Source organism: Desmodus rotundus, chromosome 9, assembly GCF_022682495.2.
Source record: "Desmodus rotundus isolate HL8 chromosome 9, HLdesRot8A.1, whole genome shotgun sequence".
Lineage (NCBI taxonomy): Eukaryota > Metazoa > Chordata > Mammalia > Chiroptera > Phyllostomidae > Desmodus > Desmodus rotundus.
In genome coordinates, this window is record NC_071395.1 from 81,092,837 (window position 1) to 81,210,492 (window position 117,656).

The following is a 117,656-nucleotide window of genomic DNA, read 5'->3' on the forward strand; positions in this document are numbered from 1 at the left end:
GGCATTTTCGACGGAAAAATTGTCTCCTTTTATTCGGCTGGCTTCTCACATCCTTGCTTTCCAACACCAAGAACTGCCCTTGCCCCCCAAAAAAGCAAAGTGGGACAGAGGGTATTATAGTACAGGGTGGGCAAAAATGAGTTTACAGTTGTTCGTATGGAAAATAATATAATAATTAATAAACAAGAATATAAGAATAAGCCCTGTTTCACATACAACTGTAAACCTACTTCTGTCGACCCCTGTGTAAGTAAACATATCTAAAAAAAAGTCAGTAGTGAAAATCGTAGGAAGCGTTAAAACTAACCAGTCTCTTCAAAGCATTGTGTCTGCTTTCCGCTAGATTTGGTAAACCAGTGTGATAACACTGGTTTTTCAATTAGAATCAATAATTGGCTGATTAATTTTTAAATGGGGAGATATTTTTATTATTTAATATTATCCTTGCTGTATTGGACAAGATCTTTCAACACTCATAGCCCTGGGTGGACATCAGAAACATTTTTTTAGAAAAGATTCCAGTATTGAAACGTTTGTGAGTTGCCAGAATAAATAAATAAACCTTTGCCCGAACAACTTAGCATTTCTAAAAGAACCTCAGACAACCCAGCTTGGAAGCGACATTGTTGGTGTAATTACTAAACTCAAAATAACTACATGGCTTAGTTCTTTTTTAAGATGGTAAGGAACCAAAGCAGGAGTTCTGGCTAGACCTGTTTATTTCAGGATTCACATTAGCATCTTGATCCTCCGTGTGATTTATAATAGGGGAACAAGCTTAGCATTAACCATGTTCCACCTCTGTACCGTTCTTTTTTTTCCCTTTCACATTTTACCCCACTGGTGTCAGAATTGAGGCAACGATTGGCTTGGGCTTCATCATTTCTTTTTTTTTTTTTTAATGAAACAGGATCTTTTTAAAAACATTTTATTTATTTTTTTAGAAAGTGGGGAAGGGAGGGAGAGAAACATTAATGTGTGGTTGCCTTTCAAATGCCCCCTACTGAGAGAGGGGGCGTGGCTGGCAATGGAGGCATGTGCCCTGACTGGGAATAGAACCAGTGACCCATTGGTTCACAGCTCAGCGCTCAATCCACTGAGCTTCATCATTTCTTAATTCCCTCAGCTTTAAGACACTGGGAAAGTGGAAGGAAATCATGGAGGTAAAACAGAGATGAAGTTTCTTTATGATAGGAGAGTCTCTGTAGCTTGTGTTAACAGTTAGAGTGGGAATGCCACTAGTAAGCTCCATATAGGCAGGGAATTTTTATTTTGTTCAGATAGCCTGGGAGCTTAGAACACCCTCTAGAATATAATAAACATCTGATAAATGCATGACAGAATAAGAAAAGGCACTTCATAAACTTCTTTAGGTACAAGGGAGTCAAGGAGCTCTGAAAGATTGTAATCTTTCATTTAAAGGCAAATTTGATAGATAAATATGATTTTTAGTCCAACACAACTATAAATACTCTCCTCTTTTATTTTCAAATTTAGCATGTTTGTTATATTCCTCTAAGAATTAGTATAATAATAGTAAAGACTTCTTTCATCTCTCCTGCATCTCATAATAAGCTATTACTTATCTAAGATTTACAATGCCCAGTTGCAATGAGCATTGTTCTAGTTCTTTATATATTAACTAACCTGCTATCACAAATATTGTCAAATATCAACCCACGAAGGAACTCTTGAAAAGGTAAAAGGCACCTACTAGTGAAAGCCCAATACAGCAGACGAAACTATGTTTGAATAAAGCCCACTGGGTCTCAGAATGCTTAGCTGAGCTCACCTTCAGTTAGGAGCCTTAGGGCCAGAGAAAAGGTTCTCTCGAGTGTGGAGCTCTAAGGTGCTCCTTGTAAAGCTTGACATTCCTTTCAGTCTTTTATTTGATCTTTAAAATTCACCATAGATGGCAGATTAATAAGCAGGTACTGACTGGGAGGGAGCCCAAGGGGTCATTCTGTGAGCTGGAAATGCTCTATACTTGATCTGGGTGGTCATTACATGGTTGCACACATATGCAAAAATCTACCCATTGACATTCATACTTAAGATTTGTGCACATTATGAAAGTTATACTTACATTTAGAAGAAAAAAATTAATGACCAGACCCTCTTTTTGAGGATATCATTTCTTTCAAGAGCTTTATTTGTGTGCCAGGGTCAAAATATTGAACCACAGATGACCAAAGTCTCCTCCCTCTCCAAAAGAGTTCATGCAAATTTTGCATCCTAGTCCACAATGTATTAGTATTTGTTTTAATATAAAGTATTGTTATGTTTCCAGTTCATCAAGTAAGATTAGTCTCAGAAAGATGTGTCCTGCCCACCCCATGTTGCAGAAACACTCCATTTGGTGTTCATGACCCAGTTTAGAAAACAGCCAAGAGGGGTCTCAGTTAGGGTCCCAAGGCAATCTCTTAGGGAGTGTGGCAGATGAACAGTAGCCAGATGTTTGCAAATCAAGTGAAACTCCTGTTCTTCAAAGTACTTAAATGTAAACTTCTAAATAACTTGAACTTTTCTTTAACCATTCATTGTCATATCTGAAGATTAAGTTCTCAGACAGCTCAGTGGTTAAAAACAGCAGACAAAGAAATGTGTATCCTTTATTATTATTTTTTATTTTTTATTATTACTATTATTGGGTAAAGGGAAGTACCTCGTTTCAATGCTAATTCACCTGGACTCCCATCCCCCTACCTTGCTGAAGTACCCAGTCTGCTTCTCCCACACAGAGAACTCTGGTAGACTTCAAAGTCAGAGCAGAAGTGATAGACACAGACTGGTCTTTGATGCCTAAGAACATCTGAGCCCGCTGTTTGATGCGAATGCAAAGCATCTGCACTTTTCAAACCTTTCATGTTATCTCACATTGCTAACAACAAAAGCTGAAAAGTTTGAGGTGACACACATTATACACATTAAAATATTTGGAACCAGGAACTTTTCATTTCTTTTTCTATTATATATAGCTTCTTTTACTTTGCCAACCACAATGGATAGTAAATTACTTCTGGCACGCAGCCTTGTCAGCTTGCCAAATTTCAACTGGAGCAAGTTTTTACAGCCGGGCTAATAAGCCCCGAAAATTAGGAGGTGAGTATAATGGAAATAATGGCATGGTCTTTAACTGCAGGAGCACAGAATGACAATGTGAGATTCTGATAGATTCTATTTTAAAGTTTTTTTATTCTAATGCAATCTTTAAAAACTCTTTTAGGTTATTCCAGTTCAAACACATGTAAATGGAAAGAGTTTCATTTAATTGGCAAAAAGCATTTTTGTGGGGTTTTTCCTGCGGCTTAAGTTATTGCTTTTCGCAAAAAAAAATAAAAGAAAAGCAAACAAGAATATGGTAGATTGGGGATAACAACCTACTATTAAAACAAACTGACGTCTTGAAAAAAACATGTTCTGAAGTGATTGGCCTGGTGATTGTTTGTGTATGAATACATTTCATCAAAGCCATAGCTGATTAGCTACGTCAACTTTTTTTCAGCTTGCCTCCAATCCCGATAGAAGCCCAGTCCTGCTTAAATACTTTTCAGATCTTTATTGAACAAAGCCTCAAAAAATTGAAAGCAAATATCACAGTTAATTTTCATCACTGAAAGAAATAGGTGGTATCTGTTGTGAGGTAACACCCATTTCTCTAAATGTAATTCCCACACCCACTCCCATTCACAAGTGACAGGGAAAAATTCTTTTTCCCCTTCTCATGCTGCCCTCCAATTAGACCTGGACTGATTAGCCTCAGCATCACATGGTCAGTCCCAAATTGTTTAAGCAAAGAAGTTTGGCCTTGTGGGGGGTGTGTGTGTGTGTGTGTGTGTGTAACTACACAAAAATAATATGGCTTTGCTTTAGTAATGCCAGCTTTCTTATAGTTCCCCAACCGTTCGTTCCACGTTATTTTACACACACTATTCCCTGTGCCTGGAATGGCTTTTGTCCCCTTATTCACTTGGCAAATTTAGTTCATGGAAAAAAAAAAAACCCAGGAAGCCTGCCCTTAACACCCCACCACCCCATCACCACCACCAACTTGTGTACTTACATGCATTTCTATAAAGGGCTCAGTCTTTAAATCTCTTTTTCCTTCTCACTCATTTTGTACATTTCTAGGTGATCTTATCAGGCCCGTGACATCTAGCAGTGCTGTCCAATAGAACTTTCTGTGATGACAGCAATGTGTTGTATCTGCACTTTCTGATACAGTAGCCTCAGGCCCTAGGTGGCTATTAAAGTACGGGAAAAGTGCCCTGGCTAGAGCACATAAGAAAATGAATTTTTAATTCCATTTAATTGATTTAAATTTAAACTGCCACATGGAGCTACTGGCTACCACGTTGGACAGCACAGATCTACGTGACTTCCAAATGTACAGCACCAGTGCATAACTGTCCGCTGAACACGACGCATGCCAGGACATCCAGCCGCCTACTCAGCATCTGCACTTGGAGCTTTTAAAGGCATTTCAAAATTAGTATGTCCAAAATCAGGCTGATGATGTTCTCTCTCCAAATCTGCTCTTGCTATGTATAATCTTCTCCATCTTGGTTAATGGCAATTGTATTTTTTCAGTTTCTCAGGCCAAAAGCATGGGAGTTGCCCCAGCTCCACATCTAATTTGTGGGCAATCCTCCACAAAACATAGCCAGAAGGTGACTTCTCCCCATCACTGCTCCTGCTGTTACCCTAGTGAAAGCAACCATTTTCTCTCACCTGGATTATTGCTATAGCCTCCACCTGGCCTCCTCGCTTTCACCCTGGCCTTTGGAGTCTCTTCTTTTTCAGGGTAAAAGTTATTATATTTATTCATTATTATGAGCTGATGTTACATATAGTATCTTATTAATATTTCATAGCTGAGATATGCTCTATTGTTTACTAATCATGTGAAAGACCTTAGAAAAGTCATTCTACTGTTAATAAAAGGTAGCATACATACATATATGTATGTATGTATTCTGTTTAGTCTATGTTGATTTATGAATCGTAAGTCCAATTTTTTTTCAATTACACGTTACACTCAATATTATTTTGTATTAGTTTCAGGTATACAGCATAATGGTTAGACAATCGTATACTTTACAAACTGTTCCCCCGGTATTTTCAGTACCCAACCAGGCACCATAAATAGTTATACAACATTATTGACTATATTTCCTATGCTATACTTTACATCCCTGTGACTATGTAACTACTAATTTGTACTTCTTAATCTTTTCACCATTTTCACTGAGTCTCCCAACAACCCCCCTCCTCTGGCAACCATCAGTCTGTTCTCTGTGTCTATGGGTCTTATTTCAGTTTTGTTTGTTTGTATATTTTGTTCTTTAGAGTCCACATATAAACATGTGTCTATTCTTTCCAGTTGTCTGCTCTTAACAGCAGCCAAAGTTACTGTTATAATGTGTCAGACCATGTCCCATGCTCTTCAAAGCCCTGCTGTGGCTTCTTGACGCAGAGTAAAAACGAAAACCTCTCACCCGCCTAGAAAGCACCATACCATCTGGTGCCCTGCCACTCCCTTTCCTCTCCAAAGCTTTCCCACTCCTCCCTACCGTCCAGATGCACTAGCCTCCTTGCTACCCTCAAACACAGCAACACACAGCAACACAGGGCCTTTGCACTGGCTAGTCTCTCTGCCTGGAATTCTCTTCCCCGGGTACATTTATGGCTCATTCTCTCACCTCCATCCGATCTTTCTCAAATGTCACTCTCTCGGGAAGGCCTTCATATTTACCTCCCCTCAACAATCCTCAATCTATATTCTTGCTCTTTTTCCCTCCATATTACTGATCACCATCTAACATAGTGTTCATCTTTCCACACACATATTGAAACATAAGCTCCACTGAGCTGAAATTGTTTGCTGCCCAACCTCCAGAATTAGGCACGTGGTAAGTACCCATTACACATTTGTAGAATAAATGAGTGAATATTTGGTATAGTTGTACTACTTAGTTTGTATTGTAATTTATCTTTATATGATTACCCTTCATAATACTGTGACTTCCATGAGAGAGAAAACTAATACTTTCTTTACTTTTGAAGTCCCTAGAACCTAGCATTGAAAAACACTAGGTACTCCATAAATATTCACTGAAAAGAAACAACTCTATGTCATGCATACCACCAGTTATAAGAATCACTCAGTGTTTAATATGCTCAGAGTGCTTCCTAAAGGAAACTGTCCTCCCCACAGCTGATTTCACCTTGCCACCTGACCCTGCCTCTGCCGGTCAGATCCCAGGTTAAGATCCCGACTCAAGACGACCAGTCCATTGGCTGGCCAAAGCCTGTAAGGTGCCATGGCATACAAAGATGAACTGAACTAACGTAATTTGCCCTCTTAGGACTCTGAATTAAGAAGAAAAAAGAGAATTACATGTGGCAACAAATGAGTTAAAACCAAAAAGAATGCACGTGTTAGAGATTGAGCTTGAAGAGCTTGGCAATGCAAAGTTGTAAGGAAGTATAAACTATGAGTAAATAGAAATCAAAATATAGAAAAGGTATACAGAGGAAAGGGGTTGGGGATGAACATAGCCCGTAAGGAAAAATGGATCACATTAGTAAGAGCAGCCTGGCGGCAGGGTCCACAAACTCCTGCAGTCGAGGCCCCATTTCGTACTGTTTTGAATCCAGGTCTTGTGAAGCTCTGTGCCCCTTCTCGCTCTCTGTGCCAATTTACAATAAAGTTGACTTGCTTGAGGTATCTTAGAATAGGTTGTGTCTGTTCTCTCAACCCTATTTCTAACTAAAATACCATTCTTGGCTCATATAGTTGCTGTCACATGTAGAAGAGTGAGGGTATTGCGGTTTCATATTTTCTACCAAGTACAACATTTGAGATGTTCTTCAAAGCTGTAGGCCATTGACCCTTGGAGCTTTGAACATTTATTAAGAAGCACAGGGAGGAATGTTCTCTTTGGAGCCATTTGGTTTCTCTTAAAGTCATACTCCTAAGGCAGCTGGAATCCACTCACAGTGTGGATGGACCCTGCCTAAGCAAATCTAAAACCCTGGATTCACCGCAACAGATTATTATTTGGTCATTTTTAACACTCTTTTATTTATTTTATTATAAAAGTAGTATACTGTTAGAAATTCAAATGCCATATTCTTTTAATAGTGACAATTTATGAGCCATAAAAGAGCCACAAACCTAAAGTTCCCCTGCTACATTTCAGTGAATAACACTGGCTTGAGTTAACACAAAGCACCTAAGGAAAAGGGCTTTCTGCTTCAAAGATTTGGTCACAATCTTTCTTTCTCCTTCTCCATGAGTAGCCCTCCCTATGGGTCCACACAGCTGCCACCACCACAGAGGAAGCCAGCTATTTTAAAATGCACTCGCTCCTTTGCTGGCAGGGCAGTGGGCCGTAGCGATTAAGACCACCAGCTTTATTTTGAGTCCATTTTCACAGTATCTGCCAACATTTTAAACATACATGCATTAAGGCCCAACTATTCTGACATATACAAATCTACAGAAATACTAACAAAAGTGCACAAACATACATGTATAAGGATGGTCACTGAACCAATGTTTGTAAGAGCAAAATATTGGAAAGATCCTAAATTGTCTATCAGGGAAATGGTTAAATACACTAAAGTACATCCATGCAACGGTATAATATGCAACAATTAAAGAGAATGAGGAGCGTATTTCTATGAAATGGAAATAGGCGAATATGTTGTCAAATCTAAAAAAGGCAACTTGCAGAACAGTAGTTATTCTATAATGCATTTAAAACGTGTGTGTGTGTGTGTTATGAGCAAAAAACAAAACAAAACAAAAACTTGAAGGACTGCCCACCCAACCATTCACACATTGAGAAGTGGAATGGGAACTTTATACCTTGCTGTATTGTTGAGTAAGACAACAAAGGCATATCCCAGCTGCAGCATCTTTTTGGGTTTAGTTGGGATATTAAAATAAAAATTTGCTTTATCTTAATATCTGATTGACCCTTCGCAGCAATTGCTGAAAATACCTCAGCTTTTATTTAATACATTATTATTTTTAAACACCAAAGCAGATTGTGTCTTAATGGATTCGTGATCTACTTTTCCTATGAGGAACACTTTTTGTAAAGTAAATAATTTCACTCCCTAACGTGTGTGTTTGCTAATAAGATATTCATAATAAGTAGGGCATATTCTGTCTCTTTCCGCAAATCCTGCTCCGTTTCCTCCCCATCTTACCCAAGTCTCCGTAACCTGGGAGCTGTCCAGGTACAAATTACCATTTAAAAAGACCTCAAGTTGTTCACACAAGCAGCTCTATTATGGCTCTCTCCTTTACAGCCTTGGCCTGCTCAAAAACCCACATTCAAATTGGATCCCATCCACTCCAGCCCTTCAGCACACAGGTATTGTGGGCAAGAGGCCGCTTTGGGCTACAAAACCTTTTATTCATCCTAAAATAACTTCATTCACAAGCTTCACTGAACAACTAGTTTGTGCTCATCACAGGCTCTGACAAAGCATTTTCGCCTACCTCGTCACTAACCCTGAGAGCAACTCTGTGTGGGCGAAGCTTCGTTTAACGAACGAGCAAACCGCCGGTCCAAAGAGTGGAGACACTTGCCCAAGATCTCACGGCTGGACGTGGGGGCAATCTAGACTTCAGGGTTAGGAAGGGTCATTAACGGGTCTTTCTCCTTTTTTAAATTCACTAACTTTAAAAGCCGAACAGTGCTCTACAACCTGTAAAGAAACACACATTCCCCTAACCACGCGCCCCGCTCCCCTGTTACAATTCTCCTTTGCAGACGCGGGAGCTTTCACCCCGCGGCCCCTGGTTTACCGCCATGTTTCCAAACAACGCGTGTGACCGCCGCGCGGAGCGGCTGCGGCCACGACGTATCGCAAACGCCGCTCTGCGGCCAACTCCGCGAGTTCCTCCGTCCAGGGGTCACCCCCTGCCCGCGCGGGGCGCCCGGCCGGACGCCCTCCCGTTGCCCCCGCTGCGCGCGGCTGCGGCCGCGGCCCGGCCCGACTCAGACGGCCGTGCGGGAGGCAGGCCCGCGGGCCCCGGGTCTCGGTGTGGCCCGCAGCGAGTGTTAAGGGCAAGGTCTGGACGAGGGTCCGAGCTGCGATCCAGGGCCGGGGACTGAGACGAGGGCCCGGACGAGAGCTGCGGGCCGGGGTCAGGGAGGCGGCGGAGGGCGAGCGTCAGGCGGAACCTGGTTTAGCCCTGCGGCCGGGACTCCGGGGCGGAAGAGCCCGGGAGCGCCCCCGGCCCGGGCCGCGGTGGCCAGCGGAGGTTCCCCGCGCGCCCTCGACAGGGCGGCCGCGGCGCGGGCGGAAAGGGCGCCGACCTCCCCTCCAGCCTGGCCCCCGCCTGCAGCCCCAGCCCAGGCCTCGCCTGCCCGCTAGCGAGCCGCCGGCCTCCCCCGGCACGGACTCCCCGGGGGAAACAAGCCAGGGCACCAGGGCTCCGGCTGTCCCAGCTCGAGCCACACGGCCTGAAGGCTCGGGGTTGAGGGGAGCACCCCTGCCCCTGCCTCGGGGGCGTTGGGAGCTGTGCACAACGCTGCAACCTTGTTTCGTAGAGACCGCTCCATCGACCCCTCCCCATTTTCCCTTCTGACCACCTTTTTGTCAGTCCTTCATCAGGCTGAGGGTGTGCAAGACTTGAGCAGTTTTGGAGGGAAATTCCCTTTGTTTAGGGGGGTCAGGGTGGGGGGTCTGTTTCCCGCTAAGCGTAGTATCTTCTTGTAGGCCTTTCATCAACTGTCCCCTCCGCTCCACACTCACTCTGTTTCCTCCCCCCTTCCCCTGTCATCACAGCTGTGGGTTAAGTCAATTTTTAATTACACGTTATGAATTTGAAAATACTTTTCACGGTGGGTCTGTGTAATATTTCCTTTCTTACCAAGTTTTTCCCCTTTTCCCGGAGTAACATCGTCTCAACTAAGATTTCTATGTATTAATTTTTTTCCAACTGTTCTGCCAAAACTGTAAATCCCCATTCACTCAAACTCATCAGGTAACACATCTACTTTGGTTTTTTTCTCAAAAATATTCCTCCCATTCCAATCTTAACAGTCGCTCACTAAGCCAACTGCACAGCTGTTGTTCTGGGATTTTCCTTCTCCATCGTCGTCCTGGGAATTTTCCTGACTCCTTTGTGTGAGTCCCCTGTTGTTCTGGATCCCTTGCCTTGTTTTTCTCCCTCATTTTGGCACAGTGCATCCTCCAGGAGCTTCCTGAGAAAGAGGGTAAAGGAGGTAAATTTTTCTTGAGATCTTTATTTGACCTCCTCAGTTGATTGATGTGATAATTTGGGTTTGTAAGTCTAGGCTGAAATTCGTTTTTCCTTATAACTGAATAGTCTCCTGGGTTTCAATGTTTTTGCTGAGAAGCCTAATGAAATTCTTATTTCTGTATGATCCATTCAACTTTGTGTATTACCCTATATTTATTATTGTTTCTGGAAGCTTTATCTCCCAACTTTGACATTTTGAAATACACCATAATTGCCTCAATGTGCATCTTTTCATTCATTGTGTAGACACACCAGGGCCCTTTCAATTTAGAAACTCCCTTCAGTTCTGGAAAATTTCTTGCATTACTCCTGAGATCTCTCTCCTCTACACACACATAGGCTGCCTCACTCCATCCCCATCCACTTTCTCTTTTCTTACTTTTTCAAATACTTGTTATTTGTATGTTGGAAACTCCAAATAAATCCAATTCTCTCATCTTTTCTCTTCCACTTTTCATCTCTCTTTTTTCCTACTGTCTGCAAATTCCCTTAACTCTGTTTACCAAACTTTTCAAAATTGTCCCTTTGTCATATTTGGCTCCTAAATAATAGTGTGCTAGTAAATGTCTAACAACTAACTTTCCCAAAGGGGGAAAAACTTAGATTAGTAGTGTTTGCCCACTTCTATAGTGTAAATATTTCCACCATGGTTGATTTCAAGCTACCAACATTATATCACTGAATGCAGAGTTGGGAAGAGATGCACAGTAGAATCATTATATTAGGACTTCTACCATATAGATACAAAAACCAAATAACTTCAAGACCATATGTAATAATAAAATGTAGGACAATAACTTGAAAGTAATGCTTTTTTAGCATTATTTTTATTTTTAATGTAATACATTTAATTGCAAAATTACTGGAAATTCAACAATTGGCTCTTGCAACTTGGTATGAGCCAGCTCCCAGAAACTACTGCTTCAAAATAAAAAATCGTGGTCTCTAACATAATAAAATGACATCAGAGTAATCTTCTAAATGCAGTTCTGATCACGTCACTCCAATGAATGAAACTCTTTATTGTTTCTCTAACTACTGAAAACCTCAACCCAACAGTCAAAGCTCAATTCAGATTCCACCTTTCTTAGTTATCAAACAAATATTGATCAAGTTGATCAAACAAATGTTGAACAAGAGGCTGGAAATACAAGGATGAATAATGTACATTTCCTTTCTTTGAGATATGGGGTAGTAAGCAAAAACTTAAATATATACTATTGACAGTGATAAGTACTGTAAAAAGAAGTATGCACAAGGTACTATAGGCATGCCTAGAAAATTACTAATTCAGTCTGGGGTATCTGCCAAGGAAAAACGTAGCATGTCTTTCCTGGTCTTTTAGATCCACTAGTGGGTGTTTTTTTTTTAAAGCATTATATACTTCTTTCATCACAAGCCCTAAAGGTAAAGTGTAATGTTTATTTTGAAGACTGCCAGTCAACTCTTTTTTTTTAAGCTATGACAGTTGTCCTCAAAATAAACTGCTTGTTCATTCAGTTAATTGCAACAATTTTAGACTGAACTAATAAAGAATTTCTTTAGGCTATTAATGTATGGGAAAGGTAGGAATATTAAAGTATTGCTGCTAAGTTTCTGGAGTATATTTACAAGTATGAGTAGGAAAAATGTCATGAAAATAATGTGAAACAAACATGAAAGTAAGAGAATATGTGGCAGTGGATAAAATCTACTTGAAAGTTGTTACTGGGCCATATGGGTCCCAGAAATCATATTTCATAGGAATAGCAGTCATCTTATCAGAGTATCACAAAGCTTTTTCTGACCAAAAATATTTGAGGCTATAATTCCATTCCAGACTGAGAAAAACTGATCTCATAGTATCTTATAATTGTGTAAAGAACAAGACCCAGAAAGTTGAAGTGACTTTTCCAAAGCTATGTGGATGTTGGCTGAGCTGAGATTAGAGAAACTAGGTGACTTGCCTCCCACTCCAGTGTATCTTTTCCTTAAATACTTCAGTTACCTAGGGGGAAGCTCTGATACCCACCAAGCAGCACTGAAGCAACTTTATGTCAGCATGTTCATTCTTTTGTTAATTAGTTCAACAAACACTTATTGAATGTCTGTCCATTCTATTACAGGTTTTAGAGACACACAGGTGAATTAGACGTTGGCTAGTAGGGTAGTCAAGCACATACACTATGGATAATTTATTTTATCTGGGAAGATTGTGGAATATTTTCATGTCAGAGATGATATCTGAGTTAAAGTGATGAATATGTAAATCTTTGATGAGGGAATGTGGGAAGGCATTCCAAGCATATTAAAAAAAGTGCAGCCTTGACCAGGGTGGCTCAGTTGGTTGGGTGTCAAGCCAGGAAGGGAAAGGTTGCCATTCGATTCCCAGTCAGGGCACAGGCCTGGATTGCGGGTTCAGTCACTGGTTGGGGGCATGAGAGAAACAACTGATAGATGTTTCTCTCTCACGTCAATGTTTCTTTCCCGCTCCATTTCCCTCCCCCTTTCTCTAAAAGTAAATAAAATCTTTTTTTTTTAATGCAGAAATGTTCATGAAATAATGCTGAAATTAGTGTGACCGAAGAGCAGGCAGGATGGCTAGTAATAAAAAGACATAAGATAAGAAGCTAGAAAGGAAAAATGAAACCAGACCACCAATTTACACCATACACAAGGGTAAACTCAAAATGGATAAAAGACTTAAATGTAAGTCACAAAACCATAAAAATCCTAGAAGAAGGGGGAAGGGGAGTGGGTGGAGGTAGAAGAGGGCATAAGGGGGATAAATAGCAATGGAAAAAGTACAATAAAAAATGAAAACAATCCTAGAGGAAAACACAGGCAGTAAAATTTCAGATATTTCAGACAGCAATACTTTTGCTGATGTATCTCCTAATGATGGAGAGAACTCAAGAGTTAAAGATTTTATCTTCGGTGAATAGGCTGAGTGATTAATGCATGTGGAAAGCTGTTATTCCAGGAACTGGAATGCATGACCTATGAGACTCCACTGGGCAGACAAGCAATTCAACCTTTGTGACCCAGGGGGATCTGCAAGTGATGGCAATAGTACCTGAGCCATTGTGTTCCAGGCAGGGACCATAGAGATGCAGATAAAGAAATACTAGGAAAATCTAGCTGGACTGCAACTTTTATCTGATTAACCTTTTTCCAAACTCCTTACTTACCCTCTCCTTCTCCCTTAAAAAGGTTGGATTCAAATGAGATGTTAGGACAGTTTTTGAGTGTACATTACCCACCATCTCTTCAGATTGCCAGCATCTGAATAAAGTGTCCATAAAGATTCAACCCTTGTCTCTACTTACTGGTTCTGGTAGTGACAGGCAGCATGAACACCGACTTTTCTAGTTTCACTACGATAGGGGACTCAAATGTTGGAAAAATTTTAGTTTCAGGTAATAGCTAATAAGCTTAGTAATCACTATTGTTTCAGGAACTGAAGGTATGATCCACCCTGACTCCAGGAAACCATAAGCAGTTCCACCTTTGTGCCTCAGGAGGACTGCAAGCAGTCAAGATGGTATCTGAGCCATTGGGCTCCAGGGTGAGCTGTCCACCGCCCAGGACAGAGATGAAAGAATGCTGCAGCTTTTTATCTGATTAACTTTTTCCCTGAATTCCAATCCCCTTACCTACACTTTGTTCTCCTTACAGAAAGGGTTGGTTTAAAATGGAACTGAAGACGGTCTGTTAGGGTACAAACCCGCCATCTTTTCACATTGCTGACCATCCAAATAAAGCGCCCATAAAGATTCAATCCCTCCCTATCTCTGCTTACTGGGTCTGGTAGGTGAAAAAAGGCAGCATGAATGCTGGCTTTTCCAGTTTCAACTAGGGCAAGGGAAACAAAGGAAAAATAAACAAATGGAACTACATCAAATTAAAAGACTTCTGCACAGCCAAAGAAACCATTATCAAAATGAAGAGGGAACCAACTGTATGGGAGAACATATTTGCCACTGACACATCTGATAGATAAGGGTTTAATTTCCAAAATATATAAAGAACTTACACAACTCAACACCATGAAGACAAACAATGCAATAAAAATATGGGCTAAGGACCTGAATAGACATTTATGAAATGTTCAACATCATTAATCATCAGGAAGATGCAAATTAAAACTGAAATGAGATATCACCTCACACATGCCAGAATGGCTACCATCAATAAATCAACAAACAAGAAGGGCTGGTGAGAATGTGGAGAAAAGGAACTCTATTACACTGTTGGTGGGAATGCAAACTGGTGCAGCCGCTGTGGAGAACAATATGGAGTTTTCTCAAAAAATTAAAAATGGAATGCCTTTTGACCCAGCACTTCCACTTCTGAGAATATATCCTAAGAATCCTGAAACACCAATTCAAAAGAATACATGCACCCCTATGTTCATAGCAGCATTATTTACAATAGCCAAGATCTGGAAACAGCCCAAGTGACCATCAGTAAATGAATGGATGAAAAAGCTGTGGTACATTTACACGATGGAATATTACACTGCCGTAAAAAAGAAGGAACTCTTTTTGCTACAGCATGGATGGAACTGGAGAGTATTATGCTAAGTGAAGTAAGCCAAGATCAGTGAAAGACAAATACCATATGATCTCAATTATATGTGGAATCTAATGAACTAAATAAAGAACAAAATAGAATCAGAAGCATGGAAACATGGAACAAACTGACAGCTATAAGAGAGGAGGGGTGAGGTGGGGTCTAGATGGAAGAAGGTGAAGGGATTAGTCGATGAACATGTATGTATACCCCATGGACACAGACAAAGGTGTGGTGATACAGGCTGAGGGAAAGGGAGGCAAGGTCTGGGGGGAGATGGGCAAAGGGGGGAAAAGTGGGGACAATTATAATAGTGTAAACAATAAAAAATAAGGAGAAAAAGAAGGTGGAAAGGACTCTGATTTTGCAAAGCCTTTACCTCAGAAATTAGGGATATTTATTAATTTTTAAAAGGTTCTATCATAGTATTATTTGAAACAGGAGTTAGTAGCTTAGGTCTTCAAGTAGCTTAAAAGTCTTCAAGATTCGTGGCTTTCCAAACTCCGTGTTATGTGCCATCATTCTCTCTGAAATTCTCCTGAATTCACGATGTCAGGAAACGTAGCCCAGAATAAAACAAGTTCCCCAACTCTGGGAGGTTTATGGTGAACTCATTTTCTTTGTTCACAATATATTCTGTTTCCCTTCTGCTCACACTTAAGTAAATTTTAATATTTCCAAGGAGTTAAAAATATCTTCTAATTAAGGAAAAAAGGAACTCTGCTTTAATTGAATATAAAGCAACACAATTAGAATAATAAAAATAGAATTGATATTATAACTTTCTAGAAGTTCCTGAAGTGAGAAACCTGAGACATGCCGCTTATGAAGGGGACTCATGTTTAAGCACAGAGGAAGTCCCCAGTCTGGAGAGTGAGCTCTGCCGGTAAAGGGGAGGCATTACTGATAAGCAGAACTTCAACTCACTTGCTACTCCCATCGTTTCTTTCTCTCACCAGCGTTTCTGGGAAGGGCGACAAAGAGTTTCTCCCTTCCTTTTACTCAGGAATTTGGTTGTCATCTCTCTCCTCCCTAACTAACATTTCAAGGTCCCTGAGAAAAGAAAATTAGTTCTTTCTCATTAAGATGTTGGTGACACTTGTTGAACACATAAGTAATTGTATTAACAGCACCAACTGGGGCTCCTTGGAGTAAGTGCTCAGGAAAGAGTGAGATAGATTGAAAAGAATATGACTATTCTCATCAGAAAACAAACAAAGAGGAGTGGCATCAGAGACACCAGTATAAACTCCTATTGAGCTTAACATATCAATAGATAGAGATGCATAGATTCAGAAATGTGGATTTGTTCATATGCACATGTTTGTATATATACACATATTTCCTAGCTCTGTCTACTGAGAGGGCCTAGAAACAGTGACACCTCAGCAGCAGTGAGCACATCCAGCTCTCACATCTTGGTTTCTGTATCACTTTTATCATAATAAAAAGAACCATGGCTTCTTGGAGAAATGGTTAATCTAGGACTGGGGTAGGGAATATACAAGATGAGACTGGCAGTTCTTGTAGTACCAGAAAGTAAGGAATTGTTAAAAGAAAAAAAAAGCAAAATAGAATAATGGGGCCATGTTAAGGGAACAGAGGAGTCCACTAAAAGATCTCCTAATTGCCAAAGCAGGAACAATTTGATCAACAAAATGAATAACATAGTATTGAATATAGCTCAATGTATCAAATAAATATCTATGAACCCATATAAATAAATGATTGAATAAATACAGAAATGAGGAAGGAGAGAAAAATCCCTTGTACAGAAAAATTGGAAATTATTTACACAGATACTCCCGCATCAAAGCTGTGGAGCATAATTCACCGCTACAGTCACCCATCACCACATGTGAGCGTGGGCTACACTTGGGGACTTGCTTCCCAAGAGTGGTATGAAAAGGGGTGAAAAAGTAATTTTACACTGGAGAAGCCTATCAAATCTTACATTAACGATTAAGGATAACATCATCAGTGACAACCATGATGATAGCATGCGGATATGATGTGATGAGAATTCCACTTTACTTTCGTGTTCTTCCTTCCAAAACCCATAACCCCACTTGACTATTAGAAAAACATCAGGAAACCCCAAATTAAGGAACCTTCTATAAAAAATACCTGACCAGTACTCTTTAAAACTGTCAGGGTCATCACAAACAGGGAAAATCTGAGAAACTGTCACAGGTCACAGACAACAGGAGACTAAGGAGGACTAAAATCAATGTGGCCTCCTCCATGACAGATGGATAGGATAGATAGACACAGACAAGTTAACTTTGTTCCCAACAGAAAACTTATGCGTTATTTAAACACCCATGGCACATTAAAAATAATGGACTGTTTTAGGCCCTGAAAAAAAATCCCAACCAATTCTCAAAAAAGCCAAACAAAAGCACCAGAAATTATACAGGCTTTTTTCCCCCCTCTCACCATAGTGCAATGCAAAATTAGTGGGATATTGGTTGAATAAATTATGGAACATCAATAAAAGGCCTAACAACTTAATTTTTTAATATGCCTGCCTGTGGGTAATTCGATTGCTCAGATATTTTTGTGCTCTCCGTATTTTTCAGGTATTTTTATCTTCATTTGTGAAAGAGAATTTTTAGATTCTTGTACGATAAGTGGAATCTAAGATTTCCTTTTTAATTTTATTTCCCATCCTAAATATTGTGCAGTTCAACCTTCTTACTGGCACTCTTCTACATCATTTGGCATGTTTTGAGTTGAATTTATAACCTTTTTCTACTCCATTGGAGAAAAGATAACTCCATTTACCGCCCCCCCCCCTTTATTTTTTAAGGGAAAGTGAGAAAGGGTAAGGGAGGGAGAAAGAGAAGGAGAGAAACTTCAGTGTGTTGTTGCCTCCTGCACGCCCCCAACTGGGGACCTGGCTCACAACCCAGTTATGTGCCCTGACTGGGAATTGAACCTGTGACCTTTTGGTTACACAGGCCAGCACTCAATCCACTGAGCCACACAAGACAGGGCTGCCTTTTGTTAATTGATCACTCAGGAACCGAAAATGGAACCCAAGCTTTATAATTTTATAGAAAAGAAACATTAGTATGAATTTAACTTTGGTGTAGTGCACTGGAAGTGATTCCTGTGATTTTCTTAGAATTAAATAACTGCGATAACTTTTAACAATAACCTAGATCTTGATATTTTTTCTTAATGTCTAATTTGATTTTTTAAAAAGTCCTATTCTCCTACCCTTGAAAACCATGTCTCTAGGTAGATGTTCCTGAAAAATACTGATATGTGGAAGACTGTCTATCTTTTTATATATCCACTGACAAAGAACTTCATTTTTAGTCACTGTAGTAAAAAAACTACAAATAACTTTTTGTTTTCCAACAATAAAATTATAATGCTAAATATGATTTCTCAAATTACATATGACCCACCACCAACTTCCAGGGATTCTGATATGGTCAAAAACCACTGATCTAAATCAAATTTTAATTTTATATTTAAAACTGAGTAAACTGAGAGCAGAGAAGTTAAATAACTTTCTCAAATTCACACTATGAGTTAATGACCAAGTCAATTCTTGATTCATAGAATGATATTCTTTCTCCTAAGTTTGTTACAAAGTATAACATGAGGAAAAAATAGATTTTAAGAGTAGAAATAGAGCCAGAAGCATTTCCCTCCTGTCAAGAGAACCCTCTTCAAAGAGTGCTCTCTGAAGAGAGTCCCACCAAATTAAAATTCCTTGGCCTCTGTGTTAATTTGATCCTGATACACTGAAAGTACAGAAACTTATCTTGATATAAAATAGAAGTCCTACTCCTCCAATCATTCTCTCTCTTTACAGGTCCTGTGTGATAGAAAATGGTAACAGAATTCTGAATTCTATTGTTGAATGCTTTTGTAATCTCAAGGAATTTCTTCCAGGCACATAGAGTACAAACTATCCTAACTGGCAAGATATAAGCTCAGTATTGTTCTATCATTAACAGCTGCTAAATCGTTCCGTGGTCTCTTCCGGACACATCTCTCATTCAGGTCAACCATAAAGGTGGCAACTTTCTCGAACTGGTCACATGAATAAGTTATTGTCAGAAGCTTCTATGCCAAGAATTGTTAAGAGTGCTAATAATTTCAGGGAACATGGAATGGGAATGCCTTTTAATGGATTCCCAGCAAATTCCAAATCACTGTGGGCTCAAGAAAAAAATCTTCCTAAAGGTTATAGTTAAGAGATAGGAAGCCATGAATATGAAGAAAGAAATAGTTTGATGAGGAATAACAGCTAAGTTTCCCCAGGAACTTTTTCCACTGAGCAGTGCGCAAGCCAAAATAAAATCCTGAGTAGAGTAACGTGAATGAGGGTATTTTTTGTGTGAAGTATATGAAACATTCCAAAGAACACTGGACTGGTAAGTTAAAAGACAACTCTTCCATAAGTGTTCACCCCTACAGATTCTCTCCCAGTATATACTTAACCTTGGCAAATTACTTTAAACTCTACAGCTCAGTTTCCTCAGGTGTATAAAAAGAGGCTTAAATTGGATACTATCTAAGTTTCCCCTAGCTATAAAATGTATTTCCATGTAATAAATTAATTTCTAAACAGTAATTGCTAAATATATCCTTCAAACAAAAATCATACGGAAATAATAATATTTGTAAAAACAAGTAGTAGCTAAAAATAGAGGCCTGAATCTCTTAATTTGTTCCAATCAACAGTAGTAATTAGCAATTATGAAGGTGAAATGAAGATGAATTTATAAACTTTAAATGAAAATCCAGTATTATGGAAGTGGTGTAATACCTAGTTATGTTGGCATGATATATGAAGGAGAGAAACATAGTAATGCCTTTTTACCTCAAAAAATGAAGGAAACATTTGTTTTGGAAATAGCAAGTTCACACAAAGATAAGAGGTTAACAACATCAAGACAGATTTTTTTTCTGGGCAGGGCATGCATGGGATATACAGAGACTGATTTTTTTCATCTATTTTTCATTACTATGAAACAGTAGTTTCCATTACTCTCAGTATAGGTCTCTTTTTAATGCTGTCAAATTTTGAAATGCGGATAGCTCAGGGTACATTATTAGTGCCGTTTTAGCACCTTGTTTCTCATTAACAGATCTAGGAAGGCAACAGAGTGTAATGCGTTTGTTGTTGTTTTTTTTAATATTTTTCTTAGCAAGTAGAGCCATTATCTTCAAACAAATTATAAAGCAGAACAGCTCTGACTGAATGGGGATGCAGAGCCCACCATATTGCAGCTTCTCCATTTACCTGAAGTAGCTTCTTGAAACTCTGGGGCTTCCAAGATGACAATTTGGATATCTTTGTTGTACTGGAAAAATACATGGGTATTTGAGTCCTCTGTAACTTGGTTCAAATCTCAGTTCTTCCCTTTAAGCTGTCAGACGGTGAGAGCTACTTAATCTTTTTGAGATTCAATTACACGGGAGAGGGGTTAACAATAGTAATTAACATTACTGTTCACGATTGTTGTGTGGATAGGATGCTGAATACATTTTAAGTCACTTCTAATTTTTGTTTAAAATTACACATAAAACAACTTGTTCCACACTTTGAAAAATGGGCATAGTAACTGTCTCCAGACATAGGCCTCTCAAAATTCAGGTTTAGGCATTTCCAATTTGTCTCAGGTGACTTTTCCTCCCTCAGGTTATTAGTGTCAAGTTTCTTCTTGTCCCAGGGGTTCTAACTACTACGCTTATTGCACCTAGTTAACTCTAGATACACACACACACACACACACACACACACACAAATCTGTGGTTTATTACAAACCCCCCTGATACACAGTGAATGTTCCAAGGGTCTCATGTTTTTCTTTTCTAAACAAAGGAAACAAAAGTATGTAAACTTTTTATTTTAAATTGGAAATAGAATTGTTAAAATTGTTCCTTTACACTAGCTTTTATTAGGAAGGTTATTACTATTTTTACTTTGGAGGCCACTCCTTTTGTAAAATCAAATTTGATTTTATTTCTCTAAGAATTTATCAGCAAAAACAATTTTTTAGTTTCCTGAAAGCAAACATGTTTTTTAGGCTTAAACATATTTTTTCTGATATAGCATTTGTTGGCTTATTTTAATAGACTCAGACCTCAATCTTCTAGTGAAAGGAGTAGATGGAGGATAGAAAGACACTGTATAAGTAAAAAGAAATATTGATATCTATGTTTTTTCCCGCAAATTCATTCAATAGTGATTATTCATTCCAGCGCATGAGAAGCATTACTTACTGATCTTCCTTGACCTAGAAACATGTACAATATCTTACGTCTCAAAAACTGTTTAGTTTCATAGCATCATGGTCAAGAGTGAGGGCTCTAGAGACAGATGGGCTGGGTTAGAATACCAGCTCCATCACTTACCTTGTGCAAGTTGCTTAACAAATCTTGCCTTCATTTCTTCATCTATGAAATGGGGATAATAACAGTTACTTACATCAGGGGGTTGTGTGAGGACTGAATGAGATAAAAATGTTAAAATACTGCCTGGCACATAGTAAGCACTCAATAATTATTATTATTTATATTGGCACACTGGTATCTTTATTCTTCCCAATTCATCGGGTGAGCCCCTGTTCTATGCCAAGCACGGTGATAGACACCTCAGTTACTAAGACAAATCAGCCATCATCCCTGCCCCCAAGAGCTCTCAGTGAAGTAGAAAGAAAAAGACTTGGTGTTATAATGAAGTGGTTGTTAACTTGAACTTGATTTAGGGAGTGCATGAACTTAGATGAGAAAAAAATTAAGTACTTATTTACATTAACCTCCAACTGAAATTTAGCACTTCCTTCAACTTAATATAGGCGACAAATCACAGTAGTATTGGCCTAGCAGTGCCTGTGGCTTTATCTCCAACAGAAATTACAGATATGTCCACATCAAGTTACAGTTCTTGCAGGTATCTCAAAATATTATTTGCACTTGTCACTACTTTGAAATTATGATAGTTATTAGACTGACCTGCTTCTAGATTTTATTTGACACATTCAAAAAGAAGCACCTTCACTTGCTGGTGTGGCTCAGTGGATCGAACGCTGGCCTGTGGAACAAAAGGGTGCAGGTTTAACTCCCAGTCAGGGCACATGCCTGGGTTGTGGGCCAGGTCCCCAGTTGGGGGCATGCAAGAGGCAGCCGATCCATCAACGTTTCTCTTTACACATTGACGTTTCTTTCCCTCTCTTTCTCCCTCCTACCTCCCTCTCTAAAAATAAATAAATCTTTTTTTTTTTTTTTTTCAAAAAACGAAGCACCTAGGACCTGGCCTGTTATGCCAAAGTTGCAGGTTCAATCCCTGGTCAGGGCACATACAGAAATCAATCAATGAGTACATAAATAAGTGGAACAACAAATTGATGTTTCCCTCTCTCTCTCATCAGTAAATTTCATTTTATTTTAAAGATTGTTATTTATTTTTAGAAAGAGGGGAAGGGAAGGAGAAAGAGAGGGAGAGAAACATCAATGTGTGGTTGCTTCTCACCCACCCCCTATTGGAGACCTGGCCTGCAAACCAGGCATGTGCCCTGACTGGGAATCGAACAGGTGACCCTTTGGTTCACAGGCACTCAAACCTTTCAGCCACACCAGCCAGGGCTCGGCAATAAATTTTTAAAAAGCACCTATATTACTACCTTACCACTTTATTTTTTGCTATTTTGGTAATGATATTTTATTGTAATCCTTTGTAACCTTTGACTTCCTTTATAACCTAATACATTTCATATTTGTGCATTTTTTTAAAAAAGGGGTTCATAGTCTTCATCAGAGTGCTGAAGGGGTCCATGCCACAAAAAATATAAAAATTCCCACCACAGATGCCTGTGGAAGGCAAAGTTACAGCACTAATAAAAGAATGCACAATTGGGAGGAATACAAAATGGTTTTTTTTGTTTGTTTGTTTTTGTTTTTTGTAAGAGAAGCAAGAAGCAAGGTGTTCCTTGTTTTTAAAACAAACTTTTAAAAACAGTCAACTTGAGGTACTAAGGATAACTTTATTCTGATTGCAATAGTGCATGAAAATTAGAGTTAAAAAACCTGGGTCCAAGTCATGGCTCTGCCACTAAATGAACAAGTCTTAACCTCTCTGAGGCTATTTTTTCGTCTGTTAAATGAAAATAATGCCAGTTTCATAGGATCATTATGACAAAGTAAGATAACATAAAAGTACTTAGAACGATTCAATTCTTCTTCCCTCGAACACATAAATATAATTCTGTGCTAGGAAATATAAAAGAAAAGAACCATTGGCCTTTGCTTTTTAGGAGTTTATCAACTCCAGATGCAGCATGAAGGCAAAAACAAACAAAACCCTAGAAAGCAATTCAAATTCAGTGTGAGGTAGCAGACTTGTGAATTGGTGCCACAAGTCTCACAAAACGGTTGCCATGCCAAACTTAGACATAACAACACAAAATAAATAAGCTGGCTGCAGAAGTGGCCAACCCTGAGATGATCTGTAAATGTTTTACCTATAGAACAAAATCTGATTAAGAAGACTGTAACTCTAATCAAGACAACACCTCAATTAATTGTCTGAGGTAATAACGCGGGGTTTTTTTTTAAGTGCTTTACAGATATTCTAGACAAAGGAGAATACAAAAAAGTGAGAATTGGCTTCTATGCCTTTCCCATCGCACAGTTGGCTTTCCCATGACCGGTACTGTTAGCTACTGTACATCTAAACGATGTCCATGCTGAAGCCTAGAACGCTACCATGGCCTTCTTAAAGGATTACCTTTTAAGAACATCCCAAATACCTTTGCTCCATTTCTCTGTTCATTAAAGATTTATGATAACCTGTAACTTGGTCTTTTTCTTAGATTGTACGTGTTCCCCCACACTCCCTCCAAAAGGGAGGACCTTGTATAAACGATATGATCACTGGTAATTTTGGCAGTTATTATTTTACTATTAATTAATGAACTAGTATTCTGGTTTATACCTTTGTATTTTGTGATCTGCTCACTGTAACTTAATTCTCCGGACCTTGACTGAATTTATGAAACTTTACTTCCTAACCCAGGAAAGCTAAAGACCAGAAGTTTACCAAGATCTGAAACCCCACAAGCCTCTGTGGCGTGGTATTAAATCGGAGGTTATTTTTCAGAAATCTTAAAAAGAAAGAAAAACCCTCTTTTTTTCGGGAGGGGGGCGATGAAAAAACAGCAGATTGTATGTACAAATAGTATAACAAAAGAGCATTCTGGACTTTTTGTCTGTTGAAAAATATGGGCTGTACTTAAAAATAAGCAACAGGTTTATGGAATTTCAGATGTGTTCTTGAAATGCCAAATGTTACATTAAATGCATCATTTGTAGAGTTCATTTTCTTAAATAGCAAATGCATTGATAACATCAGTATTTTAGATGTTTAAATAACCATTCCAAAGACACTTGTTTTGTAGTGTTTTGAAGCTAACTCTAAACGCTAAAGCAAACATTTGAGAAATGTTATGACGGTATGAAATGGTTCTGTGTTTATAGATTGGGGTTTTGGAAGATAATGTTTCACTTTAATGAAATATTAGATCACAGGATTTGAATGGGAAACACATCCTTAGAGACCATCCTGCTCAACTTAAAATTCAGTTCTTTGAGCGTATTAGCTCAACTCCAAACCTGTCTGTACCAGAAGACTGAATGGGGACCTATTCGCCTATCTTTTTAAGCAATATCCGCAAAACATAGGATTTCCTCTCGTTTTTGAGCCGCAAAATTAATAGGTTCTCAAGAAGGGTGAAGTACTTCTAAGAAATCATCCAGTTTATCCCTCTGACCACTCCTATGATGTCTGGGGTGGTGATTGGGGGTGGGAATAAAACCCTAGCTTTTGATTCTAACGTGTTGAGAAGCCAAAACCTCTCTCAGTAACGATCCTGAAGCCTCACAGCACCCACGGAAAATAGTCTTCCTCCCTTTATAGAACATTCCTGTTATATATAAATCGCTCCCTTTGGTGGAGCCTGGTCGCGTCCAAGAGCAGCAGCCACAACCCTTTGGCTGCCCCTAAGCTTCCCAAGGGCTTTGCTGGGTGCGATTCGGCCAGGGGTGGCTCGAGACACGTGGTGACTAGGGGACAGGGTAATCGATCCCCGCCCCGGGAGCTCCTGAAGAGAAGCGACCCACCAACCACCAGGTAGGCCCCTTCCTATGAAGTTAGAGACTCGATGATCAGTAGTGGATCTCAGTTCATTTAACTGACCCCTCACTCCCAGGTCCTCAGACGCCCGCCTCTCGTCAGGGGTCCTGTACCCCCTGGGGGCGGTGACTGACGACGCTCAGAAGGCGAGAAACGGCTCCCTAAGCCGCTCGCTGGGTCCCTCTCTCCCCACAATGCACCGGGGCCCGCAGGAAGGCCGCTCCGACCCCTAATTTTCCCGCGAATTCAGTTCAAAGAGGCGGCCGGGCCGAGGTCGGCAGCGCGCACGGGCCAACCAAGCCGCGCCTCCGCGAGAAGCGCCTCCGCGTGACTGACGGGGGAATCTGCGGGCCAACGGGCTGGGCTGCCGGGCGGCGCGCGCTCCCGCCGGCCAATCAGAACTCCGGGCGGGGGAAGTAGGCGGAGCCAGGCCAGGCTAGGGTGAGCGGCCTCCGGAGCGGAGCAGGGCTCTCAGGAGGAGACACTTTTTTTTTTTCCTCCCTCCTTCCCTCCTCTCCTCCTCCCTTCCCTTCCCCTCTCCTCCCCTCTCTCCTCCTTCCCCCCTCGGTCCGCCGGAGCCTGCTGGGGCGAGCGGTTGGTATTACAGGCGCTTACTCTCCGGGGCCGCCGGCGGGTAGCTGGCGGGGGAGGAGGCAGGAACCGCGATGGCGCCTCAGAAGCACGGCGGTGGGGGAGGGGGCGGCTCGGGGCCCAGCGCGGGGTCCGGGGGAGGCGGCTTCGGGGGTTCGGCTGCGGCGGTGGCGGCGGCGACGGCGTCGGGCGGCAAATCCGGCGGCGGGGGCTGTGGAGGCGGCGGCAGTTACTCGGCCTCCTCCTCCTCCTCCGCGGCGGCGGCAGCGGCGGGGGCTGCGGTGTTACCGGTGAAGAAGCCGAAAATGGAGCACGTCCAGGCTGACCACGAGCTTTTCCTCCAGGCCTTTGAGAGTGAGTACGTTGGAGGCTTTGAGGGCAGAAATCTCTCTCTCCCAGCGTTCGGGGATCGGGACACTCGTGCTGGGCCCCCCTTCCCCTCCAGGAGTCGGCTTGATTTGGGAGTGGAGGGAGAAATGGGTGAGGGAGCTGTTCTGCCCGCAGGGGGCTCGGCCCAAGGGGCCCCGAAGTCTGGGGCCTCTGGGGAAAGTGGAATAGGAAGTCCAGGTGAGGGTCTTGACTCCCCGAAGATTCACACGAGAGGTCAGGCAGGGGGGGGCCTCACGGGAAATGAAGAGCAGGCTTCTTTCAGATGAGGTTCCAGTTGGGCTGTAGCTCTGCACGGTCTCAGACCGGCAGTCGGACCCCAGGACTAGTTCTTGCTTTTACACGCCGTTCGGACTCCGCACCTACGAGGGTTTCGGTGGGAGGTGGCGCGGAGCGAATTTCGCCTCCCGAGAGAAGAATGCGGTAACATCGACGAGTTTGTCACTGGTCTGAAATGCCCTCGCGCTACCTGGGTGCTGCCTGTTAGCATGGCACCGTTTGGGGCTCTGACCCTTTCACCTCTGCCCACCCATTTCGTGGACACACACACTGAGGCGGGCAGTGTGGAAGCGTTCTGCGGAACTTTGAGACGACGCCGGAACTCTGCCGGCTGCGCTTGTCTCAATTCCGAACATTTTCTCATGTCAATTTCTGTTTTAAGGTCTGTTTCGAGGGCAGAACTGCGACTTGAGTTGGAAAGAGGGACAAGGCGTCTGAAACAAACAATAGAATTTATTTAAGGAAATCATCGTGACTATAAATAATTTCAACTGTTCTTCAATGAATATTATATCTTGATTGCTTTCCTTTCTGCTTTTGTGTGGCTGTTATAATTTGGATGATCTTTTATACTAAATATCTAACAGAAACTTGAATAAACTCGGCTCTAGCCCTAAATGTCTTTATTTACAATTTTTCCATGGCATATGTTGAAGGCATGGTATCAGCTGTGCTTGGAAAGACGCATTATATTGTGTAATACCCTTCTTTCATTCTCTCATTAGTGCTTCATGAAATTCTAATTGGAATTTAATACAAGGAATTTCAGTTTTTATTGAAACGAATATTGAGCCTACTTGAGAGAGACTCACATTTTTAGTTTTGCTTAATATACAGTACAAAAATCTGGAGAGGATTTAAACTGGAAATATGGTGGAGAACTGAAGCACAGTAATAACATACACGTTTGTACCCCTTTTAAAATATTTCATATTTTGGTTTATTTGGAACAAAACTAAACTCACTTACATTAAGTGGGCACTTTAAAAATTATTTATAAATGTTATGAGACCACCAGTCCTCCAAGAAAGTTTTAGGTATTTTGCTTTCTGTTGAGTTTTCCATGGAGAATTGAACTGTCATTAAGAACTAGATTTGGCCACAAACAACTGGATTTTTCCCCTAATATTGACCTTAGTTTCAGAGAAGTTTAAATGCTTTGATGTATTTAATAATACAAGCATTTAGTTCATTTTGATACTGCTTTAAAGAAATATAACGTTGTACTATTAGGTCAATAGCGTAACTGATATGTTGATGTTGTATATAAAATATTTTCTATTTCTAACCTAAACTCCTTATAACAAGTTAAGTTTTAACTAAACTCAGCGTTAAAAAGATTTTGGGACTCTATTACTTTAAAAATATGTGTTGCTAGTATCTATATGTTGAGATAATATTTACATTGAACAAAATAGATAAAAACTTGAACAATAACTGGAAATAGTCACTAAAAAATTTAACTACAATTTATGTCTCATGTCTTTTAATATTACTGACTTTCATCATATCTGTATTAGGACATGTAGGAAACAATTTTATTCCATTTTGGCTGACTACTACACATTTTTTTAAAAGACCAATGAAAAAAGTGGAAACTGTTTTTATTTGGCATCAATAAATAATTCTTTTGCTGAATTCAGCTACTTTTTGGAATGAGATAGGTTCTAAGTAGTTTAAATTAGCCAAATTAAATGAATGTAACTACTTCTCTTCGGTTCTGTGTACAGACTAGTTTAAAAAGTACCTACCCTAGCCCTGGCTGATATGGCTCAGTAGATTGACCCATCTGCCTTGGAATTGAAAGGTGTGGGTTTGATTCCCAGTCAGAGCACATGCCTGTGTTGTGGGTCAGGTCTCTGGTTGGAGATGGTTGTATCTCTTGCACATTGATGTTTCTCTCCCTCTCTTTCTCCTTCCCTTCCTCTCTAATAGTAAATAAATATTTAGAAAGTACCTACCTTGGAAATGCAAGGCTTAAGAGCAAGATTATGGGGCATCTTAAGTTTAAAATACACATAGATGAATTTTGTGAATATATACCATAGATCGATCCACTGTCTTTTGATCTTACTGTGCATACCAATTTTCTTGATGTAAATATTTAGTATTTAGTAAATGTTTTCATAACAGGAAATTACTTTATATTGGTTATAACACGGGCTAGGCTGGTATTTTTCTTGACAACTTGAGTAATAAGTAAGTTTAGATAATGTTTGGATTTTGTTTTCTGTTACTTAGAACCAACGCAGATCTATAGATTTCTTCGAACTCGAAATCTTATAGCGGTAAGTCATCAACAAAATATATCAATGTTATTTTTTTTCTTAGCATTTCACTTATTTGATGTTAATGTATTTAATTTTTTTATAGCCAATATTTTTGCACAGAACTCTCACTTACATGTCGCATCGAAACTCCAGGACAAACATCAAAAGGTACATTTTATGAATCTTATTTCAAGTTAATCAAACTATGTTAAAGTTTTGTTTTAAAGTATTCTTTCTAATTAAGGATTAAATATTAAAACTAAGGTGAAAGAATGGCATGTTGAGTTGTTTGCAGAGTGATCAGTTTAATAGTATCATTTTCGTAAATCTCAGTGTATTGCCTTTTTTTTCTAATAGAAATGATTTAGTAATGAAGTGAATGAAATAATTTAACTGACTTCTGTTTTTACTCTGTGCTACTTGTTCAAGTTTGGTAGAATATGAGGATTTAAATACTTACCAGAGGGCTCGAACTATCTTTGATACATAAACTCAACAGTTAATTTTTGAATATTCTTATGTGTCCTAACAGTAAAGAATTCGCTTCTGTAGTAGGTTCAAAAAGTCTCATTTTATGTCTTTGGTGGTGGTCTTACTAAAGGGGAAGTGTTTTTTAAGTAATATTTTTTAAGTTAAGTGGGATGAATGTCCTTAAAACACAAGAAGTAGTAATCATTTAGTCTTAAAAGTGAAGTCTGGAGGTGTCAGAGCGCATACTTGCTTTGTCACATTTAATATTTAACCATATATAATGAGGAATGCTAGTTTCATGTTTTACATGCAGGGTTATTTATTGAGCAAATCAAGTGAACAACTTTAAAGGAGAGAACTTTTTTACAAGCATTTGGTGGTGTCATCTTGACTTGGTAAAACAATCTTATCTAAATAGACTTTTAAACTAAACTCCTTTGAAGACTCCTACTGGTTCCTAAGTAAGCATCATGTTTTCTATAGCAAGACATGCTTTAGCTTCTTTGTAGATTCGTCTAGGTGGATTTTGAAGGATTGAATTGTTGAAACTATTTGTCTTCTGGTAATGTTTCTAAAGAGAGAGAATTGCATTTAATAGGTGAAATTTGCTAAACGCCTAAATAATTGGGAAAAGGGTGGCAGAATTTAAAGCTCTTTACCTGTCAACTCCATTATTTGATCTACACCTGAGTTCAGCAAACTTTCTCTGTAAAGGACCAGATAGTAGGTCTAGGAGTCAGAGTTGAGGATATTAGATAGGATGTAGTACTTTTTTTTTTTTAAATGTTATTTTTAAAAAAAATTACTTACTTTTAAAGAAGGGAAGAGAGAGAGAGAAGGAAAGGGAGAGAAATATTGATGTGTGAGAGATACGTCCATTATAATATGCCTCTTACATACCCCACCTGGGGTTCTGGCCTGCAATCCAGGCATGTGCCCTGACTGGGGATTGATTCCTCAACCTTTTGGTTCGAAGGCTGTCACTCAATCCACTGAGCCACACCAGCCAGGGTGGGAGGATGTACCATAGTACTTACACAAAAAGAAAGACACCAAATGTCCACATATATATATTTTTTAATTGTTGAAATTCAAAATGTTTTGAATTGAGTACAGTGTTTTGAAATACAGGCCTACTCTAGTGAGTAATGTGGGATTCTTTTATTTTTGCGGGGTTAGGGGAGATAACATTTGCTTAATTGGGGTTTAGAGTTAGTGTTCTCTGTTATCAAATCAATTCCAAATGTTTATCAGTAGAAACCATTTTTAGATTGTGGGCTGTGTAAAACAGATAGTAGGCTGGATTAAATAGTGGTTAACTTTTTCCTGTAGCATTTTTAATATGGAAGATTAGCTGAGTTATCATCTAGGATGCTGCCAGATTTATATTTAAAAGTGATTTTTTTCCAAAATAATTTGAGTTAAACCATACGTGGATAAAAATAATATATCCATTTAAAGCCTCAGTTCATCATTTTCCTGTTTTGTTTATTAGACTATTTGTCTCATCATCAGATATGTTTCTGTTATCTGCTAATGGGTGGAGGCAATATTAAAAGATGGGTAGTAGAAACTAATTTTCTTAATTAATTGCCCTTTTGGTAAAAAAAAAAACCTTATCTTTTGGGCAAGTTTCGAAGCAGTTTACCAGCCAAGAAACATAAATTCCACTTAGTGTATATCTGTACAAAAAGTGCATTAGGAAAAAAAAATGCATTAGGAATCACTTCTGTTACATCCCTGGCCTATGTAAGACATTAAAACTAATTTTTAACAAATATACCACAACTTATATCTTTAGATGAATCCTGTCCTGTTCAAAATAGTTGGTGGCTTTGAGGATAGTGTTTAGCTCAGTAATTGTGGTCTTTGTTTGAGCTGCTTTTGGAACTTCTTTTATAAAATTGCTTTTAGTACTACCCCTTTGCTCAAAATGTTTTTGGAACTAGCCTTGTACTTTAGGCTCATTTCATAGATGTATTCAAATTCTATAGGTTACCACTATACTGACAAAATGGAAATACTGGTGAGGAGGACATCTTGTATTGAATTTATTTTATAGTTTTATGTAAACTGTTTTTGAATTCCCCCAAGAAAATTTCCTAAAATTTCTTGATTTTAAAAATATTCTTCTTTTTGATAAGTATTTCCCTTGTTAAATCTGAACTGCAGTAGTACCTTTCTAAAGAACAGGAATACTTGGTGTTGACTATTGCGAGCTGCTTTTGTATAGTTGTTTATGTGGGGTTTTTTCCTAAGAAGAGATGGATTGTCTTTATGATCTTACCTATTTCAAACAGTAGTTAATATTCAGTTCTCCTTTGCAGAACTCCATAGTTTTGGAAGAGATGAACCTTGTGACTTAGTCTTATCTTTACTTCCAACAGACAGCATTTCTTCTTAATCATATCATAAACATTATTCTTAAAAGTTTTTAGTAGTTTTATAACACTCCTCAGTAGTACATTTCAGTATTTATACTGAAAAGTTCTTTGTGGCTAGCCTAAAGGAATCTTACATTTTTCTTCTTTCTTCTCTCTTATCTGTGGAGATTGAAAATGTATTGCCCTCCTTCATAAAGTACTTCTTACTATGCTCTATTGGATGAAACTTTGTTATTGAAGTTTTCAGTAACTCTAGAGGTAAAGAGAGAAGCTTTTTTAAAAAAGATCTTTTGTTAATGGGGCCGATTTATTTACCTGAAATATAGATTGTATCGATTCTGCTCTTCCTATCAGTTTTTTACTGTAACACATTTACATTAACATTTCTCTACTCATAATTTTTATTATAGCAACTGAGTATAGTAACTGGTTTTGAAGAATGAGAATATTAGTAATTTCTAGTATCTGAATTCAAGCTTTACAAAGTAATTGGACTACATTAAGCTTTTCAAGTCCTAAATTTGAAGAGACTATATGAATATATAAAGAGAAATACTTGTTTCCAATTAACATATGTGAATCTAGATTTTCAGTCTCTAATCTCTAGAACATTTATGATAGACCAACTTAAGAACTAAGATGAGGCTTATTTTAGGATCCAGTCATTCTTAACTTGGCAGGGTTTTTGTGGGTTGGGTTTTTTCTGGGGTTTTTTTTTTTTTTAGATTTTATTTGTTTATTTTTAGAGAGGGGAAGGGAGAGGGAAAGAAACATCAACATGTGAGAGATACAATAACCAGTTGCCTCTCACACACCCCCAACCAGGAACCTGGCCTGCAACCCAGGCATGTGCCCTGACTGGGAACCCAACAGGTGACCTCCTTGTTCGCAGGCCGGTGTTCACTCCACTGAGCCACACCAGCCAAGACACAGAGTGTTATTCTTCATTTAAGTTTCAAGTTTGTGGAAAAATTACTCTTTCACTTAAACTTACTAAGTTAAAAACTGATAATATATCCTCCTATGAAGGCGTGTCTGTGGTTCTCTGTCTTTGGACACGTAAGAATTGGAGGCAAAGAAATGTGGACTTGGAGAAATCTGGGGCCAGCTTACTCCCTTCAGGCTCAAGATCAACCATCCCACATAGAGAAAGAAAAAAAAGAAAACTAATAATATGATATGATGGGTTAGAAGGAACCTTAGAGGTCACTTGGTCCAAACTTCAAATTTTATGTCCCCTAAACTTCAATTTTTTTTTTCATGATGACAACCATCTCTTTAATATGACATATTGTTTAACTTTAGCCACTGCTAATAATGTTTGAGGATGTTTTGTTAACTCTAGATTTTTTTTATAGAATATTTTATGTGATAGTGCTAACACATTTGTCAGGTTATTTAATAAAAGGATGAATGTTTCAAAATATTCATAATTTGCATTTGTTTGGCTCAGTCTGACAGATGCTTGAATACCTACCAAGTATAAGGCACTATGCCAAGCATTATGTGACTTAGCTTGAAAAAAAGCAATCTCTGCCCATCAGGAGCTTATAATATAGCAGGAGAAATAAAATATTTATATAAGTGTCACATTTAGGAAATGTTAAAATAAATATAAACCAAGTGCCATAGATAAGGAAAATCACTCTGGTTTGGAAATAATTACAAAAGGTTTCATGGAAAACTTAGCATTTGAGATGGGACTTGAAGGCTTGTCTGCTGTATTAATAACATACACTGTCTTAGTAGTATTCATTTTTATGGCTGTCCATAATTAACTTATTAAAAATAATAATAAAAATCAGATTTCCAACTTGCCTATTGTAGTAACAATAAAGTGTAATCTGTTTGTTTTTCCCAGTTGAGAAGTGATTATTTTGTTTATCTGTTTCTTCCAGGAAAACATTTAAAGTTGATGATATGTTATCAAAAGTAGAGAAAATGAAAGGAGAGCAAGAATCTCATAGGTAAGATGATCTATCAGTGTACATTAAGTGACATACTTGAGGAAAGAGGAAAATGATAGTGATCATTTCCCTAGTGATCACCTTAATATTATAAGGAGTTAGAAGGAACCTTAGAGGTCACTTGGTCCAAATTCATACACAAGTCAGGAATTATTTCCTCTATACTATTCCTGGCAGAGATTCCTTAAGCCTCATCTCGAATACCTCCAGTGCTGGGAACTCAACTGTTTTCTAAGGCAGCCGTGTTCATAATTATCTCTCTTACCACTTTCTTACCTTTTGTATCCAAGTTTCTGTAACTTTTGCAATTATTGTTAATCTTACTACCTCACCTACGGAGGGATGGAGATGCATATTTATGGTGTACTTACTATATGCTAGGTGTTCTGCCAGGCACTTCACATGGTATCTCTTCTAAGTGATCATCTTCAGATCTGACAGAGGCTCCCTTTTCCATTTTTACAAAAAAATTATTTGGTTGATTTTAGAAGGAGAGAGGAAGGAAGAGTGAGATAGAGACATCTATTTGTTGTTCCACTTATGTATGCATTCATTAGTTGATTGCTGTATGTGCCCTGACCGGGATCATATCTGCAGTGTTGGTGGATTGGTATGATGCTCTAACCAACTAAGCAACCCGGCCAGGGTCTCTGTTTTCCATTTTATCTTTCCCCTTATTTATATCTTCCAGGCAAAATATTCCTAATTTTATTTTGTATTTGAAGTTTGACCCTTTGGGCAGAATCTACTTATTGTATGTTTTCAAATGTGATATCCAGAACTAACTTCCTAAATGTCCTAACTAGCCTAATATCTGCCTAGGCCAGACAGTATGCGTCCGTTCCTAGACAGTATGCGTCTGTTTATTCTTTGGTATGTAAATTTAAAGAAAGTTGAATACTGTTCTAAAGAGAAGCAGGAATTTAGGTGGTATTCATTAGAGTTGAAAAAATTGCCACAATGGGTTTTTCTTTTAAAGTTTTAAATAATATGATACCAATTTAGATAGGCTATATGCTGACTTAATGATGCTTCATTTACAGTTTCTCATTTTAGTGACTGGTGTAAGATGTCATTTTTGTAGATGCTTATATTTAAAGTTTGGCTTTTGAATTAGGTTATTTTGTTACTTGAATTGTAAGATCACATTTTTTAATTTTATATCCTACAATCTTGTAGGACTGAAGGGTAATTTCTATTTCTGTATCTAGGCAATTCTGACTTGTAAGCAAGCTTTGATAGTCTGTTCTAGAAGCTTAGATCAAAGATCTTTAATCTATTCCTGCCCAAGGAGTACCTTATAATACAAGACGAAGAATATTCCCAGTGAATGCACACTATTCTTTCTTGAATATCAATTCCAGATCCTTGTCTGGTCACTTACCCTGGACAGAGCTCTTGGGATCCTCAGGGCCCTTTTAACTTAAAGTGTAAGCTGTGTTCTCACCTCCCTGCCTCTTTTCTCCTGAACACCTTAATAGATTGCCCTCCAGGTCTTTCATGGTTCATGTGAGAGGGAAGAATTAACCAAAAAGAAAATTGAACCCTTTTCTTCACCTTCCTTAAAGGTTCTACCTTCATCACTGCTAAACCCTACCACTATCTCTTTGTGACATTGTCTTTGATAACTATTACAGACCTTGCCTTAAAGGGTGTGCTATGAGGGAGATAGCACATACACTTCTTTCTGAATAATCACTCACTCAATAGTTTTGTTCCTTTTGACCCAGTGGGTTCAATAGCTAGACCAGTACTGTAATGGGTACTGTTAACCAACTCATAGAAACATCAGAGATTTGCATTGAATTCCTGCTTGTAATTTTGAAAAACAACTTTTTCAATTTTTAGGATCCAGCTGGGACCAGTGAGTTGGACATTTCAATCCCCCAAGATACTTTATTTTCTAAAACCTAACTCCTTGTTGGAACTGACCATGCTTATTAATACTCAATAAGGCACTTTAGGCCAAGGATTTATTGCAGTAAGAGCTTGAAGCTTCAGCCTCCCCAAGGATGGTTATGAATGTCTCAGTGGTGTTCCCAGAGACAGTAAATTGAATTCAGAAATTGCTTTGATTTAAGTTTACCTCCAAAGCCTTGTACATATTATTAAATGACTTCAATGTATTTCTTATCTCAAGTTAGGCATAATCTTATTGTTTACTAACTTACCACATAGGATTGTAAGACATTTCCTAGACACCAATATGTAATGCCAGCAGTATAAAACTTTGCTTAAAAAATCGTTGGTTAGATTCTCTTTCAAGAGAACAAAATAAATCTCTGTTGTTCCGTGACATTAATTAACCAGAAGTTAATATCCTAAATCATATCTCAAAAGATATCTCTTCTGCCTGTATTTTTATTCTGTACCATTGCAGATTTAGAAATCTTGTTAAGCTTATTTGGATCTTGAATCTGTTCAACAGCTGTAGTCTGGGAGTCTTCTACTGTAACTCATGTTCATTCAGTACTTCCAAAGTTCTAATAGCTCTACTCCCCCCAAAACTGCAAACACTTTATGAAATCTTAATATCAAGATTCATAAAAATACCATAGTACTACAGCCTGAAAATTATAATCAAATGCCTGACCTACTTATGACATTTGTAGTGATGTACAAACCAAACCAAATTCCCAGCATTATCTGTTCAAAATGAAGTTGGTGCTCCAGGATTTTTTATATTGTTTCTACTTTATAGTTGTCTTACTGGTGACAGATAATGTCAGAAACTTACTATGGCAGGAGCTGATAGAAATAAAAAAAACAGACATTTCATGGTTTTTACTTCTTTAAGGTGTTAGTCAATTCATGAAAATAGACCAGAATTGTCATCTGTAACCTCAAAACTCAGTTAAAAAGCCTACCATTCATGAAGATTGTTTCTTTTCTTGCAAAATGGTTTCTGAAAACTCCATAGCAATGAGCAAAGTTTAGAAATTTATAGTGGTCTCACCTAGTCTCCCAAGTTTTTACTGATGTTTCCTTTTTTTTTTTTTTTTTAAAGAATGCCTTATAACCTATCCTCTCTAGCTCTTACATCTGACACTCCAATTTATAGTAGGTTTAATTTACTTTGGGTTTTGACCAAGCACTATGGGCTTATTGGAATAAATCTCTGGTATTTTTGTAGTTTTCTCTCCTAGCAGGATTCCTAGGAGTCTGTTGTGCTATTAATCCTACCAATTTTGGAATTATTAGTCGTAACTCCTGACTTTTAAGTGCATCTCCACTAACTGAAAGGTCAGCATGAAAATATTTCCAAACTGGAGTTGCTTCCAAAAGAATTTTCTGGGGCCAAATGAGAAGCAGAATGTCTCCTTTCTCTTCCCCTTAATCATCTTTCATTCCTGGTCCACTGTTAGTAGCTGGAGAAGTCCCCACAGCTTTTAGTAGGGATATTTTCAAGCCTCTGTTGCTAGTAGGTTAATAAGGTAAAGTGCCTTTTTGTAGTTGTTACTACAACCTAAGCTTTAGAATTAGTAATCTTCCTTTTCTAAGCATCTTTTTGTACTATAAAAGGTGGCAGTCTATTTTTTTCTGGAATTCCCATTTACGTAGTGTACCCATGTCCCAAACACTATACTGAATCATAGAGAATGTATAAAATAAGTGCTGAGAAAGAAAATGAGTGTTTAAAGCAGGAGAACCAACTCTTGTTTGAGATGTTGGTCTTGGGAGTAGTGATGGTCAAGGAGGGTTTTTCTGAAAAAATGAACTGAGATTTGAAAGGTAACATAGGAGTAAAATGGGGTGAGAGTGTGAGCAGAGAGCCAGTTCTAGATAAAAGGAATGTTATACATATGTCATTAGAGGCCATAGTGGCTGACACAGGGAGAGTGGCATTAGATGAGGCTGGAGCAGATGGCCTTGGCTAGATAATGCAAAGCCTTGTAGGCTGTTTAAGGATATTGGTCTTTATCCTGAGAAAGCCATAAGTTATTTTAAATATATCGTGTTAATGGTACTTCCCTGTCCTTCTCTTTTAGAGATTTAGCTGTATTTTTAAAACTTCAGCCTGCTCCTTAAGTTGATTGTATGTCTTTTCCACCATTAATAAGATCCAATGTTTTACTCCTTTTTCTTTTCTTTTTTTTTTTTTTTTACAAACCCTGTTTTGACTGTACATTTTGAAGTTGTTTTCAAATCAGTGTGTTTTCATGCTTGAGTTTTAGTTGTTTGTTTTTCAGAACCTGGGCTATAAATTTTGTTTTATATACCTGTTTCTGAAGGTACCTTATTAACCACTACTGAGCATATCTTCTTAAAATCTGTTTAAGAACACATTTTTTAAATGTTCCTTTTTTTGTATAATATTTGCAGTTGATAATAATTCCTTTATGTTTTGTCTGTAATACTTACAGAAGGTGATTGATTTATATGTAATGGATTTCCTCTCATTCATTCAGCTTTATCTTCTCACTACAAAGAGTTCCTAGCCTTGTATCTGAACCTCAAAAGAACTACCAGATTCCAAAATAATGGGTTTGGGTCATTCACCAATTCCTTGGCTTCATACATCATAATATTAAGTATATAAGAAAAGTTGAGTAACTAACATCTTGCCAAATAGCTTATCATCAAGCTTGTCCTGTTATGAGATAATACAGTCTTGACCCTAGAAATGAAACCTTATACCTGCCAGTATCATGTGTACAAACTGGAGTCACTAATTTTGGTCTTTTTTTAGCATAAAAACTTTGGTCCTTCTGTGGGATTTGGCTATTCTATTCTTCTTTTGGCCCGACTTAAAATTTGAGTTTCCTACATGAATCTCATCTCAAAATATTAATCTCTTATAAATTTAAATGTATGTAACCTCATTCTACAGACTGCTTTAGAATTGTCAGATGTTTGTGCTTGGAATCTTATCCTAGAATTCAAATTTCTCCTCTAGTTTCCTATTGCTTGCTTCCTCAGAAGATATGGGTAGGAAACAGCACAAAGATGAACCAAATTCTTATCTGATACCTTAATACTGATCACCTAAGCTAGATCCTGTGCAGCCTAAAACTACATATGCCTGACCAATCCTACAAGTTTCTTTTCCTTCCTTTTTCTAATCCAGGTTAATCAATTAAACTGTGACTATAGTAGCCATTAGAAAGGGAAGAGAGTGAATCAGGAAGGAGAAGAAAACTGGCCTTTTCCTTGGATGAAACCAGCTGTGAAAGTATCAACTAGGCCTCACTGTTACATTTTATTGTAGGTACATATCAGAGTTTTACTAAGGAGGGAGAAGAGGAGGAGAAAATGTGCATAGTAAATTACACTCCCGGAGTTATTTTTTAAGTTGGTTAATTTAAATTTGGAGTTTCTTTTCTCAAAGAAACAATGGTATATTATAATGATGGCTAAATGTGCTTGCTATCTCATTTAACTCATAATGTACCATTTAAAACTGTCTCAAACCCTCTGTGGTGAAAGACCTTTCTATTTGTTTTTAATTTCCAATCTTTTGCAGATGGATACCTTTGTAAATATATTGATCACATGCTTGTTGTTACGGCAATGTTAAATTTCTATAAAGGTTTTTGAAGTCTTGTTTTTAATTTCTTATCTTGTGATGGAATGGTAAGATTTCCCAGTGATACCTCAGTTTGCAAACCACATTTTGAGTGACACTGATTTAAAATATTTTCTGGGGTAGATCCATGCAAGATGTTTCTGGCATTTCAAAGTTGGAAGTTAGAATCACATTTCCTATAAAAACAATGTAAGTAATAATAAGTACTATAGTATAATAGTAATTACACTGACCTTAAAAATCTTATTACTCTAGGAGGACATCATTATTCTTATGAAGAACATTTGTTGAGTGCTTCTCTGTAAGATACTGCTAGGTCAGTTTCTGGGGTCACCAATATAATAAAATGATTGTTGAAAGAGAACCTGTGTGGAAAAAACAGTGACAAAAAAGTGATAAATTCAAGTGCTTATCGAGGAAATTAAGCTCTGGTCATTAAGTTCTGGGATAGTTGGGGATGGGTGCTTTGTAGAAGAGGTTTTATGCAAGCCTCAATGCTAAGAAGTCATTTTCTCATTTTATAGATACCATGTCACAGCAAATAAAGACCCAAAATTCAAACTTGGATTTTCTGTCTCTAAAATCTTCTATTTTCATACTGGATTTTATCATTGTAATCTATTTTCCTATATCAGGCTTTAGTGCAGATAAAAAGAAATGGGAGCCATATTATAGACAGCAGCAAGAATAAAGATTTGGCAGTTGGGTACTCATAAGAAAATTCGATGAAAAGAATGATACATACAAAATGGTATTTCTAAGAAAATTAACCTGGCCTTAGTATATAAGTTTAATTGAACAATTAAGAATAAGATAGGTTGGTTGTGACTAACATATTTTCCAGCATGTGGAAACTACAGAATATTCCTCTCTGTATTTCAGTGATGTTTTGGACTTGCTAATTCTGCTTTGTAAGTTGACGTTTATGGAACTAATTTCATAGGAAAATACTAGATATCTTTTAGTAATTAAAATAGCATATGGATTTTGTAAATGACATATACTTTAAAAAAAACAACTTTTACACCCTGGCTGGTGTAGCTCAGTGGACTGAGTGTCGGCCTGCCCACTGAAAGGTTGCTGATTCGATTCCCGGTCAAGGCACACGCCTGGGTTGCAGGCGAGGTCCCCAGTTGGGGGCGTGTAGGAGTCAACCAGTTGATGTTTCTCTCACATTGATGTTTTCTCTTCCTCCCTTTCTGCTTCCCTTCTCCTGTCTCTAAAAATACATAAAAATTAAAAAATCTTTTAAAAAACTGGTATAGTAACTTTTGGTATAATATTCAGTGAAGTACATTCACCTTAAACACATGGTTTGAAATTTGACATATATTTGCGTATCCATAACCACAGTCAAAATATAGGACATTTCATCACTTTGAAAAATTCCTTTGGGCTTCTTTATAGTCATCCCCTCAATGTACTTTTTTTTTAAATTATGAATATATGCAGGCAAATACATTCTTTTTGGTGTATGAAGAGTTTTGACAAATGTATGAGGCCTGTCCAAAAGGTATCCAGCAATATAATGTAAAAAATGGAGACTTTATTGAAGATACAAGAAACATTGTACATAGGACAATGACACCTCAGTCCCCTTCAAAGTAGGCACCTTGGGACCTAACCCAGTTCTCCCATTTGCCATCAGCTCCCCCATAGTATTTTTCTAAACCTCTTTGATGGTCTGAAATCTCTTTCCTTTAAAGATGATTTTAGTTTTGGGTAAAGGCAGAAGTCTCAAGGCACTAAATCTGGGCCGCAGGGGAGCTGAGTCACCTGGGTGATTTAATGTTTCACCAAAAAACTGCACAAGACGTGATCTGTGTGCAGGTGCATTGTTGTGATGAGGCCACCAATGACCAGGTGCCCGTAGCTGTGGCCTTCTGAATCATCCAAATAGTTTCCGTGGAAGAACGTTCAAGCTTAGTGCAAAATTTGATGCAGATTCATTGCTCTGCTTGCTCAGTCATTTTGAATGCAATGGCCATACAGTACACATGCACTCTTAATGGCATCTACCACCCCGACTGAATATAGTACAGTGAAGTCGTCATTGTTCACACATGTACATTCCAGTCCACTCTTCCTGGCTGCCAGGTTACACTGATGTCAAGTAAACTGTTCTCATTATATTAACAGTGACTGGACTTTTTCAAGACAGACCTTGTATACAGCCAGATAACTACACCACTTGTGATAACCCTATAAATGCCCTCATGCCTCTAGCCAACTGTCCCCACTCCCGATGTACTTTTATTTATTTTTCTTAAAAATTTTTCCCCTCAACCGAGGACATGCTCACTGATTTTAGAGAAAAGGGGATGGGAGGGAGAAAGACATCAACTGGTTGTCTCTTTTATGCACCCCTGCTGGACAAAACCACAACCTAGGCATGTGCCTTGATTGGGAATCGAACCCATGACCTTTCTGTTTACGGGACGATGGTGCAACCAACTGAGCCAGGGCCCAGAGTACTTTTAAGATTTATCTCATTTCAACAAGTGAGGTACCTGTTTTCAAGAATTCCATTGTATGTCATTTTTATTTTGTTATATTTAAGTTGTTCCTTTTTTTTAAGATTTTTATTCATTTTTGGAGAGAGGGGAAGAGAGGGAGAGGAACATCAGTGTGTGGTTGATTCTCACGTGGCCCCCACTGGGGACCTGGCCCACAACCCAGGCATGTGCCCTGACTGGGAATCAAACCAGCAACCTCTTGGTTTGCTGCAGCCCGCACTGAGTCCACTGAGCTACACCAGGCAGGGCAAGTTGTTGTTATTCTTAGTTTTTTTCTCATATTTATGCTTTCTAATTCTGCTTAGATTCTTTCATACTCATTTTGCCCTTTAATGATATCCTGGCATACTTTTGTTGGTACTATTCTAGAAATGTCCTTTGAGAACCCTCTCCTGTAATTCTTTTCCCTTTCCTCCCTTAATTGATTTTAGAGAGAGAAGCAGCCATTTGTTGTTCCACCTACGTATGCATTCATTGGTTGCTTCTTGTATGTGCCCTGACCGGTGATCGAACTTGCAGCCTTGGCATCTGGGGATAGATGACAGTCTAACTAACTGAGCTACTCGGCCAGGGCATTAGCATTGTTTCCTGGCTTATCTCACTGAGAACATAGAGACATCCTCACATCTTCTGTTGAAATATCTTACTGGCCTCTTATTTATCTAAGAAAAAGAGAAGTCCCAGGCAAAGTTAAAAAGTTAACTTATTTGTAATACATCATTTCCAATCATTACTTGTTCCTTAATAGTGTCTTGCCTCAGTGTCTTTATATAATTCTTTCCCTCTGCTTTTAAGAATGCCTAGATTGTCACCACCATTTTTAACAAACAAAAACATGCGTTTTATGGATCCTTATTGCCCTTTAACTACTATTCACTTTCATTTATTACACTAGTAAATTTCTTATGTAAGAAATCAGTACTGTTTCCCTTTCCCCAACATGTGTTCTATATAGCCCTCTGTCTGGTGTCTTCTCACACTACAGAAACTGTTCTGGAAAGGTATGAATGGCCCCGTTTCAACAAATAGATTGCTTTATTTTGCATTTTAAAGGTACTACAAATGCCTGTTGATGTTTCTGTTTGTTCTGTTGCATCTTAATAGTTTTTCCATTGTTAGCAGATATTTTCAAAACAGATCACTATAATTTATGCTTCCTTTTCATTTTCTATTACTTCCAAAACTACAAGTTTAAATGACATGTTGAAACAGTAAATTATTGGTCTATAGCAGATTTGTAATTTCTCCCCTGACTGAAGTACAAAGGGATGGGTTCTGCATCATTTGTTAGAAGGTTGAATTCCTGTAACTTAAAAATACTTAGACAATTTTGCATAGATTCGCCAACCTTTATTAAAAATTTTTTGAAGTGTGGGAAGGAAAACTTGTTCCCATTTTATAGGTACAATACTAAAGCACAGTAAATTATCTTGCCTCTGATATGGTGGTCTGTTTTCATCTGCCTTATTCCTTTGGTGTTTTTATTTCTTTGTGTTATGGGTTTGTTTGTTTTTTTAACGTGTATAGACACTATTTTGGATGTCAGGGAAAACATGGAGTTGTGGGCTTGAATAGAATTAGGAATAAGAAAATCAAATATAAATTTCCTGAAGTAGCTTTGATTTTAATCTGATATTTTAAAGTCTAGTCTATTTTTATTTTAGTGCACTCAAGTGATGAAATGTTTTGTTTTGTTTTGTTTAGCTTGTCAGCTCATCTGCAGCTTACCTTTACTGGTTTCTTCCACAAAAATGGTATGTACCTAAAAATAAACATTAGCATTCTAACAAACAAACACCTTTGTGAATGGAAAGACAATTACTGTGTGTATACAAATTTACAAAATTATATTGAATAGAAAAGATGTTGATTCTCATAAACTTCTTGTTCTTTCATCTCTCCAGCAGTTTCCTTTATTGTTTTATGTGGTTCATAATGGGCTGTGGAGGGTGTAACTTGCAAGTTTTTTAAAAGTAGTGGTTCTCAGATTTTAGTGATTGTAAAAAACATTTTGACACTTTCTTTAAAATCCATGTAACTGAACCCTACAAAGGCTCAAATCTAGTAGGATTTTGGTGTAGCTTAGGAGCCTGTATTTTAATAAAGCACCAAGATTACTCAAACATAGGTTGTTTAAGGAACAATTTTTTTCAAAGATTTTGTTTTTAGAGAAAGGGAAGGGAAGGGAAAAGAGAGGAAGAGAAACATCGATATGCAAGAGAGCATCATCAGTTGATTGCTTCTCACACACACCCCAACCAGGGACCAAGCCTCCAACCCAGGCATGTGCCCTGAAGAAGAATTGAACCCATGACCTTTTTTTGATTTGCAGGACAACACTCAACCAACTGAGCCATACTGGTCAGGGCCCAAAGGAATAAATTTTAAGAAAATCTGACTTAAAAGCTTTTTAAAATTGTATATAGGCATTATACATAAGATTGCTCATAGTTTGGTCTCATTGCTTTCCTGCTATCCATTTTAAGTTTCAGGTAGATTTTGAAATTGTTAATCAATGCTGTCTGCTCATTCCTTTTTTTTTTTTTAAGATTTTTAAAATTTTTTTAATTTTTTTTTTTTTTTTGCTTTATTTATTTATTTTTAGACAGAAGGAAAGAGAGGGAGAGAAACGATCAGTGTGTGGTTGCCTCACACACCCCCTGCTGGCGGCCTTGCCTGCAACCCAGGCATGTGCCCTGACTGGGAATCAAACCAACGACCTCTAGGTTCTCAGGCCAGTGCTCAGTTCACTGAGCCACACTAGCCAGGGCAGGATAAAAATCGTTTAGAAGAAACATGTCAAGTTGGTATTTTGTAAGAAACAGAGTTTAATAAACAAAATGGTTACTTAGACCATTTTGATAATTATTCTGGTTTTTTAATGTAAGAGTTATGAACTCTAATATATCTATTAGTAGCTAGTATCCCAATCATCTTATAGAGTCCTTTTTTAAAATTGATTTTAGAGAGAGAGAGAGAAAGATTGACTTGTTGCTCCACTTACTTATACATTCATTGGTTACTTCTTATATGTGCCCTGACCAGAGTTTGAACTCACAACCTTGACTTATCGGGACAGTGCTCTAATCAGCAACTGAGCTACTGAACTACTGAGCTACTTGGCCAGAGCTGGAGTCATTATTTCTAATAGTTCATTATTTTGTTTTTCTGTGGTACTTCTAAAGTACCTGGACTCTAATACTTTAGAAGCTTATCATTTGAATTTTGTAGGTCTGTGAGCCCTTTGTTCCCAGGGGCTTACTTAAAACATATAAATTATTCATCACTGAAATTAGTAATGGACATTACTTGAATAATATTTACTGATCAATGTTGTTTGGTTAGTTAATGTAATTCAATTACTTTTACTTGAATTAAGTAGTTGAAATTAATTGGAAAATAGTTTCATTAAGCTTTTTTCATGTCTGTATGACAAAATGTGTAAAGTTCAAAAAGTACTTGAATTCACTTGAAGTTTTCGTTTTTTTTCTTGATGTTACTAAAGTAAATGAGAAAATAAACTCTGTTGATACTTCTGTTACCAGAAAATAATTTCCCTTTATAATCAAATTAGTGGATTTTCAGAGGAAGCAGATATATTACCTCTCTTGTCTATTCAGGGTATATAAGTCACCTGTTTGATTCCTGGTCAGGGCACATGCCTGGGTTGTCCTGTCCCCAGTTGGGGCGTGTGCAAGAGGCAACTGATTGATGTTCCTTTCTCTCTCTCTTCCTCCCTCCTTTCCCTTCCCTCTAAAAAGAAAGAAAGAAAGTCTTTTTTAAAAATCTCTAAAGCCTGGTTATTTTCTTTTATTTTTAAATGAAGACTTTTTGTTTAGCAGGTAATTGAAACTGCTTAGAATGAATACACAGAGATTATTAGAGTGCTGTTTTCATGGTGAATAATTGTTCAGGGAGTATTTTTGTTACTGCATTTTAGGCATTGGATTATTTTTCCTATATTAAAGTATTTTTATTTGGATATAACTTTTTTTAAAATTTAATCTGTATTTTTTCCCCCTATTACAATTTAGTCCCATTATATCCCCCCACCCTTCAGCAATCACCACACCATTGTCCATGTCCATGAGTCCTTTTTCCTTTTTGCTCAGTATCTTCACCCCCTATCCTCTCCACCCCCACCCTAGCTGTCAACCTGCTCTCCATCTATGAGTCTCTCCATTTTCCTTGTTAGTTCAGTTTATTCATTAGATTCCACATACGAGTGAAATCGTATGGTATTTGTCTTTCTCTCACTGGCTTATTTCACTTAGCATGATATTCTCCAGGTTCATCCATATTGTCACAAAGGATAACATTTTCTTTGTTTTTGGATATTTCAAAAGAGACTGATTCAAATGCATTTTATGCACACACCCTGCATAAGAAGAATCTTTCTAAGTAGAAAAAAACTGTCTAAAATCTCAGAACAAAATTATTTTATTTCCGTATATGTTCATGGATTCATCTATTATACTTCTGTATATTACTGAAACTTGATGAATGAATAATTATTCAAAGTTTTGAACTATTAATGGCTTTGGGATTTAAAGACAAATTATAGATAAGTACTCTGGAACTCTAATTTTCAAAAGCATTTGTTAATTGATACAGAGAATATAGACTATATTTTAAAATTAAAATACTTAAATTTTGTAAACCAAGAGATTCCTCTAGGTAGGAAATAAATGTCTTAATTTCTGCTATCCCATTTAGGCTTTAGAGAAACTTTGGGGAAAAGGTCAAAAAATAGCTATTTTTCTTTTGAAATTAACTTTTATAATGTTTACTTTTTAATTATTTAAATATAAGGGTACATTTATTATGGCTGGGGACAGTGAGACAAGGAAGAGCTTAGCACAGAAGCAGCAACAGGAGAGCCTAGGTGGGGCTGATTTGGCTCACTGGGAAGTCAGAGGAAAGGGCGCCTTGGAGACAGGTTCCAAATGTTAGTCCAGGACAAGCTACCGCTGCTCATGGCTTCCTGGTTGCAAGTCTTGTGCAGTCCCTTACATTTAGTTTTTAAATCCTTCACGAGTCTTGGTCTAAGATTTTTTTAGTTTAATAGTTCTGTATTCAAAATGAAATGTGTAATAGTAACTATATAAATGTATTTTAAAGTAAGTTTTAATGGTGGTAGATATGGAGAGAAGGAAAAAATAATTTTAATGTTTATTTTTTGTGTGGTTGTCTCTCCTGAACTATTTTTCGTTTTGATTTCCACCAAGAAGCTTTAACTGTGTTTGTCAAGAAATTACTTTTGGGGGGCAAATACAGATAAACACAGTTTATTATAGTCTTTTATTATTGTCGTTAAGTCTTTATAGCAGAAATAATTGGTAAATTTTTTAGTTTAATTAAAATAATTGAGCCATGATTTGAATCCAAAGAAAATCACAGTATATAAGAAGGTAATTATACTTTTCTTGTGAAAGGTTTATTTAAATGACTTTATATGTAAAGGCTTTTTCAGAGTTTGCTATACATTTAAAACTGGTTTTAGAGAAAAAGAATGAATAAACTTCTGAGAAGCCTTCATTACAGGAAGTCTTTTTTTTGTTTGAAATTTCTAGACTTCTTAGAAAATAAATACTGTATTTATATATTCTAAAAAATAATATTTTAAAATACTGATTTTTCTATTTAGATAAGCCATCACAAAACTCAGAAAATGAACAAAATTCTGTTACTCTGGAAGTCCTGCTTGTGAAAGTTTGCCATAAAAAAAGAAAGGTAATGTATAAAATGCTGTTGGTAGATTAAGTAGAATAATTTTTTAAGTTGAATGTGTTCATGTATATGTACTTTGTTTTTAAACCTTTAAAGCTTTTAAATATGTTGGTGCCTGAATTATAAAACTGATAACCTCTTCTGCCAACCTCCTAGATCTGCATGTTTTATTTATAGTTTGGCTATAGGTATATGTGTAAAACTTCTCCCATACATCTTCTTCACCTGACATTGAAGGGAAGAAACTATCTTTTCGCATTTTAAGATATAAATTCAGTTACCTCCCTGCCACTTCAGTGTCTTAGCTTATTTTTTAGCTACTTGTCCCCATTAAAATACTGAATGAGGGCTAAGAGAGAATTTTTCCAAGAGGATTACTTTTTGTAAAACCACTCTTGGGGAAAAAAATTCTGTTGCCCAGCATTATTGGGTATTAACTTGTTAATATATTGCTTCAAGTTTTTATTATAAGATGAAGTCATTTTGTCATAGAAACAAGTATAATAATGATTAATTTTTTGGACAACCTACCAGAGCCAAAAGGTACACCTTTTTTGTAGCCTCAAGTCAAGTCCTTGGGTATTTTAAGAGTAGGAATGACCTGTATGAAGTTCCTATTGCTGATTTTCTTCTAAAATCATAGTAAGGTGATAAGGGCTTAAAATCTTCGCGTTGGTATGAGGTGGACTAAGGTGACAGGAGATGGCAGAGTAAGTATATGTAAAAAACTTTAAAGTTAACAAATACCACTCCCCATGTACCCCTAGCCCCCTGCACATTTGACATGCAGTGATGTGAAAATTCTTCAACAAGTCATTTTATTTAGGCAAAAAATTGTGAATATACCTATTATATCCTTTTGGTGTTTCAAAAAAAATTAGGCATAAGCATTTTCTTGGGAAGATTGATATATTAATATCAGTCACCTCTGGAGTGTAAGATCTGGGGGGTGGAGGACACATCTCTTTTTATACTCTTATGGAATAAAGTTCTATTTTTACCATAAGCATGTATTTACTTTAAAAAGAAGTTACAATGAAATATGTACTATATTTTCTTATTATAAAGGTCTTACGCATCTTCTAATTTTTGAACCATACTCTTTCAGCATAATTCTAGTTATATAATTACAGAACATTACTCATAATATGGTTAATATTGCCTCTGTTAAATAACATATTTAAATATATGAATTTACTATGTGGGGTTAAAATTCTCTTCATTTCTAATGGTCTCGTCAATTATTTTGTTAGAAAAGGGAAGATTATATGATTAAAAGATTCATTTATATTACTGTTTTAAACATTTTAATTCCATACTTCTAATTTAAAACTTTTAGATGATTATCAGCTAGATATCAGATATATTATATCATCATTTTCAATATATTGGAGAAATCCTCATTTGTTTTAATATTTATGATACAGTTTTTCCAAATTTTCTTTTTGTTTCATTATAGTTTTCATAACTGTGGTTAGAATTTTAGCATGTCCTTTGGTAATCTTGGCCTATACCATGTCTCCTATAACTGTGATTATAAGGTTTTTTGTAATTCTTATATATATTGTATATGTATAAATATAATTTCATAATCTTTACTTTTACAGGATGTAAGTTGTCCAATAAGGCAAGTTCCTACAGGTAAAAAGCAGGTGCCTTTGAATCCTGACCTCAATCAAACAAAACCTGGAAATTTCCCATCCCTTGCAGTTTCCAGTAATGAATTTGAACCTAGTAACAGCCATATGGTGAAGTCTTACTCATTGCTATTTAGAGTGACTCGTCCGGGAAGAAGAGAGTTTAATGGAATGATTAATGGAGAAACCAATGAAAATATTGGTAATTTTTATTTTAATAATTTTACTGGATTTTGTCATTGGAGCTTAAGGTGGTTCATGAAAATTATTGACCCAGGATATCTTTATAGTATTCATAATTTTGAACTATTTCTTTTTGAGTTAATTTAATAATTTATTTAAGACTGCCATTCCAAGGGAAAAATAAATTGCATGACTAATAGCGTGACTTTTATTTGCAAATCTCTGATAGTCTAAATGAGATGATTTTATGGTAGGTTGCCCAGGCTGTTGGACTCTTGGCTATCATGCTGTACTAGATACTTAATTTATAAAGTTCTCATTATTACATGATGGAACATACCTCATTAATAGATGATGAAACATTTCATACAGTAAAAAAATTGATGGAAAAGACTAGTATTTCAAATCAGTCTCTCAGCAAATAATAGATTTACCCCCCCCCAACATTTTATTGTGAAAAATTATATACAGAATAGTAAAAAGAATTTGTAAAGACCAATATATCCTCACATTCTACACATAGATTGTACAATTGATATTATATTTGGTTGTTGTATATACCCTAGTAGTTATGAATCCACCTTTGAGGTAATCATTAAACTAACATATAGGTGCAGGGAATACAAAAATGATTAAAACATTCAGTTTTATCCAGCAAAGGTTCACAACCTAGATTATGGAGATAGACAAATACAAATAAGTACAGTTGACCCTTGAACCAACCCACCCTCACCTCACCCACCCCTACAGTTGAAAATCTGTGTGTAACTTAAGTTGGCTCTCTGCATCTGCAGATTCCCAAGTGCAGATTGAAAATACACCTGATGGGTTTGAACTGCATGGGGTGTATAAGTGGACCTGTGCAGTTCAAACCCATGTTGTTCCAGGGTCAGCCATATTTGTAGCAAAATGATGAGTGGTCTAATAGAGGTATAGGTAAAGTTTAGTGAAGCACCTTGGAAGAAGTAATCTTTGAGTCCTGAAGTATCCTTGAAAGTTCTTGAAAAGTAACCATGAATAAGGAGGTGGTTTTACTTCTTGCCTAGCAAGATCATGCTGAACAGAAAATTAACATTTGCACAAATGTGGACTTATTGTCAATGAATGTTAAAAAGTAAGGACATACATACTGCAAAAACAGTATGGAAGAGTGCAAGTCTGGATAGTAAATGGCAGCTTAAATATAATTTGGACCTCATTTGGAATAAATGTAATATATTAAGGGATCACATAACATAAATAGGATATTTTGCTTGAATATTTGATTCATGAGAAATGTTTGTCAAATTCAGATGTCAATGAAGAACTTCCAGCTAGAAGAAAACGAAATCGTGAAGATGGGGAAAAGACATTTGTTGCACAAATGACAGTGTTTGATAAAAACAGGTAATGCTGATGGACAAGTGAGGCTCCCATAAGGTTCTAGATATCTTTTTATTCTGAAGCAGAATGTAGTGGTGATATTATTTCTTTGCCTTTGTTTCTCTCTATTCTTATGACTGAAAAAACAAAAAAATACTAATACTTTATTACATAGAAAGCAGTAAACACAGATGAGGAACTGTTTGAATGGCTCAGTTAAGATTATTTATTTGGCAAGTGTTTTTTGAGTGTCTACTTCTTGCCAGACACTGTTCTAGGTGGTGAAAAGACAACAAAATCTTTGCATTCGTGGAGCTTAACTTTAGTGGAAGAAATATATACACCACTCCTCCAAAAAAATTAGATTAACTGATGTCACTTAGTGATGAGTGCGTTGAAGAAAAATAAAAAGAATAAATGGTTACTTTATAGAGAAAAATCTCTGAGAGAAGGTAATATTTGAACAGAGACCTGAATGAAGTGGGCCCTGTTTTGAGATTATGTATTTACTAAAATTAGGAAATTGTGTGTAATCATTGTATGGTTCTCCAGGTGCATTTTGGCACAGGGTAGCAAAGAACACTTGGTCTTATAATCATCTCGGCAGTTTTCATTTGGAAATGAAGCACCTTAGTGCCAGTAAAAGAAGATCTAGGAGGCAAATGCAGCATTCTTTGACAGGCAAAAGCTTTACATGACTTTTTTCTTGTAGAGGACAAAGAGCCGAGTGTAACTACTAGTACATTCCTTGCACTCTTTAAAAAGTATGAGATTGTTTCTTTAATATCATTTACTAGCCACCATGTAAAGAAAGGTATTGACTTTTAATGGGAAGGCAAAGATGATTAGTAATAAACCCATCTATTTTTTCTACCAGATTGTCTTAGAATATGTTTCTTAATATTAATACTGGCAGAACAAATATAGTGTCTTTTTAAAATCAGAAATTTGAATGTGGATCAAAGATTTATGGAAAACAAACAAATGTAGTAGGAGATAGCGGTTATGTCTGTGAGAGAAGCAATGAGGGTGTGGCACACCGGGCTTCGTTGATGTTGGTAAATGTTATTTCTTGGGCCGCATGGGGAGGTATGTTGTGTTCTTTTTCAAATTCTTTACATATATATTACCTTACACATGGTACTTTATATATATATATGAACATATTCCTTATACATGGGAAATACTCCTTTTTATTTAATGATAAAACGTACCAAGAACCATGAGAGAATTTTCCCCCAACTTCTTTTGAAAACCCAAACTGACAAAAAAGTTGAATAATACAGTTAACTAATGCCTATATACCCTTCATCTAGTTTCATCAGTTAACATTTTACCACATTTAACTTTATTTGTGAGTGTATATTTTGTTTTTGTGATGAACCATTTGGAAGTTTGATTATGACACTCATACTCATTCCCCCTAAAGACTTGAGGATGTGTCTCCTAAGAACAAGAATATTGCCCTCAATAACCACAATACACCTATAATAGTAAGAGAATTTAACATAATATAATACTGTCTTCCCAATTGACCCCAATAATGTCCTTTCTAACTCTTTCTCCCTTTCCCCCGCATTGAGGACTATGATCTGTAGCCACTTGTCAGTTGCCATATCTATTTAGTCTCCTTGAAATTAGAATGGTTGTCCAGTTTTTTTGTTTTGTTGTTACTGTTTTTGACTTCTGTGACAGTTTTTTAAAGTATAGGCCTGTAGTTTTGCAGAATGTCTCAATTTGGGCTCTTGTGGTTGGTTCCTTAATAAATAGATTCAAATTAGATAAACATTTTAGGCAGGAACTAAATAGTGATGTGTTCTTTGCACATCACAGACACAATATTTGATCACTTGGTTAAGGTGGTATTACCATATTTGTCCATTGTAACAGTACACCTTTTCCCTTTAGTTAATGAATGTGTGATCTCTATGGTAAGATGTCAAACTGGGTAAATAACCTTTTCACTCCAACTGCCCTTTACCCAGCAGTTTGGCATCCATTGAGGATTCTTGATTGAATAAATTATTCCCGTAACAGTTATCAGTTGGTAACTTATGTCATTGCTTCCATGTTTGTTGGCAGTTTTCTGTAAAGAAGAGCACTGCTTCCCTTAAAAAAAATTAAATACGGAGTGACAAATTCCATTTTTATTCAATCTGTTTTAATGTATTAATGTAGTTATTCATTTTAATGCTCAAATTGTCCTAAATTTGATCAGGAGAAGCCCCTCTAAGCAGGCTCTTTGTGTTGACTTACGTATTTATTTATTTTTTGTTTTTCCTTACTTTCTGGAATAGTAAAATATCCCAGGTTTACATTCCCATTTTTCAACCTCTGTTCTGAAATTGGTCATTTCTTCAAGGAGTCTTGGTTCTTTTAGTAGAGGAAAGTACTATATTTTGCTGTGTATAATGCACTCCAGTGTATAATGTGCCCCCATGTTTTTGGCCCTCAATTTTGGGGGAGAAAAATCTTTAAATTTTTTAATTCAATTTTTAATTTATATTCAGAAACAAAACCGATTATCATATTCCAGGATATTATTTGGCATACATTATTGCCATATTATTTGGGATATCGTTACTGCTTTCTAGAGTTAGACTTTTAACGTATAAGCATAAATAAAAGAATTAAAAACATTTATGTAGATACAGAATTAGTACTACCTATGTATAATGTGCATCCTTATTTTTCTCTCAAAAATTTGGGCAAAATGCTCATTATACATGCAAAATGTAGTATTTGAAAGCCAAGATCTGGGGAGTTAGATGTGTAAAAATTCTTAGTCTCAGGGAAATTAAAGTCTCCTTAAAGAATAACCAAAACTCAAAAGCTATGTAGAAAAAGTATGAAGTACTAAACAAAATAAAAAATTTCTGAAAATAGAAATAAACCAAGTGAAGAATGACAGGTCTGGAAAATTAATTTTAACTAATACTGTAGTTGGATGTCTTGTTCCTCTAATATAAAAAGATCATATTAAGTGAAAAGAAAAATACCACAACCCCTTAGAAAAATGAACAAGAGATATGATAAAAATGTTTACAAAAAAAGAAACTATTATAGCTCTTAAACATTTAAAAGATAAGACATCTGTATATAAAAGTACACTGAGATGTCATTTTTTTTCACTTACCAGTTTGGCAGAGATCAAAAAATCTTGATAAAGCACTATTGATGAGGCTTTGGGGAAAAAGGGCCTCCTCATACATTACAGGTAGGAGGGTAAATTCGATTGAACCTATCAAATGTACAATCATAAGATAGAATATTATGTAGATGCATGAGGGAAGCTCCTTTATAATTCAGAAGTATATGAATGTATTACCTATGTAAGTAAAATTCGCTTTTTAAAATACTAAGTTAAAATAGCTTTGCTGATAAGACTTGAAGTAGCATAAATTCAAGAAGTACAGCAAGAAGACAGAAATTCTTAAGTCTCAAAATCATTGTGTTAAGAGTCAGTCTTTGGAGACAGACTATCTGGACTTAATTGCTAGCTCTGGATACTTTGTCATCTTAGGGCAAGTTACTTAACTTCTCTGTTCCTCATTTCTCTCTTCCAAAAAATTGGTGTAATAGCATCTTCATAGAGCTGTTGGGAAGATAAAATGAACTGTGTAAAGTCTTTAAAACAGTGCCTGGCACATCTTAAGCACTCAATAAATGTTAGCTATTAGCACCTAACAGAGTTCTCTAAGACTGATGAAGAGATGCCAGATTCTTCTTGGTATATACAATAAATTATTGAGCATGATTGAACAATGGTGTTTAGGTAGTAGTGTTAACCAGTGTTTAAAAGTATGGAAAAATAAACTATATATACACACATATATATGTACATACACATTAAAACTATACTGTAGGTATGAGTATAATTTAGTTAATTCTTTGCTTCAGCTGGTATTTCATTTACTCATTTATTCATGAAATGTTTATTGAGCACCTATATGTGCCAGGTGCCCCTAGGATCTTAGAGTTATTAGAGTTGTCACTATAATCATAAATTGGATTACTGGTGAAGTGTAAAAGTCCGGAACTCTAGTTCAAATATTACAATAGTTAAAAATAACAGAGGCATAATTCTTAGTGGTCCCCTAAGGCAAGTATTGTAACATTCCCATTTTTGCAAGTATAAAGTCTGGACATGTACTTTATACTTAATATTTAAAGCTTACTAAGTTTTGAGACCTTAGGTATATTATACTTTAAATGTTTAAAGTTACATCTGAGTAGCTACATTAATAAAATAATTCTCTAGTAATAGTTAATAGTGGAAATCATTAAAATTGCTTTTGTCAAGAATGGAGTATAGGTATATTTTAAAATCTTGTTGGGTATATAAGCTAGTTCATAAATTTAATAAATGCTTTTTAGTATAAATCTAAAGATGTAGAATTTGTGTACTTACAATAATAACACAGGTTACTTTAAAGTGTATGTGTTTGTCTAACAGGCGCTTACAGCTTTTAGATGGGGAGTATGAAGTAGCCATGCAGGAAATGGAAGAATGTCCAATAAGCAAGAAAAGAGCAACATGGGAGACTATTCTTGATGGGAAGGTATGGACTGCTTAGAAGGTTGAGCACGTAATAGATATGAACTCCCATTTTTTATTGATGGTTTCTCCCCCAAATGCAAATTCATGTCGAAAGTGGAGTCCTTTGTTTTTGTACTTGGAAAACAAATAAAATTATCTAGTGAGCGTATGTAATGGAAGGCATCCTCCTTGGAGCCAGACCAAGTTCAGATTTCACTCCTAGCTATGTGGCATCTGGCAAGTTACTTAAACTTTGTGTCTCAGTTTTCTCATCTATAAAACTAGGCATAGAATTGATGGATTAAATGAAATAATGAAGTATGTTTAACAGCACCGTGCCTGGCATAAAATAAGTGCTCAATAAATGTTAACTGCTATTGTAAATCCCATTCATAGCAACAGTAGGTTACATGATGACTAGAAATAAATTAATGAAGAAATCTGCAGAACTTAAATGAAGCACACTTAAAATAATTCTTCTAAGAGATTTAAATAGGCATACATACATTTCTTGAATAGGCAGGCTTAGTGGAATGTCATTTATTTCTAACTATATTAGGTCAGTGTACTATCATAAGCAAACTCCTAAAAGGATTTTTTAAGCATTAAAGTTAATTTCAAGTAAACCTAGAACAATATATAATAATATTAAGGAAAATTGTAGAAAAGTTTTCTGAGAACCTTTAATTACCAAAGGGTAGAATGTACTAAAAGTTAAAAGTACTTAATTGGTATGGTATAAGCATAAGAGTAGACAAGCACATCACTAAAGCATAGTTCTGAAATTGTTTCATACACATTTGGGATTTAGTCATGATAAAATAGATGTTAGACCTGTGTGGGAAAGAAAGACTTCATTAATTGTGACAGCTGGTCTCTAGCCAACTGGAAATAAACTTAGATCTAATAAATTCCAGAAGGCTCATAAATGTAAATGTAAAAATTAACAATACATAACAAAAAATGTAGGTAAATATTCATATAATCTTGCTATGAGGAAAGCTCTTCAAAGTGTGATGCAACAGCTAAGAAGCACTTAATAAAAATGACTACAGTGAATTCTAAATATAAAAATCTGAATTTAAAAACAAATGATAGACTGCACAAAATATTTGTAACATTTCAAAGGCTAATATTATGAATACATAGTTTTATAAATCAGTAACAAAAAGGTAAGCAATCTAATTAGAAAAATCACTAAAGGACAATCAAGCAGTTCTTAACAAATATAAGATGCCCAGTAAATTCAAAAGTATTCCAAGACATGCAAACGAGATCAGAGATACACCTTAAGATTGACAGTTTATAGTCGGGTATGTGAGGACACATACTCTCAAATAACCCTTTAATGTAAGAACAAATTGGTACCTCCTTGCTTGGAGGGCAGACGGACAATATGGGTAACAATTTTAATTGTATAATTATATATATAATCATTAACAATTTTATTTCCACCCTTTTATAACAAGGTAGTAACTGGTAACTGAAACGATAGAAGTAACAAGTCTTGTCAAAATTGTTAAAAACTGAATAATTAGAAACACCTTATTGTAAAAAGCCATTAAAAAAATACTTTGACAAAATTTCCATGATATTTAATTTTTTATAATTATATATGTACTTCCACTACTTCTAAAATAAATGATAATAGTGACTAAGTTGTGGGTGATAGGATTTCAAGTAATTTTTATTTCTTTATACTTACTTAAGGAGTTCGAATTTTCTACAGGTATTTATGTTTTAAATTTTTTATTTAAAGTTTGTGTGGTTTACCCATGAGAAAATAAAGATTGTATCTATAATGGGTTGTTGGTTTTTCCCAGGAAATTGAGGCAATATGAAATGGCATCCTTTTAAATCAAATCATAAAGATTTGCTGCTTTAAAAAAAACTCTGTGCTGCTATTTTAAATAAATGTCCCATAAACCAGTGCTATTTTAATGGATAATTTATTTAAAATTTCTTACATTTCCAAAAATGTTGTAATGAATATATTTATACATGTATCTTTTTGCACTGCAAGTATTTGGTAAGATAAATTCCTAGATATGGTTCTGGCTGGTGTGGCTCTGTGGATTGAGGGCCAGCCTGAGAACCAAATGGTCACTGGTCCAATTCCCTGTCAGGGCACATGCCTGGGTTGCGGGCCAGGTTCCCAGTTGGGGGGTGTGCAAGAGGAAACCACACTTTGATGTTTCTCTCCCTCTCTTTCTCCCTCCCTTCCCCTCTCTCTAAAAATAAATAAAAACTTTTTTTTTAAAAGACATAAATTCCTAGATATGGACTTACTATGTCAGAACTAGTTCATGTGATCACATTTTTATCTCATTCCAGTCTAAACCTTAGTTTTAAGAGGATTATTTCTAATGAAGATGTAGAAGGCGTTTAGGCTTGTATGGCAGTAAAATAAATAGGAACTCATAGGTTCAAGAGGCAGTTGGAGATGTATGGGTTTAGAATTCAAGTATAAAGAACGGAGAACCAATTTGGGATTGCCAAAAATAGGTAAGCCCTGGAGGATGGGTGAGAGATAGGGACACCTGGCTAAATATTAGCTGGTAACTAAGGAGACCGATAAAAGAGTAAGTAGTCTTATAAGTGATTAGAGGTGAAGGAGGAAAGCCAAGATAAAGTTCATTGTGCCGAAACCTAAAGAAGAGAAGCAAGGGCAGCCATCAGTGAAGCTAAGAGAAGTCAAGGGCAATTACCATTTTCACTGTTCGTTATAAAGAAAGTAGTTAGTCATCTAACAGTGTCTGCAAAGTGACAGGCTTGGGTACTGCAGTTTTCTTGTTTGTAAAGACATTTTTTAAAAATTTATTTTTAGAGTGAGGGGGAGAGAAACATCAATGTGTGGTTGCCTCTCGCATGCCCCCTACTGGGGGACCTGGCCTGCAACCCAGGCATGTGTCCTCACGGGGAATCCAACCCTCAGTCGATCCTTTGGTTCACAGGCCATCACTCAATCCACTGAGCCACACCAGCCAGGGCAAGACATTTTTAATTGGTTACTAACATAAAAATGGTAATATTTTGCCCTGGCTGGTGTGGCTCTGGATTGAGTGCTAGCCTGTGAACCAAAGGTTCACTGGTTCGATTCCCAGTCAGGGCACGTGCCTGGGTTGCAGGCCAGGTCCCCAGTTGAGGGCATGTGAGGGGCAGCTGATCGATGTATCTCTCACACATTGATGTTTCTCTCCTTCTCTCTCTTCCTCCTTTCCCCTCTCTCTAAAAGTAAATAAACAAAATTGTTTTTAAATATGGTAATATTTCCCATTATAACTTGGATTTCTGACTTTTGAAAAATATGAAAATCTGGCAGGGCTGGGCCAATGTTTGCATGTGGCAACAGCTCAGCTACTGTTGTTAAGTAGCTGCCTTATTTAAACAGCCTGAGCTCTCCACTACTTTGGATTTTCAAGGAAAAACTGTTGATTTCAATCAGGTCCACATTAATTTATAAATGTTTTTTATGTTTCTACAGTGTCTTTCAGTTCATTGTACAGAATCTTACTTTACTCTTTTCATGTTTTTTTTTACTTTTTAGAGGCTGCCTCCATTTGAAACATTTTCTCAGGGACCTACGTTACAGTTCACTCTCCGTTGGACAGGAGAGACCAATGATAAATCTACAGCTCCTATTGCCAAGCCTCTTGCCACTAGAAATTCAGAGAGTCTCCATCAAGAAAACAAGCCTGGTTCAGTTAAACCTGCTCAAACAATTGGTAAGAAAACACTGCTGTCAAAATAATGCTTTGCAGAGACAGAGCTTAGGCTTTAGATTAACTTGTTTGTTGCTCCAGAAATTATTCCTTGGGAAATATTTGACTTATTTAGAGAGAAAAATTATGAGCCATGGTAAATTAGGGTTCTGTTATATCAAACAAAATTTTGTGTTAAAGTACAGATCAATATTCCTGTATCCAAAATATATCTGGGAATTTTTTTTAATTGTAGAAGCATGATACAGAATATAGTATATATGTCATATATGATATAACACCTCCATATGAGGTCTGTAGATAGTCTATGTTGACTTGGGACAGATTTTTCCAGTTAAAAAATTTGCCTCAAATTCATGAATTAACTATTGGTTTTCAGAACTTTCTAGATTTTGAAATTGATACCTTGATAGAGCTTTGGGATTGTATGCTTTTTATAATTCATGTAAAACTTTGTGTATGTTGTAGAACTGAATTCAGTATTGCAGAGTGTTTTTATAATGTTAGAGCTGGAAGAGGATCATCATAACCTGAATTTTTCCAGGTTAAATTTTGAGTAATTTTTTAAGAGGGAAAACATTTACAAATGGAGTTAACTCTGCTGAGTTAAGGCCCAGGTTTCACTGATTTGTCATTTTGTATCTGCCTGATAGAAATGCTGTCCTTGGCCTGAGAGTATCCAGGTCTTAGTCTGTTTAAAGACAGAAAGCTTAAGATAGCTGTCTTTGACATTGACCTCTCATGTACATTTATTGTGTGCAAGTCATTATAAGAATCAGGTTAAAAAGATATTAAAAATGGCCTGTGTCAGAGAAAAGATTTCTCAAGTAAATTGTGGTCTGGGCACCTCTCAAAATACTGTGTGACCAGCCAGTCAAATAGGTGAAAAGAGTTTCAAAGAAACTGAGAAAAGTTTTATACAAGAATGTACATATAAAATAGTTATATCAGGGGAAATAACATTTTAAGTCTGTAAATACATATACCATTTATTGATTATCTTTTGAATTTGGAATGATTTTAATACATTTTTTATTAATATCTCTTAAACCAACACTTAGTGGATATCGACTCACTGCTTTGGATTGGGAATATAAAGACCCATCAAAACCACACTCTGATCTCAAAGTGCTTAAAACATTACAGTGACTACATACAATTATTTGGGGTTACTTTAATAATGATTCAGGGCATAAGAGGTGGTTTTTAAAGGAAAAGTATGGCTCCTGCCAATAAAGACCTAAATATATGATTAGGAATATTGATTAAGGGGGATTGTTCCCTTGAGGGTGAGAACAAAAATTGTATTAAATACCACAAGTAGAATTCTGTGAAACCTTTAATGTCTAATTATTTTCACAAGATATGTTACCTCGCCTAGAAGCAATTCTTTGAATTAAATATAAAAGTATGTATTTTCAGCTGTTAAAGAATCATTGACTACAGATCTACAAACGAGAAAAGAAAAAGATACTTCAAATGAAAACCGACAAAAATTAAGAATATTTTATCAGGTAAACATAGCTGACCTTTTTATAAATAGTCGTGAAATGCTTTTATTTTGCATGTTACATCTAAAATATTTCGGATAGTTAAAAGAATGTCTCTGTTTTTTCTTTTAACTAATTTTAAAGGTGATAATTGAAAAAAATATTTTGAGATGTATAAGCTAGAGCTTTGCTTTTTTTTGTTTGTTTTAAAGTTCCTTTATAACAACAATACAAGACAACAAACTGAAGCAAGAGACGACCTACATTGCCCTTGGTGCACTCTCAACTGCCGTAAACTTTATAGTTTACTCAAGCATCTTAAACTCTGTCATAGCAGATTTATCTTCAATTATGTTGTAAGTGACTTATTTTTTTCTTAATGTCATACATTATAAGACAATCTGTCTTTCAAAAATTGGATTCTGTACAGAATACCGAACTTTCTGCATTTGATGGATTGCTATATTGCGTGAGTTACAATGAACGATTCAGAGTTTACATATAGCACACCTAATACTGACTGACATAATCTTCAGATCAACCTTTTGAACTAAGTGGCAATTTCTGTATTCTTGTTCACACAAGAAATAACTTTGAAAATGTTACCAAGCCAATAAATGGCATGGCCAGGATTTTAACATAGATTTTTTTGACTCAAAGTTCTCTGACTTCCTGTTCCCCATGCTGGTATGTCTGGCTAATTATAGTTTACAAAACATTAAAAATTACAAGTACTCATCTTGCACATGTACTTCATGCCTTTTTTCAAATGCTAATTACAAGAAAGGGTGAAAAAAGGAACCACACACACTTTTTAAATAAATTGGAGCGATGGGTATTTAGGATAGGGTAATTAATAATTTGTTCCCCTAAACTCCTTGCCATTTTTGTTACAGTATCATCCAAAAGGTGCTAGGATAGATGTTTCTATCAATGAGTGTTATGATGGCTCCTATGCAGGAAATCCTCAGGATATTCATCGCCAACCTGGATTTGCTTTTAGTCGCAATGGACCAGTAAAGAGAACGCCTATCACACACATTCTTGTGTGCAGGTAGGTGAAAAGGTCATACAACAAAAGTTTATTCTCTGGCTTTATTGACGATAGTGGAGGAACAAAGGGGAGCATTAGCTAGGTCTCTGGGTGCTATATTGCTTTATAGCCCTGGCTCCTTCTTCTGTGGGGTTTTCTTACTTCCTCCTTACAACTTTTTCCTGTTTTAAATGTTAATGTCACTACTGCTGCAGTGGTTGGGGGTATTAAAGAATTCTCCTAGTAGATCTAGCTACAAAGCTCTAAGAAAGGAATGTAATCTATTTAGTGTGAAATATAAAGAGCCCTATCCCTATCACTTAATATTACATCAACATTTCTTTTCATTAGGCCAAAACGAACAAAAGCAAGCATGTCTGAATTTCTTGAATCTGAAGATGGAGAAGTAGAACAGCAACGAACATACAGTAGTGGACACAATCGTCTGTATTTTCATAGTGATACTTGTTTACCTCTCCGTCCACAAGAAATGGAAGTAGATAGTGAAGATGAAAAGGATCCTGAATGGCTAAGAGAAAAAACCATTACAGTAAGTATTATTTTTTATTATTATTTCAACAATGATTTTAGAATTTTATGATTAAATTACTTTGTTTGAAAACTATTATTTAATAATATGAACTAAACTTTTGACTTAGTGTAAAGGAACTTTTTCTAAATTAAGGAATTTAGGAATACACAATTTATAATTGTGTCATTTAAATAGTTGGCAAGTAAAGGAAATACATATTTTCTTTTTGTGATTTTAATAGTGTGTTCCTATTATTTATAGGTAACTAGTTAATAACTTAGGAATTCCTTTTCAAAATTACTGCTTAAGTAGTCATTTTTAAGAAATGTTGCCACTTTGCTGTATAAAGAAGTTGTGGTATTTTGAGTTACAAAAAAAATCTGCTTTTTACATTCTCACAATTTTTTCTTAGAAATACCAATTATATTTATTCTGCATTTAATAGGTGTTTTTCTTTTTCTTCCTTTTTAAACATTTTTTTATTTTTAGCAAATTGAGGAATTTTCTGATGTTAATGAAGGAGAGAAAGAAGTGATGAAACTATGGAATCTCCATGTCATGAAGCATGGGTAGGGTATTTCTAAATTTAAATATTCCATTTCCTTTATATCCTATTTGCTGCCTCACATTCTATGAATCTACGTCTGTTAGAATCTTATATAAAATTGTTTATTTAGATATAATGTGTCCTAAATCTTATCCTAATCCAAAGTATTATAATTGCATTGAGAAAAATGGTGATGCTCAGAGAATGTATAAAGAAGGTGCAAGCTCTAACAGCAGATTTTTATTTTTAATATGTCCCAGTTTTTAATTTTCATTCATTTTATTGCCAGGGAATACAAAAATAAAATGCCAAATGCTATGTTCCTGGAAATCCTGCAAATTACTTATCACAGTTATTATCATAATTTTTAAAAATTGCTTAATTATTCAGAATAAAATGTAACTAGCTTTTCTGATTACCATTTCATAGGAGGCAAGGTAAAACAATCCTTATTTCTCATGCCTTTGTGGCCACAGTATGTTCCAAAGCATTGTTTTTCCTGCAGATCTGCCTCCTTCCTTGTGTGAACTATTTACTGTCAATACACATTTTCTTCTCTACCTTCATTATTATTAGATCCTCATTTAAAGCTTTCTTCTATAGCATCAGAGCCAAAGTTTTTTCATTTATAGATAAGTAAATGGGAGGGAACACTTTTGTTTCTTTACTCTTGGGAAGTAAAGAGTTATTGGTGCGTAAGATATCTGGGTGCATGGCCCATAACCCTTTTTTGTATACACGTACTGTCTTCATCTAAGAATAATTTTCACGTTTAGTGGGTCCTCTAAAAGAAAAATGGAAGATGGCAGATCACACGTATGGCTCGCATAGCATTTAATATTTACTATGTAGCTTTTTACAGAAAATATTTGCCTGTTCCCCAGTTAGGGGAACTAAGTTAGGAGTCAAGTATGTATGCAGAGGCTTGGGTTAAATCTCTTTTTCCTTTTGTTCTGATATGCCAATTTCAAGATAAAATTTTAGTTGCATTTTATTGAGTTCTATTTTAATTCTTTGATCTAAATGTTTTAGCACAACTCTTGGGGGTTCATTATATACCGGCATAATAAAGTGAGGGGTAGCTGGGTAAACTATTCAGATATTTAAAATTTTTGTAGGAAGGCCTTATTGAGTCTATTGTACTCTCAGCTCCAGTGGATAACTGAGCAGCCTTTCTCCTATTTGGTTCTGTCAAATTTTATTCATTGTACATGCCCCCAACTCACTTTCCACCAATACAACCTCACTGTTGTCTCATTTATTATTTGTTGTGACATCTTCATTTTTTCAGAGATTTACCATGAACTGAAAATGTAGAGAGACTGCTTCCAAAATAGGAAAGTATGTCAAAATCAAGGGATAGAATAAAGGGCATAGTGTATACATGTAGAATTAGTGAAAGTTGTGCTGGCAAGAGAAAATATTTTACACTTTTAATACTGCCATGTGTGATTAGGAAAAACAAATGACATCTATTTAATAAGCTCTGATTATATTACATCTCTTTAAATTTTTAAAATGGTAAGCTCATTCAGGTTATTGAATCTCACTTTCACTATAGTTTTACTTCTTGCTAAATCATCACTAGATTTGGATAGTCTTACTGTTCTATAATGGTTATCCCTGTTCCATTTGACAGAAATGCTTTGTATCACTATTGATATTTTGTGTTGTTTTTCTTAAATAGGTTTATTGCTGACAATCAAATGAATCACGCCTGTATGCTGTTTGTAGAAAACTATGGACAGAAAATAATTAAGAAGAATTTATGTCGAAACTTCATGCTTCATCTAGTCAGCATGCATGACTTTAATCTTATTAGCATAATGTCAATAGATAAAGCTGTTACCAAGCTCCGTGAAATGCAGCAAAAATTAGAAAAAGGAGAATCTGCTTCCCCTGCAAATGAAGAAATCACCGAAGAACAAAATGGGACAGCAAATGGATTTAGTGAAATTAACTCAAAAGAGAAAGCTTTGGAAACAGATGGTGTCTCAGGGGTTTCAAAACAGAGCAAAAAACAAAAACTCTGAAAAGACCTAACCTTGTGTTGTGGACAAACACTGAAATTGCATTCTAGAAAGTTCAGCGTTTGGTTTTTGTTTTTTAATCACAGGTTCCAAACAGGCATTGTTAGATGAAGTAAATGATTTCAACAAGGATATTTGTATCAGGGTTCTACTTCACTTCATTGTGCATCATTACATGTGTATCAATTTTATTGATGTCGTTAAAACATTCTCTTGTTTGGGCATGAAAAGCAATACTTCAAAGAAAGTATTTTTAACTCGAGCAATTGTCTTATGAAATAAATTGATAATGTAGAAATTTCATATATTTAAATTTTAATGTTTTTTGCATTTGTGATCGGCTGTTTTCCTATTTTGTAATTGTGAGAGATTTTCATGGGGAGGGAAAATTGAAATGTGATACCCTTTTTTAAAAACTGAAGATTTTTGTGACATGTTGCATTGCCACTTGCAATCAAAATTTGATCCTTGATTTTGAAATCATTAATCAATTTAAAATGAAAAATTAAAAGGTATTTTGCATTGCATACTTTTATTTTACAATTTTAAAGTAGCACTTCTTCATCTTATGCCTGTTTGAGATGTTAATTTTTCATGTTCTACAGTGAAATGTCATGTTGGTTTATAAGGTTACTTACCGTTTGTTTTTATGTGGATAATTTTAGTGCATTGCTCACCCAGTATGTTTTTTAAACTTGAATGTTTTGCTGTTTATCCCCCCCCCCACTTACATAATCATATGGAAAATTAAACTGTCCACATTAGGATTGTAAATCAAGTGAAGAACAAATTTGAGATTCTTAAGATGCCACATTGAAGGGAAGAAATGTTCTATAAAAACGAAACAAAATGTTACATTTTTTTCTTTGCAAGGATGTCTTTGTAATGTGTTTCACAATTAGAATATTCAATACAGATGAGCTGACTTGAATTATTTTGAGTAATTTGCCCTGTGTTATATGTGTTTTATGCACATATTTGCAGTTGGATTTTCTCCAACAGAAAGTGGTTTCACTACTGGCACATTAATAAACACCAATAGATTTTTATTCCAACAAGCACTGTGGTTGAGTAACATCACCTCAATATTTTATTATCCTTAAAGATAATTGCATTTTCATATTCTTTATTTATAAAGGAACAATGCTGCTGTAAATACAGGTATTTTTAATTTTTTAATTTCATTCCATCACCATCGGATGCAGTTCCCTATTTTGTTTAATGAAGGGATATATAAGCTTTCTAATGGTGTCTTCAGAAATTTATAAAATGTAAATACTGATTTGATTGGTCTTTAAGATGTGTTTAACTGTGAGGCTATTTAATAGTGTGGATGTGATTTGTCATCCAGTATTAAATTCTTAGTTACTGATTTTTGTGTTAAAAATATAGGAAAGAGGGAAACTGCAGCTTTCATTACAGACTCCTTGATTGGTAAGCTCTCCCAATGATGTTATAGTAAACTCTGATAATGCCTCTGGATAGTGGATGTTGAGCATTTCTCTCGGGCTTTAATTTGCTAAAGCTGTGCACATATGTAAAAAAAAAAAAATAGATTATTTTAGGGGAGATGTAGGTGTAGAATTATTGCTTATGTCATTTCTTAAGCAGTTATGCTCTTAATGCTTAAAAGAAGGCTAGCATTGTTTGCACAAAAAGTTGGTGATTCCCTCCCCCAAATAGTAATGAAATTACTTCTGTTGAGTAAACTTTTTATGCCATCTTATAATAAAAGCTGAAAAATCCCTTTGTTTCTATTTATAAAAAAAAATGCTTTTCTATATGTACCCTTGATAAGAGATTTTGAAGAAATCATGTAAGATGATAAAGCATTTGAATGGTACAGTAGATGTAAAAAAATCAGTTTAAAAGAACGTTTGTTTTTACATTAAATGTTTATTTGCAATCAAATGATTTTGTACATAAAGTTCAATAATATAAAAGTTGTATTGTTTTGTGTTTGTTTACGGATGGTTAATGTGTGCACTGACACTCGGCTTTTTTAGCATAGTAAGGATCCGAAGTACATACATCAGTCAGGTGAAAGAAAGAAGGGAGCCTCCAGAACTGGGAAATAAATGTCTTTGGTTTCAGCCAAAGGGGGGAAAAAATTAAGAGAAAAGCTTAATGTGAAACCTTTCAGTTTTAGTAACATCAATTTCAAATTAAGTGTGTTATGTCCTTTATAGTAGTACAAAATAGGTCAATACTGAAAGTTACCCATCTTTGGTTGTGGATTCTTTTTTCATTTCCTTTTAAATGAAAAAGAGTATCTTGACTATCAAAAAGCTCAGACTAGAGAGGAATACAAATGACAGTTATAAAGTGGTATTGTGTGATACAATTATATACTACATTCCATGAGGTCAGTAGTTGTAGAAGTTAACTCGAAGAGTTGGGGAAAACGTGATAGAAGAGTTCACAATTCAGCTGGTCTTGCTTTATTTACTAGTAACAGCATTTTCTCTGTACAGGGTTTTGTGTATTTGAGCTGAGTGCCATCTTTTCCCAGAGCTCACCATGTGCATTCCTTTTAAGCACTTGATTCCTTTTCATTAGACTGCTAAGTCCATCTCACTGACCTTAGTACTGATGATCTTAGCTGGTGCTGGTATTTGCTGACGATGAGGGCTTTATGTACCATGGTAAAGGTCTGGATTTCAGGCAGTAGGAAGTAGTTAGAGATTTACTGCATAGATATGACAAACCAGTATGTATTTTATTTTTCTAAAGATTTTTTAAATTTAGTTTTAGAGGGGAAGGGAGAGAAACATAAATGTGTGGTTGCCTCTTGTGCCCCCTCCTACTGGGGACCTGGCCTGCAACCCAGGCATGAACCCTGACTGGGAATTGAACCAGCAACCCTTTGGTTTGCAGGCTGGTGCTCAGTCCACTAAGCCGCACCAGCCAGGGCCTAGTATGTATTTTAGGTGAGCCACAGTTACAAGAATTTGGGAGGGAAGGATCTCTACACAGGTAGAATCACTAGCATGTTGTTGTATACCACTGCTGGTCATGAAGTAAGTGCTTAAGAAGGTAACTGTTCAATGGTATTGCAATACAGAGGAATGAAAATGCACTAATAGAGTGATGAAGCCAAAAAAGAGTTGTTTAAAAAAGGAAGCAGTCCCATAACAGAAAATGAGTAAAATGGCAATTTCAAGGGAATTAAGTAATAGGAGACAGGATTAATGAGTTTATTAAATGGAAAATGAGCTGGGGAAATTTATCACAAAGAATATGTGAAGAATGCAGCTATAGCAAGAGGGGAACAGGCAATGGAAGGTTTTGGGGAGAGTGAGTGGGAAGATTGAGTATAGTCACAAACTGACTGGAAGAAACAAGACCAAAGATAAAAATTACCAGAAAAAGGAGTGAGATCAAGAACACAGATGGGTTCAGCTTGCTAAAGAAAGTTTACTAGTAACACTCGGCAAGGATTGGGGAAATAAGCACTCAAGACATTTCTGGTGGCAACTGAAAAAATTTAAATTTACAGTACTGAAGAGATATGGAAAAGTAAAAATGCTTTTAAATATAAGAATATAACTGATGAATTTTTTAAACACATTTTTGGTGGGAAAATAATAAGTACAATCTCTAGAGAGCAATCCAGTACTTTTCTATTAAAATGCATTTAACCTTCGCCCAAACTCGCCATCTTTCAGAATTTATCGTAGAGGCCAAGTAGGGAGACAGAATTTTTACCCCACCAGGCAGTGATGAGGAGCCCCACCCACTGTGATGACAAGAGGAGCCTGGACTTCCATCCCCACCAGCAGCAATGCTGTGTCTCCCCTTTCCCTCTCTGATGGGGTGGTTCAGAAAGAGTCTGTGGATTCAGAACTTTCACATCTAAAGTGCTGGGGCGACCACAAATGCAGTGTCAGTGGAGATCATGTAGGGAACCAAACTCCCACACCAATGCAGCAGCAGTAACTAAGAGTCTCCTATTGGCTGTCAATGGCGGCTGAGTAGCAGTGACACTTCTATTACCTCCATTTGGAAGTAATGAGGTAGCGCCCCTCCCCTCAATCTTCTGCTAGAGTGGTGTCAAAAAGCCAGCTGACCAACGTGTAAATAAGATCCAGAGTCTCAAAACACAAAAATGTCCACACTTCCACAGAAAAACACTTGCCACAACAAGAACCAGAAAGATCTCCAACTGAATGAAGACAATAGATAACACTAGGCTGACAGATACCAAAATTAACCGACAAAGATTTTAAAGCAGCTGCATTAGTTTTCTCCAGAAAAACAACCAATACAAAATTATGGAAGCTGAGAAATCTCATTATCTGCCTTCAAGGTGGGAACCCAGGAAAGCCAATGGTGTAGATTCCAGCCCAGATCCGAAGGCCCCAAAACCAGGAGTGCAGAAGATGCTCGGCCCAGCTCACCAGTCGGACAGTGAATTCAACCTTCCTCTGCCTTTTTGTCCTATTCAAGCCCTCAGCAGATTGGATGACGCTCCCCCATGTTGGGGAGGGCCATCTGCTTTACTCAGGCTATCAATTCAAATGCTAATCTCTTCCAGAAACGTACTCACAGACATGCCCATTAAAATGTTTTAACTACCTACCTGAACATCCCTTAGGCCAGTCAAACAGACAGCAAAGACTAACCGTCACAGCAACCACGATAAAAGTGTTTGAGTGAGGAATTATGGACACACTGGAAACGGGGGAAAACGAATGGCCTCAAGCAAATTGGAATACAGAGAATCTTTGCAGAGGAACAGACATAATGAAAAGCCACATGGACATTTTAGTTTAAAATTACAAAAAAATAATAAATTTAAAAAAATAAAAAGCTCTTAGGCCCAATAGTACAATGGAGGCAACAGAGGAATGAATCGGTGAACTGTAAGAACTGAACAGAAACAACCTAATCTGAACAACACAAAGAAAACAGACTTAAAAAAACAGAACCTAAGGAATCAGTGGGACTAAACCAAAGATGTGAATTTTATGTTACCGGAGTCCCAGAAGGAGCAGGAAAAAAAGGGTAGGGCCTAAAATAATGGCTGTAATCTCCCCAAATTGGACCAGAGACGTAAAACTAAAGATTCAAGAAGCTGAGGAAAACAAGATAACCCCAAAGAAATCCATGTAAAGACACAACAACATTAAATGTCTAAAAACTGAAGACAAAATCAGTGAAAGAGAAAAATGACACATATCTATAAAGGAAAATTAGAATGATACCAGATTTTTTCTTATCAGAAACCACGAGAAGTCCTAATATTTTTCAAGTACTGAAAGAAAAGAATTGTCAACCCAGAATCCTATACTCAGTGAAAATATTCTCCAGGAAAGAAGAGGAAATCAAGACATCATCAGATGAACAAAAACTAAGAGAATTTTACACTAGCAAACTTATCCTAAAAGAATAGCTAAAAGAATTCTCTACATAGAAGGAAATGATACAAGAGGGAATATTGGAACATTATGAACAAAGAAATAACATGGTAAGCAGAAAACAAGGCAAATACAATAGGCTTTCCATCTCTTCAGTTTTCTAAATATTTTGTGGTTAAAGCAAAAGTTATAACATTGTCTGATGTAGTTCTAAATCTATGTAGAGAAAAAAAGAAAGTTATGTTGTAAATGGGGGAAGAATAAAGCAAGGTAAGGGTTCTGTATTTCACTTGAACTGGTAAAATCCTGACACAAATACACTGAAAAGATATATATAGATATAGAGATATATCTATATATAAAGATATATATTTATCTATACATAAAGATATATATAGATAAATATACAAGGTCTGTCTAGAAGGTACCCAGCCATGTAATAGGAAAAACAGAGGCATTTATTGAAGAAGATACAAGAAATATTGTACATAGGACAATGACATCTCAGGCCCCTTCAAAGTAGGCACCTTGGGCCCTCACATAGTTCTCCCAATCACCACCAGCTGCCCCATCAGTGGTCTGACATCTCTTCCCTTTCAAAGGTCATTTTAGTTTTGGGAAAAGCCAAAAGTCTCAAGTTGCCAAATCTGGGCTATAAGGGGGCTGAGTCACCTGGGTGATTTGATGTTTTGCAAAAAAAACTGCACAAGGGGAGACAAGGGTATCAGGGGACTAAATGCTAGTGGAAAAAAACATATACAATAAAGATTAAACCTCTGCATGAGACGTGACGCGTAAGCAGACACGATGTCATGATGAAGCTGCCGATCACCAGTTGGCCATAGTTGTGGCCTTCTAAATCATCCGAATAGTTTCCGTGGAGGAATGTTCAAGTTTAATGCAAATTTTGATGTAGGTTAGTTGCTTTACTCGCTCAGTCATTTTGAATGGGATAGCCACACAGTACGCATGCTCACTCAACAGTGTCCACCACTGCCAATGACTAGGACAATGAAGTTGTCATTATTCACACATGCGCATTCCAGTCCACTCTCTTTGGCTGCCAGGTTACATTGATGTCATGCAAACCATTCTCATTATATTAACAATAGCTGGGCTTTTTCCGGACAGACCTCATCGTATAATGGGTAAGTTATATATATATACACAACATACATATGTAATATATAATACAGATATATTAATGCATATATACAGTAATGTATATATGTCTATAGACATTATGTATAATGCGTATATATATTAATATATATGACCTAGAACTACTAAAGAAGTTATACAAAGAGAAATTCTTAAAAACACTACAGATACATCAAAATGAAATTCTAAAATATGTTCAAGTAACCTATAAGAATGCATAAAAAGGAAAGCAGAGAAATGAAAACCAGAGAGAACAGAAAACAAGAAAATGAAAATAGCAGAGTTAAATCCTAACACATCAATAACATTATATGTAAATAGTCTAAACAGACCAAATGAAAGAGAGACTGACAGAATAAACAACAAAAACCCATGACCAAAGTATATGATGCCTACAAAAAACTCACTCCAAATATGATACAGACAAGTTAAAAGTAAAAGGATATAAAAATGTATATCATGCCAACATTAATTAGAGGAAAGCAGGAGGGACTATATTAATATCAGATAAAGTATACTGTGAAGCCAAGAAAACTACCAGAGACAGAGGGATACTACGATATGGTCAATCCACTAAGAATGTACAGAAATCCCCAGTGTGTGGTCATCAAACAAAAGAGCTGCAACAGCTGAGTCAAAACTGACAAAAAGAAAGGAAAGAGAGACAAGTCCACAATTATAACTGGAGACTTTGACATTGCCCTCTCAAAAATCGAGAGTAACTAGACAGAAAATTAGAGCCCTGGCTGGGTACCTCAGTTGGTTAGAGCATCGTCCCAATATGCCAAGGTTGTGGGTTTGATCTCTGCTCAGGGCACATACAGGAATCAACCAATGAATGCATAAATAAGTGGAACAACAAATAGATGTCTCTCTCTCTCCCTTCCACCCCCCCCCCCAAAATCAATAAATAAAATAAAATAAAAAAGAAAATTAACAGCAGAGTACAGACTTCTCAAGTACCCAAAGAACATACATCAAGGCTGACCATATCCTGGGGCGTAACATAAACATCACAAATTTAAAAGAACTGAAGTCACACAGAATGTGTTCTCCAGCCACAACATAATCAGAGTAGAAATCAACAGAAAGATAACAGGAAAAGCTCCAAACACACTCAGAAACTAAAAACATCCTTGGATCAAAGAGGGAATTTCAAGGGAAGGAGGCTAAGTTTACCAAATTGGCAGGATACAAGATAAACATAGAAAGATCAATTCAATATATTAGGAATGAGCATGTGGAAACCCAAATTAAAAATGCAATGCCATTTACAATTACTAAAAAAGAAACTTAGGTGTCAACATAACAAAATATGTACAAAACTTGTTTGTTGGAAACTACGAAATGCGGATAAAAGAAATCAAAGATCTAGCCCTGGCTGGTGCGGCTCAGTGGACCGAGAACTGGACAGCAAACCAAAAGGTCACTGGCTCCCTTCCCAGTCAGGGCACATCCCTGGGTTGCAGGTCAGGTCCCCTTTTGGGGGTGTGCAAGAGGCAACTGATCAATGTTTATCTCTCTTTCTCTCTCCCTCCCCCTCTCTCTAAACATAATAAATAAAATCTTTTAAAAAAAATTAAAGATCTAAATAGGAGTAGTATACTGAATTCATGATTTGGAAAACTCAACATAGTAAAGAGATAAATTCTTCACTGATATACAGGCTTAACACAATTTTCTATCAAAATTCCAGCAAAGTTTTTGTAGGTAAAGATTACTCTAAGATCTGCATGAAAAGACAATGGAACTGGAATAGCTAAAACAATTTTGAAAAAGATGAGTAAGAGGAATCAGGTCCACCTGATTTTAAACACTATAGAGCTCAGTAATCAGACTGTGCGGGCAGTGGCAGGGAGACAGACCCACAGATCGATGGAACAGCACAGAGAACGCAGAAACAGACTCACCCAAATACACCCAACTGATTTTGACAAAGGTGCAAAAGCCATTCAGTGGAGGAAAGATAGCCTTTGCAACAAACAGTGCTAGAGTCACTGGGCATCTACATGAACAGATATGTTCTCAAATGAACCTTAACCTAAGGCTTACCCCTTATACAAAAATTAAATCAAACATGTATCAGACTTAAATGTAATATGTGAAACTATCAAACTTTTAGGAAAAAACGTAGGAGAAAATCTTTGGGATCTAGGGCCAGTCAGAGTTCTTCTTAGACTTGACACCAAAAGCCTGATCTTTAAAAGAAAAAGTTAATAAATTGAACTTCATCAAAATTAGAAACTCTTGCTCTAGGAGAGACCCGGGTAATGGGCGGAAAGACATGCTACAGACAAGATATTTGCAAACCACATACCCAACAATGCACTGGTCCCTGGAATACATAAAGAACTGTTAAAACCTAATAGTAAATAAACAATCCAATTAGAACATGAGTAAAAGACTGTTCACTGAAGTGGACTTACTGATGGCAACATAAACATGAAAAGATATTCCGTGTCATGAGCTATCAGGGAAATAAAAATTAAAACCACAATGAGATATCACCACACATTTATCAGAAAGGCCAAAACAAGAAATTGACAACCAATACTGAGGATTCAAAGAACAAATTGCTAGAAGGAATGTAAAAATGGTACAGCCCCTTACTGGAAAGCAGTTTGGCAGTTTCAAAAAAGTAGAAAACGTGAAACTTCTCTGCACCCCTCAGGCCCTCGCTGCGGGCTCACTCACCACCTCCTCGCGATTCTGGGGCGGGGGTGCCCTCACATACACTGTTCTTACCTCCATCATGGCTGCAAATTCTTTCCCTTCTGCTTCCAATGCCAGCTCCGAGTTTATCAAATTTCTACTCGTTTTTTAAGATCTACTTTACTCCCTGACATCTTCAGGTAAATTCAATCTGTCCTTCCTCAGTGCTACTCCTGCAATTTCCTACCGTTTACCCCGTGGTTGGTTATTATCCACACCTGGGGCTCTCCCCTCAGTTTCGCCCCTCCCAGGAGCACGGCGGTGAAGAGCTCTGGCTCCAGAGCGAATAGGTTGGGGCTACAGTCCTAACTACACTAGTCACTGGTCATGACCTTAGCCAAATTAATTCTTTTGAGCAAATTAAATTTTCTCATTTGTAAGATAGAAATAACAGTAATGACAGTATAATATGTATGATATGTAGATTAAATGGGATAATGAATGAATTTTGAGAATTTAGCATTGTGTGTGGGCACATAGGAGGGGTTCAATAAACATCAATTTAAAAATATATATTTTTTATGTTATGCTATTACAGTTGTCCCATTTTTCCCCTTTATTCCCCTCCCACCTGCATTCTCCCCTTTCAGTTCATGTCCATGGCTCGTACATATAAGTTCTTTGGCTCCTACATTTCCTGTTCTATTCTTACCCCTGTGTATTTTCTGCCTACCATTTATGATACTTATTCTCTGCACCTTCCCCCCGCCACTCCCCAGGTGGTAATCCTCCATGTGATCTCCATTTCTGTGGTTTTGTTCCTGTTCTAGTTGTTTGCTTAGTTTGTTTGTGTGTTGTTGTTTTTTTTTAAGTTTGGTTGTTAATAGCTGTGAGTTTGTTGTCATTTTACTGTTCATATTTTTTATCTTCTTTTTCTTAGATAAGTCCCTTTAACATTTCATATAATAAGGGCTTGGTGATAACGAACTCCTTTAATTTGGTCTTATCTGGGAAGCACTTTATCTGCCCTTCTATTCTAAATGATAGCTTTGCTGGATAGAGTCATCTTGGATGTAGGGCCTTGCCTTTCATGACTTGGAATACTTCTTTCCAGCCCCTTCTTGTCTGCAAGGTTTCATGTGAGAAATCGGCTGATAGTCTTATGGGAACTCCTTTGAAAGTTAACTGTCTCCTTTCCTCTTGCTGCTTTTAAGATTCTCTCCTTATCTTTAATGTTGGCTAATGTAATTATGATGTGCCTTGGTGTGTTCCTCCTTGGGTCCAGCTTCTTTGGGACTCTCTGAGCTTCCTGGACTTCCTGGAAGTCTATTTCCTTTGCCAGATTAGGGAAGTTCTCCTTCATTATTTGTTCAAATAAGTTTTCAATTTTTTGTTCTTCCTCTTCTCCTTCTGGCACCCCTATAACTTGGATGTTGGAACGTTTAAAGATGTCCTGCAGGTTCCTAAGCACGTCCTCCTTTTTTTTTGAATTATTGTTTCTTCATTCTGTTCTGGCTGAATGTTTATTTCTTCCTTCTGCTCCAAATCATTGATTTGAGTCCTGGTTTCCTTCCCATCACTGTTGGTTTCCTGTATATTTTCCTTTATTTCATTTTTCATAGCCTTCACTTTGTCCTCTAATTTATGACCATACTCAACCAATTCTATGAGCATCCTGATTACCAGTGTTTTGAACTGTGCATCTGATAGGTTGGCTATCTCTTTGTCACTTAGTTGTATTTTTTCTGGAGCTTTGATCTAGTCTTTCATTTGGGCTATTTTTTTTTTTGTCTCAGCACACCTGTTATGCAGTAAGGGGCGGAGCCTTAGGTGTTCACTGGGGCGGGGCAACATGTCGCTGCTCTGTGACACTGTACACAGGGGAGGGGTCCAAGAGGGAGCAGTGCCGCTTGCTCTGCTCTCTGCTGCTCTTCAGTCACTTCCCCCGCTCCCCACAAGTAAATGGAGCTCTTCTGATACAATTCCTGGGTGAGTGGGCTTGTGTACGTTCTAGGACCCTGTGGGTCTCTCGGGAACTCTGCTGTGGGGCTGGGAGTTTCTCCTGCTGCCGCCTCAACCCCCACAGGTGTTTTCAGTCAGAGGTTTGAGGCTTTATTTCCCCGCACTGGAGCCCTGGGTTGCGCGGTCTGTCTCGCTCCCCAGTTGTTCCTCCCGGTTTATCTGCACATGAACGTGGCACTGCCCAGTCCGCCAGCCCCCGCCTTGCCATGAGTCCTCTCCGCCCCGCTGCCCGTCTCCGCCCCTCCTACCGGTCTGGGTGAGTGTTTCTTCTTTAACTTCTTGGTTGTTGGACTTCCGTACAGTTTGACTTTCTGTCAGTTCTGGTGTTTTTTTGTTTTTAAATTTGTTGTTGTCCTTTAGGTTGTACAAGGAGGCACAGTGTGTCTACCTACACCTCCATCTTGGCCGGAAGTCACTTCTACCCAATAAATATCAATTCTTATCATGGTTAACATCACCCAAACTCTCTTGTCCCTCCAAGCACACAGACTTGGAATACTAGGTTCCTTTATCTATTTCAAGAGAATGGCTTTTAACAAAATCTTCTGTTCACAGTTCAGGAAAAAATACCAATATTTAAATTAGTTTCAGAGCTCAAAATTAAAATCCAAACCTGTCTAAAATTAAATTAGGTTTAAGTCACTTCTGTGACTAGGAAGATTCTATAGGTATAAATTTAAGACGTCATTCTCCAATGGAGAAGAAGAAATGAAGGTGTTTGATAACTATTTGCTGAATGAAGACCATGAGATGACATTCTGGAGGTAACTCATCTACATTCATTCAGTCAGACATTCATGGTGCCCACGTCATGTGCCAGGCACTCCACTAAGTACCAGACAATATCTGTGTGAGTGAGCTTATCCATGGAATATTAATACCTTTCCACAAGTTACAATATCTGAATTAAAATGACTGGAGCCACAAGAAACTCTTTTCTCCCTCTACTTAAAAGTAAAGATTAAAATGAGATTCATCAAGTATCGTAGGAGAAAAAAAAATACACACATTTAACTTACAGTTTTTAATTTCGTTTCAGACAGTTTTCCCAGGCAGCTACATTCTAGTATGTCTCCAATGAAAGATGACTCACTTATACATAAAAAGGCAAGTGAAAAAGGTCGATTGTCTCACAGGGAATTTGAATCCCCAAATAAATTATTTTACAAAAATATCAAACTTGCTTTTCTACTGTTAAAAAAAATTTTTTAAATTCACATTAAAAAAAATCTACAGGTTGGTATATAGCAAGGTAAGATAATCATTTTTACATACTAAGTAAGTCCTTCAAATAAATATTTTACACAAGTTTAAGTTGCCAAAAATAGGTCAAGTATTTACCCTATACATTTGCTCGGCCCACTAAGACCATGTACAAAACTGACGACAAACTGACTGCAGCCCATCCCCTAAACACAGTCGTTTGCACAGCACTGCAGCTGGGTCTGCGCTTGTACATGTTACACACATGTGAAATGGCTAACACCACTGTGCACGCTACTCCCACAAGTAGTTTTACCCTGTGAAAATCCTTTAGCCTAGCATGAATCAAATTGTAAGAAAAGAACAAAAGAAAACATTTTGCCTATTGTAGACATTTGCTCAGTAATTACAAAAAAGATGCAGAAATTATCATGCTTTGGGGGCTTTAAGAATACTGAACACGAGATAAAACTCAATACCGCTTACACACACGTGAATACAGAGAGCATACACAACACTCACGTGGAGAGCGCACAAGGGAGCGCGTGTCACAGAGCCCGGGCTTCCCCTGGCCTGTTCCTGTTGCTCCACATGGGGCTCTCACATGGCCTTGGGCCCTTCGAAGACGGAGATTTAATAAACTAATGTTACATTCATTTTTCTGTTCTAAAACCAACTTGACAAAGTAAAGTGGAGGGTGGAGGGCTTTATCTCACATTTGAAAAGCCAATTTGATTTTTATTGTGATGTGGTATTTTTAATTAACACTACGCTAAGAATAAAAATGACTGCATTATGGTTTTGTCCACAATATTCAAGTCTCTTATTGCTGAAATATTCCAAAATAAGTCCAATAAACAATTTCCACTTCCAGTGGCTTAACTGAGAGATGTTGTTCTTGTTTTTTTCAATTACACATTAGGATGACAGCAGCTACATTAAAATCTTGTAAACCAAAGCCAATCACCCAAAAATCTAGAACACCAATACTTTCCATCCCGGATAGAAAAATGAACATCCAAAGTAAAGAGAGCCACAAGATTGATCGAGTAACCAATCAAAAACCACTTCTCTGTTATTTGAGCTAATAGTTACTCGAAGCTTGAAGTTCCCGCCTTCGTTATTATTGGTGGTTCCTAGAGTCACAGCTTCAATGTCAAATGTGACAGTGGACCCAGTGGTAACGGCAGGCAACTGATTAGTCATTTCTTTTCCATTTACAAAAACTGCACCTAGAATGTTAAGGTAAAAAGTCATTTACATGTGAGCAATAACTAAGAACTGAAATAGACTCCAGAATATTGAGGACACAGCTAATTTCCTAATTCAAATAAAGAAAACATTTTGGAACGCCAACTGGTCAAAGATAATGCATTTAATTAACCCTCATCCTCATGACAGGAAGAAAAAGTTAAAGCTTTAATAACATTTCAGAGCTCTGGTCAAGGGGCTGCTCTTTTAGCACAGAGACTGGAGGCTGTGGCCAAGTGCGCAGTGCAGACTGGCTGTGCCACGTTTCCACCACACTTGAAAATTAGACTTTCCTTTTTAGAAAACTCTTATTTACTGATTTGACAGAGAGGAAGAGTGGGGAGAGAGAGAAACACTGATGTGTTATTCCCTTATTGATGCATTCACTGGTTGCTAAAAAAAAAAAAAAAACACCAAAAACAGAAACCATGAATTCCCCATATGGATGGCTTCAAAAGAAACTTGATTCCATTGTAAAATTACATCCTGTGGAATAGCAAGACTGTTTCACATGGAATAAAGAAGAATCTTGTTCTACCTCTACTGCCTCACCCACACAAAATATGAACGTGTCTTAACATGACTTTTGAAAGTGTAATCACCATGATGTAAGGAACCAAACCACCTAGGGAAATATAAGAAATTAAGTAAACTCTCTTCCTAGCGCCCAAATCTGTGGTGAATTTAGATGACCTATGCACACAGAATGCAGAGGCGACTCCCTGCAGCAAATCCCAGCCCACCCACCTCCAGTTATTTAACCTTTCTGTGGCTCCGTTTTCATCGCCTATAAAATGGAAATACTACTACTCTCCACTCCAAAAATCTGTGAAAGGGATTAAACAATTTATTATTTATAAAGGGTATATAGAACAATGCCTGGTACATAGCAGCCATGCAGATATGTCATTAAGATCCGTATCTTCTCATCTCCTGCTATAAATGTGTGATACTGGGGCAGACTTGCATCTTGCTATAGTCATTCACATACTTCAAAGAGAATGAGAGTAATTTCTCACCATTTGTACTAATGCACACTGCTTGGTCCCGCTGCAGAGAGTCATATCCGTTCTGTTTTTCCGCACACACGCCTATGCTATCTCTTCTGTCTGGTTGTCCCACAGTTTCAACTCTGCAAACGTAGAAAGATCATTCAGTCTTTTTTTAACATGATATATAACAGCTATTAAGCATAAAAACAATAATCTCATCACAACTGCTCTTAATAATAGCTAACAATTACCTAGTATTTCAGGCACTGTTCTAAAAACTTTGCATTTATCTACTGGATTGGCCACAAAGTTCACTTGGTTTTTCCGTGCAATGGCTCTGGTAGTGCTTAGTTGTCTTTAACGTCATTCGAAACAATTTTGTGTTGTGACAACTGTTATAGCAGTGTGCCTTTTTTAAAAACTTACCGAAATTGGTGAATTTTTGTGCAGCCATTTTATTTTTTATTTGTAAGTTTTTTAAAGATTTAATTTATTTTTTAGAGAGAGGGGAAAGGAGAAAGAGAGGGAGAGAAACACTGATGTGTGAGAGAAACATTCACTGGTTGCCTCTTGCACACCCTCAACTGGGGACCTGGCCTGCAGCCAGGAACATGCCCTGTCAGGGAATCAAACCGGCTACTTTTCGGTTTGCAGGCCGGCGCTCAATTCACTGAGCCACACCAGACAGGGCTGTGCAGTCATTTTAATATTGAAGGTGTAAGAAGATATGCAACATTTTCAGCATGTCTGGGCCTGTCTTGCCTCATGCTTTGGACTTTTCCAAAACCTCTCAAACCAGCAACATCTGGCCTCTGTGTATGTCTTACTTCTTGCTAAGTGTCCCCAGGCCCTGCACTAGTGGCAGCCAGCCTTGGTTCACAGCTTGGCCTCTCCTGGGTACCTCTAAGACCAACACAAGTAGCAGCCATCTGCAGAATGCTCTGTAGCTTATGCCAGGTGTTCTGGGCAGGGCAAAGGCGGTGGCTGACTTTGCACCTAGCAGGAGGCACACCTGGTGGACAGCTACAGACCATGCTGATTATAATCCTACCACCCCCACAAGCGACACACTCAAGGTGTGGACTTGGTGAGCGCCAAAACCCCAATGAAGCAAGTCCTGGTCCATAGGGTTGACTCCTGCACAGCAGCTGTAGTCGCAGCTGGTCCTCACAGCCAGCTGGCGTGGGGGTCAGTCCCTCCCCGTGATGCCAACAGCAGTCAAGGCTCAACTACAACAGAACAATGCACACGGCTCACACAGGCGCACATCTGGAGCACCTGGCTCAGGTGACTGGGGAGGCTGTGCCACTAGGCCCAACAGGACACCTATTATACAAGGTCACTCTGCCAAGGCCAGGAGATGTAGCAGCTCTACCTAATATATAGAAACAAATACACGGAAGCAACCAAAATGCGGAGAAAAATAAACTGGTCCCAAATGAAAGAACAGGAGAAATCTCCCGAAAAAGAACTAAATAAGCCCTGGCTGGTGTAGCTCAGTAGATTGAGTGCAGACCTGAAAACCAAAGGGTTGCGGGTTCATTTCCCAGTCAGGGCACATGCCTGGGTTGCAGGCCAGGTCCCCAGTGCGGGGCACACAAGAGGCAACCACACATTGATGTTTCTTTCCCTCTCCTTCTCTCTCCCTTCCCTTCTCTCTAAAAATAAATAAATAAATAAATCTTTTTTAAAAATTAAAAAAAAAAAAAAAAGAACTAAGTGAAATGGAGGGAAGCCAACTACCAGATACAGAGTCCAAAACATTGGTTATAAGGATGCTCAAGGAACTTGGTGAGAACTTCAACAGTGTAGAAAAAAAAAGGACCAGTCAGAAATGAAGACTACACTAACTGAAATAAAAAATTATTTACAGCAAATCAACAGTAGACACTGAACTGAGAATCAGTTCAGTGATTTAGAATATAATAAAGCAAAAACAACCAACCAGAACAGCAAAAATAATACAAAAATATGAAGATAGTGTAAGAGCCTCTGGGACAACTTCAAGCATATCAGCATCACATTATGAGGGTGCCGGAAGGAGGAGAGAGAGAGCGAGAAATTGAAAACCTACTTGAAAAAATGATGACAGAAAACTTCCCTTACCTGGTGAAGGAAATAGACATACAAGTCCAGGAAGTACAGAGAGTCCCAAACAAGATAAATCCACACCAAGATACATCATAATTAAAATGTAAAAGGTTAAAGACAAAGAAAGAATCTCAAAAGCAGTTAGTTGCATATAAGCAAGTTCCCATAAGACCGTCAAGGGATTTCTCAATAGAAACTTTGCAGGCCAGAAGGGATTGGCAAGAAATATTCAAAGTGATGAAAAGCAAGGACCTACACCCAAGATTACTCTATCCAGCAAACCTATCATTTAGAACCAAAGGACAGATAAAGAGCTTCCCAAACAAGAAGAAGCTAAAGGAATTCATTACCACCAAACCAGTATTACATGAAATGCTAAAGGGTCAAGAAGGAGGAAGGGCGGGGAAGGAAGGGAGGAGGAGAAGGAGGAGGAGAAGGTCAAATGTGAACAATAAAATGGCAATAAATATATATCTATCAACAATTGAATCTAAAAATCAAAATAAACGAACAAGCAGAACAGAAACAGACTCTTAGATACAGAGAACATGCTAATGGTTGCCAGGTGGGAGAGGAGTTGGGAGGATGGGTGCGAAAGGTGAAGGGATTAAGAAGTACAAACTGGTAGTTACACATTAGTCATGGGGACGTAAGGTACAGCATAGAGAATAACTATGTATGGTGTCAACAGGAATGAAATTATCAGGATGATTACTTGGTAAGCTTTATAATGTCGTCACTGGGGAGTACACCTGAAACTAATATAATATTGTATGTCAACTGTAACTGAAAAATAAAAAATGACTGAAAAAATAAAATGTTTATCCATTAAAAAATGTGATCTAAAAAAAAGCCCCAAAATAAAAAAAATAAAACCCTGTTTTTACACCTCTAGGAATGAAAAAGAACAAGATAAGCCCAAAGTTAGCAGAAGAAAGGAATAAAGAATAGGAAATAATCAACAAAGCTAAGAGTTGGGTTTTTGAAATTATCAATAAAACTGACAAACTTTTAGTGGATTAACTAAGATAAAGAAGATGCAAATAAAGTCAGAAATGGAAGAGGAGTCATTACAACTGATTGCACAGAACTTAAGAGGATTATAAGATACTCCCATGAACAATGTACACCAAAGTTAAACTAAGAAACATGGATAAATTCCTACAAATATAACCTACCAAGACGGATAGTGAAGAAAGAGAAACCTGCCTGGCCAAGGAGCTCAGGTGGTTAGAGCATTGACCTGATGCACCAAGGTTGTGGGTTCGATCCCTGGTCAAAGCACATACAAGAAACAGACAAAGGATGCATAAGTGAATGGATCAACAAATTGATGTTTCTCTCTCTCTTCCTGTCTCCCTAACATTAATCAATACATAAAAATATTTTTTAAAAACAAAAGAGAAAACCTGAATAGACTTATAACTAGAAAGCACAATAAATCAATGATCAGAAACCTCCCTGACAACACACACATACACCAGGGCCAGGTCCAATTGGCTTCATAGTATCCTCAAACAACATCACAAAAAGATACAAGAAAAGAAAACTAACTACAGGCCAACAACTCTGATGACTATAGATGCAAAAATCCTAAACAAAGTACTACACTGTTGATGGGAATCTGAAATGGTACAGCTGCTATGTAAAACAGTATGAGGGTTCCTCATAAAATTAAAAATAGAACTACCACATGATTTGGCAATTTCACTTCTGGGTATATATCCTAAAGAATTCAGTGCACTGAAAAGAACTCAATATTACTTCTATGATATTCCAGTCGGATATGCATAACCTGAGTCCAATCATTAGGAAACATTAAACAAACTCAAATTGAGGGATATTGTATAAGATATTGGCCTGCAATCTCCAAAGTTGTCACTATCATAAAAATTAAGAGAAATGGAGAAACTGTTCCAGGTCAAAAGAGACTAAAAAGCCCTGGCTGGTGTGGCTCGGTGGACTGAGCGCCGGCCTGCGGACCAAAAGGCTGCCATTTCGATTCCCAGTCAGGACCCGTGCCCGGGTTGCGGGCTGGGTCCCAGGTTAGAGGCAATGAGAGGCAACCGATGTATCTCTCACACATCAATGTTTCTCTCCCTCTCTTTCCCCCTCTCTTCCCCTCTTTCTAAAAATAAATAAGTGAAATCTTTTTTTAAAGGAAGAGACTAAAGAGACATGACAACTGATTATACTACATGATCCAAGATTATTTTTTCTATAAAAAACATTAATTGAAATAATTAAATCTGATAAGGTCTGTAGGTTAGATACTAGTATTATATCAATGATTACCTATTTTTATAAAATACTGAAAATGATTTGGGGGGAAAAAAGTAGAGAGAAAACGATGAAGCAAATATAGTATTGAGGAATCTGAGTGAAGGGTTTTGGAATTCTTTGTATTATTCTTACAATTTTTCTAAGCCTGAAATTATGTTTTATAAGATTTTAAAAACACACAAAATACTATATGGATAAATATATATGTAGAAGGGATATGAGGAACACAAGATACATGAATTTTATCCCCAATATTTCTAATATTTTGTTTCTCTGAAAAAATAAAAACAGGCTAATATTATTAGTTCTGAATAGAGGATAGCAGCTGTTTTTTACATTATTGTGCAATGAAGAATTTGGCTTGTCTTGATCCTGGAAAGTAACCTCTAAACCACTAGAATTTCCCAAGTGATAGGAGAATCTTTGTTATTCGTGGTGGGCCCCCAGACCAGACTCATACTTTATGCTAATGAGGTGCTCAGGTGGGCCCCTAGATAGTTGATGCTAACAATCTGATTCAGAATGGGAGCAGGTCACCCCAGAAAGACCCATAATGTCATTAGAGGTTTGAGGCTTTGAGCTACATAATATCAGCCCAACCTCCTGGGAGGGCAGGGGAGGTGAACACTGAGTCAAGCAGGGAATGATTTAATCAAAGATGCCTCCATAAAAAAACCCCAATAGCCCTGGCTGGTGTGGCTCAGTGGATTGAGTGCCGGCCTGTGAACTAAAGGGTGGCTGGTTGGATTCCCAGTCAGGGCACATGCCTGGGTTGAGGGCCAGGCCCCCAGTAGGGGGCGCACAAGCGGCAACCACACACTGATGTTTCTCTTCCTCTTTCTCTCCTTCCCTTCCCCTCTCTAAAAATAAAAAAATAAAATCTTTTTAAAAATCCCCAGTAAAAATCCTGGACACTAGAGTTGGAGTGAGCAGCCTCGGTTTCAATGCTCTTTATGTACTGCCATGCTAGAGGCCATGCAGCCCGGAACCTTCCCGGACCTTCCCCTCTGCCTCTCCCCCTTTGGTGGGCTCTGATCTGTTCCCTCCCGCTATAGTAAAACTGTAATCAGAAATGTAGTTGCTTTCCTGAGTTCTGTGAGTCACTTTAGTGAATTACAGAACCTGATGGTGGCTGTGGGACTCCCAGAGACTTGAAGCCATCTGTGTACAGTTAGAAGTGAGGGTGGGCCCTGGGGACCCCTGACCTTGCAGGTGGCATCTGAAGTGAGGACAATCTTTCAAAAGACTGTGCTCTTAACCTTCAGTGTGGACAAATCATTAAAATTTTCTTTTTTTAATTAATATTAGAACACTGAATACAATTTATTCCTCCTTTCTGCTAATATATTTGCTGTTGTGTTTTCATCAACTGTAGAAAAGATTCACTTCTCTTTTTAATGTTTTCCTCTTATCCTATCACCGCACAGAACTACAAGCATTCATTTTGTGTCATCTGTATTAATTAATTGGGTTTTCTTGTCATAGTGGGAGGGGTGTAAGGAAGTGGGTGGGAAACCAGAGGAACTTTCAGATTCACAGCTTGATGCCTGTCCCCCACTGCTGTAGGAATGTGTTGCCTTATGGTGTGGCGGGGGGCTCCCCTGTGAAGCACTGTCTCCTCTGACACTCAAAACCTCCTCTGGTTCAAGAGTTTCTATTGCCAGACCGGAGCTTCTCTGGCTTCTCAAAAGGCTACTTCACAGACCATTGGCACCAACAGACCTAATTCTTGTTTTCGAAGATGATGCACTCTGGACTCCCCTGGGCATTTCCCACTTCTCTCTGTTTCCTCAAGCAGAGCCCCTGAGCACTGGCCAGTCACAGCCCTGTTTACAGTCTTAGGGCGGGGCCTTCTCGCTCTGGGACTGAGTATTTGGAGACTTCGGACACTGGCCCCTCCACATTCAGCATTTTTTTTCTCAGCAAACTGTCAGGATTTCCTCAATGGATTTCCTGCCTAGCTGTGGCTTAGGAAGTACTGACCACTAATTTGGAATATAAGTTTTCTGTATCTCGCAATTTTGTTGAAAAACCACTTATGAGTCCTCTCACCTCTATTCTTCTTATTACTCCAAAGATTCAAAAAGTGAAAAAATTCAGAACTAAGGTGCTACTGTGAGTCTACTGGTCCCAGAAGTTCCCTTTCTCTCTCTTGAACCCACTCGGGAAAAGGCTTCACCTCTACAGCTCCCCTGAAACTGCTCGGTCACCGCCCTGAAAACCCAGAGGTCAACTGTCAGACCTGTCCTCACCCATGGACCTGCAACAGCTGACACAATGGATCACTCTTGAAACACTCCCTCCAGGCCACCCACTCTTCCTGCCTCCCTCCTCACCTGCTACTGCTCTTCAGAACCCTGTGCTGGTTCCTCCTTTTCTCCCCAACAATGTCTTTTATCTACATTTATTCCCTGGCTGATCTCATCCAATTCCACAGCTTTAAATCCTTATCTATATGCTAAATATTCTCAAGTTAGTATCTCCAGCCTGGCCCGTTTCATTGAGCTCCAGAATTACTCATCTGACTGTCTACTCCACATCTTCCCTTGTACGTCTAATAAGAAACTCACATTTAATTTGTGAAAGAATAAATGATATTCGCCCAGAAATATGCTCCTCCTACCTCAGTAAATGGCAATTCTATCCTAACAGTTACTGAGCCCAAAACCCCTGGCAGCCATACCTGACTCCTTTCTTTCTGACATCCCGCAACCAATCCTTCAGTCAATTGTGCTAGTTCTTCCTTCCAAATGTATCCAGATTCTGATCACTTACCACTACCTCCACTGCTTCTCCCTGGTCCGAGCCACCACTAGCTCCCACCGAGATCACTTTTACATCCTTCTGACTGGTCTCCCTCCCTACCCATATCACTTTACAGACTATTTTCCATATAGCAGCCAGAATGACCTGTAAAACATTTGTCAGATGATGTCATTCATTTGCTCAACATCCGTCAATGGTCTCCTGCCTCACTGAGTCCTACTGGGCTAGACTACCAGGATTTGAAACTCAGCATCACTATGAACAATCTGTACAACCTCAGGCAGGTTGCTTAATCTTTGAACATCTCAGTTTCCACATCCATAAAATGCATCTACTTTGTGAGGACACAATGAGGATTTATAGACATTAACTCATTAAGAACAAATGTTAACTGGCTGCTATTATTTTGCATAGTTTAGCTCAAGTGGTAAATTCATGAAAAGTCAAATGCAGAGCATGACCCCCAAGATTACAGAATGTAAATTTGACTTGGTTTTACTTGATAAAGCCTTTGTTGCGGGGTGGGGAGGGGACTCTATATGCAGTATCAAATGTCTCCTATGTAAAGGGGCACAGGCGACCTCCCAAAGAAGCACATCTTTGAGGGACAGAGCCTGTCCCAAAGAATGTGCTACCTTTCTGAGGTTCTCTCTGACTATATTCCCCATCTCTACTAACCCCACCCATACTCTTTATTTGCTGTTCTTTGTATTTTTTCTATTCTATATTTTGGTTCTGGCTTTGTTTCCCCACCTGAACTGTCCTTTCCAGCTCTTCCTGAAATAAAGCCTTTCCCAACCCCTTAACTAGAAGTAACGTTTCCTTCTACATTCTTCCACTGGCTGAATACTTCTCTTATACGAATTTATAAACTGCCTCCTCTACATTGAGCCAAAGTTTCTGTATTTTTCTTTTTCTTAAACTTTACATTCCTGCCAACCCCAAGCTCTGTAAACATCTGAGTGGAGTAAGGGTTGAACAACACAATCAGCCTCATTCAAAAAGACTGGAGTTGATCATAACTGTCCTTACACTTTAGAAAAGTAGTTTAAGGCAGAACAAATATGGACAGGAAAAGGTCTAAGAAACAGTCCTTACAGTTACAAAACAGTCATGGGATGTAAGGTACAGCATAGGGAATGTAGTCAGTAATACTGGAGTAGCTATGCGTGGAGCCAGGTGGGTACTGGAGATATCAGGGGGACACTCTGTAAAGGAGACGACTGTCTAACCACCGTGCTGTGCACCTGAAACTACTGCCAAATAATATTGAACGTAAACTGTAATTTAAAAAAAATAGTCCTTAGGTTATCTGGGAGGAATAACTATTATATGTGAACACCCCAAAGCAGACATGCTCTCATGATTTCATACAATCCTCCCTCCTCAAACCTACTAAAAGCTCGGGTACAGAATCCCAAAGGAAACTTACGTAGGAAACCAGCTATCCTATCTCACCAAGTCTGTGATAAAGAGTCTGTGGAGAAAACACTTCTGACACTCCCTACACCTGCAAGCCAAGCTTCCACCTGAAAGAACTACATACCAGACCTCTAGTGTATCATTTTGGCAAAATATAAAACCCCAACAAAGCTGTACTCTCCCTGGGACAATGCATTCTGTCTCAGCAAGGAGGAATTGAAAAGATTTCAAAGACTCTAGTTAAAAACAAATTAACGTCTTAATCCTAGTACAGACTATGTCCTGTTGGGATTTTCCAGGAAAGATTAAACTAGGCTGGAATATTTTGTGTTTTCTTTAACATGAGGAGCTAACAATTAGTATTGAAGATACATCTAGTAACGACAGAGACCAGCCTTGTACAGAAAAAAGAAGGATCTTCACAGGCTTAGATTCATTCAGAAAAGCTAATGCTATTGCTAAAGCTTAAGCAAAGACAAGCGTTAAATCAAATTCAGATATCCCAAGTGACCCCTTCCTAATAGTCATCAATCATGGCATTTCTAAGATAAAGCCCCCAAATTCTTTGCCGCTTCTCCCATCAAAAGTGGGGCTGCCTTCCCTGGGATCATGGTTCTGTGACTGGCTGAGCAACAGAATGTAGTAGAAGTGACGCTGGCAATTTCTAGACTCATCTTAAGAAATGACAGTCTCCATTTCCTATCTTTTGGGATGCTCATTGTTGGAACCCAGCCACCATGCTGAGGGGAAGCCCAAGCAGCTCCTGGAGGACTACAGGTAGAGACACCAAGAACTAGAACCAACCTGCCAGACGTGTGATGGGGCTATCTTGGAAATGGATGCACCATCCCTAGTCTAACTACCCCAGCTACCACCACATAAGCAGGGATGACTGAACTTGCCAAGCTCTACAAATTGTAGTTCCCTAAGCAAAATAAACGACTATTGTTTTAAGCCTCTAAGTTTGGGGATGGTTTGTTACACAATAGATAAATAGAACATTAATTTTTTATGTTCCTTGAAGGAAAAAGTTAATAAAAAATAGCCAGCCAAATGTCCCTTGATTTACCTGATGTTACTTGTGAGAGGCAGGGAAACACAATGGTTAAGGACACAGACTTCGGGGCTAGATGGCCAGGATTTGAATACTGACACTCACTAGTCTCTGTGCTTTTGTTTCTTTATCTGTGAAAGGAAGACAGTAACTTCCTATGCTATTAGGATTAAGGAAGGCTGCTTGAAAGGAGGCTATTTTAAAGAAAAGACGTAGTAGAGAAGAAAAAGTAAAAATATCGTTTAAAAATAATAAGAGCCAGGAATCTTAGAAGCAAAGAAAGGGAAAGCAGGAATGTTGAGACAGGAAGACAGGGAGAGGCCTGGAAGGAGAGGCTGCAAGCAGACCTGGGCACCAAATGAAACTGGGCTCTACAGACAGTGAAGAGCCAGCCAGAAACTGGCTTCTCTGACTTCAGCAGCTCTAAACATTCCAGAAACTTATTCCTGTTCCCAGCAGGAAACAGATTGGGCTGAGCAACAGGGCACTGCCTATAGGAGTACAACCTTCCTCCTAACTACGAGGCCCTCAAACACCCTCAAAACACTGAACAAAGTTTACCTTCAAGTATGCCCATCAGTCCCTCCCTCATACATGGAGGTACCCACCCAACATCTTCTGACCTAATTGCTGATGCCTGACATTCTTTTAAATAAGGAGAGGAAACACTTTCATTCCACATTTAGAGAAAAAAAAATAACAAAAATGCAAAGGTATGGCTAAGATAATACTGAGCTTCACTAAGTTTCAGTCCATTACCCTGCCAAGTATGGCCCAGTCCAGGGTCTCTGGAGGAACTAACTAATGATTTATCGAAGCCTACAGTCCACAGAGAGTAAGTGGATTTAAATTTAATCAATACACATTTACTGAATGACTTAAGAATCAAACCTAAGTATGCCATCTTATCAGACCTTCCTGTGTTCACAGAGGAAGAATTTAAAGATTTTATTTATTCATTTTTCGAGAGAGGGGAAGGGAGGCAGAAAGACAGAGAGAGAAACATTGATTGGTTGTCTCTACTACATGCCCAGACCAGGGAGGGAACCGAACCCACAATCACAGGCACATGCCCTTGACCGGGGATTGAACCAGTGACGTTTTGCTCTACAGGACAATGCCCAACTAACTCAGCCACGTTGGCTAGAGCCACAGAGGGAGAATTTAAAGGCAGGAGAGCATCAGGTCACCATCAACCATCAGGTCATAGAAGACAAAAAGGTAAAAGAACTAAGGTTACAGTAGCAGAAAAACTATACATTTCAGCACTAATTAGAATCATGTTTACTGTTCCAGGAAGACAAACAAGCAATAGAGACTAGTCGTTAAGATCACAGATTCTGAAGCCAGACTGCCGGGATTTAAACCCTAATTTTGCCTTTATGAGTTATGGGACAGTGGGTAAGTGACTTCTCTGTGCCTCGGCACCCTCATCCCTAAAATGAGTAACGGCACCCATTTCCTTGAGTTATTGTGAGAATCAAATGAGTTAATACAACTAAAATGTTTAGAACAGTACCTGGCACATAGTAAATACTCTGTGATTATTACTCTTATTATGGTCTGAGATATCTGGCCTAAATCTATCAACTCAGGAAGCCCTACCATTACATGGAAGTACCTTGTTCTCAGGAGATTCACTAATGGAAGTATTTTTGTAAAGAAGGGACATAAACAAAGAAGGAGTATGTTAGTATAGAAAACTCATGATTATTTGGGGAATGAGACTTTAGGCACTAGACTCCTTATTTCTTTCTCGGTTGGTATTTGTCTGGTTATTAAGTCATTACTTACAACGTAAGGGGTGAGAGGAAGTATCAAAAATAAGAGAAAGTGTATCTGACAACAGCTGACAGTTCAAATGCCTTGGCTGGTGGAGAAAACGGCAACATTTGCTTAGATAACACATTCGGATACTGTCCTGCCTCATATGACCAGGAGCTGAGAAGAGGAACTTGGGACAAGCATTCACAACAAAATCTCACGATCTCAAGAGTCAAAACTTAGAAGTGAGGTTGCTGCACCGTGAGCAGGGTGAACATCAGGCAAGCTTTACTTTTCTAAATCACAACTGGGCTGTGGTTTCTAGGAAGAGCTAATTAGAAATATGACCATAGAGAGTATATCTCAGACAGCCTGAAACCACAAAAATAAAGTTTTTCTGATACAGGAAGAAATGGACAAAGAAAGAGAAATTAATTGGTGGTTGAAAACAAAGAGATTTGTTTTCAGTCTCATTTTATAGAGAATTACATATTTAGCATGTTTACACTGATCAGTTGTCTCTCGTAGAGACCATTCTTATTGATCCACAAAGGAAACAAAAAATTCTGGGCCTCTGAATTCTTAAGGTTGACTTTTGAGAGGTATTCTATTTACCTCTATGTGCCAAGAAGAAAAGATTTAAACATGAGTACGTACTGTGTATCAAACATAAGCAAGGCATTTTATACACATTATCTCAGTTAATCTTCACAGGAAGCCTATGCATACATACGAGTATAAGAAAACTGGAGCAAAGAGAAATAAAGAAATCTCCCCAGAGTACCGACCACTACCTATGAATGATGGAATAACGGCAGGACGATTTTGAATCCAAAGCTCATATATGCTGTACGCTTCGTTATACTGCCCACGCATGAGAGACAGTTGAACCTCTACTTGCCTGAAAGTTAGCGTCTGCCCACAGAAGTAGGTGGGGGCGCTGGAGTAGAGAACACCCGAGGACTCCGAATCATTCCGCAGCGCTATGTTCCGTCGGCTGCTCAGACTGTACCCCTCAAAGCCAGCTGTCCACTCTTTTCAAAAAGCACAGACACGAAAATTATTAGAATCTTTTCAGGACTATCACCAGTACAGACACATTAAATAAAACCTGGAAGTAGAAGAGACTACTCTTAGGGGTCATAAGCAATCTCAATAGAAGAAAAGATTCTTCTATGACAGGGCATTGTGGTTAATCCTACAAATTAAAAAAAAAACTTTTAGCCTATTCTTATACAGTTTTGGCATGGAAGATCAAATAAGTGTTATCGCCTATCTAATAAAATCATGCTTGAGCTTATTCTAACCTGATTAAGAACTAATTAACAAATGAGTCAAAATCTGTTACACAGAAGAGATCAATTTCACAGCCTACAGCTTTCGAGAAAAAGCCTCTATCTAGATATATACGGAAGGTTCGGATCAAATACTGCAGTTGCAATATTTAAAACCTATGGTTTTAGGGGATGCTACTAATCCTATGTGGCACTATTTTAGACTCTGGACATAAGAGCTGTTGAAAATTTCGCAAAACCCACATGACATAACTTGAGCAGGAGGTAAAAGACATGCCCCGTGTTGGTCTCATCAATCAGGGTTTACCCTCAGAAAAAAGGGTTGCCAGCGTGCTGCCTACAGCACAGAATACCAGTGCTCTTACACACAGTTGAGCTCCAGGACTGAGAAGCAGCAGCATACCATGAGGCACCAGTGTGGAGTGGCCCATCTGCGGCACGCTCCAAGGACTCCACTCCTGCCGGCCGTCTCCTCGGGCGCAGACTCTGAACTGATAATCAACATGGGGGTCTATGTGTAATACTATGAACTCAGTTTCAGAGCCTACATATACATCTTCAAAGTGATTTGAAGAACATTTACGGAACTGGAGTCTGTAATCTTGGGCTGTAAAGTCGTCATCCACCTAAGGAGAAAGGCTTTATGTTAGGTAAAAATCAGAGAATAACTTCTCTCGGCATTATTGTTTAAGAACTTTGAATGGGGGAATTTGGGGCCCAGCGTACAAGCCCGTGTGCTGAATATGCTCAATGTAGGCTATTCTCAGGAAAGTCATAGGGAATATTGCACCATTACTTCTCTTCTTTTCTTTACTGAACCACGTGTTTTAAACTTCCCAGTGTGATAGGAAAAAAATCTGCTTTCTTTGATGAAATGGCAGGTTTTCTACAAAAGAATGCCAAAGATAAAACATTTAAAGTTCAAGGATAAGAATCCCAAACTATATCATTCATATAACCAAGAAAGAATTAATATCCAGAGTATATAAAGGACCCCTAAAAATTAATAGATCACCAACCACCTAACAGAAAAACGGGCAAAAGACATGAATAAGCATTCTATAGAAAAAAACATAAGATGCCAAAAATACATTAAAATAGTCAACCAAATTTATAATATGGAAAATGCAACCCAAAACCACAATGAGATACCATATTGGCAAAAATATACAGCGTGACAATGCCAAATATTGGTCAGTATGCAGAGTTGGAGGACCTCAGAACTGCTACTGGTACGATCACTTTGGAAAGAGTTTAGCATTACCTAGTACACACCTATACTCTAAGACATCATAATTAACAGGTAGGTATACACTTCACGAAAAAATCTTACATCTGTGCACAAGAAAACAATAATGCTTATAGCGAAAAAACAGAAACAAACAAACACGAAACTGGAAACTGAGGCCCACCGACAGGCAAAAGAATAAAACTGGAATAAGGGTCCTTGTTTGGAACCAGCAAAAGCATCTCTACTTCTCTATATTACTGAAGAAAATAGTTTCTAGAAGCTGAGCACCGACCTCTGAATGATGCATTTGTCAAAGCGCTGTGACTCATGTGGACATAGTTTTTATCTAAAATATGGTAGCTCACCTACATAACTGATTTAACACATAAAAACCTTAGCAATGTTGAGAGGGAGGGGAAACCATTCTTCAGACCTTTTATTTCAGACATGTTGGTTGAGTGTTAAACAGAAAAATATCAGACACCCAATATTCACTATCATCATTTGACTTTCCTAATAAGCAGAAATGGGAGCAATGCTCAACTCACTAAGAGTTTAAGTTTGGGAAACGATGTTGTGATACAGGGATTTTAAAAAGTGCCTTGAAAACTGTTTATCTCAAACTGGAAGAACTGCCTCAGTTAAAGTTCCCTGTGACTTTATTTTAATTTTAAAGCAAAAGGGATTTTTGTTCATGAAGATTAGAAAATATTCAATGGTAGTTAATAAAAAATAGAACTGAGGCCCCCAGATCTCAAACCCACAATGTTGAAGCCACTCTACAATTCTGAATCACCTACCTTACACCACCGCACAAGGATGCCTCCCGGTTTCTCTATCAGTTCTTCTATCTGTACTGGTGGGCGAGATGCTACCGTTCCATGCTTAAAAATGTGGTCTTTCACTATGTTAAGAACTGAGTCATCCAACTGAGCAGATAAACAAGGCACATCAACCAGTAAAGGCACTTCTGGTAAGCTGAAGAAACAAAACTCATGTGTTTAGGAGGCTTTTAACTGAGTTAAAAATACAAGGAATATTTTGGATCAGTCACATACTAGAAGAATGTGGAAGCTCCCACTAAATAATGGTTAAGGAAGTGGGGGCTTTGCAAGACATTACACGAAGATTCTCTTCCCAAATAAATCTAAGCAAGAAGATAAAAAGCTGGCAGGGTCAGAGTTGTCAGGTTTTATACCAAAAGATCTGTTTTCCTGAGATATGACCCCATTTCAATGTTATGTCCAAATTTTTAAAAACTTGACAATTATCTTACACATTAGAATTGAAGAAAATCTGTAGTAATAACTACCAAAGATTATAATCACAACTATTTCACATTAATAATACTGGTAACGAGCAGTGAAACTTTGAAAAATACATTGTCTATCTCCCTTAATCAGAATCTTTAACAAGGGGTGGAGAACGGGCAGATGGTCTAAATGCTTAAAAGCAAGCCCCAAAGGCACGAACTCTCTTACCTGTCCAACTGAATGTGGGAGGCCTTTTTGGTAAAGCTCCACAGTTTTTCATTCTGTTCTCCTACACCGCCCAGAATGGCGATTTCACCTACAGTCACAAATAACAGATCTAGTACAGTGAAAAACAGTCACACTGTAAGTAACCAACACAACCCGTGTCTGGTTTTCTTGCAAATAATTCTTAAGTGATGCCACAAATTCCCAAAAGGTAAAGAGGTGAAGAAGGGATTAAGAAATACAGATTGGCCGTTAACAAGATAATCGTGGGGATGTAAAGTAGAGCATACAGGGAATACAGTCAGTAATACTGTAATAACTATGTACGGTGCCAGGTGGGTACTAGACTTATGGGGGGAAACACTTTGTAAAGCTTATGACTGTCTAACCACTATGCTGTACACTTTGAAATGAATACAAAATAATACTGAATGTAAACTATAATTGAAAAATAAAATTTAAAGTTCTTTAAAAAAAAATTCCCCCAAAACTAAAAGTAGACACTATTTTAGAAGTGACACTAAGGTGAAGCTCAAGAGGAAAGCAGTCCCTAATGGTGACATCTCGCCAGAAATGTCTATTTGGTTCCATGCAAGGCAATGGGGCCTGTCAATGAAGTTTATGCAAAGCGGAAGACCCAGGGACTCTTCCTATCTCTCCTACAGAAACTTTTATCAACTCCAGCAGAAGCCAGGAGTAATAGGGCGTGGGATCTTATAAAACCAAAAGACACGGTAATGTTTTCCTAAAAGGATATCATATATTAGATCAGAAATTACTCAATAAAAAGAAAATGCTGTATAAAGGTGGTAAAAAAAAAAAAATACTTGACCAACTTTTATGTCCTTCCACAGCCCCGAAGACCACCACCAGAACCCTTTCCCATCTCAATGCCACTTGGAGTGACTCAAGTTCTCTGAGGCCACATAACAGGAGCTTGTCCCTCACCAAAAGGAAAACAGAGACGCACTGAACATTGCCTTAAAATCCTCAAAATTCTATAAATAAGTTTTTATCCCTTGGGAAGGGAAGAGAGGAAAGAGTTTGAAATTTTAAATATTTCTGAAGTATTAAAAAAATTGAAGTATCAGAAGCCATACAAGCATGTACGTGCCTCAAAGGATTTTCTAAACCAAAAACATTTCTCAGTCCTCAGGGTGGTGGGTGTACACTCCTGACCTGTGCTGAACTGCTTCTGGGTTTGTTTCCAAAAGCAAAGCCTCCAGGGAAAGACATTCTGTGGTCCTGCTAAAAAAATTTCCTCAGTCCTGGCTGGTGTGGCTCGGTGGATTGAGCACTGGCCTGAGAATCAAAGGGTCACTGGTTCAATTCCCAGTCAAGGCACATGCCTGGGTTGCAGGCCAGGTCCTCAGTAGGGGGCGTGCGAAAGGCAACCACACACTGATGTTTCTCTCCCTCTCTTTCTTCCTCCCTTCTCCTCTCTCTAAAAATAAATAAAATAAAATTCTTTCTCAGAGGCACTGTGATGGACAAAAGCATATAAGCACTTCTCATTGAAGCGAAGACTAAAATATAATTAGCAAGTAAAGATAATACTGGTACCATATTCTAAGTGGGACCAAAAGGGGGATTGATTTCCACTTGCAGCGACAGACTTGTGAGCCATGCACACTTTTTATCCTATACCACTGATAGCATTCAATCTGCAGAATGGATGGTATTCATTCGCCTTCCCTGGCGAACGAATCTCTTTTCCCCCCAACTGCCCTTTAAATGTTTCATCCCTTAGAGTTCTACCCCCTGCTGCCTCCTTTTCTCAGACTGCAGACTATCTCTTAATGGTTTTACCTATTTCCCTAGATTCAAACTTGATGTCTATGCCATTAACTGCCACACTGACATCTCCAGGTATTCTCTCTCTCTCCTAAGCAGTATACTCACCATTCCCAACTACCTCTTGGCATCGTAAGCACTTCAAAGTCACCACAGCCCAAACCAAAAGCCTAAGTACCCACCAAAACTCACCCCTCCTCTTTCATTTCCTATGTCAGTAAACAGCACAATTTAGTGATACACAAAATCAGGCTGGTTTTGGTCATCCTAAACCCTTTCCTTTCTCCTCCAACCGATTTAATGTATCCAGATACCAATCACCAACACTTATTGATCAGTAAAATCATGAATAATTCTATCTCTGAAAAATCTTTTTTTAAAAAGACTTTATATATTTATTTTTAGAGAAAGAAGAAGGGAGGGGGAAAGAGAGGGAGAGAAACATCAATATGTGGTCACCTTTCACACACCCCCAACTGGGGACCTGGCCTGCAACCCAGGCATGTGCCCTGACTGGGAATCGAACCAGCGACCCTTTGGTTCGCAGGCCAACCAGCACCCAACCCACTGAGCCACACCAGCCAGGACTATCTCCGACAAATTTTAAAACCAGCTCTACCTTATCTTTACCTGTCACTGTCCTCATTATTTACTATCTGGATTACTGCTGCAACTTTCTAATTCTTTTACCTATAGTCTCACAACCTGGAATCTGGCCTCTAGACTAGGCAGTGTCATTTTTTAAAATGCAGATCTGACTGTGTAACTCTGCTGCCTAAAAGATCCCTAATATGCCACTCACTTCACTCGTGATGTCACTTCTGCTTCCAAGCACGCTGTTACCTCCTTTCCTTCCTTGTCTCCTCTGTAGAATTCCTCCTACAGGAAGCTATCGTACACTCTTCCAGAGTTAAGCACTTCCCTTCTGTACTCGCATAAGGTCCCTCAGCAAGTATCCCTCTCTCATATGAGAACCACAAAGTGCAGAATTTTTATTTAATGTACCTGACAAAGTCTCATAGGAACGATGGAAGGAAGGAAGGAAGGAAGGGTGGGAGGGAAAAAGGAAGGCAGGTAGCAAGGCAAGATCTGGGCATGTTTCAACCAAAGTAATTGGCTAAAGACAAAAATATAACAACTACAATTTCAGAAGTAAACACTAATCATATTCCTTAACCTACTAAAAACGATAATGGAATTAAATTCTATAAACCATGAACACTCTGAAAAATTTTTTTCTTGAGGGAGAGGGAGGGAAGGAGAGAGAGAGAGAGAGAGAGAGGGAGGGGAGGAGGGTGTGTGTGTGGGGGGGAGAGATTTGTTGTTCCACTTATTTATGCATTCATTGGCTGATTCTTGTATGTGCCCTGACCTGGGATTGAACTCACAACCCTGGTGAATGGGGACAATGCTCTAACCAACTGAGCCACCCAGCCAGGGCTCTGAAAAATATCTGAGGCCCAAAATGACCTTTAAATTGCTCTTTAACAGAGTATGTGATACTATCATGGAACCTTTTGAGAAATATCATTTACTCCTTATTTTATAAATGATTATAAGTAACATTTTAATTGCACTTACTCTGGGACACCTCACTGTAATATATATCATCCTATATTACAAACTGTCCCAAGGTAGGAACATTCTAAGCACCCCACAGATGGCAGTAAGCCTGCTGGTATCCTGAGAAATCAGCACAGTGTCAACGTGAATTTGCCACATTTAATAGGCTCCCTGGACTCCCACCTTCTTGGACCAAGTCCTCTGCAGTGCTAACTCCATGCTCTATGAGCTTCTGGCAGTCATCTAGTGGTTTAATGGTCTCTTGTTCAATGGTATCCACCTCTTGCAAAAGGGTCACCAATCGCTCATCCAGGAGCTTCCCAAGGGTTCCTTTTAAATCATTAAAATGCTGTTTGAGGACATCTCTTGTCTGTGATGCACTCTCTTTGATCTGAAAAGAAATCATAGAAAAACTCAGAATCAGAATCACTGCAAAAGGCTAATCCACAAGCAACACCTATAATAATTTCAAGGTACTACACAGCCATCATCTTCTATTCACTGAAAAACCTAATGTGATTCATTGACATGGACTTGCAGACTTGCACAGAACCGGCCTTTGGGTGAGACGGAATGGGCTCAAACCCTGGTTCCATCATTCACAAATTTTGTCAGTGTGGTCCAGGTGATTGAGCACCCTATGCCTCAATTTCCTTATTTCTCAAATGAGTATGCTAATGCTTACCTCATGGGGTTTGCCGTTAGGATTCAATAAAAATAACATGTGTTGCACTTAGTAAAACAATCGGCACACTGTTGTTCTGAATAAATAAGCGTTAGAAAGTATTATCTGCACAAAGTAGTTCTTGGCAGTAGTACACTTCAGCAAGAAATAATTTTAAATTAGAAGGGGATTAAAATTTATTTTGCTGAAAAGAAGTAAAGAAATGGTAGATTAGAAAGCCACAATACAAAATAACCCACTCATGGATAAAATGCCCTTATTATGCCAAAAGAAAACTAGGAATGTATTTAAAATCCCAAGTGTCTCATAAGAGGCAGAACATGTTCATGAAAAACACACTTCTGGGACAATGACTTAATCTTTTTTGAGTCATGGTCCTCTTTGCAAATCTCAATGAGAGGTTTACACACCCGCTTCCAAAAAAATGAATAATCCATACCCTGAATAAATTTATTCAATTTCAGAGGTTACAAACTCCCTTATATCCCAACCACGGCTTGCTGGGAGCAGTAATTCTGAAAGTTGGTTTGCAGAAGAATCACACAGGCTGTCTGTTATAACTCAGATTGCAGGGCTCCATCCCAGACCTGCCCAACTCACAAGTGCATCTGTGGGTCTGCAGCTCATCCTGTGAGAAACAGTGCCCTAGGTCCAGAGTCAGATTAAGAACTCTTCTCAGAGATAGGGCAAGAAAATCTTTACATCTTACACATATTTCGAAAAATCAGTTGTCTATACAGACACCAGGTTTTCTTAAGAACACACATAACATACAATTCACTTTCTCTCACTTAAAAAGGAAACTCTAACTATAAGCCAAACACTCCGTTGAATTAAAGCAAACACATACTTTACTTTGCAAACATTATCATACTAGTTTCATATGACGTTATGTTTATTTCCCTAACCCTTTTCCTTCTTTATTTTAACAAGAGCATATGAAGTCCAAGAAAAACCCACCAAGAAAGAATATATCAAAATATGGATAAAAACAACATCTTAACAGTTAATAGGGAAATTTAGAGAACTTTCTATTTATTCTCTAATACTAAATTTGAATGTCAGAATACAAAATTATCTTACAGAAACGTTCACAACCACATAAAAACAAAAGATGCCTCTGCCCAAGGACAACAAATAAATACCAAAAAAGGAACAGTTTGATTGGCTGGGATGGGCAGATTACAGAAACAATATTTTCTCCTTTTAATGGAAGTTACAATGAAAGGTGTATGTGCATTAACAAAATTCCTTAAATCATAGCCGTGGCTGGTGTGGCTCAGTGGATTGAGTGCGAGCCTGCAAGAGACAAGGGGTCGCTGGTTTGATTCCCAGTCAGGGCATATGCCTGGGCTGTCCACCAGGTCCCCAGTAGAGGGCGCATGAGGGGCAATCACACAATGATGTTTCTCTCCCTCTTTTTCTCCCTCCCTTTCCCTCTAAAAATTAAATAAAATCTTTAAAAAGTGGAATAAAATTCCTTAAATCATAAAAGAGAGAAATCCTAATTTAAGTTTAACTCTCTCTGTAAAGTTACTAAAGAACTTCTATAAAATAAACCCAAGTTAAAGTTGCTTTTTTTATTATTTTTCATTTTTTTTAAGGTCTTTATGTATTTATTTTAAGAGAGAGGGGAAGGGAGGGAGAAAGAGAGGGAGAGAAACATCAATGTGTGGTTGCCTCTTGCACGCCCCACATTCGGGACCTGGCCTGCAATCCAGGCATGTGCCCTGACTGGGAATCGAACCAGCAACCCTTTGGTTCAGGATGGCATTCAATCCACTGAGCCACACCAGCCAGGGCTGTTTCTGTTTTTACTTTTTTTAAAAAGGGCCCATACTTGCCCTGGCCAGGTAGCTCAGTTTTTTAGAGCATTGTCCTGATACACCAAGGTTGCAGGTTCGATTCCCAGTCAGGTCACATACAAAAATCAACCCATGAATGCATAAATAAGTGAAACAACAAACTGATCTCTAAATAAATAAAGCCATACTCAAAATGTGCTTGATTTGGTTTATCACTCAGCTGTGAGATCCTTGAGAATAAGGCCCTAACATTCTAGCACTAAGCAAATAAATGTGGTTGAATAAAAAGAGTTAATCGTGTATGCTTTTAAGACCTTAATAAAAGAACCAGGGAGAGAGTGTCTTATGATTTTGATGTATCACCTGAAATACTGTCAGAAATGGAGAAAATCTCAGGGTCCTCCCAGAGCTACTGATTCAGAACCTGAATTTTTAACAAGATCCCCAGGTGACTCAGATCTTCCACATACCAGAAATGAGTGAAGACAACATGCGGGAACGCTGTAATAGAGTTCACACCCCCATCACCAAGAGGAAATTCTGCAGTGAACACTATACCAACCAGGTCCTATCTCACTCTTTAACGGATACAGCACACACAGGAAGTGCATTGGTTAGGTAAAGTCGATTTCCTCTTTAGAAAGAATTCAAAAGCTCCTTCAGCTGTTGCAGGGCCTATGTTTTGTTTTTGTTTCAGAACCTCAGAAAAAAAGGAAGTATGTGAACACAAAGCTGTGAGAAGGCCAGGGCGGGGAGAATCCATTTCCAAATTCACCCCCTGTACTTTCATTGTAATGTGTCCCCTTTTGTTCATAGAACCCCATCCACTGCTGTTTCAAACTTGATACAACTTTGGCAACATTTTATTCTCCCTGAAATACAGCTCATAATCTAAAGCCTTGGTCACCTTCAAACCAATCATGTAACCAAGTGTGTTTGCTTAGTTTTATGAAGCTTTTAAAAAAATGCAGGCTTCACTGCTGAGTAAATTTGTTCCTATTTGATGTGGTATCATGGTCCAGTGTATTCAGGGTTAGCTCACTAAATCTTCACAACAGCTCTGAGAGGTGGGTCTGTATTGTTTATATAGAAGAAAGTGAAGCTAAAAGACATCAAATAACTTCCCCAAGGCTTCCCAGTGCCAGAAACAATCTGACTCCAAGACGGCAGTCTTTCCATGAGCCAGGCTGTTTAGTTCATACAGATCCTATCTGAAAGAGTTCCCGGGTAAACCTGTAAATTATGTATTGACTGAGTCACTTCCTGATGTAACGTGTATTTCTTGTCCTTACAGGAAGAATCCTGTGGTAGTCAACACTCAGCCCCAAATGCTACCTAGCCATTCTAGGGCAAAAACCCAGGATGGCTTGTAGTAGATTTAAGAATACAAATGATACACAACTCAAGGTCTCAAAAAGGAAACTAATATACATTGTTTATCTTCACTGATAATATTCTGAGCCAATTTTCCACTAAAACCTCCACTATAACAGACCATCAAAACTTACTCACAAAAAAATTTTACTTAAAAAAATACTTATTTACAAAGTTTCCACTATAGTTGCTTAATCCCAAAGAAACTGTACTTTTATACAGTTGCTATACCAAGAGAAAGGATAGGATAGGACAGGCCAGGCCAGAAGAGAATAGAATGTGTATTTCAGGAAATTAAGTAACTGGACTCTCTTCCAGCTCCTCTAAAACATGCATCTTCATGACTTCACAGAAGAAAAGAAATTTTTATCTTCCAAGTTGAATCTAAGAATTTATTTTCCCAATGGTTTTGCAAATAGGAAACTAAAACTATTTTAAAATTAGAGACTGGCTTTAAACACCATTAGCTAACATTAGAACATAATGATCAAAAATAAAAGACAAAGATACGAAACACTCAGCTGAAATTGAAGAAGCTAACCAAAATGTTTCTTCTCAGTTCATATGAAATGTACTGCATTAGCTATTTGTCTTTGCACTGACACCAAGACATTAGTCATTAAAAATAATGATAGCAATAACAATACAGGTCTAGTGTATTGTTACTGAATACCTACTGTGTGCTAGCTACTTACATCCACGGTCTTATTTAAACTCTACCACAACCCTACAAAGAAAGCATCTGTAGATGAGTAACTTATGAGTCAGGGAGATCAATTTGCCCACATCATAAAGCTAATAAAGTGGCAGAGAATTTTAATGGTCTGAGTCATGTATGGACTCATAAGAGCTGCTCTGCTGCCTTTCCTTCATACCTCTCTTACGATTAGGCTATTTTTGTAATGCTTATTTAACAACTTTCAGAAAGAAAATCTTAATTATATGATTGGTGGTGTTAATTTTAGTGACCTCCAGTGAACCACAACTCGGTACTCACATGCTTACACAGTCCTCTCCCCTAGAACAGAAGCTGGGCCTGTAACTAGCAATGCAGTCAACATGCACAGCTACAGAGTGGAACTGATACTCTGCCAGTTTCAGGCCTCAGCCTTAAGAAAACCTGGCAACTGAAACTTTTGCACCTTGCAGGGTCCTGAGTCACCATATAAGAAGTATGTCTACCTTTTAGGAGAGAGCAAGGGGAAGGAACAGGAGAGTAGGAAGGATAGGAGGGAGGAAGGGAGGGATGAAAAGAGAGAGACGGCACTGAGGTCCCGCCACGCCAGAATTCCAACTGACTCCTGCTACCACTAAGGCTTCACACAGGTTAACTGAACATTCTATCTTGAACATTCCAGTTTTAGCTGCCATCTAATTGCAGTTACCTGAGTGTTACCAGCACACGTAGGAGAAACGGTCGATTGAGCCTCAATCAATCCCCTGAACGGCAAGCAAATAAAATGATTGCTTTTAAGCCTTTATACTGTGATACAGTTTACGGAGCAACAAATAATCAAATCATATGATAAAACAAATGTTTAATTCTTGATTATTTGCATTAATGAATAGGGTGCATATAATCAAGACCACAAATAATATTTTTAAAATGTCTGCAAAATTATACCCACAACATTCATAAAGGCACTCATTCAGTATTTAATGAGATCTAGTATGTTCCAGGAACTGGACTTATAAAGATAAATAAGGCATGGGCCTGACCTAAAAAAACTGTCACTCCGGTAAGGAGACAGTTGCACGCACGTATAGCTACAATAAAGTGTAGTATTAAGTTCTTGTATGAGTGGGACAGCCACAGACTGCCATCAGAGCTCAAAAAGAGCATTCTGATGGGAAAGGGAGTAGGAGAGAATTAGGGGACATCACTTTGAATAACAATAATATTTGGTTATTTTTAGTTTAATAATTATTACAGTTAATATGAATACTTACGAAGCACTTCATATGTCCCAGGCATTGTGCTAAGCATTTTAAATACATTTCTCATTTTAATTCCCACATCGGCCAAGTAAAGTAGGTACAGTCCTTATCCTCATTATACAGATAAGGAAAGTGAGGATGAGGAGTTAAGTCTCTCAAAGTGTCCTGGCTAACAGAGAAGTACTAACCAAGTAAAATAAGGGATTCATTGATTCCTCCCCATAATAAAAGCCTGTCCTATATATGTTTGGCTTTTTAGGTCATGAATTAGCCATGTTATTTACCAGGTTTATAGTAACAAGAATAGTTCTTTATCAAAACTATACATACATTACAATTTCTATTGAAAAGAGAGCTATACAGAAAAACTGACATTCACACACTTTTTAATGAACACCACTGATCTTAACATTATTGATTCAGGGGGCGTGGGGGAGTGGTGCAGGAAAAATGGAGACAACTGAACTTGAACAACAATTTAAAAAAAGTTAAAAAAATTATTGATTCAGAATACTTGTGTTAATTCATGTATGTATATATCATTCTATATTTCAAGTGAGTTTTGGATTCAACAAGCAGCTTTCAGTGTCATGCTTAAAGATAATTTGTGAAAAGACTCAGGCAAGAAAAGATGACTGAAAAGCCAATGTAAATATGTGCCTTTTGTATACAAATATATGTACAGGTTTTTTCTTGGCTGTTACTTAGTGTTGCTTCTGGAGCTTTGCTTCCTGCATTTTGGTGTACCTGGGTCAGTACATTCCAGCCTACCACCCACCAGTGCTCCACAGGTTCCTATGTAATGGGCTCTGTACACCTCTATGTTAAAAATTAGATGGTACATGGGAAATTTTTCATAATACATGCTTATGATATAATGTTAACCAAAAAAAAAAAATTGCTACAAAGTTGCATATACACTAGTCTCTCAATTTTGCATACTAATGTCTAAAAGGATAACCAAAATGTTAATAGTGCTTTTCTCTAAGTAGTAGAATTATGGGTTATTTTAAAATTATTTCTTCTATTCTTGGTTTTCCCCAGCTCTATATTTAAGCTTTTTTTAGGACACTCTAATAGAGGCATTCTAAGTACTACTACAGTACAAATTATTTCAAAAATATTTCTGCACTGTTTTGAAAATAGGTAACAGAAGGGGAAGTAGGAGATAAAAGGAGCAATAATAGCTTTCTTTTCTTTGCTTAGCTACTAAGACTTCCTGCCCCGGTTCTCTGAAATAACTTGTTTTCCCTGCTGAGTTCTGTATCTGTCCTAGCCTTTAACTAATATGCCATGTGTTTTCAAATCCTGTGGGAAGAAGAATCTACAGAAAACCTGGTCTATTAGGAATACCAAGATTAGGAGTTAAGTCTTAAAGAAATGATCTGAAATCAACTACTAAAAATTGAAAACAAAATACTGTGAAGGATAAATGACCACATTACAGATGTTAAGACACCCTAGGAATGCACTGGCTTGAGATTGTCAATTATTCACTTGAATGTCATTGTATAATTATGTAACAAGCTTATGATATGCCAAACAACGTTTTAATCTTGCGGATAAACCACAGCAATTTATGACAACACACCTGGGGTTCAGATTAAACTGCAGAAATGGGGGGAGAGCGCATGAAGTGGTAACGATAGTGTAAGACAGTGCCTCAGTTTTACTGTGCCTGCACATCATACCCGGCAGTGTCGTTAAAGGGTAGGTTATAATTCAGCAGGTCTGGGCGGGGTCCGGCTCCTGCATTCTTCACCAGCTTTCAGGTGAGGATGCCACCGCCGTGGCCATGAACCACCCTTGTAGTAGCAAGGATCAAAGGGACATCACTGGCTAGAGTTGGGCAAGGTCCTCACCAAACAGTGTCTTGATTAAGTACCAGGATCTGGCCCTTTACTCTGAAAGAGCAGAGACTTATTTTTGTCAATGCCCTGGGAGTCACTGAATAACACCAACTAAAAGGCCCATGAAGGCCAACACATTCATTTTATAAAGTGAAATATAACTGTACGCAGTCTAGAATATCAATAGTTCTCACTGTAGGCACCTCCAATTCCTCAAACTAATCCCCCTTCAATAACGTACAAGGATGAAGCTTCTAGACCTGCAAAGCTGAGGACTAGATCGTGGAGAGTGGCAATGTCATCAAGGCAGTGCCACTCTGTAGGGCATATCTGACTGGCCAGCTGACATCACCTTGTGACATCTGGATCAGCTATCTCTATTAACAAGAAGCAGAAAAACCAACACGTAGAAATAAACAAGTGATGAAAAGCACAATGGGAGTAAAACCTAAAAATGAATACACAAGAATTTAGGTTTTTTCTCATCTGTTTTGATTTTAGCAGTAATAGTCTACTAATCAGCATCTAAGGAAAGAGTAAATCCGTGAAGGCAGTGGTCTATTCCCCTGACCACAGTGTTTCTAGGACCTAGGAGAATCTCTGACCTGCAGTACACACCCAATAAATATTTACTGAGTGAATGAACAAATGAGTATTTATAGAGAGTGGGAGTTAATTTCTTTGGTATTTACACCTAAGCACCAAGGACTCCAGGGAGCTGTAGAGAACTATTCTTAATAATTTCAACATCAGTTAGGCCAGACTAGCTGTAAACACTATCTGATTTCCTGAAGACAACGAACATCTCGCTAGTCTTTTATTCAACCAGTAAGAGTTACAGACTACCCCTGCATTCCTACACAGCACTTCCTTTTCTAAGACAGATGGTAGAGCATGAACTTAACCACAAGAGGAGAAACTGCTGCATGCGAGCAGTTGTTTTTGACAGAATACTTAAAAGATTTTGACTCTTCCTTCTAGACTTTCATAGACATGATTTCTTAACATGAGACAAATTTCATAAGCGTTTTAAAGGGTAAGAAACAAAAGCAAAGGTAAAAAGTATGCCAAGAGGTCTTGAAAAAGTTAAATAATTACCATACTACCCAGCATGTCTAAGTATATACATACTAAAAGAACTGAAAACATCCACATAAAAACTTGTACACGAATAATCTTAGCAACATTATTCATAAGAGCCAAAAGTGAAAATAACCCAGAGTCTATCAATTAATGAATGGATAAATAAAATGTGGTTAGCCACACAATGAATATCGTTCAGCCATAGAAAGGAAAGAAGTACTGATACACACTACCACATATATGAACCTTGAAAACATTATGCTAAGTAAAGTCAGTCGGCCCCAAGGGGCCACATAGTGTATGATGCCATTTATATGAAGTGTCCAGAATAAGCAAATCCAAGTAGAGAATGAAAGTAGTTTAGTAGTTGCCAGGGGCTAGAGGAGTGACAGCTAACGGGTAAGGGATTTCTTTTGGGGGTGATAAAAATGTTCTGTAATTAGATGGTGGTAATGATTGCATATCTTTGTGAATATTCTAAAAACTGACTTGCACGTTTTAAGGCAGAAAAAAAAATTTTTTACAACTCTCACCAGAGGATGTGGCAGAAAAAAAATTTTTTTACAACTCTCACCAGAGGATGTGTTCATTGATTTTAGAGAGCAAGGAAGGGAAGAGAAAAAAAACATCAATGTGAGAAAGAAACATGAATCCAGTACGCTTCCAGTATGCATCCAGACTCACCAGGGATTAAATCTGCAGCCTAAGTGTGCGCCCTGCCTGGGACTCGAACCACAACCTTCTGGTGCGCAGGATGATGCTCCAACCAAGTGTGCCACCCGGCCAGGGCTACAGCACAAATTTTGCAAATTATCTCAATTTTTTTTAAATCATCCTTCAAAAATAAAATCAGCGAGTAAAAAAATATACAAATCCTTCCCCCATGAAAAATCTTTGACTAAAAAGCCATATATTTTATGTAGTTATTCTGAAAATGACTAGGGTCCTAAAAATATCCTAACCACCAAACAAAAGCAGCTGCTTATTTTGATAACATTTTTGTAACACAGGCCTTCCTTAAAATGCAAGTTGACAGAGGGCTTATTCTACAAACCCAAACATACAATCCTCCAGAATTAGCTTTGAGGAGAAACGCCGTGGTAACTGGCACTGGCACAAAACAGATTCCAGTTTACAAAAGAATTGCAGTCCAGTCAGAAGGCAATGTCATCAGAAGGCACACCGTGATGGATGTTCTTAGTGTTTTCTGTCTCAATTCCGAGAGGATGGGCCTCAACAACAAAACAAAACAAAGACCCGTGCTAAACTACACTAAATTATCAGAAAGTATGGCCTGTTTTTAAATGATTGGATATAAAAATCTGAAAGAAGATACGTTTGGAAATTGAATACTAAACCATTCAGGATGGGATCACACACACACAAAACGTCATGCACTCACTATCACACCAGAAATTACTAAGTGCTACTCCCAGGTGCTACACTCACTCATTTAGTGTCAAGGCTCCTGCTTAACTGCTGAGGCAGTTCAACAATGGTCCTGTTCATACATAAGGCTGATGTATGAACTGGCTGAAACATTAGTCATATAATGAGATGCTTTAATCTCCTTTTAAACTACGTCCTAGATTTAGAACCTCTATTTCAAAAGAGCAAAAGGAATAAGGCAGATGTTTTCAAATGGAAATCAAGATAAAGACATTGGAAGGCCTTGAAAAGCATTCACTAAATCAAGAAAACCATATCTAGGTTTTGCTCCTAAACTATAAATGACAAGTAGCCTACCTAAAGGATTTTAAAATATATAAAACCTAACGCATGTTGAGTATCCTTAACGATGAGACCATCCCAAGGCACTGTTCGCAGCACACTGTTCTGCCAGTTGTACATTTTCAGATTCTGTGCAGCACCGAAGGTACTGGGATGACAACACAGATTAATATTAATGTGATGAAATCCTACTCCCTTGAAAAGCACTTACTAAGCGCCTGTGTTTACAGCTGGAGAATTGTCTGTCCTATCACACACTGGGAGTGGGTTATATCTTTTTGTGTATAAGTTCCAGGGGGTAGGGAACCATGTGGCTTTCCTACATCTTTGATAACCATGTCCACGGGGAACAGATAACTGCTATCCCTTGAAAGTATATTTAACTTCTCCTTTCAGTACTCCTCTTTTTAAATCTGTTTTTCCATTTCCCTGCACCTCTGCATTCCATCCCTCAAGTATTTCATTCTCCTTCTTCCGACCTTCCAACACAACTTCACCTTAAATTCTAAACTACCTAGAACGGGGTTACGACCAATGGGTTTTTTTAATGCACTCAAGGTCACATGAGATATTAAGTACTATTCTCAAGCATTAATCCCATTCATTTTAGTGTTGACTCTACTGCTGCCTCTCAATCTCTCTCAGTCGCTCTCTAATCCTCCCCTTCCAATATCCATTTTACCCCCATCTTTACCTGTCCAAAGTCTCCACCCCACGTTCTCCTCGGGCTCTCCAAAATCAGGCTCCATCCCTACCGCAGGGTTTCCCCAAAACCTCCACCTCCCCCAGCTCTCCTTAATCTTCACTACCCTCAGTGACGTCCTCAGGTTTTGCTCCGGTCCCTCGTTCTCCGCAACCTCGGACCCCACCCCCCGGCCCCACCACAACCGCACACAATTTAGGGAACGCCCCCTCACACTCTCCCTGGATCCTCCAACAGTCTCTTCCTCTTCAGAGCCCCCCGCACCTCCCGCACCCATTCCCAGAGCCTGCTTGGTCTCCCTGCACCTTCGGAGCCTCTTCCCTTCTCCCTTCACAGTTTTCGGACACTAACACCCCCCGGAGCCCTCCTGGCCCTCGCCCACCCTCCGGGCAGGCTCCCCGGGGGCCCACAGCGCCCCTCCGGGCGCGGCCGTCCGACCTGCCTCTGCGCCTCCCGCAGCCCCTGTAGCCTCTGGCCCAGCTCCCGCCGGTAGCTCTGCGCTGCCTCCACGTTCTCGCGGGCCTCCTGCAGCAGCAGCTCTGGATTCAGCTCCATCGCCACCTCGGCCGCCGGTCCGGGCGCGGTTCCCCACTGTCCAGGGCGCCGCGGAGCGGCCCGGCGTGGCCCAGCGCAGGCGGAAGCGCCGCCCCGCCCCGCCCCAGGGCGGCCTTGATTGACAGCCGCGCGCGGGCTCCCAGCTCGCCCGGCGTCTCGATCCCGGCACCGCCCGGCGCTCCCGCCCCTAGCAGCGCCTCCCGTTCGGCGTGCGGCGCCCGGTCCGCGGCGTCTCCTCAGGACGAGCATAGGGCAGGGAAAGGTTAGTAACGACTAACACCACCTTACGGAGTGCTTCCCACGTCTTATCTCACTCTGGCCTCCTGGCATCTCGGTTTCTCAGAGGAGGACGCTGGGGCACAGAGTGGGCAATCGACGTTGTCAAACCGTGGGGATTTCAACCCAGGTGACTCTTAAATCCTCATTGTCCCACCTCCCCACTCAACGCGAATCCCAGCCGCGGCTGGTATTATTGAGGTTCCCCTGAACCAGGTACCACACCCAGGTCACCCAGAAGCTCATAGTCTAATGAGGGAGCCAAGACTGGCCTTAAACGTTGACCAGCGGTAGGTACAGCAGTCCCGGCTCAAGTCCAAGACAGATGTTAGCAAACTTTTCCTGCAAGGGCCAGGTAGGGACGTGAGTTTTCTGTTGTAACAGCCTAAATAAATGAGCGTGACCATGTGCAAATAAAACTTTATGGACACAAATTTGAATTTCACATAATTTTCACGTGTCACAAAATATTCTTGCAAATTTTGTCAACTATTTATAAAAAGTAAAAACCATTCTAAGTTCAGGGGCCATACAAAAACGGGAGCCCTGACTGGTGTCGCTCAGTAGGTTGGGCGTCCTCCCGGAAACCCTAAGGTCGCGGGTTTGATTCCTGGTCAGGGCACATACCTGGGCTTTGGGTCCAGTCCTCAGTTGGTCGGGGAGCATAGGAGAGGCAACTGATTGATGTTCCTCTCTCACATCATGTTTTCCTCCCTCTCTTCCTCCCTCCCTTCCCTGCTCTCTAAAAATAAATAAATAAAATATTTTTTAAAAAACCAGGAGGTATGTCAGATTTGGCTCGGGGCCATAGCTTGCTGACCTCTGGCCAAGGATGTTAGAGCTGAAAGTTGCCTCAGCCATGGAACAGAGACAGAACATGATTTAATCAAGATTACGCAAAGAATCTGTACTAGAAGCTAAATCCCAGTGTTCCTGGACCAAACTAAAGTTTTTTTTTACCACATTGCTTTGTGCTAAGTAATTGACACTTAGAGCTAGAAAAGTTTAGAAAAGAGAAGCCCCTCTAGAGAAAATGGAAAATTAGCTTTATCCTGAAGATGCAGTAGCCAGGCGTTTTGTAAATACTTACATTTTGTATTAGCCAATGGATCCCCTTTATTGTCTAAGGAGGCTTGAGTTGAGTTTTGTGTAACTTGCAACTTGACAGTATCCTAAGAGATATAAAATAAAGGAGGGGCACAGACAGAAACTCACAGTGTAAGTGGCCTATGTAAAAGACATAAATGTATACTAAAGATACTTAGGAACATCCTGAATGAATAAAAAGGGCCATTGAAGTAGAATCAGGAAAGACTGACAAAAACAAAATACATTCACTTTTATATATTTTCGGCCTTGGCCCTTATACTCCTCACCTGCAGTTGTCTTCAGCCTGGCTCCCAGACTTCTGCCGTACAGAATTGAGAGAAATGACCGAAGCAGCAGATGGGAAAGGGGAAGCTGGGTATCGGGAGATTCGTATTGAATGAGAAACTGAGGGAGAAACTTCAGAGCACTACTGGGGAATAAGAAAAGGGGAGTGGAGACGAGAATATTACCGAGTTTCTATGATTTTTGAATTGAAGACTATCAGGAGATATGACAATACGGTGTGATTCTGGACTGGATCCGTTTGCTGTAAAGAGCATCATTGAACAACTGATTAAACTCGAATGGGTTCTGAGGATTTGCTGATAGTAAAGTATCAATGTTAAATCCCGTTTTTGATTGTTACATTGTAGATTCATAGAATGTACTTGTATAATGTGGGCAATTTACACTCAAATGATTTATTTGGGGGGAGGGAATTGCACTGTATTTGCAATATGTCTATAAGCTTGAGATTTCCACACCTTTGAGTTTTGAAAATTAAAAAACATAAAGCATTAATATAAAATTTTTAAGAAACATCAAGATTAGGATAATCTCTTAATTCTTTTTCATTGCTGGACAGTATTTCTTTGTCTGAATTACTATTCAAAAACTAGATCCTATGACTTATTTAATTATAGCCAGTTGATATTCAAGAATGTGGGGGAAAGTGTGCAAAAAGGGGAGTCAGAGAGTAAAAGAACTGTCGGTATATGCCCAATGCAGTGAGGGGCTTTCTGAGAAGAAGTCAGAGAGAAGGAGAGAAAGCCATTGCTAACCAGATGACCAAAGTGTTCTGGACTAAATCCGTGTTTACCAGATAAGTCTCTGATGACAACTTGATATTCCAGCTACTGCAGTTTTCCCCGCAATTATATCTGATCATGAATAAATAAAATAGCAAGTTGCTTTGTTTGTTTCTTATCTTATTAGAAGTCTGTGCCCCTGAATCAGCTCACCTCTGGTTACACTTGAAAAGTCAATTTGAAACCTATGTGATGCCACAGAGATTAAACAACAAAACAAAAGAAAAAAACCCAACTCTGTAAAGCCCTGTCTGCTGGCCTGCTGGCTTCTGTCATTGCCACCTCCAGACCAGTCTTCCACTGTGTTCAGTCTTCCTCTGTGTTATCAGCCAGAGCATTTACTGTTTAGGAATTTGTGGTCTAAAGTTAAAAAGAATGTTTTCAAAATGTCAAGCCTGGGGGAGTGATTTCACAAGATTTCCTTCACTTTCCTTTGCATTATTTTTTTGTATTGGGTGGATATATTAGATATATATTTTTTTTGCCTCCCATCAGTTAGTAGCTCAAGGAAATAAAGTGTAATGAGAGTAAGATTAGTGTCTTGGTTTTATGGAAGTTTTCCTTTCAATTTTTTTTTTAAATTTCATGTAGTAAAGCCCTCTAGGGTAGGATCAATTCTATTTAATTAATGTTAGAGAGCACACAGAACATACTGTGTTCAAGAACATTTAATAAATTCTGTTTTCTACTGACTCAATCTGTGCCTAAATTCTCCCAATCCCTTGAACTATTTGCTTATCATCTTCCCTGCTTTCACCAGCAAACCTCTAATGGGGGTGTCCAACCTTTTGGCGTCTCTGGGCCACACTGGAAGAAGAGTTGTCTTGGACCACACATTAAATACACAGACACTAACAAAAACTGGTGAGCAAAAAAAGGGTTTTAAGTAAATTTACGATTTTGTGTTGGGCCGCATTCATAGCCATCCTGGGGCCGCATGTGGCCCACAGGCTGTGGGTTGGACACCCCTGCATCCTATTATACCTGGACTAATGCCGTATGGTTTTTCCTTCTTTACCCCCTCCTCTATCCTCCGAATATTCATTTCACTGAACGAATATTTGAGAATCTACTGTGTGCCAACCATACTTTATCTGCAGACAGACCCGAGTCCTACATCTCTAACATTTTTCTTCCGAAAACATTGTTTTGCAAATGTCACCACCTTTACAAAAACTTTTGATGCCTGTTCATGAAAGCTAAAGCTCCTTAACCTGAGCTCCTTGGCCCTTACTCTTCTCTTCATCTCCCTTTTTTTTTCATTCTTAAAAATAACTTTATTATTTTTAAGATTTTATTCATTGATTTTAGAGAGAGAGAAAGCAACATTGATTCGTTGTTCCACTTATTTTTGCATTCATTGGTTGCTTCTTGTCTGTGCCCTGACCTGGTACCAAACGACCTTGGTGTATTGGGACAACATTCTAACTAACTGAGCTACCTGGACAAGGCCTAAAAATAACTTTATTTATTTTTTTTAATTTTCCAATTACAGTTGGCATGCAATATTATATTAGTTTTAAGTGTACAACATAGTGATTAGACATTTATAGAACTCACCCAGATAAATCTATTACCCATCTGACATCATACCATAATATTGACTATACCATAGTCATTACCATAATATTGACTATATTTCCTATGCTGTACTCTACATCCTCATGCTCCTTTCTTTCTTAAACAGCCCACTGATACTCCTATCTCCGAGACTTTATACCCTTCCCCACTTAGTTTTGTCCTACCTGGGATGCCTTTCCTCACTACTTTTGTTTAGTGAATAATACCTTGATTCATTCAACAGATACTTGGTGACTACAATAGTCCCTTTTTATCCAAAGGGAGTACATTCCAAGACTCCCAGTGAATGCCTAAAAGCATGGGTAATCCTGAACCCTATACAGGGTGGGGCAAAAGTAGGTTTACAGTTGTTCATATGAAAAATAATACAATTAACAAATAATATTACAAGAATAAATAAACTGTGTTTTGCATACTCACAACTGTAAACCTACTTTTGCCCCACCCTGTATGTACTATGCTTGTTTTTCTATATGTACATACCTTTATTTAAAGGAAACACTTCTCTCTGGCATATCCAAATTGCCAGCATCATTACTCTTGTGCTTTGGGGCCATTGTTAAGTAAAATAAGGATTACTTGAACATAAACACTGCAACAGTCAATCTGAGAGCCGAGATGGCTACTAAGTGACTAATGGATGGGCATCCTATGCAGCGTAAATACCCTGGACAAAGAGATGATTCATGTCTCAGGTGGGAGGGAGCAGGTCAATTCAGAAAAGCAAAAGTTTTCTTCACACTACTCAGAACTGTATGCAATTTGAAGTGTATGAATTATTTACTTCTGGGACTTTCCACCTGTGGTTGATTGCTGACAACTGAAACCCCAAAGAATGAAACCATGGATCGGGGTGGAGGGGACTGTAAACTCTAAGAGGATAGGAACTTTTCTCTGTTTTGTTTACAGCTGCTTTGTTCATAGCTGACATGTAGCAGCCACTCAATAGTATTTATGGAATAGATGAATGGATGGATGGATGGATGGATGGATGGATAGCACAACACAGAACAGTGAGGTATGGGACTGAAAACAGATTAAAATCAGAGTTAGATATTCCACATCCACTGCCTTATTCCATGCATTTACGTGCCCCCTCCCCATTGCTTCCACCCAACTGAAGGAAATACAAGCACCCTTGCTCCAAAGAGATTGGAGGAGAAACCAAATGGTCCCAGAGGAAAGACCTCCACCTATTAACATTGAGAAGTTCCCCACTGAAAATGCCAGCTCATCTATTGATCAGACTACAGGAGGGCCTATTGAGGAGTCCTACCCATGCTAAAAACTCTCAATCAGCTTTAACAATTTTTAAAACAGCTTCATGGAGTATAACTGATTTGTAACAAAATACACATATTTAATGTATACAATTTGATGAACATTTTCATGAGTAGATACCTGTGGAACCATCATCACAACCAATATAACAAACATTTCCTTTACTCCCCAAAGTTTCCATGTGATCCATTCCTCTAGAGCTCATCCCTCCTTCAACCCCTGAACCTAGGCAATGGCTAATCTGCTTTGTGTCATTAGGGATTAATTTGTATTTTCTTGAATTTTATGTAAGTGGAGTCATACAGAATACACTCTCTTTTCATCTGGCTTCTTTTACTCAGCATAAAGGTTTGGAGATTCATCCATGTTGTTTTACATATTAATACTTCTTTTCTTTTTAGTGTTGAGTAGTAGTCCATGGATATACCACAATGTGTTTATTCATTTACCTGTTGGTGGGTCATTCCCAGTTTTTTTTACTATTACAAATAAAAGCTGTTATAAGCATTTGCGTATAAGTGTACAAATCTTTATAACTATATTGGGAAGGAGGGAGGAGAGAAAGTATACAGGGTGGTGTTATGAGAGACTTAACTCCTTAACTACTATAACAGAGCGTTATTACCTTCTTTTGTTGAATCAAGAAATAGAGGAATCGATTGTGTAGGCGAGGGTCTGCTGGTAGCTGCAGTCCCAGTAGAAGATAGGAATTTGCCCCCTCCTTCCCAAGACTGCAGGGAACAGGCTTTCAGGGCTTCTGGAGGCAGGAGAGGAAATAAAATTCAACCAGACAACTTGTGAGAGTTCCTTGGAGGAATCGGGAGATGATGAGTATTAGGGGGACCAGTCAGACAGAGAGGATGAGGTGGACTCTGGCCTTGACATCAACCAAGAGGATGAACCATCCAGGGATGGAGAAGCAGAAGAGCCAAGAAGGAAGCACCAAGTAGTCACCAAAGCCTATAAGGAGCCTCTCAAGAGCTTGAGGCCAGGAAAGGTCAGCACCCAGCTGGTAGCTCTCAAGAGGCCTGAGAAGAGAAGGCACTGCTACCACTAGAACACAGGATGATGGCTCTGACAGTCAGATTTCATGCATCAGTCTACAGGTGAACACACACAACAAACATTCCTGCAGGTACAGGAGAGGCAGGGTGAGTCAAGGGGCAAAAAAGGTCCCACTGTGAGAGGCCACCCACCCCCCCCAGAGGTTGCTGCTCAGGGAGGCCAAGATCACAGAGGAGCTCGACTTACTTTCCCTAGAGACATATAAGTGACTTCAGGCTGACAAAAAGAAGCAGGTTCACAAGAAGCAGAAGTGTCCTGGGCTCTTAATTAACTTCATTCAGTGACAGTGCCACTGGTTGGGAGCCAGGCCCTGAAGAAGAGAGTATCGATGTGGAAGGATTAATCCTGCTCCCACGGCTTCTGCATTGACTCCCGTTGGGGGACAGGACCTGTCTCCTCGTCGCTGCTCACGCATCTTCACTTTTACTGATGATGAGACATTTGAGGAATGGTTTCCCCAAGAGCAGCCCCCGAAGGTCCCTGTTTGGGGGGTCTGCCCAGTGACCCATCGCCTAGCTCTATACTGGGATCCTGTTACAGACATACCTACCATGGCACTGTGTCAGCCTCAAGACCATCTGTGAGGTGCAAAAGAAGCACATTACTGCCCACAGACTGCCAATCACCGCCTCAGCCCTGGGCCCTTGGCCCTGGCCTACCACCTCCTTCCTGAGCCCTTCCCTGGCTCAGGGTTTCACACCTTGCACCAGAAAATCATCATCAAATGAAGAGATGTCTAGTCCTGAGAAACCTCTTTCTTGCCTGACTTGGGCTCTCAATGTCTCCTCTTCCTCCAATCTCCCTCCTCCCCCCCTCCCTGTTTCTCCTTTTGTCATCTCTAATCTTTGCCCAGACTTTCTATGTTTCTTTCACCAGCTTTCCCCCTAGTTCCTACTGGTTTTATTTGTGTTTTTTTAATCTAATAAAATTGAAAGATTTCTCTCCCCCAAAATAAATAGCTATAGAAGCATATTACAGTAATATTTAAAAATCAGGCCCTGGCTAGTGACTTAGTGGATTGAGTGCCAGCCTGTGAACCAAAGGGTCACTGGTTCAATTCCCAGGGAGGGCACATGCCTGGGTGGCAGGTCAGGACAGGACCCCAGTAGGGGGCACGTGAGAAGCAAACACACTTTGATGTTTCTCTCTCTCTCTTTCTCCTTCTCTTCCCCTCTTTCTAAAAATAAATAAATAAATAAAATGTTTAAAAAAATAAATCAGGCCCTGGCTGGGTGGTTCAGTTGGTTGGAGCGTCATCTCAAAAGGTTGTGTACACCAAAAGGTTGTGGATTGGATTCCTGGTCAGGGAGCATACCTAGGTAGCAGTGTGACCCCAGTTGGGATGGGTAGGGCAGGCAACAGATGGATGTTTGTCTCTCACATCGAAGTTTCTCTCTTTCTCTCTCTAAAATCAATAAACATATCCTCTACTGAGGATTAAAAAATAAAAATAAAAATCCGGAGGTATTTACAGTGCTAGAAGAGTTTTGAAAGTAGCTGCTCCGGGAAATAGAACTGGGATATGAAATAGAAATCAGCTGTGTTTTGACATTAAGTTTCATAATGTTCTGACATTTTTGACCAAATACAGACATTACTTTGATAAATATAAAAGTTAGTAATTTTGCCCTGGCTGGTGTGGCTCAGTGGATTGAGTGCAGGCCTGCGAACCGAAAGGTTGCTGGTTTGATTCCCACTCAGGGCACACGCCTGGATTGCAGGCCAGGTCCCCAGTGGGGGTCATGCAAGAGGCAACCATACATTGGTGTTTTTCTCCCTCTCTTTCTCCCTCCCTCCCCGCTCTCTAAAAATAGATAAAATATTGTAAAATAAAAAAAGTTAGTAATTTTAAAAAGTAAGGTGTAGCCAGATGAGAAAGATGATAGATAACTCAGGCACACTGTAAATGCTAAATTGCTATACAAATACGAGAGCTCATTTAATTTAAAATTGATAAATGTCATGAGC

The 117,656-nt window shown here is 38.2% G+C and overlaps 2 protein-coding genes, 1 non-coding gene and 1 pseudogene across 5 annotated transcripts; 3 read left to right on the forward strand and 1 right to left on the reverse strand.

Moving 5' to 3' along the window:
* The first annotated feature begins 25,435 nt into the window (after nt 1-25,435).
* SUZ12 (SUZ12 polycomb repressive complex 2 subunit) lies at nt 25,436-66,161 on the forward strand. Of its 3 annotated transcripts, XM_024564811.4 has the most exons (16): nt 25,436-25,949; nt 28,503-28,549; nt 28,635-28,699; nt 33,285-33,353; nt 43,101-43,150; nt 47,044-47,129; nt 48,734-48,965; nt 50,239-50,332; nt 54,765-54,870; nt 58,396-58,573; nt 59,993-60,084; nt 60,273-60,416; nt 60,957-61,114; nt 61,445-61,643; nt 62,115-62,194; nt 63,860-66,161. In XM_024564811.4, exons 1-16 carry the CDS (start codon nt 25,670-25,672, stop codon nt 64,203-64,205), a joined length of 2,226 nt encoding a protein of 741 aa, XP_024420579.3. In that variant the 5' UTR covers nt 25,436-25,669; the 3' UTR covers nt 64,206-66,161. The 3 variants fall into 3 exon arrangements, with proteins under 3 accessions (XP_024420579.3, XP_053766517.1, XP_053766518.1); XM_053910542.2 differs by lacking the exon at nt 33,285-33,353; XM_053910543.2 differs by lacking the exon at nt 62,115-62,194 and having other exon boundaries at nt 63,860-64,003.
* Nucleotides 32,403-32,533, forward strand: LOC112308998 (small nucleolar RNA SNORA38). Its single transcript, XR_002975205.1, has one exon. It is a non-coding gene; the product is annotated as a small nucleolar RNA SNORA38 (small nucleolar RNA).
* Nucleotides 66,162-76,406: 10,245 nt separating the features above from the next.
* CRLF3 (cytokine receptor like factor 3) lies at nt 76,407-109,401 on the reverse strand. Its single transcript, XM_024564991.3, has 8 exons — nt 109,192-109,401; nt 97,768-97,975; nt 94,231-94,318; nt 93,550-93,727; nt 91,922-92,144; nt 91,125-91,257; nt 78,871-78,983; nt 76,407-77,832 (listed from the first exon to the last, which is right to left on the reverse strand). Exons 1-8 carry the CDS (start codon nt 109,306-109,308, stop codon nt 77,576-77,578), a joined length of 1,317 nt encoding a protein of 438 aa, XP_024420759.3. The 5' UTR covers nt 109,309-109,401; the 3' UTR covers nt 76,407-77,575.
* A 4,932-nt stretch (nt 109,402-114,333) lies between these two features.
* LOC112308682 (vacuolar protein sorting-associated protein 72 homolog pseudogene) lies at nt 114,334-116,416 on the forward strand (annotated as a pseudogene).
* Nucleotides 116,417-117,656: the final 1,240 nt, after the last annotated feature.

Coding starts and splice junctions, on each gene's coding strand:
- SUZ12 (XM_024564811.4), top strand. CDS start 25,670: ATGGCGCCTCAGAAGCACGGCGGTGGGGGAGGGGGCGGCTCGGGGCCC. Junction 47,130..48,733: donor TTTGCCATAAAAAAAGAAAG/GTAATGTATAAA, acceptor TTACTTTTACAG/GATGTAAGTTGTCCAATAAG. Junction 61,115..61,444: donor ACACACATTCTTGTGTGCAG/GTAGGTGAAAAG, acceptor TCTTTTCATTAG/GCCAAAACGAACAAAAGCAA.
- CRLF3 (XM_024564991.3), bottom strand. CDS start 109,308: ATGGAGCTGAATCCAGAGCTGCTGCTGCAGGAGGCCCGCGAGAACGTG. Junction 93,728..94,230: donor TCCCACATTCAGTTGGACAG/GTAAGAGAGTTC, acceptor TTGTTTCTTCAG/CTTACCAGAAGTGCCTTTAC. Junction 92,145..93,549: donor TCCTTGTGCGGTGGTGTAAG/GTAGGTGATTCA, acceptor CTTTCTCCTTAG/GTGGATGACGACTTTACAGC.